At 37.7% G+C, this 144,179-nt stretch overlaps 1 protein-coding gene and 1 long non-coding RNA gene across 3 annotated transcripts; one reads left to right on the forward strand and one right to left on the reverse strand.

Moving 5' to 3' along the window:
- The first annotated feature begins 14,099 nt into the window (after positions 1–14,099).
- LOC121310870 lies at positions 14,100–48,267 on the forward strand. Of its 2 annotated transcripts, none has more exons than XR_005948954.1 (3): positions 14,100–14,247; positions 14,615–14,786; positions 48,077–48,267. It is a non-coding gene; the product is annotated as an uncharacterized LOC121310870 (long non-coding RNA). The 2 variants fall into 2 exon arrangements; XR_005948958.1 differs by lacking the exon at positions 48,077–48,267 and adding an exon at positions 16,393–17,249.
- A 9,854-nt stretch (positions 48,268–58,121) lies between these two features.
- On the reverse strand, positions 58,122–64,917 carry LOC121310881 (Krueppel-like factor 6). The gene is made up of 4 exons (XM_041243811.1): positions 64,582–64,917; positions 61,900–62,470; positions 60,634–60,757; positions 58,122–60,303 (listed from the first exon to the last, which is right to left on the reverse strand). The coding sequence occupies exons 1-4, from the start codon at positions 64,681–64,683 to the stop codon at positions 60,252–60,254; spliced, it is 849 nt and encodes a 282-aa protein (XP_041099745.1). The 5' UTR covers positions 64,684–64,917; the 3' UTR covers positions 58,122–60,251.
- Between the last annotated feature and the right edge of the window lie 79,262 nt (positions 64,918–144,179).

Here is a 144,179-nt window from a genome sequence, read left to right on the forward strand (position 1 = left end):
AACCGCCTCCGACAGTCACTATGACAGTACGTTTTAAACAACATCAATATTAAAATGACAGACAAACTATCGGATACAACTCAAAAGCTGTACTAAAGCATACCATATGAAGCATCTGCACAGCTGAAAGGCTGTATTTGAAGGAACAATGAAATATAAAAGGGTTTATTTTCAAACTTACCACATACAGAATCCAGGTTGAGCTGCTGCAGCCTGCTGCTTTGCAGTTTTCTGATCAAAATGTTTCTGCCGAAGTGCTGTGGCTAGCTTCAAGATGAAATTTCTCCTGCTGATACTTTCCCTTTGTACAAAACGAGAGAATGTATGACTGCCATGTCTACTAGAGATAACAGGCTTGTATGTAAACATAAAATAGAATATTGTTGGTTGTATTCACAATAAAAACATATATTGTAAAAGGCAATCAAAGTGACGGCTTGGTGGCTCTAAGTAGAGGAGATTGTAACTTTTGTATTTTTGCGAACCTGCCTTTCAACCACCATTAGGTTATTTAATACATGTATTTAGGAAAAGTCAAGAATGGACAACCGTGTATCTTTCACACATGCAGAGTAATTTAAATTTTAAAAGTGAAAACTGTCAAAATGTTAAACTTATCTTACAGACAATGGACAGAATAATGGTAGTGAATCATACTACACTGCCTGTTAAACTGGTGCTGATAAGATAACAAGTTGCTCCAATTGGTATTGGTTGATCTCATTGGTGTGTCAAAATATGAAAATATTTCTACTGTGGGGACATTATACAAATAAGCAATACAATGGTGCTGGTACCCTGATAGGATAGGCCAAAGCTGGATGTTTTAAAGTGTTTTACAACACTGGGTTATCACCCCGGATTGCACCAGCCACTAGTAGTATTAGTAGCATATAGCATATAATTAGTAATGCATTATACAGAGGTGGCTGATGCCTCCAGTGCTGTGAGATGCTCTAATAAAATCTAGCTGTGACTGGGTGTAGGTTCATATGAGGCAAGGACAAATTAGATAGAAAAGGGCTGAACTAGTGATGACACTATAGCAGCAGTAAATGCAGAACTATGACCACACTGGGAAGAGACCTGCATCCTCTGAGCTTGGAATGCATTTACACATGTTTGGTAATATGTTTCTTTTTCTTTTTCTCCAGTGTATTTCTGATCTGTCAATCATGGTCCAGGGGCTGGTGTGGTATCTGTTTCTGAATCACTGTTCTGCTGGTTATGTTGCTATGGTAACTCATTGTGCTTGCTTATGCTTTATTCTACCCAGCTGGACTCCTCTGGGTAAACCTTTTGTAAATAATAATAATACTAAATTGCTCAAATCCCTTAACCTCTAGAGATGTATGACATAGTTGGCTTTGAAGAAACCAAGCAACAGCAATACAATGTTTTTGTTTTAACAAAGGCTCCAGCATCTGCTGCATTACGTTTTGTACAGGGTGTTGACAGCATGCATTTAGAGTGGTACCTCTGTGCAGTGTGGTGGAAAGAGATGACAGGGAAACCAGACCTGAACATTTACAACAGCAACCTGACCAAGAAGGATTACAATATGTGACATAACAATGGAAAACTTTTCCGGAATATGTAATGTCTTTATTTTAATAAAATCTGTTAATCCATGTCAAGGTGTTATCCCTTCAGATAAATCCATGTTGTGATAAAGGTGTGGAAATACAACATGAGCAGATGTTGTAAAATAATACATTATATAAGGGAACTGACTCTTTAATATAAGCCCTATATAGAACTCAAGCATTCTGAAAACTCATAGTTGCAATTTAAAACATTCGATGCCCTACAGTAGTTGTGGCTTAAGCGACACCAAAAAATGGCAAATCAGACCCATGACTCAATTATTAAGACTGCCTCATATCAATAACAATCAGATGAGCCATTAAGTGTTGTCAATGTCTCATAAGATTGTAGGATATGTGTGCCTTTTTGATGTTAAATGTGAAATAATACATAATAAAACTGGCATAATTCTTACTATTACAGATATTTTACAAATTTACCCACATACATATGCCTAGTGTATCTTTTTTTCCTTAAATGGAATCATGTCATTATGTCTCCATTGTTTCAAGATATGTAGAAATAATTGTGTGTGTATTGTTACACAAGTTCAATGTATTGTAAATGTTTACAGGGTGTTAAAGCAAGTTCAACTGATTAATGTAGGATAGCAAAACAAATGCTTTGCAATCATCATTATATTAGCTACTGAATTATTTGATTCCATGTATGGTATTTCCCCATGGCTCTATTGGCATTCCCAATAAAACATAAGATGTTCATTGCTTATATTTATATAGAGCTGCAACCAGTATCATGAAAATGCCTTTTTAATTATTATTATTTTTTTTAATATATAACAATAACAAATAGCTGGTTTCAAGCAGGTAAGCTTGTGACCCTCCTGGGAAACACACACATAAGGGAAGTCACAATGCAAATACAACATTTCCATGATCAGATAATGAATGCATCGCTACACAAAAGTACCAATAAAAACTGTTTAGAATAACAACTGAATGGCACACTAACAGAATACATCTGATTTTTGAGAACTACTTTCCAGGTAAACTCATGATGTGTTCTTCAGAAAATAGACCCACAAATGGAGTAATTTGAAACTATGTAACTTCCATTATCAATATTGGATAACCCAGAGACAGTAAGAATGATGACAAACACCATGCATACGCAAAGGACATGTAAAGAAAATACTTGCTCTTTAAGAAGGATGTTACCTGAAAGGGTCAAGCTTTATAGGTGTTTCTTATAAAATGTTGTCAGTATTCAAAAAGAACTACCCTTTTCCATGGTTCTTCTTTTTTGTGTTTGTTTCCCTGAGCTTGAAAGAGTTGGTTACATTCACACACCCTGTTGGTGTAAGTACCAGCCAGAGAGCAACTGTTTAGTCACTGTTCATAAATGAAGGAACTAAGTGTGTCTTCAGCTGAAACTAAACAAAACTGCAAGCCAACAATGTCTGGTTCCTGAGTCTGTATAACAGTCTATGGAAGAACAGACATCCAAGAATCACACAGTATTTTATTATTTTATTGTGAAATTGAACATGATAGTGGGACATTGTAGCTTTAACTGAAAAGACATACTTTCTTGGACTACAGCTGTGTCTTTTTGTGTGTTTTTGTTTTAGCAAAGCAGGAAATTATTGAGGAAACACTGGAGTGCAACACCACAAAGCTACATTCGAGGTCTGCAAAAAAAAAAAAAAAAAGTGTTTATTGAGGGTGAAATGATTGCCTGCCACCCACAGGCAGTGCCCTCGGTCACATGAGATCAGTGTTTGTTTTGAAATACAATCATTTGTTTGTTTTAGTCTACCAGTAACAGCACTCATGCTTTATCAGAAATCCATCAACAGGGCTTTGATTAAACTGGGGCTAAATAAAACATAGAATAGTGACAGACTAGGGGGAGAAGGAGAGACAAATGTAGTCCAGGAGGGGCTAAAGGACTACATCCCCCAGAATACCATGGGAGGGAGCCAGAATGAGAATCACCTGGCTAATAATTAATGAGTGCCACATGCCTGTGATGAAGCAGGCAGGTATAAAAGTTCACAAATGTTTGTCAGGGCAGTCTGCAGTCAATGTGAAGACAAGAGGCTGTTGTTTTGAAGAGACCTGTGTGGTTTAATAGACAAAAAACAAAATAGTGTGCAAACCTTTTTTGTTTGTGTTTGTTTTTGTATCCTGACTATAAAGTGCCTGGTAAACAGCTTAGCTTTCCAGTGTGTTAGTTTATAAAGCTTTAGCATGTGGGAGTTAGTTTTTGTTTTGTTTATTTCTTTTATTTCTGTAAATAATGAAATTGCATGAAAGTGCTTAAAAACCTTCAATTTCTGGGTCTGCATAAAAAGGGCAATCGAACCTGAAAATCGGTGAAATCTTTCATGTATGGTGGCAGCGGAAAAAAGCCCTACGGACGCAGTAGAAATAAAAATGGACATCAAAGGAATGATCAAAGCGATCAATCAGGCCACGGGAGCACAAAAAGAGGCTTTGCCCTCGAGGACTGGAGTTTGACCCCCTTGGGTTACAACATCCCAAAATGGATACATTATGAGGCCAATCTACTGATGGCTTATAGCATTGCTCCTTCTCTTTGCTACCGTTGTTACCTTGTACAGAACCATCATAGTCCCATTGCTTTGCTAAGTTAAGATACTTTGGCGAGGATACAAATTAAGCTAACAAAAGAATGACATACAGAGTAAATAGATTAGTATTGTAAATATGGGAGATTCAGATTTCTTTTCTTTTAAAACGTACAAGAACTGTCCAAACTTTTTCTTAGCATAAAATACTGCTCTGCAAGCAGAATGTAAAATGCAGAACTAATGGTCACACTGAAGCCTTTATATGCATTAATTTTCCAGCTGGCGAAACACAGAAAGGAAAAAGGTCAAGTGCAAAATAGTTACATTATACATAGGCTGGGTATTAGTTGGGGGATTGCACTTGCCTCTGGGCCAAAGGGTCACGACAGAGTTCGCCCTGCCATTCTGACAAATTTCCCCAAGGATTTTTTATTTTTATTTTTGCACACCCTCATCAGGGTTTCCATGAAAATGAACATATGCTACTCCTGTTAATATCCTCATCTCAAACGGTATGGAATAATACAGCACTTGGGAAGAAACCAGCACAGCCCCAAGGAAGCCAACACATGCAGGCAGGGATTTTTCTCAGGCTATTACAAAAAAACAAATATTGATTCCACCCATTTCAACTACACACCGCCTTCAACTGTCAGAGATACTTAAAAAAAAAATGTAGTGATCTCATCTGTGAACTATTTCTAGACTGTTACCATTGAGTAACAGTACATTTCTTCAAGCTGTGTTATTTTGCGGTGGTATCATTCATGACTCTGTGCATGCTGGTGTTCATGTGGGCAGCCAGACACATCCACTGAGAACCCAGCTTTTGCCATATAAGGCAATCCACTTTTGTATTTGTTTACAATACTGAGTTTGATTGGAGAGATACGCTGGTGAGAAAGCTGGGAAACCCCCAGAGGACATATGGAGAAACTACACATCTGTCTTAAAAAAACAAACAAACAACAAAAAAACCCCCATAGGAACACACATTCCATTAGGCTGTATATATTGTCTCAGCAGCAAACAATTAGTTTCTGTTGCACTGCAAACAAAAGCACTAGAAATTTGTAGGCTCAATGGCTGTTGCAGATTAAGCTGATTCCTGATAAGTGAGCAGTTTGTTTACCGGTTTCTTTTTGCTTTCTGCTTTTGTCTGCAGGGTAATCTCCCTTAACCTTGCCCAGTAATTTATGCAAACTAAATGAGGAATGTGGCTTATATCGAAAGTGGAGTATGTGTATAAAGGATGAAGGATGCCATGTTCATACCCAACATTTCTTGCACGTTCTTAAATCTAAAACTGTTTTTGTGTGCAGGGCAAAAATCTAGTTAGAGTGGGTTTTGCCTGCTCAAAACCACAGCGTATTTGCATTGTAAATATTTATCAGTCAATAAACAGCTCTTGCTGCTTCAGACTAGAAAGAAACTAAACAAGGACAATGCCTGCAATTTAAATGAATGCACAAACAAAGCTTTGCATAATGATATGCAGGTATAGTTTAGCTGATGCCATTCTTTCGATCCATTTGACATCAAGAACCCAGCCAGTTTCACTTTCAAGGGAACTGTAATGAATCCATCATCCAATAAACAGGCTGTGTTTCAACTAAATCTTAATAGTTTACAAGCTTATCTTTAAGACTTGTCCTCCTACGTCTGCCAGTATCCAATCGGCTTCTTTAGGTATGTGTGTAATGTTCCGTCCTATGTAAAGGACACACGCACAGACTTTCTAAAGCAGTTTCTGCTTAACATTTGTATGCAACACACAAGAATATCAGCAGTTTATGCATTAACCAGCTTATACACCCATGAGTATATCCACATGCATTTGTAACTGGTTTATATTTTTGGATTGTTTAATAATACTTCTTACTGAGAATAGAAATGCCTTTTTAATTAGGCAAACACAAAAGCAATGATTATGAGGCAGCGAAAGCAACAATTAAACAAAATAAAGTGCCGTGAGATACAATTAGGATTCATCCATGTTCACTGTAATGCTCCTCAATGGGTAGCTGTAAATGGTTAACCAAAGTTACACTGTAGCCAGTTTTACAGCACAAGCATGTTGAGACAGGAACTGCACAGTTGTACATTCTGTTTGATTAGAATGATGCTGCGTGACCTTTTCATTGTTCAGTGGAAGCACTATGAAACCAGATGGAGTCAATCCAAATTAAATATTTAATTCATAACAAACCACACAATGTTCTGTACTACAGTCCCAAGAGAAGTTTACAAATAAATTGCCACATAATCGTTATTTTAGTTACTTTGCATAAATTGTATATATTTTCCCAAAAAATTATAAATGCCATTATAGGAAATGTTTCATTTGATGCTATACACTGGGGGTAGATTTTATAACTAACTCATAGTGCTCTAGGCTAGAAATCTTCACCTTAACAATTTACAATAAGCTTGCATATCCCATAGTTGTGAATACTGTGTGTGTGTGTGTGTGTGTGTGTGTGTGTGTGTATGTGTGTGTGTGTGTATATATATATATATATATATATATATATATATATATATATATATATTGGAGCCTATCAAATTGCGTGAAAGTTGGTGTAGCAGGGCGAAAAAGCCCTGCTGTTTAATGTGTTTTGTTTATTTATTTTTAGAATGGGGTCTCACCCTTCGCCCCTGTGTTATTTTGTATTAGTTTATTGTGTTTACTTTATGTACATATAGATGACGGCGAGCACAGTGTGTTTTGTTTATGTGTTATTTATTGTATGACGGCGAACCGCCGTGTGCTTTCTTTATTGTTTTTGTATTGTTTTGCAGCGTGGATGGGAAGCCCCATCCATATTAAAAACTTGTGCAGGAGGTGTCCATCTCCCGAATTAATTAAGTGATTAATTTGTTGCTAATCGGGAGATGGTCACCTGCATAAATACCGGCAGCACTCTCAGTTCTGGATGAGTGTTCTGAGGAGGAAGTGGAGAGTGAGAGGAGAGAGAGATATTTAAAATAACTAAGGATCAGTGAAGGCGATCGCTCAACCTGACCTTAATGTTTTGTATTCGTGTTTTTGTTTATGTTTAAATTATTTATTTTCGCTCTGTGAGCAAGTGTTTATTTTTGTTTAAACATTTTATTTATTTTTGTATTTAAAATAAAAACGGTGCACACCGCATCTTTGTTGAAACTGCAGCTCCCTGACCTGTGTGTGCTTCCTTCTGGTCTAACGTCACCGCAACGCCATTTCCTGCCACACATGGTGGCAGTAGTGGGATCAACCACAGCCTCCAGAGAAGAAGGGTACTGCAGTTTTTTTCTGGTTTTTTTATTATCTTTTTTTTTTGGAGAGAGGATGGGAGGAAAAAGGAACTGGAGGCAGCAGCAGCAGCAGGCACAGGAGGAGATCAGCTGGGAAGCCCTCCTCCACAGTATAAGCAAGAACTACTGTTGCTGTTTCTGTGGGGAGTGGGGGCTTTTCCCAGTTAATTGCCCCCTCACTGAAAAGTGGTCTTACAACTTCTGAAGAGGAGACATGGACCTGGAGTGGGAGAAGACGGTGTGTCTACAGCCCAAGAGGGAGGAGCCCGAACGTCCTGCGCCTGAGTGGGAGGTACCAAAACATACTGCACCCTAGTGGGAGGATCCCGAACGTCCTGTGACCAAGAGAGGGGAGACTGTGCGTCCAGAGCCCAAGAGGGGGGAGACGGTGAGTCCACAGTCCAAGAAGGGGAAGGCCGAACGTCCACAGCCCAGGTACCCGCCAGCAGAGGGAGAATGCCTGCAGATTAAACCTCCACCTCTGTGGGAGGACTGTGTGCAGCTCCCACCGCCACCAGCAGAGGGAGAATACCTGCTGGTTCCACCTCCACCTCTATGGGAGGACTGCTCATCACTCCCACCTCCACCAGCAGAGGGAGAATGCCTGCTGGTTCCAACTCCATGGGAGGAGTGCTTGTCACTCCCACCTCCACCAACAGAGGAGAACACCTGCTGGTTCCACCTCCACGTCCGTGGGAGGAATGCTTGTCACTCCCACCACCACCAGCAGAGGGAGAATACCTGTTGGTTCCATTGCCACCACGGTGGGAGAACTACATGCCGCTCCCACCTCCCCCAGCAGAGGAAGCATGCCTGCTGGTTTCACTACTGCAGCCAGAAGGGGAGGAACCCCTACTGCCTTCTCCAGGAGCAGAGCAGCAGGAGCTCCCTCTGTCTCCACCACCACCACCAGGAGCAGAGCAGCAGGAGCTGCCTCTGCCTTCACCATCACCAGTAGCAGAGCAGCAGGAACTGCCTCTGTCTCCAACCCCGCTAGAGGGAGTGAAGCAGGAACTGCCTCTCCCTTCAGCACTGGAGGGACCAGGACAGGATGCTGCTGGACCTCAGCAGCCCCTGTACAGGTTGCTGAGGGGATCACAGGAGAAAACTGCCCGGCTGCAGTGGCTGTGAAGAGGGCCACCCCCCGCACCACAGATAGTCCCGGCTCTCATCCCGCCATCAACTCCTGAGGGTCCGCTGCTGCCCTTCCTCGCAACGCCCAAGGACGCCAGCCTTGCACTGCCCAAGGATGCCCGCTTCGCACCGCCCAAGGATGCTATGTGGCTCCTCATCTCCTGGGGCTGCCTGTGGCCTTGCATCGCCTGGAGCTGCTTGTGTCTCTATTTTATCCCCTAGAGTTGCCGAGGGTCCTACTTTGCCTGGGGTTGACAAGGGTCCTACTTCACCTGGGGTTGTCTGTCTCTCCTTTGCTTCTCCTGGGGTCGCTGAGGGCTCTGCTTTGCCTGGAGTCGCCGAGGGCTCTGCTTTGCCTGGGGCTGCTGCCTGGCTTGCGCCACCTGGGGCCGGTGTCTGGCTTGCGCCACCTGGTGCCGCTGCCTGGCTAGCGCTACCTGTGGCGCTACTAGTCCTGCAGGACCGCAGGAAGTACCGGGCTGGCACCTCAAAAAAGGGGGCTGCCGGCTACAAAGAAGGGGGGAGAGGTCAGGAGACCAACTCCCCAGCCGCACTTTCGAGGCAGGATGTACAGTGGTCGGAACCCCACAAAGGGGAGCTGCTGGCCATAAAGAAGGGGTTGGGACGTCAGGAGACCAGCTCCCCCAGCCACACTTTCGCGGCAGGAGGAACAGTGGCTGAAACCCCGGAAGAAGGAGCTACCAGCCTGGAAGACATGGGCGGAGAAGGACCTCCCACCATGGCCACCCCCATGGATTTCTCCAGACCCCTCTTCAAGGACATAGAGATTGAGAGGGGAGGTGGCCGTTGGGGCCATGTGTGCTTTGCATAAGGGGGTATATGTAACAGGGCGAGCAGCCCTGTACAGTGTATTTTAGAACGGTGTCTCCCCCTCTGCCCCTGTCTTATTATGTATTTGTTTATTGTTTTAGATTTGTTTATAGATGTCGGCGAATGCCGGGTGGAATTGTTTTGTAGCGTGGATGGGAAGCCCCATCCACATTAAAAACCTTGTGCTAATGTGTGGCTGTCGGCTAGTGTGTTGTTAAACTAGCCGGCAGTCACACAAATTAATGAACTTGTGCAGATTGTGGCCGAGGGGTAATAGAATAATTACAAACTAGTTAAACCCCTTGGCCACTGCATTTAAGCCTGCAGCTCTCCTGGTCTGGGTGGGGTGTTCAGAGGCGGAACGAGAGCGAGTGAATGAGGAGAGAAATCTAAAATCTAAAATGCAGGATCAGTGACAGCAATCTGCCCAGCCTGACCTGTATGTGTAATTTATTTTGTGTTCCTGATTATTTTTGTTTAATTATTTATTTTCTGTGCTCTGTGAGCAAGTGTTTATTTTTTTTTTAAATATTTAATTTATTTTTGATACCGTGAGAAAGAAATACCTTGAAAAAAACATACTTATGACTAAGATAATCTGATGAACTCATAGTACGGCTGCGTACAGAAAGCACTGTTGAATAAATGTTGCAAGCTGCAGTCTTGTTTTCTTCTTTTTGAGATACTGTGAAATATTGGCTATACTTTCCAATTGCCCTTTTGTATTCATGTTGATTCATTCTTTTTGTAGTTGATCAAAGCCCAAGTGTGTGCTCAATCACTTAATCATGAATTGATTAAAACCCCTAATATATGGAAGGTGTAAACCACGATGGGCTGTGTGGTCGGTTCTCATGAAATATACGTCCGCCTGGGCGGTAATTAGACCCAAGGCCTGCAAACCCTGATTTTGGGATGGCATCATGAACTTGCGTCCTCTAAGACAGTAATCTGATTGGATTGTTCCTGGACTGTGTTTCATTCACTAGGCAATGTTTCCAAAGCTACTCCTTTTCTATTAAATAAGAACATTCCATGTTAATATAACAAAACTGAGAAATGAATACATTGTGAGACCACTTTTCACTTTCTTAATATTGTTTAGATTTCATTTATCAAATGAACAATGACTAAAGCCCAGTGAGCCTTTTTTAATTGTTTTTTTTAACTGTTTATTTAAAAAAATGAAAATAGGAATTGTGTTGTTTTATCTGAATGAGTCTCTTTCAATATTTTTTATAGTTGTTTAGTTAGCCACATAGTATGGTATCCTGATTGACAGCAGGTATTCACACAAAACAAAGGAGAATCAAAACAGACAGGGTTTTAGCACAGGCCCTACCTATAGATACACATTACCTGTCACCTTTCCGCTCACAGTGTGCAATCTGCTTAGAGGTGAGTCCACCACAACATCTGTAAATGGCTTATTTAGGCCAATAATTAACATACGGGTACTCATAAAATTACCAGAGCATTTTTGTTGCTCGCAATGGATGTATTCCAGGTATGTTCAGCTCTGTACGCCAAGTACGTGAAACCAGTTGAGGAACGTGGAGGTTTAAAGAATAAGGTACTCTTGAAAAAGAGTTGTTTTGTTTGATGTATTTAGGTGTTCCTTTTGGAATTCAACATGCTGTACTGGAACTCCAGCACAGATTACACATGGACCTATAACCGCTTCAAACATTGCTTGTAGCTTGGACTATGCCACTGCACTAATGATGACATCATCTAAACGACCAATACGATTTATTGTTTTATTTGTGTGTGCTGTAATGTGAACATTCAAAACATTTCCTTATTCAGTCATCGTAAACTGGTCAATCATTCACGGTAAGTATAAATATTACATGTTTAAACAAAGGTTCTTTTGCAATATGCTTTTTTACAATTCCGTGGTATCTACTACCAACACATAATGTGGGCACTGTCCATCTGGTCATTTTGTATGAATAGCATATTGCAATACTGATTAAATTAACTTGGTACAACAGAAACATGTTGCTTTCTAAGCCAACCAATTCTGACAGCCTTTTAATACATGCCAGTAGTTGATATCATTTCAAAAGAAAAAGCATTGTGGATCAAAGCCTGTGCCTTCCTTTAAAATATGAATCAATTCATGTGTCACAAGTTCTGTACATTAGGGTGACTGTAGCAGGGAGAGATCTGTGCTGACTCTGCTGGCGTGTTCACGGGCTGCAGGAAGAGGGCGGCAGTCGCCCAACAACCGCCTGTGAGTCATGGCAGTGACACGGGGAGGTGGGAAAGTGGGTGTGTGGACTTTCCCCCTCTCTGAATGGCTGAGAGGCGAGTCTTGGGTGATTGTTGGTCCTATAAAATAACGCTCTGCTGTTTCCTCAGATCTGCCCTTATAGACTCGCTGAGAGTGCGGAAACGCTGGTCGCGGACCGAGAACCAGCCGAGAGAGAAAAAGACACGAAAGTGTCACAGTGAGACAGTGAGAGCGGGGAACCCTTGGGCAGACCCCTTAAAAATATAACAGAGCAGGCTAGGTAGCCAGCAGCGTAGGACGGAGATCCGGGTCTCGCGGGCAGCGGTGACCGGGATATTGCTGTGAGTGCAGCACCTTTTATTTGTAGTTTTGTTATTGTGTTATTTTGTCCCTTGTTATTTTTGCCTTCTGTTTTCATTGTTATTTCTTTGAGCACCTGCAAGGCGCCGGTGTTGTGTACCATTGTTTGGTATGCCCGTGGTTCTGGTTACCATCGTTGGTAAATCAGACCACGGACCCATATCGCCACCTGCAGGATAAACTGAAAAACAGCACCCCGAAAATAAAACTGGGCACCTGTGCAGTGTTGCCAAATCCACCTGTCTGTCTCCTGTGTCAGTGAATTACCCACTACAGAGGGGTCCCAGCTAGAAAAATGAACTGCAGCCCAACCAAGTCATCAATCTTGGCTAAACTTTTTTGGTGATGTAAAAAACTGAAGTTTATCAACATCAACAAATGATTGTATGTAAACCCCATGATGGGTTCTTAATTCAAGTTGCACATTATATCATTCTAAATTAGCCAGTGTTGTTTTCTTTTTCTTTTATTGATTCAAAATGTAATTTTAATCATTTAGGTTGGATTAATCAATATCCCAAATTTTCTTGAAGAAGGGAGATACCCTGCCCCCCGTCCCCCACACTCATCTGCAGATAATAGTGTGGATCAGCATTCGAGTTGATGAAACTTGGGTCCTATGAACTGCTGATAGAAACCTGTGTAAGCTAAACTTTGTTTGGCCATGGAGAAGCCAGAAGAAGATGGATGCATTTGTGAGTGTTGATATAGGACTCACTGTCATTCCTTCAGTGGAGAGCCAGGCCTGATAAAACAACAGCGTACTGCTGTCTGAAACAAATTATGGGCAGCAATTTGACCAAGCCATCATTCATAGCATGCCTTAGTCTTGTACAGTAGGTTAAGAGATATAACTACATTTTTTGGTATCAGCAATGTTGCATATATAGATAATTATGAAGCCCAATGCAAACATGAAGCGTCTTCAGTACATCTACATCTTCTTTAAGCAAAAGCAGCAATGATGATGAAACCTGATCAGACAGCATGCCACTGTGGACATGACATCACTGGTGCACTGCCATGACCCCAATACACTGTCGTCGTCAGCTGCCCAATCCTCCCATACAATAACAATGACAAAGAGGGTTAAAGTTTAGCAGCTAGTGTTCTCAAGTTCAGTCATGTGTGCTTGTACATCATAAATTTGTGTTTGATGAATTGGTGTGTTATTTATGTTTCAGTGTGAATATGCTTGAAATATATACCTAATGTTCCGTTTAAATCAACTGGGGACTGGGAAATTAATTTACAAAATAAACATTTAACATAGCAAGAGATACAATAACATGGGTGTGTTAGAAATTCCATTTGTATGAATAATAAAGGACCACTGTACACTTTCAACCAACGAACAACAGAGATAATGCAGTTATTGTTTTGTTAGGATTAGCGAGGGGGGGTGAGAATTGAGGGTGTGTGGTAGAAAACTGACACAAATTAAGCAGAATTGTGTCTATAGTGGCTTCTTTTTATATCATTGAAACAATAGAAAGATTGTTATTGCAGTGCCATTCACTACATATCAAATATTTGAAATACTATTCATGACTTCCTTTCAGCCCTACCTGCTGGTATAGACATGTTCTAGTACAGCATGATTACACAAGAAGGGTTAACCAAAAAACCACATCAGATATCAAATACATTAGCATGGATTGGTAAAACTGACTACAATTTCATTTGTTTGCTAGGGTGCTTAAAATGTACCGTGCAGTTCACGCGTTATTCCTAATGTTAAAATATAGAAACATAAGCTCACTCTCATTTAAACATACCTACATCATTGTTTTTGGAGGCTTCAATTTAGTTTATCACCAAGGGCATTTTGAGAAGGGCTGCACAGCAGTAAAAAAATATCTAACAGCAAGCCGAGATCTGTTCAAACTAGAAGAAGCTGTGCATGGCCTCAGGCTTAGAAGCATGTACTGAATAGGGAACAGGAATGGATGGTTTATTCTTCAGCAAGCAGGAATTTATTTTTCAGGTTTGCATGCTATCACCCATTTGCAGGTGTGGTGATGAGAGTCGGGCGTTTCTGCAATCTAATACTATAATTGTCCTGAACACAGAAAAAAGGCTGGTCTGGGAACATCAACACTGCCCAAGCTTCATAAACAGTTTAAATGAAGTTAAAATCAAAGAAAAACAGGCATTTCTTCAGGACTGTCCTTAATTATGATTCAAAATGAACCAGAGGATAAAGCTTTGTGAAATTGTATAAGCTTGTTACTTCCCATAGGTAAGTTGTGATCACATATTTTTTCTTTGCATACTACCACCTAGGTAATGAAAGATGCATGAGCTTTTCAAATCACTGAAGTTAGCAACAATGAAATGCATTCCTTGATGATTAATATAAATTGAATAAATCCATTAGCTGCAAGAAATAAGCAAATCACCAAATAATTCATCTAGCCAGATTTATTTAATTTCTATCAATAAAATAATGGCATACATTTGCAATGTTTTGTGTCACTGAACAATTATTATTATTATTATTATTATTATTATTATTATTATTATTATTATTATTATTATTATTATTATTATTATTATTATCTTAGAACTGCTGTTCAAGCTAATTCTATTTATTTATTTATTAAAAGATATGCCAGTTTACCAGCATACCATCATGGTGTACTACCTTGGCACATTCAGGAAAGTGAAGACAGGAGACACAAAAATGCCATGCTTTTTCAAAATGTCAGTGCTTGGAAAGACGCCAGATATCTGCAAGTGGATGATGCAAAGATAGAACAAGCAAGTGCATGCTTGAATGTGAGTGTCATTGGTTTTCATCTCAAACACATTTTACCTTATGATGTTACGCATAGCCCTTAAGTGCACTATATACCCATAGTGTGGGGGAGAACCCTGCTGCTTTTGTTCTTTGTATATCAGATATCCTCTATCACTGGCCGTTTTTAAAAGATAATAATTTAATCTGTAGAAAAGACTTCTCATTGTTTATGGGAACCAAGGTTAGAACCGCAGGGATTATACAGAGCTCTATAATTTTCAAACGAGTAATTATAGGCAAAAAAATACAATTTTTATGCATGATTAATTTATATAGGTCTCCAAACAACTGGATTTATACAAATGCCTTTTTATTCTTCAGAAGCCTGCACTAATCGGATGCACATGTTTTATTTTTTATTTTTTAATGAAATACAGACAGCAGCAGTATAACACATAATTAGCTTTGAAACACCCAACCAAAACTTCCCAAGAACTTTATATAATATATGTACTCAATAAAGTGTGGTTCTTTCTTCATCCTCCACTATAAATACTGCTCGTTTAAGAGAATATCCTCAACTTATCCAATACATGTATCAGCTTATAGTCCTTTACATTACAATTCATTCAATAGGCAAGGACCTATCCAGACTTGTGTGATTCAACAGCTATGGCCTGCAGCTCTTCAGCCTCCCCTATAATGCCAGCAATTTAGTTGATCTGCCAGTTTCCTAAACCCGGAATGAACCATTTGATCCTATTGTGGTGGGGGTAGGGAACATTACATATTTGTTGAAGTAGGAGTGAAATGTCAGATATGTGAAGGAGATTTAGGGAGCTAAGATACAATTTATTGCTGTCATAGGCAGCTTAACTCAACTGGAAATGTTTTTTTTTTCTTAATTTTGCAACCAACATCTATAAGCTGTACACATCAAACCTATATATATATTTGCAATAGGTGCTTGGGAAACACTTCTTGCTCAAGTTAAGGTTGTGCTGTTGCAAAAATTACTGCTAGTGATGTTTGCACATCACAGTAAGAATGTGGTCACCTTTCGTAATAGCATCTCTCTAACATTTTTTTTTTATAACAACAACAAAACATTTTTCCTTTTCAGTGTAGGCTATTTATTGCAGCATGACAGAACCCCATCATTAGCTTTACATGTACACTTATTGGTAAAACACTTTGTTTTGCAAGAACATTTTGTAACCTTGCCCACCTATGAGTGACATCTTTGAAGCTACTTCTGGAAGGCTTTTCTCTGTGTCTTGAATGGTGTTAATTTCGACTAACTTTTCCTTGCACACTGTAAACTGGATTCAAGTGTATAGCTGCAGGGTACCTTTTGTAGTTCCTAGCTTGCAGAATAACTCGTTTACAGCTTGCATTACCACAGTGAGTACATTGCAAGCCCCAATGAGACTGTGATCTACTGGTAAAAGCACAGTGTCACCAGCTTCTTTCGAAGACAAAGAAAGCATGTAACTTTTCCGCCATAACTTTCAATTTTTTCTTCAGTTGTACCTCAAATACTGTGGACAGTTCCTTTGCACACAATGCAAGAATGTGCATTTGAGGATGGCTTACAACAAATAATAAAAGTGCTGCTATCTGTGTCCATCCTTTCGATTTCAGTTGACTCTACTTCACCCATGGCCTGGGATCTAACATCGGCTGGATTTTTGCTTGCTGAAGGTAAAAGCATGGTGCCTGTGTGGGATTTGGGTTCATCGTCCTCAAATAACTGGATGAGCTGTTCTTCGGTCTTGAGCTCTTGTACAACATCAATCTATAAAGACAATGATAAAAGGCTGACTCTAGCTTTAGAGCCAAACAATTCTTTTTATGGGGATCTTTTAATGCTCGATATGCTCGATTTTTCATGAATTGAATGATCTTTAAGCCAGCTTCCCAGTTAGTGGTTTGGTTATCGGTCATTCAAGTAGACAACAATGTCGCAATTCACCCTCTCCACTGATCCTAGTGATTGGTCGTGTCTTGGTTCTCCATGAACTATTTTCATTTCATTTGACATACTACAGAGGTCCTCGATGACACGGTTAGCAAATTCATGGTCATTGTCAAATTGTAGGATGTTGTGAAGACATCTAACAAGTGAAACACCACTTCGTCAGCTTGTTTTGTTTTAAGAGCTCTCAAGATCACATCAAATGATCCTGATAAACTGGGATTGCATATAAATAAAGTCCACTTGAGCGCGCAAGTTAAGGTAGTTACTTAAAATTGGCTTAGAAAACAGACCTTTTTTAAGAGCTTTTTCTTTGTTGGCATGGCTTGCAAAAATTTTAATAAATCATAATCACTTCTTTAGTGATGTTACAGTATTTGTTTTTAATCTCCTGTACCATTTGATTTCTTCCACCATGTCCAGTTGAAACATGAGTACTATGCATGACATCAAAAATCTTGTCAGTGGTAACATAATACTGTATGTTTGAGTTGTCAGTGCCCAAGAGCAGTGGCCAATGACAGCATTGTACTGGGCCCGTGACTGCAGTGGCTGAGTTTCGGCCATTGCCGCCATATATATATATATATATATATATATATAATATATATATTATATATATATATATATATATATATATATTATATATAATCACAGTTTAGTGTCAAAGTGTAAAAGTAGATGACCAATAAAAAATTAAGGTAATGATTTCTCTGTAATTGATTTATGTTTGTTCAATATGGTTCCCTTAGTGGAAAATGAACAAAGGAAAATTACCAGATTGTGCAGCCATTCTGTGATCCTATAAATCCATGGGGCTTGTGGGCAGCACTCAATTAAGTTTTAGAGAGGGACAGTTAAAAAGCAAGTGCATTGGTTTGTTTTGTGGCACCTGATCTCTTTAATGGAAACTGAATAAATCGTGCAGGTCTAATAGGCTATAGTGCACTGCTGTAGAATTGGATTAGCACTATGAATGCAGTTAGATGGATTGTATCAGTTGTCTTTTTTCATGGTCAGTTGATGTTTGCACATGAATATAAGTAGTATGCTCAAACCCTGTTGTAGAATTATTCAGAGCTCAAACAAAAGGACACACAGATTTTGAAAATTATTTTCAGAATAAGTGAAAAGCCCTGTGTTAATGATGAACATATTTGTACAGAATATTATATGAGGAGAGATTACACATTGCAGAGATGAATCTTAACTTATGCAATGTTAAATGTTCTTTTCTACGCTTATGGTTATTGACTCTGATCATTTTGAAACGCAAAGTGTTCTCCTCAGTGTATGTAAATGATTAGCTGCAAGGGGTTGATTGTATTTAACAGACAATAGCCTGGTTAATTTAATCTTGTATCAAGTTACGCATTTAAACAAATCACACAGTCCTGTTAATGGGGATTTGCTTTCCTCAAAAGGTACAGTGATGTATTTTCAGAACTTTATTAAGGAAGTATTTTACATCCTAAATAGATACGCACCAGTATCTAAAAATTATTTTTAGAACATGCATCTCCTTCTTCGACCATACATCAACATTACAACTATCTAATACTGACGAGTGTGACGTACATCCACAGGATACACAGAAAAGTATAGAACAAGGAGTGAAAAAAAAAGTTTAATGAAAAAATGGATTAGTAGTATTACAGGCCTAGATGTGATTAAGTAATCAGAAGAGGTGTTAGTATTATGGAAAAGTACATGAAATCTCCCCTGAATCCAATGCTCTTTATACAGTACAATACAATTACAATACAATTCAAACTTCTATAGTGCCTTTCAGTACAAGGCTCCCAAAGCACTTCACATACACACATACACAAAGAACAATGAATTAAACCATTCAATTAAAAACTGTTCCAAGTTTTATCAGAATTTGCTAAATGGTTTTTCCAGACATGTGGAAAAACATGAGCTTGTGTGACATGACCTTCTCTGGGGATAATAAAAATGATTACCCACAATGTGCAAAGACCTCTGACCTCTTCAAATCATGATCACAGTTAATATTTGATGTTACGGTAATGGAACCCATCAACCTCAAAAAGCAGGCACAACTTAAATAGATTTCTGAACTATGTTTAATCTTTAGCAGATTCACAGTTCTAACATATTCAGAAACAAATCCTCAAAATGAAAACAAAAGTATTAAAAATGTACAGGGTAGATATTCATATAGGTTCGTATAACAAACAAGTTAAATTAGTTCATGTTTTAAATCCTGTGACACCACGGCATAAAATAGCACCACCGACACCACACTCTAACAGGTATAATTGGAGAGATACCAGCTTTAGAGTAGTTAATAATAGGTGAATGCACAAGAAAAACACAATTAATCCACATTAGTGTGTATTTACACCTTTGTATATACCGTGACTGGAAAAGCTTTGACAACTGTTTACATTTACATGCAAGAAAAGTTCAAGGAAGTTAAACATCTGACAGGCTTGAAATAAATTTGATCGATTTAAAACTGGAGGAGTCAGGACTTGCCATTAGACTGCCAGGAAATTGTGTGCAGGCAGGTATGTACTTTAGAAAATAAAAAAGCTCTGGTAAATGCACATTTAAGTATACCATTTGCCTACAGTTTTTATAATTAAAACAAACGCAAATTATGTTTTACTAACAGCCTGTGCTTCTTTTAATAAAATAGAGAAAACAACCTGCATTGAAGATTGACTGTAACTGTCTAATCCAGTGGTAACCTTCCATTCAATTCCATTCCAACCCGTTGAATCTTTCAGGGTCAATGAGGTCAATAAGGAACTGGTTGAAACAAAGAGCCTCACCATGGTCTAATCTGAGGCAATGGAAGGCAACTTTTGGCACTTCCAGTCCAGGTCTTTGTTTGAACCATTTGCTAATTAATAAATTGAACCAACTAAGGACCTTTTTCTTCCCTGAGCTAAAGTATATACTGGACATTTGTTTTTGCTGCCAGCATGAGTGCTGTGTCACAAGACAGTTGTCTCTGGTGTTATTCAGTATATAAATAACATCACTACTCAATGGGATCCTGAGGCAAGAGAGTAATGTATTCCAGGCACAAGCATACAATGACCCTTCTATTGAGCCATATCACGGAATACTTATTGGCACCTTCCAGCTGAATGAAAATAATTGCCAATAGTGGTTTGGAGAAAAAGCCGCTCAAAGCGATCTATAGTAGATGTGCAGCTATATTCTAACAGAAAGAAGACTGAGGGGTAGATGTACTAAGATGGGCCAGTCGCATGGCAAACATACCGCAATTTGCATTTTCGTTGCCACAATTTGCAAACTATACATTTTGTTGCATGTACTAAATGAAAATATGTTAATGAAGAGCAACATTTTCTCAAATTAATAATGAGACAGTTTAATCCCACCTGATTCTACAGTGGGGCCTCACCTTCACCCCCCAAATAAAAAATAAGTTTCTATCAAAAAGCTTTTCTTAATCATACAGTAAAAAACTGGATGTGTTTGTCTGACAAAAGGAGGTGTCTGGTTTAATAGAATACAATAAAATCCTACACACAAACATTTATAGTGCTCAGTGTATTTTAAATGTATAAATCTTTGTGCTAAAATTACACTAATGTGTTTTGGGTAGGCTACACATTACATTATGTAAAACATATTAATCTGTACAGTGGTCCTATACAGTATACAGTACAGTAGTAAAATCAAATGAATACCTAGCACACATTCTTTTTACTTTAGCATGTAGGCTACCAGAAAAACAAAATAAACCATGCTGCTGCATTGCACACATTGGTGTACAGTGTGAATAAAAGATTAATTTAAATTAAAACTAAGTGATTTTAACTATTTATTTATTTTTTATTATTATTATTATTTTTAACTTGGCCAATTTAGTAGCCTAGACAATTACCACAAAATAGATCACGGTGCTGCATTGACAATTCTCGTTAATACGAGTTTCAAGGGACCACCAATAAATTTTGCATTAAACCACGAATCCGTATTATCATGAGTAGCCTATAAGCTAAATGTATACTGTCAGTTTTTATTTAAGTTAGTCAGGGGTGCAGTGCTAAATTGTGCACAATTACAAACCACCTGCACATTAACAGAATAGGTGTGTTTCCTATTCCTATACAGATGCTCAGAATGAGCTGGAGGGGTTAGAGGCACATGTGTGTAGTTTATTACTCCCAGCACGCTGGGGAAACCACAAATGTCATAGAAATGTGTTTTCAAACTTTGTAAATACACATTGCTTTTAAGGAAAAATAGGTATTTGGGTGTTCGCCTCAAAAATGCAATGAGCACAGCTGGCAACACACAAGAAAAAAGTGGACTGGAAAATGCCAGCAACAGCTGCCACAGTCCACTGAAAGGACCCATTGGCAAGATAATGCAGGGTGGACAAAAGTTTGACCACTGCAGGGATAGCGTGGCTTCTCTGGGTGACAGGCTCCAGGTCATCTTTTAAATCAGACAGCAGCTCAAGAATTTACCTTTCTCTTCTCATCCTACAAATCACTTGTTCTTGCTGAAGACAATGTCTCCTTGCTATCAATGTCTCCTCACAGCATCAGTGGTTCTACTGCCTTTTAAAGGTTTGCTAATTGCGACTGTTTAAAACATGCTTTCAAAAGCTCTTAAAACATTGATGCAATTGTAAGTGTCCCAATTGCTGGCAGCTTTAGTACATCTCATTATAATATTTGTGATCCATCATTTGCACTCTCCATCCCATTTTTGAGAATTTATGAAATAAAGCCCATAATTACAGGCTGGACCACAAACAAAAACTGCTGCTACAAAGCATTCCATAAAAAATCACTAACAGCATTGCACATGTTTAGCATGGTTCACCCTAGACTTTCGACAGACGCAACATTTTAGTGCATCTACCCCTAAGTTTGTAATTGACATACAAGAGTGATTCAATGATTTTGGAATCCATATAATTTTGATTATGAATGATAAACTGTGGAACAGATCCAGATTACAATGGCCTGATGAGCTAACTGACCATTAATGCAACCCTTGAAAAGACGCTTTGCGTTTTGCATAAAAAAAAAAAAATAGAATCCAAAAATTAATTATTAATAACAAGCTTGTTGGGGATTTCTATCTCTGAAAAGATGTGAACTCCTTTATTTATAACATGTCAATCACCTGGTCCCTGAAGAGCTCATGCATACTCTGCTCACTTTCTATGCAGAATATTAAGTGTTCGTGGCACCTTATATTTGATGTTTCCTGGATATTGGCATTTCGAGTAATGTGGTAAGGAAGTAAAAAAGTCAGTTATTTAAGAAAAAAAGCAGTTGAATTATACCCTATTTAATCTACCTAAAATATCTGTGATCACCTTCTGCTGGAAATGTTCTTATAAATGGAGTGAAAGGCAATCCTGTGGATTAAGGACATACTATCTAGCTAGTGTGGCTAGGGTATAAGAAAAACCCATTGAACCAAAATAAATAGCTGACATACATCCACTTGGCACATAGGTATGTTAGGAGGCAACTAAGCAACACTAATTGTGGTTATTATTTCCATTTAAATGAGTTCTATACATTTTCCAGAACAAGGACATGTATTAAATCTTAAATGTGCATCTGCAAGCAGCTAATGCTTTATCAATATGCCTATCCAATTGTGGGATAATAAGCTTACAGATAATGTCTACTGGCTAACTTGGATAATAATGGATACTGAAACCATCAAGCACAGATTTTAATGAACCATGCCTGACATGTAGATAACATGATTATTGAAAACTATACAAAGAAGACCATTGAGGCGATTTAGCATTTAATGTAATTATGTTCTTTTAAGAAATCTAAGAGACTTGAACCTGCAGATTAGAAAGCTGAATGTTATTAAACTGCTATAGGAATTTAAAAGTAGTAGGTAATTTGTAATTGCCTATATTTTACACTGCCCAGCCATCCCCTCACTGGGATAAACTGAGCATACCTTATAGCTGTGATCTCTAACCCTTCATACTGTTTGCAATAACAGAGTTGTTTTTATTTAATTTTTTTGTCTTATGGGAACATAAGGTCTCATCAATAATAGAAAATGTCTATATTTTACAAATTCCTTCATACTCATTGTTTTGAAGGTTTAAAATAAAAAAATATATATATATATATATATATATATATATATATATATATATATATATATATATATATATATATATATATATATATATATATATATATATATATATATATATATATATATATATATATATATATATATATATATATATATATATATATATATATTTTTATATATATATATTTAATATAATATAATTATATTTGTAAACATCAACAGTTACTTTCCATTCCAACAGAGAATTAGTAGTCACTATCAGGGGAGGGAACCAGCACATTATTTTGATAACTTTATTGACCAATCACATAAATCCATAGGTGGATGAGACTGACCGATTGGTTTAATAATGGCTGGCACCAAAGCTGCCAAATAACTTCTCCTCAAGATCTTGCTGCCAAGAACTAAGGTAAATAGGTGCTCCATTGCCATTGGTTCATTTTGAGAACATGTTAATGAGTGTTTAGCTGCTGTGACGAGACTGCTTTCTAACAGAATGCTACTGGACTGTGTTAGAGTAGATGGAATGGATGCAAGGTGGATGAACAGCAGATAAAGTAAGTGGCGGTGCGGAGTACTGATGAGTACCGGCATAATGTCACCCCTGTGGGGAACTATGACACTATTTGTGTTCAGAAATGACATTTATTTGGATTACAAATGTGTACAAGTCTAATTATTCTTCAAAAGGGGCTTATATGACCAGAGCTCTTTATTTTGTTTTGTTTTTCTATTAGCAAATCAAATAGTTTCTTCTATTTATACCTCCATTCTCTGTGGCCCAGTCTTGCTAGTTCTGAAAATGCTTCATTGTACGCCCCCTTGATTGTGTTTATTTTGACAAGATCAAAATTACAGAGATATTTAGATAAAAGGGCTCACCCCTAATCTGGGAGCATTCATTTTAATAACCACATCTTTAGAAGACTATAGGTGCTGAAGCAGTACGAGTGAGTCAAGCAGTATGTGCTTCAATACACGGGGTAAGAATGAACAAAATATAATGTATTGTTGCAGTATTTAGATATTCATGTCACCAACTTGAAATGTTCTTTCATTTCAGTTTGCCATACCAGACGCTTCTTCCCAAAGAATTACAGATTATGCAGAAGCTACATTTTCTAGCCTTTTCTTTTGGACAGTTCAGAAAAAAGACTTACCTGTACAGATGTTACACAGTAATTGGAAAAGCAATATTACCTACACCGCCAAAAGGTCCTGACAGCGGTGCAAAGCCCAAATTTACAAAACTAAAAATCCACACTGGGAAATATGTTGCTGAACTAACACAAGGTTCCCCAGATATTTTGTTCAGATGTTTTTTATTTTTTTGGTCTTGTTTTCCATTGATCCATTGAATCATTACAGCTTCACAATCAGATGTACTGTAGTGTTTCACATCCATTAGGGGCAAGTTAGAAGTGGCAGTCACAGAAAAACAGTACAACATCACAGGGCAAATTAAGCATACAGACAGAGTTACATTTCCTCATCAGAAATGATAAATGCTTAACAGCACAGACTGATTTATAATGACTGTGCCACTGCCAGATCTGTTAATTAACCAATATATTGAAGACATATACTTCTGTTATGATAGATACTGTATTTTTTTTAAAGCAAGAGCAGTAGAGCATGACTCCACTGTGAGAAGGTGAGATGGAGGGTATCATGTGAGATGGCTTGTTGTTGCTGTTGAGCAACAGAAGACAGCAGAATATGGGAGGGATTGCATCAGCACTTTTCCTTTACAGGCAGCTTTGTTTATTTCACCCCATCTCTGTGCCACAGCTTTTCTGGTGATGCCAAATCAGGATCTGACAAGTTAAAACAAAGGCACTTTAGAAAAGAGATTTAGCATAACTGCTTGATTAACCAAAGAACGATAATGTCAAGGGTTTTTATTCGTAGGGCTGATATTTCTCTATATGAAAGACATAAAATGTAGAGGCTTGTTAGTAGTAGTTCTAAAGTCATTGTGCTGTTGACAAATTGTTTTAAATAGCCTTGAGAATCTGACAAGAACAGAATGTTCTGAATGGTTTTGCCTTTTACCAAAACTCTTTAAAAGCAACTCACATATTTGAAATGCTCTTCATGACCACTATTAAAAACAGTACAACAGATGTTTACTGTTCTTTCGATTTGTTTGTTTGTTTGTTTTTTTACCCTTAAAATCAAATGCATATGTTCAATAATAATGAATGGTGTTCTCTGTACTCATATACAATAGACAGGAATGTCTCAAAGTTACACAAATGTCTTAAATACACAAATGAGAAAGGATTGCAGTTAGAAACTCGATATTTAATTGACAATTTTGCACACTGCCCTCAGATTACAGCTAATCACATTAAATTGATGTATTTCTCCAGAACATATGTCTCCTCTTTAGCAGATGCCTTTATCGTTTATCTACTTGAAAGCCAGGGTATCAGATAATATTGCACCACCGGGAAAGCTTAAGAAAATGTTTAAAATGTTCCAGCTCTATTTTACCATACCGTACACTGCTCAAAGCTCAAGGGTGTAAGAATCATCTAGCCGTGATCAAAAAGAACATTTCAGCTGGAAACTGCTTCAGATGGAAAATATCAGAGTCTCTCCCCATTTCAAAGAGTAACAGACACTGCATACTTGTACTGTACATATAGATGGTTTGATTGTCACATTGATATTATATGAAGATTGCTTTCCTTTTTATATGCTCATTATTCAATCCAAGAATGTACTTTCAGATTCACAGCAGATAAGGTGATTACTTGTTCAGTGTTAGGTATGTGTGCCTAGTGAAATACTTGTTATAATATACATAACTGGTCTCTCTCCATGTAAGTGAAAATGACAGAGCAGTTCTACACTGACATTCCTGTACAACCTTCTGATATATATATACACTTCAGAAGGTTATACAGGAATGTCAGTGTAGAACTTTGGAATCCATATAATTTAAATGTACAGACTAAAATGTAATTCTTATTTAGTTTTTCCATAATATTTTGGTAACACTTTATATTAAGTGTCTCTACATAGTAATCACTTAGGAAATATATGTCTAGACAGAATTAGAATGTCATTATGCATAGTTACAGTGCACTTAATGTGTAAATCTTTTTGCCTAATATGACCCTAACCCTTATCTGATACAATTGTGTAATTACATATATCATGCTAAAAAGATTTACACATTAAGTACATTGTAACTGTGCATAATAACTTTGCAATTATGTGTAAGTACACATGTATTTATTAAGTAACTACCATGTAATGAGTCTATGGGACCCAGGCTCCAGACTGCAACATATCCCTCAAGACAGAGTTTTTTCATTTAAACTCAGTGGAAAACGGACACAGTACACTAGACTAAGTGATGAGTAAAGGAGTTAATGGTGGCTTTACTCTACAGGTAGCTAACAGGCCCTCCAGGTACATAGACAAACAGCCTCACCTGGATAGTCTATTAAAGGAAAACTGGTTTGGTAATTAAGTATTAATAATAAATAAGAATAATTAGGGCTCCACAGAACCAACACTCTGGAATCCCTCAGATTGCATTTACCACCTATGCAGGGTTATCTCAATATTACCCCTAAAATGGAGTGGTTGATGCAATCCAGGTTGATTCAACATTGAATCAACCCCTTCGTTTTCTCTCTCTTTTAAAAATGAATGAATATAAACTACTAGATTTGAAGACAGAAAGCAAAATACAAACACGATATTTGACCAGCAATCCTTTTACAATGATACTCTTTTCCAGATGAGGTAGACCTTGCAGAAGATGTCTGAAATCTGTTCTTTATTACCAGAACAATGTATAACTAAAAAGAGCTAGTTCTAAACATGTGTCCTGTTTTGCTGTTGCGGTTTCAAAGGTAATGCATAATTAAACATTGCCTTAACCCTGTCAGGCAGCAGTCACTGGCCTCCAACACAGCATAAAATGTGTACTTTATAAACCAACAGACTGACAGCTCTGTATGACCTTGAAATATGGTATTATGAAGAGGCCTTATGACTTTCAATGGCAGCAAATGTCAATACATTTAAATATTCCTCTTTCATTAAACCAAAAATTACCTTGAAACGGAATGAAAACTTAATTACAGTTTATATTAAATAATAATAATAATAATAATAATAATAATAATAATAATAATAATAATAATAATAATAATAATAATAATAATAAATGTGCTGCCTTTAAGATAAATGAGCAGGATTCTTTATTGAGACTAATTTCCAAGACCTTCAGTTGTTTTCAAAGGGAGAATAAACAACACCAAGTGATGTTATAATTAAAGTCTGCTAATTCTCGCTCAGTATGACATTGAATTCTAAGTAGAACCAGAATAAAAGTCGTTAAATACAGCACATCAGGGCAATGCCTTCTTTATGGGTACAATCCTTTGGTATTCTACTCAGTATTTGGGGTCCGATGCTGTAACTATGAAACAACAAGCTTTTTACAGTTCATTCCTCTGCTAATTTGTGTTCCCCAGAAAGTTAGCATTTGATTCGGTTTTCTTTTATAAGCTTAAAAAAATTACACTCTTTCTAGACTAATGGGTGTCTTTTCTACTCAAAGCAGAACATAATTATTTTTGGCATCTTAATCCACAACAAGGGAAAAAAAGACTTTTTTTTAAAGAGTTTTTTTAAATGTTTTTCGAGAACTGTTTGATAAATGTCAAATTGTATGTACTAAACCAAAACAGCATTATGAATAGTGCCACTAGTCTATAACATTATAGCAAAACACTTGCATAGTACGGAAAAAACATTGTGCATTATGTCAGGATATTAACTTAGTTTAGTATGTATACCTCCACCATCACACAAGTTGGTAGATTGAAGAAGGCTCAGTGCATTCATAGAGTTGTAGAAAGGATTTTAGGGTTCACAATAAAAGCTACAGTATATTTTCGCTACATGTGAACACAGTTCATGGTTGCTTTAAAGAGCAGTTCACCATGAGTTAATATAGCGAGAATAATACTGTAAATAATTTTCACTGATGCATATATGACAGAATTCTTCACTTTGTGTTTCCCATTGAAAGATAGATCTTTGCATGATATACAGTATGTAAGTACACAATTGTATCAGAGAAGGATTAGGGTTATACCGTGCAGAAATATGTACATGTTAAGCACATTCTAACAATGTATAATAACATTGTAATTATGTGTAAGTACACATATATTTAGTAAGTAACTATTATGTAAATACACAGAAATTAGAGACACAGTATTGTTTTCAAAAAGGGCAATCGGGCTTTAAGAATCATTTTGCGACCAAGTTCTTATTTTGCCCTTTTTAAAAAGTCATGCTGTTGCTGTAAAGTGTTACATTACATTATGCACAGTTACAACTTTTATTTTTGTCAATACACTCATGATCTTTTGTCTCTGGTACACTAAAACAAGACTTAAAACAAGAAACATCTTATCATGGCCACAGATAGAATGAACAAATCCAGATTCCCAACTCTGTGTTACAAAGGTGTTGCAGATCCATCAGTATGTGTAATTACTGGTGACTAAAATAAAGCAGCTAACACAATAGCTTTTCATTCTCCTGGGTCAATAATATAACTGGACTGGAAAGATGTACCATGTTATTATAATATTAGCACTGGCAACATTACAGATTTATATTTACCCATAAAATACATTTCACTACTTTTTGCATAAGAGACATGTGGAGAAAGTAATTTTGTAAAATGATCTGACATTGCAAATGGATGTATGCAATATCCAAGTATGCAATACTTTATATTTTAACCAATATTGGGACAGCTGTAAAAAAAAGTTACACAACTTATATTGCTAACAGTAAGAGTTTGAAAAGTGCAGTGTATTTATCAATCAAAATACAACTTGAGAATGTATTTGATTGATTTATAAGAATTGTTCTACCCCATTGCCCCTTTAAAAAGTACTGAGTGCTCTGTTCCCATAAACACTAGGTAGAAACTTTGAACAAGATCAGAGCCACGGAAACAAACCCATTGTGATTGCATGTGGAATTCATTCTGGGGGTGTTCTATTGTTAGTAATCCTAAACACACCTGCAATCCCTTCCTTCCTTACTTCAGTTCCCACAAATCCTTAAAAAAAAGGGCCTGGTAATGAAAACAACACAGGGGTAGACTAAAAGAAACTGGTCCATTGGGATCACTAATACAGCAAAGAACACTGGTGCAAAAAGAATGGTCATAGGGGTTTTGAACTCTCTTCATAAAATATTGACTGAAACCATTAACAAATAACTTAGTGAGTTCATTGACTCGGGCAAAGAAATTGAGACCCTTTAGAGGGCTCAGTAAGTGCTTAGCTGACCCTTAATTGTTAATGATCTTTCTTTTACACAAAACATTCCCCATTTCCTCTATTCAAGTAAAACAAACACAAAAAACAACTATACAACACACAGACTTTTAACACAAGTTATCAAGTTAATACAAAGTACATCACGTGGAGCACAGATACAGGTACTTTTGAATCATCTTGTATCAGCTGTATTGCTCAATATTTTAGTAACTCTAGCTACTGCTAACAGTTCTGCTAGGGTTTATTTTGGGGTGTCTCAATGGTATTTTCTTTTGGAAACTTTCCTGTAAGAGAAGTGTAAGAGAAGTGTAAATTATTTGTTCATTTTACATACAGGCACAAACTAATTAATATCCTTCACTTTAAAATGATTGTAGCTAACAAAATAAATCCATAAATTACACTATGTAACACAATTTCTGTTCCTGGGTAGTAAGTGTTATAAGTATAGAAAATGGCTATTATTCCCCACAAACTTTGCTTTTGTGACCAGGACAGTGATATTTCAAAATATCACTATTTCCAATGGGAAAACTGTGTGTCTTTAAGTTCACATAAAGTCAGAAAAAAAACAACATATGAATCCAAATTAACATGTATTTATACTAAAGTAATACAAAAATGACTGCAAAAGATATAGAAGTGAGTAGTTTTTCGAGATTTACGATTATACTGTAAATAAATAAATTTAAAAAAAAAAATATTTATTTGGTATGTAGGTACATTCTTTGACAAATCTTTCAATAGAAATGATAAAGACATTGATCTTTGATGAATATCACTTTCGTTTCCAGATGAACGAGGGTAACATTAAATATTTTCAAATACCAATTGTGATGGAATCTGACAACAAAAGGTTAGAGTTAGCACACAAAAAAAAGTATTTATATCCATTAGGAAATATTGATCCAGATCCTTATATTGTAATTTATTTATTGATACCACTAATTCACTATGCTTTACTGCTGGCGTATTTGCATTAATTTAATCAATATGATATGAAGCATAACTTCTTGAAAGTCTGTATTTATTAATACTTTGTATTTGGACTTGGAACAATCAGTATATCATCGGACTACCTAAAAAAATCTTTGTAAATCAATATGTTGCTTTAGGAACATTATCTTAAATGCTTGATTTCTAAAGCCAGTATTTTCATTTCCTTTAGAAAGTCTGTGACTAGAGGCACTCTCACACCTCCTCTGTTGAGATTGTAGTTCTATGTTTTTTTATGCCTCTTTCTTTCAGGCGCTACCGAGAATTTTGCAAGGTTTTTTATCAGTGGAATTTCTCAATCGTGGTACAATAACTTTTTATTTCACAGATATACCCAGTACAATATACACCAAAAAATTCTTATGCAAATACAGTAGTGTGCAAATTTATTAGAACACCTCAAGTTTTGTCATTTATATCCTTTATACACTTTATATTTAGTTGTATGAAAATCTCTGGGTGTAAGAATGTGCATTATTCGGTCAGGAATCGGTGATATAGAAACAATAAGTACTTGTGTGAAAATGTTAGACCACTTTGTGCTTTAATTAGGCATCTTAAACAACTTCTAAAAAGCCTCATGCATTTTAGCATGTGTGGCTAAATGTTCCTTTTCTCTAACTGTTTTAAATTAATTGCATGTGTGGTCTATTAAAGTTAGCACTTCAATTAGACAATCACTAATTTGTCTATTTTGACAATTTTTCAAGCGTTTCAGTTCCAATGTTTTGATTTCATGTGCACAGTAAATCAAAACAGAAGCAATGGGTTGTTCTAATAAATTCCCACACTCCTGTGTGCTTATTCAGTTCCAGGCCCTCCACAACACAGGTTAAAATGTACAGTTAAAAGTGAGCTCCTCTGACTATTCCACATGTTGAGAGTGGCTTCTTTCCCGTTATGTGAGGCGGAAGTTAGCATATCTATTATTGTGCAATCTAAATGATTTCAAAGCCAGTTTGTTTCCTGAGTTTAAAGGCATCGTCGTTGACCCCATACTCCTGGAATTAGTAACATGAGAATTAGTCTTGTATAGAGCAAGCAGGGTTTCAGTGCTGGTTTGTGTCCTTATATTGAAGAATGTAAAAAATAAAAGACACCAAAGAATCCCATTTTGATGTCAGTTTTAATATTGTTGTGAGACGCCTCAGCTTCAACCTCTAGTCCCTCTGTCATGTTGAGTTTATAGCTAGACGTATAACAATCCATTCATTATTAAAAAAAAAAAAAATTCCACTTACTAAAATTGTCATATTTATAAAGATCATGACACCAAAGCAGAATCTGAAGAAACTGTGTAAAGAACAGTTGTTACAAAACTAAACAACTAACATTTTATTTTAATTTTGTTTTATTTTATTTTATTAATTTTCTCAAATGTGAGGTTTGTTGCCACAAGCTTTACAGAGTTTGGTTTCATGGACATCATTGCATTATCTTAATGCTTACAAATGCACTGCCTGATCCAACATTTCTGATATAACCTAGGTTGTCTTCAGTTATGTGTGATGGGGTACACCCCACCCCTGTGTTTATATGTATTATTTTATATTTGTGGCGTGTTATTATTATTATTATTATTATTATTATTATTATTATTATTATTATTATTATTATTATTGAAATACATGTACATTATCACATTACCCCCTATCTTGCCCAGCTGCACTGGCTACCTGTGAAGTTCAGGATTACCGAGGTGTAAGGTCAGCAGGGAAGGGTTAATTGCCTTAACTGCCAAAGTATTTCACATGCAGACTGTCCATGGTCCTGACTGAATGATTAACAAGCACTCGAGTCCAGGCACAGCTGCATAAAGAGGCAGAAACCTCTCAGTCTAGGTTGGGTGTTCAGAGGTGGAATGTGACTGAAAGAGAACTAAAGAATTACAAAATAACAATTGCTACTCGTGCTGGCTTTCAAACCAGCATGAGACTTGTTTGGTTCAGGGTTTTGGGTTTGTTTGTTTATTTTGGCCATTGTGCCGTTTTGTTTGTGTTTAGTGTTTTGTTTCCTGTTTTGTTTAAAGTTTTATTTATTTATATCATTGTGGCAAAGTGGTTAACAGTGTGCAAGTGCAGGTGATCAATGAACTGACAGACAGATATAATCTAGATGCAATGTTATTTAATGGTTTGTAATCCAGTTGCCTGATGGCGTAACAACAGTAAATAATAAACACAGGCAATACAGTGGCGTGTATTTCTCTATTTAGATTCCCAGATAATAAACAGTCCCGTTCTTATTCACCCACATGTAACCCGTAACACAAATACAAGTCCACAGTGCGTGCTAGAGAACTCGTAGTGAATCTACAGTCCTTAATGAAACAAAGTGCAGTGATGTTGTTCGGGTTGGTGCTGCCTTTGCCGACAGCTCCAGATCATGTTAGCCGTCTAAACAATAACAAACAGTATTTTTAGACAAGACAAAACAAACAAAACTCTCACGATATATTTTACAATAAGTAAACACAGTTCCTTCCGGATTGTTTCTTATCCAAAATGAAGGAACAGATTACGTCACTTCAACCCCTATTTGTTCAGTCACATATGACCCCTTGGTAAACGATTGAAGCCGCTCCTCAATTCCACGGCTGCCACATCATTTCCTTTCCAATGAGTTAGTGCACTGAAGCTCCGCCCACTTTCTAGATGACCGACTTCTTTTTAACCCTGGGAATGAATTGTCGGGCCAACCAGTCCAGGGTACTCTGTTCCCGTTACTTAGCACCCTCACAGGCCAGGAGGGAGATTCACCACCAGGAATCATTCTATTTCTGTCACAATAATAAATACACGCAGCAGCGCTTCGTACCTTGCAGTACGGTGTCTCTCTTCCTGGTCTGACGTCACCCCAGGCCACCCTTGTCGCAATATGTTATTAGCTCTCTTAATACATATAATAAGATGCATGTCTTTGTTTAATTAGCTCTACTGGTTTCAGATTTGCATAAAATATGCATTTTGTATTTATTTTTTTCTAGGACTAATTTATTGAAAAATCGAAACACAACTGGTTACTTCCTATTTTTGTATTGTAACAAAGACATTACAATGTATTATGAAAATTATATAATTAGAAACTTATAGGAAAGGAAATGTAACCACCCAGTCAGTAGCAAAAAAAAAAAAAAGGAGCAACTCATCTACCATAGGATAATAACAGCTGTACTGGGAACCTGATTGGCTGAGGTGATTGGACTATAAAAACCGACCTTTACCACAGGAAGTAAAATGTGTATTTATTAGCATGCATATTTCATTTAAACACGTCCACTAGGACACCTTTAGAAATGAGAATTCAGTCCCTCTTACTCTAAATGTTAAAAACAAAAAAGAAATAAGCATACTGTATGTGGAGGAAGAGAATTCTGGAGCACATGGTTCTGTATTTAAATTAGTTAACGGGGGTATATTGGATAATATGCTTACTTATACTACCATAAGCTACACAAATTTACAAGGGCATGTGTTTATATTTTGTGAGTCAGCTATGCCTTCAAACAACTAAAAACTGCCAACAATATTTGCTCATGCAGAATGTAGGCCTGTGATAACATGCAGCTGCATAATTTTTTTTGAATGATACAACAGCATTTCAAAGTTATAAAAATGCTGTTTAGCTAATGGAATTGGGGAAAGAAAATGAGCCAGGAGGCAAGCAAAGGAAAATAACTGGAACATGCTGCCATCCTTAATGTTGTGCTGACAAAATTGAAAATGTGTTGCCAAGTATTTATGAAAGAAAGAGTTTTTTAATGTCAGTACATTTACAGTTCAGGGGAAAATAAAAAATAAAATGCAATTAACTAATGGTTTAAGAAGTGGATCAAATGTATTCTGTTCCACGCCATTAAAATGTGTCCTTTGACACCCGTTTAAAAAGGGCTTTTCTTTATGCTTTCTCAGTTATTTATAACCTTCTGTCTCTTTTTCTTCCCTCTTCTCAACAGAAGTCATGTCACAACTGGCTGTGGGAGTGGGGGCATGTTGCCAGCTGGGCTAATTTGCCTTTCTAGATGGCAAGTTCCTTTTTGTTCTGCTCTAAACATCACTTTGAACCCATGCCATCCCTTGTGAAGCTTGCACCAGTCACAGCAGAAACACTCTATCTTTCTGCATGTAAGAATTCAGTACAGGATTCGGGGTAGACGGCAGTTCTACCTACAGTAAGAGATCGTTGTTGTAACACTATGTTTAAAGATTGCCATGTGCATATTGCATGTACAATACTACAAACTATGCATCTGTATTTTGACTCTCAAGAAGAACATACAAATATATAACAAAGGCTATTAGTCAGTAAGAGTTAGTGTTTTGGATGGGAACTTCTTTGAAAAGCTTTCCTAAAATGTTTCCCCCATGCAAATTGATGTATCATTATATTCCTTGACTAAATTGATAAGAAAAGCATGAAATATACAATGCAAGTCGTGTATAGTTAATCCTAACAACAGGAAGAAATCAGAAATACAATCTTTAAAGACATGTATTTCTGTCCACTACTAGTTTCAAACTGAACAAAATGAAATTGTGTTCCTCACTTTTTATCAACACTAAACTTCACATGCACTGTTAATGTTGTATTCATAACACAAAACACCAAGCAAGGCACTTCATCCTTAGGCTCTGTTAGAACACCTTTTAGTTATACTTGGATCCTTATTAGATTAACTTATTCCAGCTTTGGATTTCTTGTCACGTAGATTTCTTGCCAGACAGCATGCCTGAGTCTGCCCAGACTTAAAGCATCATCAGGTCTGTACTCCATCCTCTAAACATGGGCTTCACAGTGTTCCCTGTACCAGCTGAAACGCCATCTGCATCACCATCATCAACAACAGCCAGAGCTGTCATTTTGTCCTGGATTAAACACGCTCACTGTGTCTAATGTACGCTAACTAATTAATTGCTTCCAGTTTTTAGATGATCAAACAGAAAATTCTAATGAAGCCCACCGACTGCTCAGGCAAACATCAATACAGTCTGGTACATAATTGCATGTCTATGCAGTGTTATGGAGTGCAGTTTGTAAACTTGCATTTGTAATGACCTTTTATGGCTCTACCTTACTATTTAAAAGACATTTCTGTTCCATTTGCAACATTTTGAGATGGATTACATTAGCAAATCATAGTAATACTAAACTACACTCTTGGGCAATTGAGAGAAGTCTGTTGTGAAATTCTTAATAATGTAGTTTGACAGTCATGGGGAAGCACTGTTTTTTTTAAACCGAGTTTCATTGGCTTTGCGTTACTTGTTCTGAAGTTGTACAATAAACATTACTTGATGCAAGTCTTTCAACAGGTTTATAGGAGATAAGGAAGTGTATTTCATATTATAATATGACAGGAACGTACTTTTCTGGCAACAATAATTATACAGATCACTGGCAAATGCAGCACTGTATTGCGGGCCGTGTTGAAATAATTTGAAATGATTTAATGTCAAATAGTTGTTAAAACTTACAGTCGATGTTTCTGAAGACTGGAAACATTGGTCAAATAGAGGCTACATACAGTACACAATACTCAGTATTGTATAGTTGTGGTGTGGGATCATCTCTGTATTTCTGCTCCTTGAGTCACGTGAGCAAATATACCTCTATGACTGTGAGATTTAATATTAAATTACAATCTGTTAGCAATGATATATCTCACAAGGGATCCTCGCTAGTTCACTGTTGGGGATATAGGGAATGAAACCACAGTAATTGTATCCTTCACTTCTAAAAGGCTTTACGTATCATTTACACAGTTTGTTTTCATTTAGAGGTTCTTGGCTCTGACTAAACCAATTCTTATCTTTAAAATGTGCTAATAGGGTGCTTCATGAAAAATACCTTACACCGTCAAATTTCATTAGAATTGAGGGAAATAGATAAATTCTAAACAGACTTCTCAGCTCATGACTGGCTCATGACTAGTTTTCATTTGCCCAGAAATTAGTCTTTTTTCTATGGCGGTTGAAGACTAATTTCATGTTCCAATATCAGTCCACCATCAACAATGTAGATATATATATATATATATATATATATTATATATATATATAATATATATATATATATATATATTATATATTTCATACTGATCATTTGAAGCATAATATAACATTAAAATGGCTATGCATCATATGAATAAATAAGCAAAGTTATTGAATGAATGCCAAGCTATTATTTTAATGATCATGCTCATCATTATAATTCAGATTCAGTTGGAACATTCAGTTCTCTTTTTTCCATTTTGCAGTTAATTTTTTTATCAGCACTCTGGTTTTATGACTTGTTGGGATAGGTTTTCTTTTACAAATGTGGTCAAGAGCCAAAAGAGAAGTTTGGAGACTGGTTCATTGAGGTGACATTCAGAACAACCATTACTCAAGCTTCTTTTCTATTGGCCACCAGTCAACAAACAAGACATATTTGATCTATTTTCCCATGCATGCTTCCAATTCAATTGGTAGTCCATAAATAACATTTTCATGGTCCAAAGCAGCATTAATTCATCAACTGTCTGTGTCCTGCCTGCAGTATCTGAGTTAGTTTTGATTCAAATATTATTTAATCACTTGTTGCTGCCGCTTTACTCTCCCGCTTCTTCTCCCCATTTCTTTATTATTATTTTATTTTTTTTGGTTTATTTTTCCCCCACACACAAAAAAAAAATCCCCCCCCCCCCCCCCAAAAAAAAACAAAAACTGCGGTCCCTGCTCTGGCCTGCATCTAAGAGGAATTGATAATCCCACTATAACACCACGTGTCACAAAGATGGCCAGAGTGGGGGACGTCAGACCAGAAACAAACCAGGAAATAAACAGAGAGGTGGAGCTTGCTTGTGCTCAGCATTTAATGAATTAACAGAACAGTAAATAAAAAGGTTGTAATAAACAAAAACACAGGACACGGCACTGGTAGCCAAAATAAACAGACAAACAAAATGGACTAACACTAAACAAACAAGGTGAGCTGATATTTTACTTTACGTTATTATTTTATTATTATTACCTCCGTCTCCACACCCGTTCTCCACTCACCGAACACACAGCCTTGAGTGAGTGAAAACATGCAGCTTTTATGCAGCTGTACCAAGACTCAATTGCTAATCAATCATTCAATTGGAGTCACGGTACAGCTGCACGTGAATTAATAAAGTGCAATTCCCCGTGCTCACATATTATTACATTTTACTTGCACGTGAAGTGCTGTGTCATCCTCGTGCCTAAATACAAATATACATTTTAAACACTCATGTTACACAGACCCGTTTATATCCCGTGTACCAATGACTATACACCAACATTAACACACAACACAAAATACACACAGGGGCAGGCATTTTGCCACAGGCATACTGTAATCATCATGCTTCTATACTATAAAGTTGCCTAAAAGTGGTTACAACTGGTGGGGGAAATAAAACTAACAGAATTATATTTACTAAAACTCTATAACTGTCTAGGGAAGCTATTGAGGTTGATACCGGATCTGTGGATTGATTTAGATCAGAAAGGAGCATTTATTTCTGCATAGAGTTTTGATTGGTATCTAGACAAAAAAAACTCAATATAGAAGAAGAGACTTTTTTTTTCCTAATCCCCCTATTGGAATCCCCACTTATGTCTGCAGCACAATGTTCGATTACAGCATTTAGATACTGAAAAAGTAATGTCAAATCAGGTCAATATTTTCAGTAATATTTTACATTTATAGAAGTTAATGACTGAGATAAATGCTGCCTGGTTTTAATATGAAACACTATTTTTCACAGGGTTTATTACCATCAGTTAAAATAGGTCCACTCTGGTCCAAGGCTGGAGGTATTTCAGGACTGAAAATTTAGTACACATGCTGTAAGCTTGGTTAAGAATGGGCAATATTATGAACATCTGTGAAAACCCAGTATTTGCCCAAGCGGATAGAGTTAATAATGGTGGATCATACAAACTGAAGATGACAATATTTGCATTCACTGGAAGTAGCTGTTCTCACACTGCTGCCTGTCAGAGCATGACCATCATATGCTGTTTTTTTTTTTTTTTTTTTCATTTTTCATTAAGAGGTAGTCAGAGATTCCTTTGGAACATATCAGTTGATATTCACAGCATAATGATAAGACGTTTGTCTTTGAAGCGTATGGTTTGCAGTTTGCATCCAGCCCTCGCTTTTCCATTTGATTCAATTTGTTACAATGCCCTAATGAGTTCTGGTTCACTGTCATCAATAAAAGCTGCTTGCTTCTTCTTCTACTGCTCTGCAACTCAAGAGCTCACAATTCACAAAACCTGTAATACAGCAAAACATGAAGAAACTGTAAGAAACACAGCCAAGCACGTATTGCATATACTGTATCTATGATTGTCATTTGTTGATACTTATAATTGATGGTAAAAAGGCCAAATGATCATTTAAGGCAGTTATATTGCTTTATATAATGTTCCACCCAACGACTCAAAAAGTCCACCCAGCCAGTTTACAAGAATTGCAGTGATGGACAGAAGAAGCGAGACATGTTGAAAACATCAGTTATATAGGGGAGGTATTATTTGTTCTTAAAACTAACCTTTTGCCTGCAAATCTTATTGGAGCCAAAAAACAAGTTCTCCACTGTGTTATGAGCTAGAGCAGTAGGGCTTAGCTGTAGTGTATTTTTTTATGAACCATTAAATGATTCATGCAAATACTTTTTGAAATATAGGACCCTAATGTAGATGCTTTGATTCCCACTTCCTGCTGCAGGCCAAATTTTGATATATAGCTTTAACCTTTCAGTATAGATATGGAAGGAGTTAGACGATGGAAAAGCAGAACCCAGTGGAACTAAATTATTCTTCATTTAAATCCACCCAATAAATATCCTAATGATGGCTTCAATGTCCTACAAAAGCCACAGGGAGTACATCAGGCAGTTTAAGGAGCATTGTTTTAAAGGCGTAACATAATACTAAGATAGGAAAGCACAAACCCAAACCACTATGTTTACAGGAGGGGGGGGGGGGGGTACATTTAGATAAACTGTATGATGCTGCTCTTTATAATAAGATAAATGCACATGCACATGTATGTTTCATGTTGTTTTTTTTTTATTTTGTTTTTCTAAAATGTAATTCTATGTTTGTCAATGACACTTGTGTAAGTACCCTGCGCTCCAGGGGGATTGTGGAAACATAATACCAATCAGTGCTGTTACTTTCATTTAAAAGAAAAAAAGAAAGGTGTGCTGAGATAGGCAAAGCTAATATTTTGTTCACTGAGCAAGACAGCTACGGATTATGAGCTTGTCAGATAGGAGAATATTGGATTGTTTTAGGCAAGCAATATTTTGGCTCTGGTCTAGATTACACTGCTTTAGTGGAAAACGGATGAAGTGATCAGTGGCTTAATTGACCTGAACTGCCATCACTCTGACCTGCTTCGGAAGCAGAGAAATGCATTCTGAAAACTGAAAAGTCACTTACGGTTATGCTTTAAATGGACAAATATAAACATTGGTTAAGTGAAAGGAATTGACTTTTGAGTGCTTCTCGACTGGTTTCCTGTTGTTAATCCTGCATTGCTGAGCAACACTTTGATAGCACTGGCATTCTGCATGCACTGTGTTATATATGTGTGGCCAAAAAGAAGCAGGTGTAGGGGAGGGACGCATTCATTCTTAACATAAGTGTGAGGATAAATTCCTAATTTTCCTGTCTTACATAGTTCCCATTCAATCATAGATTTTGTGGTCATAGCAACTCACTGTGAATAATTTGATGAGCAGAACAATCATGTCACAGTACTTGGCCTATCCATTGAGGAGCTAGCCCCCATCCTCACAGTATGGTATATGCAAATGCAAATTAGAAATGCATGAAAAGCAGACAGAGCAGGGATCTTTTATTGGGCTGATTGTGAGCAGTACCATTCAGGAAGAGGTCTGTGATACTGTTAAAGACTGCTTGTTGAGACTAGGGTTATATTTTTATAGGGGGCATTTACTCCATTTATGTTTATATCATATGTAGTGTTTGCCTCAATCTGTACAAAGTAGTACTGTATTGCTATTTTAACAATCATGTACTCTAATTAAAATCTTATTACCGATATTCAAAAGCACTTCTGAGAGTGAACAAACTAAGATCTATATAACAAATTAATTCAGTCTTGAGGGAGGCAGAACAGCGTACATACATTACTGTATCTATGGAATAATGCATGCCCACAGCCTAGCTGTTATCAGTCACAATGAAATACAACTTCTGATTAGGCACGATTAGCTTTTTATTGGTGTCTGCTCACAGCTGTATTCTCAATAGATAGGGGAACAGAATAATCAACGTTGTGTTCAATTGCACTGCTTACATGGATTGTTAACCTTTCACTCCACTGATGAAGCTCTGGTTTTCACCCTTACATTACAACAAAACACATTTCCATAGTACCTTTTAGATTAATAAACACAGAAAATTTAATATTTGTTTAAAATATATATCATATATATGTATCCGGGATATCAGTATATATATATATATATATATATATATAATATATATATATATATATAGCTATATAATATTCCAGCTACACAGCGTTTAGAAAATGATACAATATCTATTTTAAAGAGTGGTTCATCCTCCATGTAAGAATGTAGTCTACATCCACAGGATTAAAATACACTTTGAATAATTTAAAAGGATAATTTATTATTTCAAAATTTATAACATGAAGCTCAACTATTGTCTGCAAAAAACAATGTAACATTTCTTTCTTGTGACTGTGAATGTCATCTTGATATTGTCACACTTTTCTTTTTTTTCATTTTGAATTTTTATGCACTTGATTTAATGCCAAATGTGTTTTATGAAAAATGTACGACATTGTAAATTACATGTGTGTTTATCCAGTCACCTGGGTTACACTGAATTTTTTTGAATATGCAGAACGTTCTAGACTAATAATGTGATTTTGTAGAATGATTTTGTAAAATGTTGGTATCTTAATAGTATAAGTGGTTTCTGTAAATATTCATGTTGGATACATTAGATAGACTGCGGAGCATATTTCTAGTCTTCAGTGGTTAATTCCCTTTTTTTTGAAAGGAGAAAAAAAACATGATTTATTTAAAGACCAGATTTAGATAAAGAAGAGTGCGAGCCAGTGTTGATTAACATATTAAGAAGAGGTTCATCTGACAGAGCAAATGATTCAATCACTTTGTAACATTGATAAAACATGACTTTGTTATGTGCAGGCATTGTGGCATTGTACACATGGTTAATCTTTTCTTATTATCTGACAAATACACAGGGCTACTATTAATAGTTAACCATAATCCAATCACAATTTAAAACCTCACCAGACAAGTCTGTTTCTTTGTTCTATCATCTAGGGCATGTCCATTTTCTAAGCCAATTAATCAATTCTTTCATTGGAAAATCTTGTTTGAGTTATCCCCACAGAATTCCAATCTGACAGTGAATTAAGAACCTAATAACAAACTGTCTTAATCATTATATTGTCATCCAGCTGTCTATCTTTTCACTGCTATCTACACAATGTATGCATAAGGATCAATCTTTCATAAGTAGCCACTATTTTGTTGACATCAAACTAAAAGATTGTGCTCACTTGTGAGGAAAGCTGTTATAACATTTGCAGAAACAACAATCATTAGCTTTAGTTATGCTCATTGAATCACTAAATACATTTTAAGATAACTGTTCTTTTGTATTTTAAAGTAAATGTAGTTACCAGTATGGCACACTAAATATTTTGTGCATGTTTATCATTTATTTTTTATAATTTCATGTTGACTGTGACGCCTTCTTATGAGGATATTCAGCTTTACGTACTGAAATGTATGTCTAACACATGGGATACATATTATTATTTTTTTGTTTGCCTTGTTTTTCTCCATACAGACATGCTGGCTTGGGTTTGTCCAGGGTGGCTTAATATCATGGGAGATTGTTTGGGTTGTCTCGTTATGTCCTATAACCAGTGGAGTAGTGGTAAATAAAAAAGTGGGTAAACTGCCCTGTTTGGTAGAGTTGAACAGATAAGCATGAACAGATACATTGTTATTGGCCCTCAGCGAACCAGAGTCACCCACACTGTCCTTTACCATTTCAGGTGCTGTTCAAGTGAACAGTCACAGACCCGATGGTGTACTTCACTGAACAGTTCTGTGAGCGTACTTTCACGGGCTAAAGAAAAATTTAATTTAAAAAAATGTCAGTAATGATTAGCTTACCATCTGATTATAGTTTACAAATTTGTAATCTACATTACATCCATGTACTGTACCTTAACCTTAGCACTGACCTTAACAAATTCTACCTTTCATCTCTATATGCCATCTGTGTTATTAGTTTAGTTTGACCTTTTGCAACACATACACCTCCAATCAGACTCATGGAGCCTTGTAGCCTGATAGAATGAAGCTCTATCTCAGTGTTTGCTGAATGCTCCATTGAACATTGTTCTAAAGGAATGGAATACACGACTCGTTGACGCGCCATCTCATTGGTAAAACTCTGACAATATGGATCTGATCCAGAAAACACTTTTCAACACTCTGCTCAGTTTATATTTTATATGTTCACTAGGGTGTCATATTTGGACAAATGTAGGGTCTGGTGCAAGCGTATTTTTTGCACCCGCTATCAAATTAGCACTTTCCATCCTGTTGGTTGCTTGTGTCCTTCCCTTAATACACTGTGCTTTGCTTGTGGCTATGAGTCTGTGCCCCTTTGGGACTCAATAAAAAGGATTAAAAGAGCAGTTCCATTTTGTCCTGGCCTCTTCATTGACCAGGTTTGCAAAGACACTATTAAATGAGTCAGAATGTTATACTGTCAACCACAAATCTAAATACCGGTCATTTTATACTTAAAAGACTTGTTTATGAGACCTCAAAAATACTTGCCTGAGAAAAGCTGGTTGAACTTTTGGCATAAAATTTTCTTAGAAACACAACACAACACCTTTGACCTACAGCTGAAGAGCCCTTAATTGTTTAGTTGTATTTTATTAATAGCAAATCCCTATGAATCAACGTTTCTGTCAGATAAAAACAGCAATGGAATGTTTTTTTGTTCCTATAATCTCCCCCAGTCAGGTTATCTATAATAAAAAAAGACCTGCAAATGACCTCCATTGTTTACATTATACAGCCGCTCAACTTATGTGTTTAGAATAGAACTTCGAGGAAAAAGTCTTAGATGTTAGAGGCTGTCACTCGCTAATGACTTGAGATTACAAAATGTTTTAAATGGTCTTGTATCACTTTAATACACCCATTTAAATGGAGATGTGCACATTCAGCTGTTGAAGCTAATATCATTCAATTAAAATAGATTATAGAAACGAAAAAACAAGTGGAAATAATAACAAATAATGGAAACCTATATCGTGCTTCTAACGGCTGCTTCAGACTTCAGATTGACATCATTTATGGCCAGAGTAGAGGGTTGGAATCACGTCGTCCACACTCTTGCAACGTGCATCTTTTTTTGGAAAGTCATACTTACTTTTCTCATGCGTTACCCGGTAACCATCATGGAGCAAGTAAATATCCACATTTATATAACCCCTCACTTAAAGAATATAGAGATGCCCAAATAATAGAAACAGCGTTGGTGTGAAATATTCAGAAAATAAACTGAAAAGGCCTGGAGAGAATGTAAAGCCTGATGGAGAAAACTACGTGATAGAGTTGTGAAGATTTCTGGAATTGCAGTTGCTCTGTGCAGTGTGACTGCAAGTGTCGCTGCATCGCTGTGTGCTTGTATGTTGAAGCGATGGTCCCAATCTGTTTAACAGATTGCCAAACCTTTCACTTGTCATTCTAAAAATGTCTTACCTGCACCTCTAATTAATGTATAAAATTCTTCCTTTCGGATTCTCTGTTGGTTGAGAGGACAGTTGTACTAACAACATTCCTTTTTTTAAACCTCTTGTATAAGAGGTACAATCTCCTAAAATATCAATTTTTCCAATTACACTAATGCAGTCTGTATTAAAAGTACGAGCAACAGCTACACTATCAGAAGGGCTGATAATATTTTGAAGTTATGTTTACACAGTTGTATTTGTTCTTTTCTACGACAAGGAAACAGAGGGAAACACAGACAGATATAAAAAAAAACAACAACAACAAAAAACAGATATAAAGTATTTACACTATGACAAAATTAAAATCAGTTTGGAGATGTTTGGGAACAACCACATTTAAACAAAATACACAGACTTCAATATTATATATATATTTTAAGGCAATTGAAGGAGACTGAGCATCACCTATTTCACAAACTGTTCATGTCAAAATTGAAAATTAACTGGTACAAGTTGTAGAAATGCCTGAAGATCAGCTTTGGACAACAGAGGCTTTATCTTTACTGGTATCACATAAAACTGTAAACATATTCACAAGAATGCAGCAGGGCGCCTTACTGAGATGTCAAGCCTATCATTGCCCCACATCCTCCTAGTATCAAACAAGTGCCAACTGGCAACTGCAAAAATGAACAATTCAAATGAATCAGTAAGAAAATCAATTACAAAATACACATATATGGTATACATATAACACTTCACAATGAGGATGGCTATATATAGCAAACGTTCATATTATTCAGACGCCCTCACTCATGACGATAAAACCATGGTATAGCATGATCAAGGAATATCCTCTGAATATTAATAAACACCAAAAAGCTGTGTAATGCAAAAGATCCTTTAACCCAGTAAAAAGTGGAGATTGAATTTGCATTGACAATTTAAAGGCACATATGGCACATCAGTATAAATTAGCATTCTATCCCTTTGTCTCTTTTGTGAACTTTTGTACAGGGTCAGATTTTTTAGCTGGCCAGTAATCAAGTTCTATTAAAATTGCAATGGATTTACCAAACAATGTTCCAAACCAATATGGTTGCAATGACACTGTCTTTCACTGAGGGGTTATTTTTAATAATGAAGGATTTCATTTAAAAACCAATGTATGCTTTTGTTTTTAGCTGATTTAATCTAATTTGCATGTTCCACCTGATGTGGCGGGCAGTTCAGTTTCTATTTCTATAATACTACTGGCTCTAGCATATTATGCTACTGAAACAGCAGCCAAACATATTTTATTCCCATATTTCTCTTACTTGTACAAGTTTTACATTAACAACCCATTGATGGTTTTGTTTTTTGTTTTTCAAGTAGGCAGTAGTAACATGGGGCAGCCTCCTAAACCATTCCCCTTCTTGAAAACCCTTCAGGTGGAACTGTGTTATCTGAACACTTATACATTACTGAATTACTTGGGAGTTCTATTTTTGGTAGCCAGGTTCATTATGCTTGCTTCTGAGAAAAATAACTGTATAAACTCCCCTGAAAAATCTCTGGTATGTTGGATGCTCTGTTCAATAGAATAAACAAAATCAATCATATATGTTTTTTTTTATTATTATTATGTCTAATAAAATAGGTTACAAATGAATGTATAAAATAAATAAACCCAAATTATATTTAGCAGTTTGATGCTTGACCTTTTTTAATTATTGTGGACGGGATAAAAGATCACAAGAATGAAAAGTCAGCCAATGGTGCTAGTTAACAGCTGTGTAGTGTATGTGAATACAATATATTACATGCCACATCAGTGAATGATACAGTGAACAAGATCCAACATTGCAGTTGTCAGTTTAAGAGAAGGTGAGCCATTTACCTAAATGGTAAAAGTTCCTGCTAACTATAGAGGTTTAGATTTTGGCTTAGTTTGAAACTTTTAAAGGGTTATATAAAACTGGGAAGATGCAACAACTGCTTCAAGGAACAAGAAAAAAAAAAAGTCTTGACAGTGGTAACTATCAGGAATATTAATGGCTGTGCCCATCAATCTCAAGATTGTGGTTCTATTCAAAAGGCTGTTGCATAACTAGCATGGTGTACATGCAGAGCTCAAAGCAGCTATTCACATAGGTTTGTATCACAAGAAAGTACATTTGTCAGATGGATGAATCTTGAGGGACTTTTTCAAGAACAGTGTTTTGAAACCTGGTTCTAGGAGACCTGGGAGACCTAGTTTGAGTCAGCTTTGCTGTATTAAACCCCAAGTCTCCCCTGGCGTGCTGTGCAGTTGCCTGAAAAGTAGTCTCCTGAAACTAAGTTCTAAACCACAAGGTGGTTTCATGTTTAATTGACCAGCAAAACTCTTTGAGATCATTAAAAGTTGCCATACAAAGGTTGAAAGTGACAGTGACTAGGAGGTCCTAGCTCTCTTCTGCATCACACATGGATTCTAAGAAGAATGTGTTCACTGTAGTGTTGAATGAAAAGAAACTAAAGAAGTTCAATTCAGATCTGAATTTATACCAAACAACTACCAATGGACAAAACTGTCGCCATCCACTCTCAGATCTTCGTCATTATTAAAATTGTAACTTATAGCTTATAGCTTCTCCGCAGGCAAGTGCATGGTGAAGTGTCTGATGGTTATTTTTATTTATTTCCTGACAGGGAACCTCATACAGGTGTTTCACATTGGTCTAACATTGGTGATGCAAAAATTATTTCGGGGAACGAAATAGAAGCATCTTGTAATGATCTTCTCGCATGTGATTAGTTTCTAAACTAACTGAAATGAGTTCACTTGGAAACAAACTCTGGAGGAAAAGATATCAGTTCCTTTTGGTTTCACATATGCAAACAAAAAAAAAAAACTTAACTGCCTGCTTTTACATTGCACTGAAACAAACCAACCAAACCAAAGAACACCTGTTCAGAAAGATTCAGTTAGGATAGATTAAAACAAACTCTGAAAGGGATAGAGTTCTCATGGAGCATTCACATATGCTTCAAAAAGTAACTGATCCGCACTCAATTAGAAAAAATAAGCCTGAACGAACCCAGTGTGAATGCACTCTATATTGTTATAAACTATGATGACTTCAAAAGCTTTATAAAATCAGTTTCAAGGATGTCATGAAAACCTGGAAACTGATAACTTGAATGATACGTACAGTAGGTGAAAACGTTATTTAAATATGTACACCCTATCATCATTTACCTTGCAGACCATTTCACTGGGGTTCAGAAAGTAGGAATTTCACTGTATACAATATGTTTTATGGCAGTTTTATTGTATTGTTGGTACATCAGACCTTTTGTCTAATACACTAGGGGTAGAACACTAAAACAAAGAAACATGGATACAAAGATGTTTTATATATATATATATATATATATATATATATATATATATATATATATATATATATATATATATATATATATATAGTTTTTGTTTCTGACGAAAATAGATAAATAGAAAAGAGGCCTTTGAAAAATGCAAGACAGAAACCAAATACAGTAGCTTTATTAAAATCTTATATATCAGGAAGATTGATGAGTGACCCACAGGCCCATCAGGCACTACAATTGACATCAGAACATAACCTGAAATGTATACTTGAGCAGTATAATGTTACATTATTCCACAAGAGCATTGTCAAGACAGTGTGAATTAAAATGGATGGCACTGTAACTACAGAATAGCAATGTTCACAAAGTGTGAAATTAGAATATGGATGGTGAATGTGCACCTCACCACGGAGCATGACAAGCAAAGGGAAAGGTAGTTGCCATGGTGATTAATACAGCAGCATTGAGCAAAATCAGAAAACGAAAGCTTGATTTGGAAAGCATTTCAATACCTCACTTGACTAATAAGAATGTATTGTGTCCGTAGGTGTAGCGTACAAGTTTGTAGAGCATTAGAGGAGAACTGGTTGTGAAAGGCAAAGTACACAATTTGATTTCTGAATAAACGTTTGCCTCAGAAGGATTTGTAATTTTAATCAGGGTCTAGTTTGTTATCTTTGATGAAGAATAACTGTATTGGAAACTTGTTTATTAAGATTTATCCTAGCATGTATTTTTACAGGTAAAATTCCCTTGCATTTCCTGAGGAGACCAGACTCGATGAAGCATGGTGGTACGTCCATGGATTGACCACTGGAGACACAAAACTTTAAAGCAGAGGTTCCAGTGAAATACTGTACATGCTTTGAAACGGTCAATTAAATGAAATAACTACAAAATGTACACCAGCACAAAGTCTTGTATTGTTGGGAAGAAAACCCACTGATGTATTACTATCCTTTAGTCTGAATGTTATATAAAAGAGACCTTTTTTTTTTGTTGTTTGTACAATGTTATGTTAGGTAATGAAATGGCTATTGTGTTGGAAAAAAAGATGAGTTCAGTTCATATTTATGTTGTGAAAAACAAAAAATATATATATATATATATATTATATATATATATATATATATAAATAGTATATATTGTGGATATATTTTGGACTTATAAACAAGATTTGGTTATAGATAGTTGTATTTTCTTTTTTTTTTTTATAGACACACCTATATGAACCTGATCGATTTGTTCCTAACCCAAGCTCTGGAAAACAACACAGTATGACAGCGTGTTAGAGACTTGAGTTTTCCTCTACCATTCTCAGAGTATCAACAATGGGTTTGATAAGACTTCTTCCATTACTATCTGCAGCTTAACATTACAAGCTGTGTGTAAAAAGCATGTAGAAGAATAATAAGGATTATTTTTAGGGACCTTATCCTGGTCACTCTGCGTTTGAAAGGAAAGTCTTCTGATATAATTTAACTGCTAATTGCACAGTTAAATTAGACCCCCTTCCCGTTGAACAAAAAATAGTACATTATTTAGGATCCAGGTTTGAGTATCCAGGTTTAGGAGATAAGTTAGGGAGAAATATCCTATGCAAAATATAATGATTTAGTTCTTCATGGTATGAAAACTACATTATGGATTAGTTTTAAAATAGACACTGTATGAGAGAGTAACAGACTGTGTTGTGTTTCCCAAGACAGTCAGTACATTACAACATCTTGTTTTCCTTTCTTACCAGAGGGGGGGGGGGGGGGGTCTCTTTAATACTGTATAATGAGACATGTACCTGAGATCCTATCTAATCTCTATGTAAATAAGGATCCCATTTCACAGGGACATCATTAACTAGCTAAAATTTCAGACATGCACAAAAATCCTGGCCAGGTAAAATTCTACTTGCAGCATCAAATTAAATGTGGATAATCCTCAAGCCCTATAAACGGAACACCACTGGCTAAGAAGAAAACTTTTTAGACAAATTATGCCTTATGCTCAATGTAAAAAATAAATAAAAAATGATTTGCTTAAGCCAAATTTAACATTATGGCTAAACTGTTCAAATACAGCAAAAGCAAAATTTTAAATTCAAAGTAATAATAATACTAATAATTTCCTGTGATATTTAGCTGGTGCTCTGAAAGCTTTTTACATTTCTATATAAGGTATTCAAAGCTTTTCCCCTTCATGTCACATTAGCACCCACTGGCATCATGCCTAGCCTGATGGGACTTGTAGGAATGATGTCATCCTACCTTACTTTGCATAAGATGCAGACATGCTGTCTTGCTCATCATTATTTTCTCTTGGATGACTAACATTACTGTAAGTCAAGGTCAAATCCAATGATGTCATCTCAACCTTGGCAGCTTCTTTTTATCTAATTTGATTTTTCTTTCTTTACATCATCCATTATCCACACAGCTATTGCATGGGACCCTTTTCACATCATACAAGTTTTTACCAAGAAGAGAAGCAAGTAAAACATAAGGTGCATTTCAAACAGCTGATTTATGTTATTATATCACAACTTCATCTGTTTGTACATTAACTAGTTTTATTAGTCTATTTATTAGGGTGCTGTTTTCAGAGACGATTCTTTCCACTGGTGTAAGGCAACGTTTCCTTCACATTTCAAATGAATTTGATTTGCAATAGATTTATTGTTACACACAGATCAGTACCATGCAGTGAAACTGTTAAAGCGCACACCTAGTTGTCAGTCAGCTGTTAAATGCAAAGCCAGTGTGTGTACAGTGAGTAGAGCAGGAGGGGCGTTCTTTCTCTCACTTTTTGAGATTTGTAGCTGAAAAAAGAAACAAACAGGGATGCAAAAGGTCTCCGTGTTTCATTGTGTTTCACTTCACAAGGTCCTTGGAAATCACATCATCCTGAAACTTCACTTTCATACATATTTAAAGAACATTGCCCTGTTGTATTAACTATACAAAAGTGTTGATGTATAGTGCGCTGAACTCCAATATGTTTTGATGCACACCCCCCCTTTACCATTCATTAAAATTCATTCTTAGCAGAGGAGGTCTCTATAATGCTGTATAACTGGTCAAACTGCCTTGCCAGGATCCCCTTGTAATAGACACAATGGGTATATATAGCACACATTTTATAAGAAACCTGTCTATATTACTATATGGGTCAGAATAAATTATCACACATTAATGCATGTCTAGTTGTCCCCCTTGCAAACACTGCAGTCACGAGCCATAGTTAAGAGAATTATAAAGAGTAAACAAGTGCTAGTGTAATGGCAAATCGGAGCCATGACCTTATAACCTGTTCTGTAGTATACAAGGCAGCCTTATAACAAGAGAGCACTGTATCCAGTAGGTTTTGGGCAGCAATTACCAGTCCAAAACCAACTACCTTATATGTGTTATTGTGATGAAAATAGTTTGGATCCATATTAGTCCATATTATTGTGAATTTTTTAATGATGAGTTGCAATTCGAAAGGTGCTTGTCTTTTTTTAGTTAATCTGGTGAATTTCTCTCTTTTTCTCACAATGGAAGGTAATAAGGCTTCATGTCAGCAACTGTTTTTGTTGGGGTTTATTTGTTTGTTTTATTGCTTTTTTAAGAAAATAAGTATTTGTATTCTTTCTGTAGAGGTATAAACTGTGTTGTTTCAGAGTTCCTGTCAATCCTTGGTTGAATTTCCATGCTTTATTACAATATGATAAATGTTTTGCACCTACATATGAAAAATACAAGGATGCACTCCATATACTGATTGGCATGTGATTGGTCACATGACCAAAAATAGAACTAATTATTGCCCCTGTGATGCTGCTTTCAGTCAATAGTTTTTTTTTTTTTTTTTATAAACTACCTCAAATTCTGTCATCACGCTGCATGTCCTTCCTCTCTTCACACACAAAGCAAAATGGTGGACAAACCCACAGCTCGCTGGACAGCGATTTTTTGACATTACAGAAAATTTATTACAAAATATACTACAAAACAAATATGCTGTAAACACTAAAATCATCAGAAAAACTTTTTTTTCTGACATCCTTAAATTCAAACAAATCCAACTCAACGATCTCAATAACTATGATGTACAAAAACTGACTCCTCCAGGAATTCTATGCTGCAGAGAGAAATGTATTTATTTATTCTGTAACAGCTATATTTAAACAAAATATATTAAATTACACAACCTTGCCTCACTTTCTTGACTGATTCATAAAGCAAATATCAATGCCACCTGACCTGTGGCCAAAGCACACCTCGGCTCAACGTTGGAACCGGGGCCCCCTTCGGAGAACCCTAGTACCCGATACTTTGAGCTGATATAATATCGGGTAATCATGATCTTTAAGAAAGGGCCCCATAGTTATCAAATGAGTTATACTCGGAGGAGAGGTTATTGTATATATATATAAATATATACATGCATATGTATGTATACATATATATATACATAATATGTACATGTATGTATATGTAGGGTGTGTGTGTGTGTGTGTGTGTGTGTGTGTGTGTGTGTGTGTGTGTGTGTGTGTGTGTATGTATATATATATATATATATATATATATATATATATATATATATATATATATATATATATATATATGAAATTTAAAGTTTTGGAATGACCTAGTCATACAGTATATATATATATATATATATATATATATATATATATATATATATATATATATATATATATATATATATATATATATATATATATATATAACATATATTTTCACGGCATATATATATATATATATATATATATATATATATATATATATATATATATATATATATATGCCGTATATATATATATATGCCGTATTTATTTAGTCACGGCACTTTTTCATTTGCCCCTTCTTTTTTGTTTGGTGCTTCTTTTATTCATTTGGTGTGCTAGGTAATCAAACATGCAAACTTCAGGTGTGAAAAAGTTATTGCCCCCCTAGTTAACTCAACCCAGTTAAAGGGATAATTAGGTTCAGCTGTTTGAATACTTTGGTTAACAATCAGGCCTGATTTGGGCCAGCCCTTCTCTATATAAATCTGACTAACTTTCGCCCTTACCATCAGAGTGAAGCTGTCAGCGCAAAACAGGTTCTAGAGGCACATCATGCCACGATCAAAAGAAATTCCTGAAGACCTCTGGAAAAAAAAGTTGTTGATGCCTCTCAGACTGGAGGGGGTTACAAAGCCATTTCTAAGGCTCTGAGGCTCCACCAGACCACAGTCAGAGCCATATTGTCCAAATGGAGAAAGTTTGGGGCAGTAGTGAATCTTCCCAAGAGTGGCCATCCTGCCAAAATCTCTCCAAGAGCAAGGCATAAAATCGTCCAGGAAGTCACAAAGAACCCTAGGACAACATCCAGGGATCTGCAGGCCTCTCTCGCCTCAGCTAAGGTCAGTGTTCATGACTCCACCATCAGAAAGACACTGGGAAAAAATGGGATTCATGGCAGAGTAGCAAGGTAGAAACCACTGCTCACTAAGAAGAACATGAATGCTTGTCTCAAGTTTGCCAAAATGCACCTGGATGATCCTCAAGACTTCTAAAACAATCTTCTATGGACAGATGAGTTATTAAGTGGAATTTTTTGGCCAACATGGGCTCTGTTATGTCTGGTGAAAACCAAACACTGCATTCCACAGTAAGAACCTCATACCAATGGTCAAGCATGGTGGTGGTAGTGTCATGATTTGGGGATGCTTTGCTGCTTCAGAACCTGGACGACTTGTCACCATTGAAGGAACCATGAATTCTGCTCTGTATCAGAGAATTCTAAAGTAGAATGTCAGGCCATCTGAGCTGAAGCTGAAGTGCTGCTGGGTCATGCAGCAAGACAATGATCCGAAACACACAAGCAAATCTACATCAGAATGGTTGAAGAACAAGAAATTTAAAGTTTTGGAATGACCTAGTCAAAGTCCAGACTTAAACACCACTGAGATGTTGTGGCAGGACCTGAAAAGAGTTTATGCTCGAAAACTCACAAATGTCACTGAGTTGAAGCAGTTCTGTATGAAGGAGTGGGCCAATATTCCTCCATGGTGCTGTGAGAGACTGATCAATAACTACAGGACGCGTTTGGTTGCAGTTATTGCTGCTAAAGGTGGCGTAAACAGTTATTGAATCTAAGGGGCAATTACTTTTTCACACGGGGGCATTGTGTGCTGCATAACTTTCTTTAATAAATAAATGAAATAAGATCAAAATGTTGTGTTATTTGTTCACTCATATTGTGGCAGATTAGGGGGAGGAGAAGAGAAATGTAGTCCAGGAGGGGCTAAAGGACTACATCCCCCAGAATGCCAAGAGAGTGAGCCAGGATTAGGTACACCTGGCTCTAATAGTAATGAATGCCTCCTGCCTGTGATTAGTAAGCAGGTATCTAACAGCAAAAAAGTGTTTGTTCAGGGCAGTCTGTGTGAAGACAAGAGGCTGTGTAAACCTTCTGTGTGTGAAATAACGTATACAAAGTGTTTTGTGATCGGACAAATGCAGAGTGAGAAACAATCCGCTTGTGGACAGAAAGCAACCAACGATGGAGGCAAGAGCTGGGGTTGCCCACACGAGAACCGGAGGTGTAGGAACTTGAGTTGGTGTTGGCGAGAGTGGTGTGGCCTGCACCGAAGCAAGAGTTGCAGCTCCCAGAACAAGAGCCGCTGCCGCAGAAGCAAGAAGTGCTGCCACGGGCAACACAGGAGGAGGTGAGGAGCGACCTCCACCACAACCCTGACCACCAACCCTGCAAACCTGTTGTTTGTGAAATACATGTAAAAAGTGTTTGTGATTGGAAAATGGCTTAGCCATCCAATGTAGTGAGGAACGGGAGAGAAAAAGTGTAGTGTGTCTAGGTCTTCTGCAAAAAGGTCAATCGAACCTTGGAAACAAGTGAAAGGGATTTATATATATATATATATATATATATATATATATATATATATATATATATATATATATATATATATTATATATATATAAAATCTGGAACCAGGTACCAGTGAAAAATACCTGGGTACTTGGATCTTTTTCGGGTAATGATAAAAAAAAAAATCACATTGAAATACTACATAGTACACATACATTCAGATCTGTAGACTTGTGTAACCTGTCTCAATCCTGGAAACATTTAAATAATAATAATATTGGTTTTCTTTGGAAACTTCTCCAATCACATGAAAATAATTTGTTATTTTCCTCATCTTGGTTTGACAAGTTTTCAAACTGTCTGGAAACGAGTAATCATTGCACTGATAAATCAATGAAGTTGGTGAGGTGTGGGATTTTTTATGTGTGATTAACAGTGGGCAGTGAACACCAATAAACTACATTCCCAAAGTGCATTACGATTGAGCTATGAGAGTTTAGATCTTTGTTTTTTTTTTCTTAAATATGTTTATACTATCAGTTAAAAACAAAATCATGTTTAGGAATTTCTAGTGGCACATGTTCGCACAAACACATTTTAGCTGCATATGTGACCAAATTAGTCGCACTGTAAAGCGCTGTTGTTATGCAAGGTTTATTTTTGTTCTATTTATTTTGTTTTGTTAAATAAGAATAGCAAGAAACAACTAAGGTTATAATACTGTATGCAAGTGACCCTAGAGAATTGTTCATTAATCAATCTTAGCAATACAAGAAAAAAAGCCATATTAAGCCTTAAAAACCTGTAAAGGGTGGTTTATTAGCATGGCTGAATTCCTATTAAATGACACTAGTAATATAGATAGATAACAGTGCGGCGCTTCAGGACATTGCTTGTACAAATAATAAGATAACAGTGTGTCAGCGTGTGTGTTCAGCTGTGAAAATGGGGAACACCCATATTTTCATGTTAAAGAATGCACACAATTCAAAAGTAAAAACAAATCCAAACTAGGGGTTGGGCTGTTAATAAAAACATAAATAAATAAAGCTAACCATATTCCAGAAATCAAAGTATCATTTTATAGCTGATCACTTTTAATTATGGGACAGGACCCACCTGCAGCAACTGAACTTGGAATAGCTGTAGAGTATAGACTGCTCGCAATGCCATAACGCTGCAGACCGATTCCTATGTCCCACACTTCCATGTATGTATCCTGTCTGTGTGTGCTGTGTACAGTAATATATGATCGGCCTGCCTGTATGTGTTGTACACAGTCATGTATGATAGGCCTGTATGAGTGTGCTGTACACAGTCATGTACGGTAGGCTGAAGAAAGGCACCTGACATACTCTTCTGGAAGCTCTTTAATCCTTGCATTTCACCCAATTAAAGGCATGAACTGAACTCTTAAATGCCAATGCATAGTGTGTCAGGAGAGGTTCATATTAATCCATACTGTACCTAACTTGTATGCATTTGTGTACCTATCGAAATGGAATTGGATGCAGCTATGTGAACAATGACTTTAGAAAAAAAAAGATTAAAAACTCAGATAAGCTCAAAAACTATAAATAAAAATATAAAACAATAGTTTCTTGGTAGGCGGTAGTTTAGATTTGTTTTTACCATTACAAATATAGTCTTTTCTTGTGCATGTTTGTATATTGTACATGTGGCGATGTAGCATACTTGCATAATATGCTTACAATGTTCAAAATGCTTGGCTACTGCTTGCATTGTCATGTAAATATTGTATTGATGGGCACTAGTCACAATTGTTTTACTGAGAGCGGTTTCATGGATATTAAACATGTACAATAAAAGTACATGGTTACCTTACAGTATATATGAAAATGTCCCTGGGATTACAGTTCGGTTATGCATTGTACCAGTTTGCACCAGTCTGCTTATTGTAATTGTAGTGGTGACTACTTCTCACGGACACACCTGAAGCCTGAATTCTTTGGAAGGCTGCCAAACGCTAGCAACACATTCCAAAGGTAAGACTCCCAGTGATTAACGGGGTCATGTTTCAACAAATACCTACCCATTTATACTACTGATAGTAAAAAGATTTAGAAACACAGACTCTTATGGTCCTGACGAATAATATTTTTAACGTAAATAATAATGATCATTAAGGTTAACACTGGCCTCGCCCCCCAAAATATGTGAATGTTTATGTTATTTAATCATTTTTCTTCACTTGCATGTAGAGGATGCATGATAGTGATGCAGTGAAGCTGCAAATGGATTGATAGATACCAATGACCTGCTGTCTCATATAGGTTCAACTGGGCAGGCATGCTGCTGTAAGCTTTATATGAACAACAAAAAGTACTTAACAAAAAATACTTACTTAATAATAAATACTTAACTGTGCACCCTGGTATGATCCTGTGACGCGCGCTGTCTCAAGTATGAAAAAACAAACAGAAACCGCCAAGGCAGTAGAAGAATCAGCCAGGTGGTAGCCCTAATGATCATCAATAACTTTATAGACTGAATCCTAAAAAGTCAAATAGATAAACAATGCCATCACTGATTTAAAAGTCAAGCTACTAAAACTGACATTTTGGCTGATGTTAACGTTTGTCTACTTCTGATGCTCAGTTAGTACTATTCTTGGAACATGTAACTTTAGCTTAGGCAAGGTAGTCCAAGATTAGTGAGAAATATCAACTAAACATTCCCTTTTAAAACCCGGTAGACAAACAAATGAAATGGTGTTGCAGAGCAGAATAGATTTGTATAGTGTGCACCCAAGCATTAAAACCATACAGTGTGTTCAATTCAAAAGCAGTACAGCAGTGCTAAGCTTGCACCATTTTCTAAATTGTATTGATCTCTTAACCTCCTCAGTGATTAATCTCACAATTTGTAATATTCATGATTTGTTTTCCCATTTAGAAATAAAGCAGTACTAAACCTGCCACAGGGGTAAATGCTTGGTGAGAATGGGCCTCTGCACAATACATGTGGTACTAATATTTTACACATTGATTTGACATATTGTTCGTGTTGCGGGGTAATTTCCCTGTACCACTGCAGATTGTTCAATTTCTTCAAAGCTTAGCTAGATCATTCATTCAAGAAAAGACAAGGGAGGGGCGAAAGCTTCGCTGATAAAAGCGTCCTGATTCCTCCAATAAGAGATTTTGGACAGGGTAACAGGGGGAGGAATGCTCAATTGGTCAACAGCCTTCAAGCAATCCCAGGAGCTGATTGATGGTTTTCATTTCATGTTCCCTCTAACCTTGTGGCAAACTAGATTTTCCTTTCCAAATAACTGACTTAATTTTCTCTCAGTAACTGACCTAGTAAATCTTTGATCCACGTGGCTCTGAACAACCTTCTACTTGCAAAAGTTTATAACCACCTTACTCTTTATGGCACTTCTATAACCATGTGAAAAAGGAGACAGAGAAAAAACATTACAGCAGTGTCATAAAAAAAATAAAAAAAATAAAAAACACAACACAGGTGCTGATAAGAATTTTTTGTTGTTGTTGTTATTCCAATAAAAAATACATTCATACAGAAATATAACAATCTTGCAAAACAATTTCAAATAAAATCTTGGAAAGCAAAAAAATCTTACAAAAATTTTACAAAGAGATTCTTTAGAGAATAGGGCATTTTTTTTCTTTTTCTTTTTTTTTTTTTAAAGAAATGAGCAGTATTACTAATAGAAACATTTGTTGGTAAAGTTGCAGCAAATATTCCCGCTTCATTAAGGCTCAGTTATCACCTGAGTGTTATTGGATACCTGTTTAAAAGACATGCTGCAACAGACCCAGCACAGGCCTGTCTGAGTGAGATTATATAGAACTGCAGCAAGTGGGTTAAATCGTTTTCCAATGAATACACTCAAAAACAATTCAAACAGACTGCTTGTGTGATTACTGAGAGTGTATAAAACAAAGCTGGTATTACTAGTTCTAGTTTCCTGCTTAACTGAAGAGTAAAACAACAAAACATCACTTCCATCAGTTTCTTTTCATGCAATATTTAAAAGGAAAATCAAGCCAGGTTTTTGGTCCCCCCTTTCACTAAGGTGAAAGCAAGTGTGTAGAAAGTGTGGAATTTCCCGGTCACAACACATTTATTATCAATCGCTCCAGTAAGAGTAGCTCACTGGATCAGCTATCAGCAGGTTAAGCAGAAATAGTTCAAACACTAACAAGTCAGTGGAGTTTCTGGCATGCTGCAATTCTGTTTGCATTGTTCCAGTGTTCAGAGTAAGACACTACACTCCAGACAGGTCAATCACTAACATACAGAGTCAGCAGTCTCAAACAGTTTGTGTGCCAGAAAAGCCTTTAGCAAATCATCCAGGAGATGCATCAAAAGGCAGGGTCTGCCAGAAAAAGTTAGCCTGTTAGTTGCAATAAATCTCCTATTTGCTGCATTCACGGTTGCAAGCAAATGAGCTTTAAAGTGTCCAAGCATACAGCGTTCTAGCAAAAAGAGGCAATTGTAGGATTTGTCTGATTAAAAATGGAATTGTTTGTTTTTAAACTTGATTTTATTTGGTTGATAGGGTCTGTTAACAGTAGTTTGACATGTACATTTTCAAATGTATTTAAAGTGGAATTTACTTTACACATATTGAGCGTGAATATCTATATACAGTACATACTACACAGTAGTAAATACATTAAAAAGAAAGTGTTTAAGTGCTCGTATAATCTATGTATTATCTCTCTGGTCAAGATTATTTTATAACTTGATTTGCTTTAAGTGAAAACTATTCCTAGATAACATGTACATGATAGTTTAATGACAACAGTCAACTAGATATATTGATACCAATAAAAGACAACAACATATATAGCAAACAGACACTTCGGTACTGACAATTACATACGGGCTAATGGCATGTTGTTTTAGTATCTAGATATAAAACTTCATGTGAAATAGAGCCTTAATAAAGCTTTACCACCCATACCACTGTATGCAACCTATCCCCCAGGACAAGGTCACTTGCATAAGGCACCATTATTAAGGTCAACAGTGCATTAACAGATAGGAAAAAAAAAAAAAAACAAACAAAAAAAAAAAAAAACACAGAAATTAGTCCTCAAGGCATAAATTGAAACAAATTAGCTGCATGAGTAAATCAGTTGCTAAGCAATAGTGGTTTCTCCAACCAAAAAAAAAAAAAAAAAAAAAAAACGAAAAATGATCAAGGCTTTATGTACAATATTGTAACATTTAACCAATTGTATTTAGCTGCTCTTTTATTGGATTCAATTTGCAGTCCTGATTACAATGAACAGGAAGAGTACAAACCCTGAAACCATGCAACACCTGTCTATTATAATGAAGTTATAGTTGTGTTATATTTCTAAATACACAGCTTATACAACAGATTACAAATGAGCTTTGTAGCATGTGTAAAACAAGCTACTTAACACATTGCACATTTATTAGCTGCACCAAACACCAAAAAAGCTCCTCTCATTCAGGAATAGGTTCCCGTCTCTACCACGGAACGGGCCGTACCCTTTCAGGTGAATAAAGGCTCAAAATGGCCCCGCGGAGACGTCTGGTGGCAAACCATATCCAGGCTCCCTCGCCCTCACGCATCAACATTCAGACCCATGTTCTCATAGTTCTACTCACGACCACAAGAACACTAAAACAAAATCGTTCCTCGTCATCCACTCAACAGCAACATTAGCGCCTCATACAATAACACACAGTACAGTCACCCAGTCAAGAACATTCCTAGTGCACAAGCACACTGCACAGGCTAACTGGGATAGGTACCAGTGTATATGTCCAGGAACCGTCCCCCCAGACATCACGCACCACTCGTCTTTATTTATTTTATTTTTTTTTGCATTTTTTTGCTTTGCTGCTTCATACTTGATTTCGTTTCAGCCTTCAGAAAACCTTTGTGGAGGTCCTGGAGGCAGTGGATATGGTGCAAAATGGCATGCTTTGGCTGGAACACACATCCCTCCTCGCAGGGCAGTTCAACCTTGAAGCTAATTAGCAGACAAGATTTTCCTGCTTTTCTGGCAACATTCAAAGGTGTCTCTTCATGTGAAGAGCCAGGTGGTCAGACCTTGAGAAACACCTGCAAATAAAACACAAACATCACACTGATTATTAAGTGTGCCTATCAGAATATGTAAAGAATCACATTGTCCAATTACCTTTGCAAATGCAATGTGTTTCAATATGGTATAGTTGACAAAAACTGAACATATGCAACCTGTACTAGGCACATAATGCCCTTAGTGTATCCAACTATGAACTTACTTAAAACCCACAATATTTAAATACCTAAAATGTGGCACTAAAAGCTCAAATGGACAATGCATGAAAACAAAATAATGAAAGCGACCAGCTGTCTCTATGTAGGTCAACAGTTTGATGCTAAATTCCATGGGAATACTGAACATACCTGTCACAGTGACTGCATTTAAATGGCTTGGCACCAGTGTGCTTCCTGAAGTGTCTGGTTAACTCATCACTTCTTGCAAAACGCCACTCGCAACCTTCCCATGAACACCTGTAAGGCTTTTCACCTGAAAAAAAACAAAACAAAAAAAAAAAACTATAATGTAACAGAAGATAAACTCAAGCTCATCTGCTGCCTTCCATTCCTTATTCCACTGCAACATTTTAGTCTATTAACAGTAGTGTTGACTTTCTTGTTTAAATAGGGTTTCAGAATAAAGCATGCGTGGGAATTGCTATGTAAATAAAAATAGTTTAATAGGCTACATGCAGCCACGTACATATATATATATATATATACACACACACACACACACACACACACACACACACACACTATATATATATATGCAATGCAAGTTTCTCTAGTTTGAAACCAGTTTTGCCTTCTGCACTTCCCTTTATAAATACATAAAACTGGCCAGAATGCATGGAATGTTACAACACCTCCAGTAAGAAGCACGGACAGAAAGGGCCCAAACGGTTTAAAGTTCACAAAGAATGTTGTGAAGGCGGTGCAAGGCCCTTGTATTAATAAAATTCAGGACGCGACTACAAAATCAGACATCATAATAATTTCACTTAAAACTAGTGTTCATTAATGTGCAAAACAAACAAAACCCATACAACTCAAACAAAATTGACCGATGGCAACAGCAGCAACATTACGGCATGCACACAAAATACCTCCCCTCTCTCAGGTAACCTTCCCCCATTGTTTGGACTACAAATAGCTATTGTGCACCTACTCCCTCTGTCCAAACAAGACTGTCAGCCTCCCCCAACTCACATGCACAGCAAATTAGGTTAAAGGTTCAGGTATGTGACTTCTAAGCAGAACACCCTTGAAGATAAATTTGCCAAAACCAATCAAATTTAAATCTAGATAAAGTCCCTTTTTAATGTTACAAGGCATTAAAAGAAACAGCAAAACATTAATCTTTAAATCCTTAATCCTGCATGTTGACAGCAATTTATCCTTTCCTGGTTTACTTTTCTGAAACAGGAAAATATTTTAAAAAGGCATCACACATCCTTATTCGATGCCTCTGGAGGAACCAATGGCTTTCAGCAACGGCATTGGTGAATGACGTCACCTGTAGGTTCTGGATCCTTTCCCAGGAGTTGCGTAATGTTATGAACACATGAACATAGGGGTAATCCCATCTCCGCTGAGGCAGCTAAAACAAGACACAGTGGAAATACCAACCTGTATGAGTGCGTTGATGTGCTTTCAGGTGAGAACTTTTTGTGTAAACCTTCCGGCATCCATTAAAATGACACCTATGGACCCGCTTTCTACCATCTGGCGAAGTCTCTCCATTGACTGGGCTGGTCTTTTCTAAAGTCTTTCCAACACCACTGATCCGACTTTTACCCGGCGAGTGCAGCTCCGTCTGTAGGCCCCTCCACACCGGAGGAGCGGTGGGTTCCTTGCTTAGTTCTGGAGAAGACGGTGGAGTGGTAATAATTGAAGAGCTTAAGTGTCCAGAATTGACCAAGACATCACTTAAAGGATTTGAGATAAAATCGACAGTAGGCGAGAGCTCCTCCGAGCTATCCGACGACTCGCTGCTAGCGTCCGAGTTTAAACTGTTGGTCTCCACGTTTTGGTTATCCTGACTGTCCTCCTCTTTTTCAAGAGGAATATTTGAATCAGACTCCTTATCCCCACAAGCCAAGATAAGTTTGCTCCAGAGGTCCTCTTGACTGTCAAACTTGAGATCAGACGCTGACACATAAGGCTCACTTTGAAGGTACCTTTCTAACTCCAGGCATGTCTAAAAGGAAGAACAAAAAAAAAAAAAAAAAAGAAAAAAAAAAATTGAATTAATTGTTGACCCAAAAATAAATTGATCTACAAATATGATTAAAAACAGAGAAACACTTTAGCACATGCATTGTGTATACTAACTTAACGCATGGCCTTGTATTGTAGCTCAGCTTCTGTGAATTGACAAGTCAGGCAATCAATGAAGCTGCAGAATAACCACACATTTCCTGTGCGAGAGCTCGGCCTGTGCACTTTCCTAGAAGTCTATTTCAAAGTATAATGACCTAATGTGCAGATTCAGCTTACTCTGTCACCAACGTCTACTACTGATATTAAACTGCAGAAACGTAACAAAAGAAGAAAACAAACTCCATTCTGTTAGAGCAGCAAAGAGCTTATCGACAGAAAAGGATACAGAAGAGGGGGAAATTACTCTGCAGTGAAGCCAAGAGTTCTTCAGTTAACAGAAAACTTAATATTAACCTAGAGCAGTAAGGGTATGAGTCATGAGGCTATTTTCTTTTTACTGAAAGCCAGGGCACTTCCGCCAAATTGTTTTTTGGCGCTCAGCCAACGAAGTTTTGTGGCACATGTTTTGTTATTCATAATTTCCATGTTTAAAAGGATTCAGATGTTTAAGGGTCAGCACTTAAGAACCCAACCTGATTTAAGTGACAATGCTTTGCAAAAGCTTGGCCACCAGGGACCACTTGGGATTTGCTAACCATGTTGCTTGATGCAAAAGGAAGCTGCTTCCCCTGGCAGGCAGCTGAAGAGTCCTTTACACACTCACTGCATATTTGTAAAATAGTCCACATGTACTGTGGTTTACTATCTTGACATGCACGAGGTAAAGACTAGCTTTTTGTATTATCACTGGCAATGACAAAGACAGCAGTGATGATTGCCCAGTGCTTTGATACTAACCTAAAAATAACAAACTAGGTTGCTTTTTCTTTCTTTCTTTAAAAAAAAAATACACACAAGAAAACATACAATAGAAAACTGCCCATACTAAACTTTAAACTGACCAGTACAAATGGTGTTAATTAGAGAATATCTACATTTATTTATGGTTCTACCAGTGGACAAAAAAATAACCTTTATTAGGGTCTTGTTAAAAATGTAATAAAAAGCCTAATGCAAACTGTCCATTACGTGGACGGTGGAGCGTGGAACGCATCTGTATGGCAGTTTAAATGCCTCCAAGTCCAGTGAAGAAGAACTTGGCACTTTGCCCAAATCCTAGATGCCTGAAGGAAACTACTTGGATCAATTTCAATCACGTACAAACTGCAACAGTCTCTTTGAAATAAAAATGCATACAACTTGGTCATGCTGGTGAACATGTATATATTGAGACATGTATGTGTAAAATAACGATTAATATAAACCAACTGTCAGCGTCTGTGCCTTTACTTGGAGTTATTTGTTTTGTTTAATTCTGACAAACATCAATAGACCCTAAACGACCTTCCACAAAACGATCACATATAACAAGTGGAAAACATTATGCGCAATCGATCAAAGCAGCTGACGTACCATATCCCTGCTAGTATAAAACAAGTTCTGTAGAATGTGCCCGCTGTGTGTGTGTACGCGCGCGCGTGCTTCCATCACGGGGCTGCATCTTGCAAATGTAATCACAACACACTTTTTCATTCAAATCGCGCAGTTCATTTATATTAGTATCAACAGTCTGGAATGGTTGGAAATCGTTACATATAGCGGTCTGCGCTGGGGAGTTAACAAGATTGACACTATACTGTTTACTTTTAAACCAAAACAAAACAGTGTGTCTATACATATGATAAAAGCCAGATGTGACATCTGGAATGGATACATCTATGACTTTAGATATAAACTTATAATAATAATAATAATAATAATAATAATAATAATAATAATAATAATAATAATCAACAACTGGAATCAAGTAAGTGCCCCTTGTAAATGCAACGGACAACGATCAAAGCAGCAAGTACACAGCTTGTGCAGCTAAAGTCAAACTACCAAGACGCACGAATACATGCATTGAAAACAACATGGCATCAATGTAACAACCCGTACACTGTGCGAAGATTGTTTAAATATAACAGCAAAATAGGCAAGTATTACCTGCTGCCAGTACTCTTCCAGCGATGGTAAAGCTGAAAAGTACCCGGTGTCGTGGACGATCTGGAGCTCCTGAAAGATGCTGCACATAGGTAGAACATCCATTTTTTAATCCCAAAGATATGTCTCACAAACTAATTTATTTTGTTAATATGTATAGATTTTTTAAAATGTATTTACGCAAGTAACATTGGAATACTTGCATATGTAATTGCACAGCAATTAAATATTGTTTTGCTTCCACTGCTACAGAACTGCAATTTCCTCCACTGTACTCTATTTGCAAACACCGAACTAACTGCAAAACCTGAAGCTCTGTAAACTTCCCTATTCAAACCTTCCAGACAGCCTACCCCTCGTGACTACATTACGCTAGTCGACAGTCGACCAATGGCCCAATATCAGCTTGCCCGCGCGCCTATGATATCACCGTCGACCAATGGTAAGCGTCTCCTGACACAAACTCGTCCTCTATGCTGTTTGTATTGGTTAGTTTGATCTGGGGTTCCCTCTCTCTTATTGGAAGCTGTATATTCTATTTTTAGAACAGTATATAAACTCATTCTTGCTCAGTGCGCTCCGGCTGTAGCCTTTTTTCTCTTTCATTTGTGGTTGGCTGTCACAGGGAGCGCTTCTGAAGAGGGAAAGAGGGTTATTTCATTCATTTATTTATTTATTTATTTATTTTGTTTTAAAGGAAAGAACCTACGTTTATTCATTTGTGATCTAAACCTCCTGGTACATTTCTTATAAATCCTACAACGTAGAAAACGTCCAAACTGTAGTATAATAACATCAGTGTTAGGGGATAGCAAAATTTCTTGTTGGAAAGATACAAACAAAAAACGTAATAACTCACCCAGTGTTTTCAGAGTTTTCTAATATAGTAAAGCGACACAGTATTTAGAACAAACCTAAATGGATGTAAATTAATTTAAAAAATATGATGGTTGTTTATTTTTCGTTGCATGCATGTCGTTGAACCTTATTTGACAGTGAATGAGAAAGTAAATTCCACAGGGGGAGCCAAACCTAGCGCCACATCACTTTTGAGCTCGACAGTACTGCTCGATAGCTTAGCAGCATGTATTCAGTGAACACGAGAGAAGGTATGTAGAGCAGGCCAAGAATGTTTCACAGCTATAAATAAGATTTCGCATACTACGTGATTCGAAATTATGGTAAGTTAGCATGATCTCGGCCATTTAACTTACAGTTTGTTGATTTAAGAAGTCGAGGTACTGTATTAGCTTAAACATTTCTTAATTTAAAGCAAATGAAAAGCTTGTGTTAAAGTTTATTATTAGTTTTAATAAACTATTAAAACTAATAATTAGTTTATTATTAGTACATTTAAATACATGACTTTGTAATGCCTTGTGTGTCTAACTATCCCCTCCCTAAATAAGTGTATTGGAAACAACACTTTTGATAAATGTAAATACACCAGTTGTCTGGAACCCTTCCCAGTTAAGGAGGGCACAGTGAGGAAGGAAGTGGTCATCACTTTATTACTGAAGACTGTTTTAGTTGTATCTTAATCATGCTTATTGGAGCACATCAGATGTACAGTTTTTGTTTTTAGGAATAACCCCAGCAGAACCGATCCCCATTTGGTCTTATCTCTAGCTAAATTTGCAGTAGCTGTGTTTCAAAAGTTGATGTGCCATCATTTTCTACAACACAAACAGATGGTCATTCAAGTAAGCAATAAAACCATGATTAGAGTATTACTATCTAGTACTTGACCATGTCAGGGATTCGAAACTGGTAAACCATACCATTTTACTGTTTTAGATTTCTTTTTTTTTTTTATTAAAGCTGTCCATTCTATTTGAATTCTGCGATCATCTAGTGCAGGATTTCTCCAATCTGGGGACCCACTGTATCTTCTGGTTTTCTTTACAACTTTACTTAATTGAACCCTTAATTGAATTACTCATTAGCTTAATTAAACTTTTTTGTTTTGTTTTTTTGTTTTCAGCTTTTAAACAGTTGGAGAGTTCAAGTTAACTATACAGTTTTATAAGTAACTAAAATCTGCTACTTTTTAGGAGCTGAGAACAATTCAACTGGTCTAATTAAGCACATTAGTTCAGTTAAGGGTTGAATTAAGTAATTGGAACTCGGTTGGAATGAAAACCAGAAGTCACAGTGGTTCCAACTTTTTTTTTTAAATTACACACACACACACACACACACACACACACACACACACACACACACACACACACACACACACACACACAGACAGACAGTACCTCAGACTGGGATCTAGGAGTACTGTGAGGTTCCAACGTGATTTCCAACCACATATGTTAACAGATGACTGAAAGGGTTAAGAGGCTTACTTTGTTAAATTAAGAAGTGTCATTTAACAGCGTTTTGACACTTGTGCTTCAAAGCACACAACCGCAACCAGCTTCTAATGCTGGACGGATCATTCTCCTGAGGGAAGCCTCTGCATTCTTCTCTTGTGATGTGGCTCACATGCAGCTTTAGCTACAAATCTGCTAGCAGACACTTTGTCCATAATCTGGTAACTCAAAAGTTTGCAAGTTCAAGGCTTTCCTTTGCTGACAGCACATAAATACGCTCTTGTTTGTATTTAGATTTGCATTCATTGTGATGTTTAACACCTCGCAGGCCAACATATATGTTCTGTATTCACAGATCAAAGCAGCTCATTAGCTCTGCCCAGCTTTCATTAAAACAATGCACAGTATAGAAATGGGTTATGCACAGTTCACACACTGGCTGTGTTACCTCTGCTTAAAGATGTGCAGTACTGTGTCCTGAGAGAATTAACAAAATGTTACATCTACTGTGTTGTAAAGCTATCCTACTGTATAATAACAAATATGAAGTGCTTCTGACTGAGGTTACACTGTTTTTGCTTCTATGATGTAAGTCCAGAATTTCTCAAGAGACTTAGAGTACCATGAATTTCCTGATGCATCCCACAATCATGTGCTGTCCAGTGATTATTATATTTACTCTAGGGACTTCAAATGTGATTTTCATGTTACAAATTTTATATAAGTACCAGTCAAAAGTTTGGGTACACTTGCTGGAAACTATTTTTTTTTTTCATAATTGGCAATGTTTTACATCATATACGTTTCTGTAAATACTTCAAAATGAAAACGTATGTTACAATATACAAAACAAAACATAAGGAGTATCAAAGCAATGTTCAAGAAAATTGAAAATTGTCTCTAAATCTTGGATTCCTCAAAATACCCACCCTTTGCCTTAATAACAGCCTCAAAAACTCGAGGCATTCGGTTAACAAGTTTCAGCAGGAAATCACCCGACATGTCTTCCCAGCTCTTCGGCAGCAATTCCCAGAGATGTAGGGCACTTGTGGGTATCTTTGCTTTGACTCTTCTGTCCAGTTCGTCCCATACAAGTTCTATGGGATTGAGGTCTGGAGACTGGGCAGGCAGGTCATTAGATTGAGTTGTCCTTCACGTTCCTTTTTCGCCAGATAGTTCTTGCACAACTTTGAGGTGTGTTTTGGGTCATTATCTTGCTGAAGAATGAAGGAATGCCCAACTAGCCATAAGCCTGATGGAATAGCATGCCTCTGAAGTATGCTATGATAGCCATGCTGGTTGAGCTTGCCATGGACTTGGTAAAGATCACCAACTTTGTCACCAGCAAAGCAACCCCAGACCATAACACTGCCTCCTCCATGATTGACAGTGGGAATCACACATGCAGAACGCATGCGCTCACCCTCGCTGCGTCTTACAAATACTCGGTGGTTGGACCCAAATATTTCAAATTTTGATTCATCGGTCCATAAGACCGACTTCCACTCCTCAAACGTCCAGTTTCTGTGTTTTTTGGCCCAGACAAGTTTCTTCCTCTTATTCTGCATTCTTAACAATGGTTTCTTTGTAGCAGTTCTTCCAGTTAGACCAGCTTCACGCATTGTCCTCTGAACAGTTGATGTTGAAACATCTGTACTTCTAGTAGCATTTAACTGAGCTTGTATTTCAGGGGCAGTTAATCACCGGTTTTGCAGACTTGTGACTCGAATGAACTTGTTCTCTGATTCTGAGGTCACCCTTGGCCTGCCTAACTTTGTTCGGTTCTCATGGCCACAGCAGTTACAGACACTTGCAAAGTTCTTGCGATTTGTCTTAAAGGTTGACCTTCATTTCTTAAGGTAATTACAGACTGTCTTTTTTCTTTGCTTAACTGAGTGTATTTTGCCATTTTCTGCTCACTTACATTCAGGAATGACAAACTTGTGCATGTGCTACCTATATTTATAGTAATCATGGACCCTCACCTGTAAACAATAATTGGTGACAAAAGGTTAATTAGGTAACATGCTAGTTAAGTCAGAGAACATTTAACAAAGACACTTTTATACTTAGGCCATTGTTCTAACACCGTGTTATACACATTTCAGACTTTTAACAATACTTGGGCTTCAAACTGAATCCCCTTGCTTTGGGTGACCATTTCATTGAAATTGAGAAGATTTACATTTTCATTTAAAAATTAATTTTTTGAATGCAATTCACTTATGATTAACACCTTTATATAAGTACATGTGTCATATAATGAAATATTAAGTGTTTCTAGACAAGTTTATACAGTTAAAAGCATAGATAATCATGAAAAACCTGGTTTCAAGCAGGTCTACTCAAACTTTTGACTGGTACTGTATATATACACACTTTTTTTTAAAGATAAAATGCCTCCTTTTATATTTAGTAAAATGTTGTGGCTAGTATCCTGGAGAGTGATATCGTCAAATAATCAATGTGCAAGCACACACAGGCAGGTATTGTGACAAGCAAGAGATACCGCCTACTACAGTGTCCCAAATTGCTATAATTAAACCCTCAACGCTAGACAAGACACGCACCTTTCAACTGAAATGCACTGGTAGATACTTGGACCTAGCCACTATTGAAGTCGGTCTCAATTTTTTTGATGTAAGTTTATAGTTATTTAGCCTTTAGCTATTTTTTATGGCAACTACTATCCAGTGATGTTGTTATCTTCTCATACATAGAACAAGGGAAGATTTTTCAAATAAATATCAAGGGAATTAAGACAGGTCTGAAAAAAATGACAAGTCTTGAAATTAAGCTTCTGTTTTTCAACATTGTACAACTGGATTTTTTCTGACAACGATGTCATCTGAAATATGTTTAAGATATTCTAATAAGTCTATAGGATCTGGATCCAATTCTGCTTTAAAATTCAATGTGTATATTTGAAAATATGTATTCAGCGTAGTCTTTTGTGTTGCAGGATCTCTTGATCTGCAGTGTAAACTTACTTATCTCACTGACATAGAGGGACTACCGTCATCTTTACCGAGGCAAGATTTAACCACAAGTCTCTGAGAGGAGAGAGATACAGTGTGTAGAATTCAAGGACATTACAGCACGACATCTTGTACTTACAAAAACAGATCAGTGTTGTTTTAAACCCTGCTTTGTTTCCAACACAAATGGAAAGCATGTGGATTTGAAAGCAGACTAAAGGGTATTTTAATGGCAGATTCATGTGATTTAAATACACAACATAGACAGTGAACTATAGATTGCAAAAGTGGTACTGTTCTTTTAACTAAACTGCAATTGGGTTATTCCTTAAGAGTGTTTTTTTTTTTTTTTTTAAAGCTTGTATTGAATGCTGGCTCTTGATCGGTAGGAAGTGTGAGATGTGCTTGAATTCAGTTTTAACTGTAATGTGGGAACTGTAATTTTGCATAATTATACAGCCAAATGGAAAACAAGGTAGAAGCAGTTTATGTCTATGTATTGGCATAGTATTGTAGCAATATAATACCAGTGTAATTTCCCTATAAAACCCTATTCTTTTATTCTATGTTTACAGGTTACTGCTGATGACAGAAGGTAATCTCTATTGTGATGACAATACTATACTGTAATCCCTATTATGACGACAGAACGCGCTGATATTTCTGATTGTAGGCACGATCTGATGTAAATGGAATTAACATTTTCTAAAAACTTTTTAAAATGATCTGACCGTCTCAATGTGCTTAGAAAGTTCAAGTAGACAATTTTCAAATAGAAAGCTTTTTTGTTAAATAAATACATAAATAATGCCCTCACTATTTACTGTTGTGTCAGAGACTGAAAGGCAGAACTTTGTAGCACAGCAGATACCAACACTGTAAGGAAAACCATCTCTGATCTCGCCATCCTCGGATCATACTTGGTAGAAGTCAGTAAACTGTGACGCAGTCTCTGTTGCAGCGCCACCCAAAGGCCATTCACACAAACACGACCATTTTTGGGAATAACCGCATTTTTAACAACTCAAAAAGTCAGCGTGAAATTTTATTAATCTGATGTTAGCCAAAAGAAAAAGCCAAGATACTAACCGACTGCACCTAATTATTGCTATTTTAAAAAAAGTAAAATAAATAGTTTGTGATTTTTTAGTAAAGAAAAGATGTGTTTAATTTTATGTGTGTGTTTCTTTTTTATTTTGTGCCAGTATTATGCAAAATAAAGTACAAGCTACTGTACATTATCAGATAATAAAAAGCCTCCTCAATCTCAATAGGTTTGTGATGTCACGGAACTCCTTGGTGGCTTTTTACTATCTGATTATGTACAGTAGCTTGAACTTTATTCTCTATATAATGGCACAGAAACATACTTTTTATATATACTGTACTTGTATGAGCATGATATGGAATGAAGACAGCAACTATAGTCAGAAAACTGATAAACAACATTTCAAAAACAGAACCCCTTTGTTTTATCCAGCAGTATAGTCTTGTGCTAACCGCTTAGGAACTGAGTCTTTTTTGCAGTACACAGCTCCAGGCATATTTGTAACTCAATGTATGATTTTGTCATATGTTGTTGCCATTGGAATGGCAGTATTATAATTCCACTTGCTAGAAAGTGCAAATCATCTCATTTATATAGATATGATAATATTATAAATATTTACTTTTTCTGTGCATTCTACAATTATGATCTCAAAGTAGCAATTGTTAACTTCTGTTGATTTTAAAATGCCCATAAAGAAAAATCATACTGCCAGATTTCATTGACATAAATGGAATGGGCATGGCCAGCAGCGCACAGAAGATGTGGGGCATCTGGTTCGTTATGTTGAAAAATACATACGTTTTGAAAAAACTCGTTTATAATCCTGCATATCAACAACCTGAGCTATTTCCTATGCACAGCAAGGTTGCATAATAAAATAGTTTTGCAATTGCTTTTGTCATCTGAATATAAAAATAAAATAAGTCACTTGGAACAGTGTCTGCCTTCAGTTTGAAATGTAAACTTTAAAAATGGCAATACATTTGTTTTTGTTTTTTTGTTCCATCTAAAGGGAATGCAAAGCTGTATATAAGGGATGCCTGTGTTCTTATTTACTGCTAGAAAGGGATTGATGATTTTACAATGAAATTTGCCAGGGTAGAGGAAATGTAAAATCTGTAGTATTTGCTGGAAATGAACTGCATTTTTTGGTTACAGTATGTTTATGGCTATATTGGGTGTTTTATTACATGAGACTTTAAGTTTATTTTGTTGTTTTCACCAAAAAGGTCACACACAGTCAACATGACAGTTCCTAAGAGAGGTTCTCTTAGGCAAGGAGACTCAGAATCCAATATTGAATTCTGATCGTGTGAGATCTCTTAAGATAAACAGAGTGCAGGGTTTATATACAAGCAGCTTTACGTTCATGTCTCTGCTGTCATTAGCGTTTAAGTTTGTTGATGTAACACCTGCAACAGAAAGTGGAACAAGTGATAGTATGCTACTTGTCAGTTCAGATTTTCAAATGCAGTTTAATCAGAACAGACATATAAGCATAAACCCTGTTACACACAAGTAATGTGTCATACTATATTTAATGTAGGTGCAGTGGCATTGTACAAATCACACCACACAAAGGAAAGACGGATTACACACCTGTCTGCACTCTATTACACACCTAGAGACTGGGAAAGACATTGTTTAGCTAGTAAGCTAATACACAACTGAATTGACATTATTCATTGGATTTATGATCTGCATACAACGTCACTTTCAGATTTTACCTACTGGTCTGCATGCTTATCAAGTTTTTTTTTTTTTTTTGAGACATTTGAATTTAAAAAAAAAGTCTTGAAGACTTCTGATTACATTCTTAGGGAGTATAGTCCTTGAATATAATAAAAGGGCTTTATATGATAGCATGGCAGTATGGGTTGGGTTTGCAGTTTTATCAATGTCACATGCAGGCACAGAGTTAATCACAAGAATACTTCTAAAAACATTCTTCCTGAATGTGGAATTCAAATCTAGTAACTGTTCTACCCTATGTAGTTCGTAAAGGCTGTTTGATATACTGTATGCTAACCACTGAGATGTTTTTCTTAATCTGTCGTTTTTGTAAATGCAAGTAAGAATCCTTTCAAGTCTTGCATTGTAAGTAAGAAGTAAATAGGACTCTCACCATTAAGCATTCATTAGAATCTGATAATTATTATTTTTGTAGGCAGCCTATGAAAGTGTACCCAAGTGGAAAGGAGCCAATCCAATTTATAAAAAAATGTTCCTCAATATTTGCTCTTGTGTCTGTTTGGGATTGCACATTTCAGGAAGTACCTGTACCTGTATTTTTAGAAAGGTAGAAATAAAACAGATCTGAAACCAGAATCCTGTGCGAATGTGTACTTGCTTAATCATTTCTTTAATCAACATTAAACATTCACACCTCATTCAAACAGGGCCTCGTAATCTAGTTACTGCGCATGGCATCATTCTCAAAACAGATACCGTGAAATACAGGTAACTAGCTCCTCTAAGTCCAAAGTCCTGGTCTTACTCATTGATAACACATACTGTATGCCAAAGGTGTCATTCATTGGCTCACACCGTTGGTAAACACTACACAAGTAATACATCAGTCATTTACAGCTCATTCTGGAGGATTTCCAAGACCACAGTAGTGCAACAGGGTTAATGGAAAAGGCTTGATTTTTCAACCCCAATGTAGAGTATTAATGCTAATTTATGTTGCACTAAATCAAGTCATCTCTCAAGAGGTGGAATATGCACATACAGTAATCATTATCATTTGATTTCAGTTATTGTCAGTGCTCTTCAAATTGAAATTAGTGCTATTGATTTACTACCATGAAAGGGGGTTAAAAATATTTGCACCAGCACTGCTATGACTAGCCCCTCTTTTTGTTCTGTTGAAGAGATTGTTTTTTGTTGTTGCTTGTATATACTTCAATGTGGAATATGCAGACATTTCAAAGAAGCAATACAAGTCAAAGTGGTTCTACTTGATTCTGTGAAATCACTTCCTGTTCCGTAGTTCAGTTTCACTCTAGTGGTCTAGCTGCAATCACGCTAACTGACCTGCTGCACTCAAAACGATTATACACCAATATACAGACATTTTTTATTTCTTTTTTTTAAAGAGTGCTGCAGATGATGTAAACAATGTCATGTTTTGAAATACACTCCAAAACTGATCTTTTAAGTAGATAAGGAAAAAATATATTGTGTATATATAAGGCATCTGAGTGAGGAAAAATGGGCAATATAGTCCCCACCTCTACTCTTGCTCTAAATCATTGGTTGTTTCCAAACTTTGTACCAGTACTGTAGATTGCTTGCATATGATATCATTGTATTATGCAAAGATTATAATAGAACAATGAACTCACCAGAAATTAAAATAAATAAATAAATAAATAAAAGCTGAAAGAAATTGTTTGCAGCATTTATTTGAACTGTGCTCTTCAAGCAATTGTTACTTTTAATTGAGACAGAAAATATGTGGATATATGCTGGATGTAACAGGCAAATAAAACAAAGATTGTATTGCTTTAGAACACAACAATACTGCATCAATCACATAATAGGATTCCATTGTAATTACATTTGTTTGGCCGTTGGTAAGGTTTCAAGGTTTTCCTAGAATAAATGTGCTTATCTCGAACATGTTTTGACTATACTAAGAAACATGAAATATTTTAAAGCCTAGCCTTTCAGGATTATAAATTGAATTTCTAAAATAAACAAAATAACTTAAATGATAAACTTTTTGAATAGCAGTGTTTTTCAAATGTCTTCAGTTAATAAACTATGTTGAATATTGTAGTTTCCTAAATAAAATTCAGGGGGAAATCACAAACTTTGGTTAAAAATATTCAGAAAAAAATACTCCTCCCCCCCCCCACCCCCCCCCCCCCCCCCCCCATTCCATTTGGACATAGCATTCTTTATTTAATACAAGAAGAGGAAGTGCAGAGTTGAAGGCTTTACTTTTTAAACAGCTCTGCTGTGATGATGCATGGAAAGATTGAATTTTAAATAGGCTAAAAAAAAACAAAACAGCTTCAAATCTTTAGGTGAGGGCTCTTTAATGGTCATTCTGTGAAACTGGATGATTCAGAGGCGATGTTGTATTGCTCAGTGATTTCATCCCGGAACCCCTGCTGCAGCCATTGTTTAAAGAAATGGAATGTTAAGTATTTTATTCTCTCAGGCCACTCTCTGTGGGAACCTCAGTTCTCTTTCAAGAAAGCCTCTTATCCAGCGATGATGTAAACAATATCCAGGATGATGATTAGATAGCAGAGTGAATGCATTAGAGACTGGGGGGCTGTGCAGATCACAGAAAAAAAAGTTGTGAAATGAAAGAAATTGACACATGTTTAAAGTGAAAGTAGTATTCCTTGAAATAAGTTTCTGTTGGCAAGTTTTATACTTTCTGTTTTACTTAATGTTTAATGAGTGAATAATTAGGGTTTTTTTTTTTTTTTTTTTTTTTTTTTTTTTTATAATAGGGATGATGTAACTCGTGTTAGTGGGTTCCAAGAAAAAAGTCTATATAAAGCAGTAGCTGAAGGATTAATCAACATGTAACTTTTCAAAAAAAATAAACGTGGAATGGAAAAATGAATTTTGTTCTTTCTGAATGCTACAGAATGCTTTAGTGCACGTCATCTTGGTGCTCTGTGGCATACAAAGCATAATTCAAGCTTATACCATGACAAATTCTTGCAGCGTAGTCAACATTTTTTAAAAGGTTTTACAACTGTGGTGTTTTTCATTATTTTATTTTAATAGATAAATCTTATTCTTTGAAATACATCAAATATTGGTTAAGGAGCGGGATGAGTTGCAAAAGTAAAGTTTTAGTTTTCCAATACAATTTTTTCTTATAATCTATTAGTGAGTAATTTTGAAGTTATGGATGAACTACTTCACTGTCACATTTAGCCATTCTAAAGCAAATTGCATCAGTAAATAATCAATCGCTTTGCTTCAGTGAGCCTCAATTATCTATATATGTCTCAATAAATCTGCTGAGATCCTGGAGAAAGCTTGTGGAATTCATCTGCTTAAATTCGCAGTGGCGTTGTCAGTTCTTGATAAGGCTTATTAAACCCCTCTTTGAAGTTAGTAAACAGACCTCATATCTTCATGTACATCGCTTCAGTGACAATATCAAGAAGCGCTAGATTCCGAGTTGCTTCAGTCTTCAGCATCAAGGATATAGTGGAGGGGCCCGTACATACAGTATGTCTGTGTGTTCTTTTATCACACAGAGAGCCGCTTGTCTAACTGTGATGACACTTGCCAAGGCCATTCATAAGCACTCTGTTGATAACATTGTAATCTGGGAGGTTATGGAGGCTGTTAATCTGTCCATATGTCACACACACACACATTTTTACAGATATCTAGAGAATGCCTTATTCAGCTTTGATGAAACTTGATGAAGGCATTCTTTATAATCTGGGTGTATATATCTGTCTGTATGTCAATGTCGTTATACTGTGGCATATTTTAAATGTTGATCATAGCGATTTGCTCATTCTTGTTTATTATAGCTGACTTGTTTTATATAGTTTCATGTCCTAAATTGTAAGAACAGGCTAATGCTAAATATAGTTAAGTGGTTAGTATTAAAAAAAAAAATTATTATTATTATTATTAATAATAATAATAATAATAATAATAATAATAATAATAATAATAATAACACTGTGTGACATTTTTTTTTTTTTTTTTTTTTTTGTTCCTGGGTAGTAAGTGCTATTTCCTAATTGCTTATGCCTCAAAATTATAGAAAATGGCTATTATTCCCCACAAACTTTGCTTTTGTGACCAGGACAGTGATATTTTGAAATTTACCTATTTTCCAGAACATTCCAGATATATTCTGTGCTGAGTAAACTTGGAGTAACTTCTAGAACTTTCTAGAACTTTCCAGTAACATAAATAGTAGTATAAATACAGGGGCCTTAAGCCCACCAGTTCAGTTTAGTTCCAGCTGCCTAAGTGGATACATATCTGCATTTTTCTGAGATGGCATCAAGAGGCTGCAATGGTGGCATTCCTGATGGGTCTCCAAGGCGGTTTTACCAAGTTTCCCTGCTATCTTTGCCTTTGGGACAGCAGGGACACCAAGGCACACTACCACAGGCGGGACTGGCCACAGCGGACCGAGTTCTCTGTGGGGAGGAACAACGTCAAGTGGGAGCCACTGGTGGACCCCCGGAAGGTGCTGATGCCACCACTGCACATCAAATTGGGCCTTATGAAACAATTTGTCAGACCTGTAGATGAGGAGTCGGCAGCCTTCAAGTACCTTCAAGACTTCTTCCCTAAGCTGTCTGAGGCAAAGGTCAAAGCCGGTGTCTTCGTCGGACCACAGATAAAGAAGATCCTGGAGTGCAATGAATTCCCCAAGAAGCTCACTAGTAAGGAGAAAGCGGCTTGGAACAGCTTTGTCGCAGTGGTTCAGGGCTTCCTGGGCAATCACAAGGCCGAAAACTATGTGGAGCTGGTTGAGACTCTGGTGAAGAACTACGGCACAATGGGCTGTAGGATGTCCCTCAAAGTCCATATCCTTGATGCTCATCTTGATAAATTCAAGGAGAACATGGGAGTGTACACGGAGGAGCAAGGCAAGCGCTTCCACCAGGATATACTGGACTTTGAACGCCGCTACCAAGGACAGTATAACGAGAACATGATGGGAGACTACATTTGGGGGCTGATTCGTGAAAGTGATTTACAGTATAATCGTAAATCTCAAAAAACTACTCACTTCTAAATCTTTTGTAGTCATTTTTGTATTACTTTAGTATAAATACATGTTAATTTGGATTCATATGTTGTTTTTTTCTGACTTTATGTGAACGAAAAGACACACATTTGCCCGTTTTCCCATTGGAAATAGTGATATTTTGAAATATCACTGTCCTGGTCACAAAAGCAATGTTTGTGGGGAATAATAGCCATTTTCTATACTTTTGAGGCATAAGCAATTAGGAAATAACACTTACTACCCAGGAACAAAAATTGTGTTACATAGTAATATAATAATAATAATAATAATAATAATAATAATAATTTATAATAATAATTATTATATAATTTAATATGATATCCAATAATTATTGATACCCTCCTCAGTGGGCATTCCTTCCAGATTTAAGGAAGCACCTTAGTCTTTGATTTCAGAAAGAAATGGCCAGTGAATTTATCTGGAGCACAATATAGATGTAGTGCTTTATAATCAGCATCGTAAATTGAGTCTATTGATAGAATTTTTTTTGGTTTGTTTGTATTTTTGTTTTAATCTCCAGGTTCACGTATATATATATATATATAGATATATGCATATATATATATATATATAATATATTAATATATATATAGATATATAGATATATGTATATATACATAAATATTTTATTTGCTGTATTTAATTCAGATTGCCTTAGCTGGAATATTTGATATTGTCTGTTTTTAATACCCTCTCTAAATTTGTTGTGGTTTCCACATCAATGTAAAATTAATCTACCTTCGTAGCAGACACATAACCTTATTAACCACTTGAAAATAAAACGACTCTGATCCTCTTTGACCACTGTTACTGACATTTATTTTTGGAAGTCTCATAAGCAACAGTATCTCTTATTAAAATAGAATGGGCAACCAGTAAAACAGCCATATCTTGTTTCAACAGTCTGCTCTATTTTACATAGGAGAAACAGTTCCAAGGAAAGGTTGGCATAGATAAATTTGGCTTTGAACCAAATATTTAAACAGAGCTCAATCAAGACCTTTGACATTGAAGTACTGATCCAGCCCTTTCACAATATCTGTTTCAGTACCAGAAATAAATACGTATACTGTCATATTATTTTAAAATGCTATACTGGTTTGGTGCACAAGGATGGCTTATCAACAACCTCAATGATCATTGTTTTTTTAAAATATTATTTAATGACAAATTATGTATTATTAGTTAATGCATAATTCATAAGTGACTTAACTGTTTACATCAAAACTAATAATAACACACTGTTAATACGGAATACAGTTTATGATTCTTTGACTTGTTATAGTTAAAACTTGTCACTGTACTGTGGTAACTACATTGAAATAGTTATTGTGCATTGCAGAGTTTGTAAGATGCACAGCCACACCACCGGAGAAGGTCAAAGGTTGGCCCGCATAGGAAGAAGATGTTTGATTCAGTGAACCAGTTGGAAATGCACCCAATAACGTACCTGAAATAAACAACCACAACTTTGAATTCAGGGACTTGAATGAAGTATTACATTTTTTCTTATTCCTTTTAGATTCTTCTTGATTTGTGTTTTTTTTTTTTCCATTCAGGAAATAAAGGTGGCAATGATGATTTGATTTGGAGTAAATAGCTTTGAGCACTCTTAGCATGCTGACTTTTGAAAGACGATAACTCCCCAGTCATGGTTAGGAGATGGTCATCACTCTTCACTTGATAAAAACCAACAAACAAGAAACAATACACTTTTTTGTAAACCTGGTTACTTTTAACAAAAATATATTGTTTGAGGGTGTATTTAGCATAAACTAGTTTAATAACTTGACAAAACAGGATATTTTTGTGACAGACATAAATTCCCTGTTATAAAAAGTGTTTAAGGTTAGTTTACTTCAGTCTTAACAGCCTTTATCTTGTTGGACCTGTTTCACTGGTTCAGTAAACAGGCCCTTTGTGGTGCATTGTATCCACAGTCCTGATGCTATTATATGGCACTATTTGTGTGTAACATAAGAAAGCAGAGTGAGTCCTGGAAATTGTTATTTTCTGTCGATTTTAGATATTTGTGGAGTATTTCCTCAAATGAACCCTACAGAGCACAGTAAACAAACCATGCTTCATCAGCTGTAACTAGATTCACTCAGAATTGACATTGATGGTGCATGTTTACTCTAGTTATAAAAAGCGTTCATTCTAATGAATTGAAATACATTTAGCAAGTCATTTTGGAGCCCTGCTGTCTCCATAGCAACTTGCTCTGTATTCTGTTCCGTTTCACAGAATTTCATTCACTGCTTCTGTGAAGTTGTATTGCAAAATAGCTGCATGATGATCTTGATTAGGCAAGTAATATTAGGCTCATTTATTAATTGCTATTTTAAACTTGTTCTTAAATATTTTTTCAATAACCATTACCATGTTTTGGATCAAACAGTTAACATCTACTCTGCTATTCAGTATTCCAGCATGCATTCCAGGTGATGGCCATTTAAAAATTTTAAGCATGGCAAAAGACTAGAATACAAGTATGAATTAAATTAGAAATAAAACTTTGACTTTGGTGTACCATTAAGAACAGTTAGTATCCAGGCTTGTTTAATAGCAACAAAAAGCCACAACTCCTGCTGATTTTTGCTTGACAGATGGAATAGCAAGAAGGACAGCATTCATGAACTTCAAAGCTATGCCTGAGGTGTACAGGTGCACTTTGGTCGTTAAGGTAATCTGGTAATCATGCATTTCATACCTGTCTGCTGCTAAATTATCTTCTTGAGATAAGACTAAGACTCTGATATACTAACATTTTGGAATCATATGCCTCTTGCTATCCAGAGTGTACAGACATATTTCAACTTTCTTAAAACATATTTTGTATTTTGCTCACTAGCAACAAATAGTCTCTTGTTCTAATACAACCTAATAGTGGTTGTACTGTAGGGTGCAATTCTTTTTTCACAATACTTGTGTTTACTGCAAACTGTTAATGAGCCCCTGTTCCATTTCAAACTCATGTAAATCTATCGCAACTATATCATTAATCCTTATTCATTTGTATTTGGGCTATGTTTGTTACCGAGAACATTATTGAAGAGGCTTGAGTCACTGCTGAAGGTATATACAGAATAGTCCATGGCAACACTTAAGAGTTCACATAAAGCAGCTGCATTACCTTATAAAGTGGTAACATTTGAATTGCCTGGAATTGTACGTGGTACATTTGTGTAATGGGCAGTGTTGTATGATACACTGCCGTTACAGATTCTGTCCTGCCCCCTGTCGGTGAGATGAGATGAGGTTAAAAAAGCCTGGCTCTTTTGGTTTGACTGGTTTGCCCAGCCTCTGTCTTATTACAATTGCATGACTGGTTGGTATCCTTTGTGGTTTCTGTCAGGTCTTGTATTTCTCTGTGTGTTCTCTTCACCAGAGACTCTGTTTGGTATCCTTCGTGTTTTCTCCCGGCCGTTCTTAGTCCTGGAACAGCACTTCCATACACTCAGCACGTCTAAAAGGGAGGAGCTGAGGGAAGAGCAGAGTATTATTTTATAGGGCTAATTTCCTGAGACAGCACTGCCCTGAGGCCTGTCTCTGATGCACCTGTCTGCAGGGTGAACCTCTTACCGAAATACGGATTGCACAGCACTGGCTTGCTACACAGCCTCAGCTTCAAGGTGAGAAAGGCCCTCTGGCACCACCACGTCCACTGAATCGTATTTAGGGCGGCCTTCTGGGTGAGGTCTGCCAAGGGAGCAGCAAGCGTGGCGAAGTTGAACTTCCCATAATAGCCCGCTAGTCCCAAGAAAGAGCGCACCTGGGTTTTGGTTGTAGGAACTGGCCAGTCAGCCAAGGCCTTCACCTTGGCAATCAATGGTCTGATCTGGCCTCCCCCCTACTCGATACCCCAAATACTCCAACTCACTCTTCCCAATGGCACATTTCTTTGGCTTAGCAGTAAGCCCAGCCTCGTGAAAGGATTGCAGCACTGCCGCCATCTTACACAGATGACTCGGCCAATCCTCACTGTGGATAACCACGTTATCTATGTAAGCAGCGACGTACTGCTGATGGGGCAACAAGATGAGATCCATCATCTGCTGGAAAGTGGCTGGTGCTCCGTGCAACCCAAAGGGCATGGTCCTGAATTGGTATAAACCAAAGGGAGATATTCGAAAACTCCGTCCTCTCTCTAGATTCTGGGGTCACGGGTATCTGCCAGTACCCCTTCGTTAAATCCAGTGTCATCATAAAATGAGTCGTGCCCAGATGCTCCAGCAACTCATCTACCCAGGGCATCGGATACGTGTCAAACTTCGATTTTTCATTGATTCGCCTGAAATCAATGCAAAACCAAGTTGACCGGTCGGCTTATCTACTAAAACCACAGGACTGTTCCAGTCACTTTGGGACTCTTCTATTACCCCTGCTGCAAATTGTCATGCGCCCATTTCCCAACAGACTCAAGATGTTTGCGCAGGTCCAACACATACCGGACGGTATTGGTCGAATTATCCTACTGTTCCTCCCACATATCCAGATAGAGATAGACCAGATAGAGCATGCCCTGGGGTCTCCACCCATACAACAGCTCGAATGGTGAAAACCCTGTGGAAGCCTGGGGTACCTCTCTGATCGCAAAGAGAAGGGGAGGAATCAGCTGGTCCCAGTAACGTGCATCACTAGAATAAACCTGTGCAACATGCTCTTAAGGGTCTTATTAAAGCACTCCACAAGACCATCAGTCTGAGGATGAAACAATGAGGTACTAATGGTCTTATTTCCCAAAAGCTTACATGTTCCGTGGATTAGCCGAGACATAAAATTGGTGCCTTGGTCGGTTAGTATTTCCTTGGGGATCCTCACCCGGGAGAAAACCTTCACAAGCTCATCGGCAACAGACCTAGTGGACATAGATTGGAGGGGAATGGCCTCTGGATAACGTGTAACATAATCCAGAATGACCAGTAGGTGGGTGTATCCTGCCGCACTCCTTTCCAGTGGCCCAACTATATCCATCCCAATATGCTCAAAGCTCGTGGGATGGCTCTAGGGCTGACTTTCTGACATTCCCCACAACGTTCACAAAACCGTTTGACTTCACCATCCAGCCCCAGCCAAAAGAACCATGTCACTAGCGGCATTCCCGTTTAGTTTTCCGGGGTCTAAATCAATGGCAAAACCAAGCCAGGTCACGGAAGTGGAATATCTCGCCAATTACTTCCTCCTCAACCAATAGGAAAGACAGGGCTGTCAGGGCAGCTATCCAATCCTTGAACTGTCCACAGTCCCATCCCAGAGCTACCGACACTGGCAATTAAGGACATAATCCTACCTGCACCCATGTCCTCTGCTGGCCAATAATCATATTTACACTAATCTTGGGATAGGAGTGTATATCCCCATGAATATATTTAATGTGCACCTGTCCCGGTATATGTTTATGCTCCGGTGAGATTAGGCTCTCCTGTATTAAAGACTGAACACACCCTGAATCCAGGAGAGCCTGGGTTTTTGTACCATCCACTGTCACAGGAATAACAAAACCCGTCTGCTGAAGTGACTGAGGTAATGGAACGTGCTTACCTGGTCGGCTGAGGTGACACCCATCACAGGTGAATCCCGGGCGATGTGGCCCACCTCCCGACATGTCCAACACCTCGGTGGACTGATTTCTCACCTCGGAGCTTCAGCAAAAGGCAGGTACACCGGAGCCATCAAAGGAGTTTGCCGATAAGGTGGCCACGCAAGTCCCCCGTCTGACACTGCAGCAGCCCGTGGGTAACCCCACCGTGCCCACAGTCCCTTCGCCCTCTCCGGGGCAGGTGGAGGGGATGGTCCAGTCACCACACTCCTTTCAGGCAGTCTCGCAGGCTTTGGCTCCGCTGCCTGGTACTGCTCCGCCAACTCACCGCCCGGTCCAGAGTGGCAGGTGCCTGCCGCTGTACCCATAGCCGAGGTCCCGGGGCCAAACACTCTGGACCGGGCACAAATTTCTGTGTTGTCAGATTGTATGTGACAGTAGGCTAGTCTAATCACTTTATTGCATAAATACTGTATATTCATTTCATATTTAATGAAACTAAACTGTTTTCCATAGTTGGTTCAAGCTAGACGTTGTAATCCGTGTATATATAGAGAAGTACATGTATGTGCAGGATCAGAGATAATAGTGTGGTATTATAGGTCACTGGTGAAGTGGAATGTTATGTTATTATTGTCCTATTATCTATTATTACGATGAATAAAGGATAGTGACTTATAGTATTTCAAAGATGTGATGCAAATAAAATGGGATATCAACTTATTTTTGTGTTCCTCATAATGATAAACTAGGTTTTTATAGCTGCAGAAAACACTTCGAAGCAGAGGTATTGGGGAAATTGTGGGGGGTGGGGGCGCAACATTCAACTTCTTCCTCAGGCAGTATTCTTTTAAAAATTCTGTTTACTGTAGTTGGCAGTTAAGGTAGAATATAGTGCCAATTCTTATTTCTGAACACAATCCCTTAATTTCAAGTAGGAGAGCTATTTGCAGAACAGAATCTGGCTAGAGTAATTCAACATCTGATGAAATGACTCCCTCAGCGGGCTGCACAGCAAGAGCTTTACCCTGTGAGCCTCAACAAAGTGGCAGTTTTATTATCATTCTTTAGGAAAGGTGAGATTGATACATCCTGATGTGATCGTTCTGTGAAAATTAACCTGTACAGCTGGAGAGCAATGCCACAATACCAACAAGTCTTAATTTGTGAAAAATGGCTAATTTGGTGAAGGATTTCAGTTCCAGCATTTGCAATTATCTTACAGAAGCCACAGATGGGAAACTAACAGGACTTGACATCCCTGAAGTATAGACAATAATCCAACATATAGCATTTATTGGCATTGTATAGTATAGTCTGGCATGTTTTGAAATCCAACAGCAGTATGAAGGATTTAGTGGGATATTCAGTGTCTTGGCATTTATTATGACAAACAGAGATTTTCATAAATGTTTTGAAATACAGTAGGACCACACTGACATCAAGTTGTTGTTGATCAAGTATACAAGGATGAAAAAGTTTACCGTTTTCATGAAGACATGATTTAAAAATATACTAAACTGTATTACCTTCATGAAAAAATAGTGCTAATGAGATTTTATACTAAATATATTTGAGAATCTGGCCCTTTGATGTAATGGGCTCCATCTGTCTCTAATGGGATGAGTCGTAGCAGTTAGAATGAACATTTTGCCAAGGCTCAACTATTTATTTTCCATAACCCCAGTCCTTCTCAGGAATAGCTGATTTACTAAACTTGATAAATTAGTTAATAAGTTCTATTGGAAAAATGACTTACCTTGAATTAAATTAAGCTTTTAAGTAAAATTCATGGTGGTCTGTCAGCACCAGATTTTTTGTAATATCTTCATGCATTACAGCTTTGAAATCTTTGGCAATGGTTTAATTGTAACAATGACAATAATCAAGCATGGATCAACATTGAACAACATTGCACTTAAATCCCTTTAGAAGGTCTTGGGCATATAGGATAGAGTTTAAAAAGAACTACTGTTTTCAGAATCCTTGCATATCTACCACCTTAGAAACATGGTGGAAAGCCCATAAAAAACTACAATATAAACTCTCCCCATCTCTCATTTCCCCTACTTGGTAATTGCAGATAAATCATTCTTATTTCATGCATGGAAAGAACATCTTCAGCAGTTCTATGAAAACAATGGCCTTTCATTCAATCAGCTGAGAGAGAGGTTTTCCCTTCCAGAGAGCTGCTTTCTTGAATACTCTCAAATAAGACACGGATTACAATTTAAACTTAATACTCACCTTGTTAGCACTATCCCCCCCCCCCCCCCCCCCCCCCCACCTCACTACTGGTATACTACAATTAACAAAACAAAATAATATAGTTTCCAAGATTTATAAACTGTTAAGTGCAATAGATGCTGATATCTGTAACAGGTAAGTGGAGCAGAGATCTCAGTATAAATGGCAGTGAAGATTTCTGGAAAGGAATTTGCATCCAGACCTTCTCACTCTCATACAACCCCAAAATTCAACTCATTCAATGCAAGGTACTTCATAGGACTCACTACACTAGCAGTATATTATTCCTTGATGGGTCTCTAATACATTGTGAAGAAGGGGTCCCAGACAATTATCTACAATGTCCACCTATTCAACAATTCTAATGTAAGATTCTGAAAGCTATATCAGACATTATGAGCCTGAGTGTTCCTTTTTCCTCAGTTGTGTATTTAATTAAAGACTTCTCTGTCGTTGAGCTTCCCACCCATAAGTCAAAGTTTCTGCTTCTTTCCCTTATGATAGCAAATCAGGTTATATTATAAAACTGGAAAAGCAGGACCAGCTTGTCATTTACAATTTTAACATTTGTCATAATGAATTTAATGACTGAACATCCATCACTTGAAAAGACTTGAAAAGAATTAACAATAAAAACACTGAATTTCACCTGGTCTGGGACCCCTTCACATTCATAAACTAAAAAAAATAATAATAAAGATCTGCCCCATCATACTCATTTCCAATCACTATCTGCTGTAATGATCAGTACCCAATGTCACACCTCAGCTAAGGTGCCTATAGGAAGTATTCCAACTTGACAGAGCTTGAACAATTTTTCCAAGAAGAATGGGCGAATATTGCACGATCCAGATGTGCAAACCTGGTAGAGACTTACCCAAAACAACTCACAGCTGTAATTGCTGCCAAAGGTGGTTCTACCAAGTATTGACTCGGGGGGGGGGGGGGGGGGGGGGGGGGGGGGGGGGGGGGGGGGGGGGGTGAATATTTATTCAACCAAGACATTTCAGTTTTGTTTTTTTCGTTAACTCTTGTTTCACAATAAAAATGTTCTTGCCTCTTCAAAGTGTTGAGTAGGTTGTGTAATTCAAAGGAAAAAACAATCCCATTTAAATGCATCAAGATTTCAAGTTGTAACACAACAAACCGTGAAAACGTCCAAGGGAGGGTGGGTGAATACTTAATATAGGCACTGTATGTTCTGTAAAGACACCCTCAACAACCACCTCTTATTTAATCCATTGCTCTACCTACCTCTCCTCTTCATTTCCTCTCATTTCTATAATGAATGTGTGTTATTTTGTATTTCATTCTACTTGTTTTTTTTTGTTTTTGTGTTTTTTATGTGCTTGTTTGATTTTGTATTGCATTGCTATTGATTTTTATTTTAAATAAAGGGGAAAAAAGGAATCTTGTCCTCTAATTATTTATGATCTATATAAAATGTAAGACATGTGCTAAATTCCAGACTTCCCAGGCACCAAATAGAGGTGCACCTTTCTGTTGTATATTTAAAATGTTATACATCTGCATAGATATGTGGCATAAAAAAAGTCTGCAACAATTACTGTATCATCAAAAGTAACTCCCATGTTATTATACTGAAGTGGCATTTATGCTATTCTCTTTGCTCTAATGTTATTCAATTCCAAATCACTTTTGCATGTGAATAGGTCATTCAATAAAGCCTCTGAATATAAATGGGAAAAACAAGACACCTTGTAATTCTAGAATAGTCTATTTAAAACTGAAGGTTTCTATTATTTGGATTTTAAAGAAAGCAGCTACTATCTGCACATTTTATTCAGAAAGTCTCAAAGCAATGAGATTATAGATTTTTTAAATTTATTTTTTGTTTGTAACACATAGCTCCCATTTTTGCTGTATAGCAACTTGCACATTTTATGCATAAATGTTTTTGATTGTAGTACAGTAGGTTTGTATCCATTCTGGATTCATCTGAGGGAATATCTGAAGTGCATCATTTTAATGTAGCCTAAACACAAATAAATATTCCACTAATAAAAAATCTGTATATCTTCATGTTACACATAGTCCATTGTCATTAAAGCTGAGCGTGGATTTCCATTATGAATAATTTAAGCAACAGATCAAAACGCAATATGCTGAAGTTCCCCTATTTATTGAAACAGAGTAGAGTAGCTTTAGGCAGTTATATGTTTTATTGGTGAAATGAGTTAATGCATAGTGCTGCATGATTATATAATATAGAGACTTGAGCTTACTGGTAGACAATAAAACTCCCATTTTAACACGTAAAGTTTATGACCTTTATCCTCCATTTAAAATTGATGTGCGTTTACATATGGTGTGCATTATATAAGGGGTGTTAAATTGAATTTTTCAGTCATGCGCACAAAGCACACGGTGCCTAAAATACACAGGCTGTGCTTTTTCTTCCTGACAGTTACGGTACATTCAGACACATGGAGATTAATTCTAGCAACACCGGCGTGCATTCAGTGAATATAATGGATCTGAGCTTCTGTTAACAGAATTAAATGAGAGGCTACATTGGCCATGATCAGAGAGTGAGCACAAGCAGTTTAATATGCCAAGTACCTTTACTAGTTAATTGCCCTTGGTTTTTATTCATGTCCACCGAGTCGTACTGACAGATTAAGTGGAGTGCACTTATCTGGGCTCATCAATTTTAGTCAAATCATCAGGAAGAGGTCTGTTACTATTACGATGCTTAATTAGGTATGGAAGCTGTTGAATGATTTTTATACCCACATGCCCTTTCAACAAGCTGTTAACCTTTTATGAGACATTGTTGTTAATTGTTGAGACATCTGTTTACTAACTAATGTACTTTATGACATGAATGGTAACACTATGTAACACAATTTTTGTTCCTGGGTAGAAAGTGTTATTTCCTAATTGCTTATGCCTCAAAAGTATAGAAAATGGCTATTATTCCCCACAAACTTTGATTTTGTGACCAGGACAGTGATATTTCAAAATATCACTATTTCCAATGGGAAAACGGGCAAATGTGTGTCTTTTCATTCACATAAAGTCAGAAAAAAACAACATATGAATCCAAATTAACATGTATTTATACTAAAGTAATACAAAGATGACTACAAAAGATTTAGAAGTGAGTAGTTTTTCGAGATTTACAATTATACTGTAAATACAGTTTGTATTACTTTAGTATAAATACATGTTAATTTGGATTCATATGTTGTTTTTTTCTGACTTTATGTGAACGAAAAGACACACATTTGCCCGTTTTCCCATTGGAAATAGTGATATTTTGAAATATCACTGTCCTGGTCACAAAAGCAAAGTTTGTGGGGAATAATAGCCATGTTCTACACTTTTGAGGCATAAGCAATTAGGAAATAACACTTACTACCCAGGAACAAAAAAATGTTTTTTTTTTGTTACACAGTGTAATCATCCTTCATCCAGACTGGTTAATTGGTCTGTAGCAAGGACTGTTTTTTATATATAAATGCTTACAATTATTAATATAAAGTAATAATCAGTGAAAAATGGCTAATTTGGTGAAGGATTTCAGTTCCAGAATAAAGTATTTTATCAGCATATACATGCCTGACAAAGTATATCATAGTGACCTAATGCCACTGTATGTGCAAGTGTCTTTACTGTATCTCTAGTTTTAATCTTCGGATGTACCCCGGGGAGGAACCTGTCAAGATTCTAATACTCTCAATAACTAGCAGTAAAGACTGTCAAAAAACATGTGATTCTATAGATACATATGTAAAAAAACGAATTTAAACTATCCCTTGCTTTTGGCTGTTTTGAATGACATCTGGTATTCACTAAAACATTGTTTGAAAAAAAAAAAAAAAGTTTGGGAATGATGACTAACAACATAAGACCTGAAGCTAATCCTTGCCAAATGCAGACAAATCTTCTGTGTAATTTCTTTTAAATGCATGCCTGGAGTGCAGAACTAGTGTGGCTGTAACAGGCAATAAAAGAACATGGTCCATCAAGCGGGAGACTGTGATTGGTGTGCCATCCACATATGAGCTGGAACTGACTCTCTCAAGCTGTTACAAGAACTTAATATAGGAACAGCTCACATCCAACAGCCTACTAGCGCGTCTATACCGAATTGTGATTACAGTACGTTGCTAAACCACAAACATATACCGATGACCGCTTTCTAACTTTAATAAGTGTGTATGTGTTTTTCTATTTCTTCTGCTTTACACCATCCATTATCGGGTTGTGATTCCCACAGTACAAGCACAATGACAAGCCTGGTAGTTAAAAAGAAGACACAGTAAGCATGTTAACAGGCAAGGTAGTTCTGGGATGTTATTGAATAACAGGATAACCAGAACATTTAGAACAACTGTGTTCTTTCAGTTCATAAATGATATTTACTCTATAGTTTTCTATGTATTTGTATTCCATAGAAAGTGGCTTAAATATGGCTTATTGTAGTTTTCCAAGTTGGATGAAACAAAGCACAGGATCAGTGTACAGAGATGATCTTGAATCTGTCTCAGTTTCTTGGGCTCGGTACAAGTATCCCCGTAAGAGGTTTTGCGGTACTGTTAAGCTGAATTTGAATGGCTGCATTATTGTGAAGCGGGAAATCGGAGGTTAGCTGTGCATGTTCTGGAAAAATAGCACTTGTCTAAGTGATGGGAATGACTGACTCAGCTTATCTTTCCCTTCTGGCTCCCAGCCCAGGAATGAGGGACTGCATCTGGAGAAAGCACTGGGTGCTTCATATTGCTTTTCAGGCTCTAGTTGGTGACAGGGTCAGTTGCATTACCATGTCTTACAGTTAACTGAACCTGTAATTAATAAACATATTGTGGAATTCTTCCTGCTGATTCTTGGACTTAATTAATCATCACGGTCTACCCATGATGCAGCTGCCCTCATGTTTGCATTATGTGATGTATCAGTAGGAGGGTGGCATGGTGGCATAGTGGTTAGCACTTCTGCCTCACAATGCCAGGGTCCTAGGTTCAAATCTGGCCTGGGGGGGTCTGTCTGTGTGGAGTTTGCATGTTCTCCCCATGTTCACATGGGTTTTCCCTGGGTACTCTGGTTTCCTCCCACAGTCCAAAGACATGCTGATTAGTCACTCTAAATTGCTCTTGTGTGAGTGTGCATCCCATCCATGGTATAGTCCTGTAGTATGCCAAGTTAGGCTCTGGCTCACTTTGACCAGTAAAGGATTAAGCAGTTATTGATAATGGATGGATGTACAGTATGACAATACAGTAGAAACATATTTTACAATTATCTTGTTCATAGCAGCCAATTAACTTAAAAACAGAAGTGGCATTTATTAAAATGAAGGCAAGACTTTTTAAAAATAAATATCCCACCGGGAAAAGGAGCCTATTTTGTTTTAAACAGTCTGCTGAGAGACAACAGCATAAGCATCCAAAGTGCATTTGCATTAACTGTCAAGACGGCTTCCATCTGGTATAGAAAAGCAGAATAAGTGTGCTAATTATGTACTCGTGTTGCAGGGGATACTTTAGAGTAATGGGTTTAGTTCTCTTTTTTTTGCATGTAATTGTGATTTTTTTTTTTTTATTTTGTCCTCTTTTCAACATACTTGCCAGTGGTGTCTTCTCCAGAGCTGACGGTATTTGGGCTGCTCACTGCCAAAATAGTTTACAACCTGCTAAGTCTCTAGTATCTTATGCTCTATAACCCTAAGATGGTGAATGTCATGACTACATGTTCATTTTCTGGTTGTATACAAATCTGAATTTAGGTGAGTTACACTGCTACATTAAATTTTCATAGGAATCCTTCAGTATATAATATGATCCCTTATGACTTAGGGGCCTTTAAATAGCATCAGGTATTTAACAGTAAACCTAGGTGAAGACTGAGCAGGATAGATACCATTAAGAGCAGACTGCATTTCAGTGCAAAGTCTTTATCAGCATAGTTTAAATATTTGGTATTATATGGACATCGGCCACAAAGTCAGAAAAGTTGCATTCTCTGTTAAGTTGGCAACTGAAACATAAAAGGTTAGCCAAGTGGGACAGATTTTGAAGTATTTAGGAATCTCCAATGCAGTCACCTCCTGACCACCAGCTTTTCAGATTTCAGACATCAGGTGGAATTACATGCATACATCGGCATTTTGTTAGACATACCAGAATTTGATGTACAAATCAACACTTGCCTGTTATGCCAAAATAATATATCCTGGATATATTGCTGTTTATCATGCAGTATCCTGTGATTCTACCATGCAGCTATAGTAACTGTCTTTTGTATGAATGAATAAGCTGCCTAGTTTCTGAGAATAGCTCTAGCTGCAATGTTGGGTTTTCCGGATTTCCTCTCTCTTCAGTCGGCCCACTGCTACCTCCCATGCCAGGCATTCTTCAACTATCTCTGGATTCAGCCAATCCCCAGATGTCAACAGCATCAGCCAATTCCCAACTACCTCTTGTTGTAGCCTGCGTCCACCAGCTCTGTACTATCAGACTTCTTCCAGAACCAAGCAGCTCCCAGCTGCTATTCACATCTCCAGCATCAGATATGGGTGATCTTTCTTTATCTCCTTATCTGAATAAAGCATTTTGGTAGTTTGTTTGTTTTGTTATGTTTTCATGTTTCAAAGTTAAAAATACAAGTGAAGAACCAAACATTCTTCAGCATTGGACCAGAGGTGTTTGAGGAAATGCATCAGGAGTAAGACCAGCATGTTGTGCTATTTGGGTTCATAAGCAGTGGTAGCCATGGCAAATAAGTTGACACCCTAACATTAAAAAAAAAAAAAAAAACAACAAAACAAACAACTGTAATGCATGGGTTAGATCTCAGAAAGTTTTTTTCTGAAATCTAACCCATGTTACATATTCTCCTGGCAACAAAATTGATTGTATTTCATTGATCAATGTTGTTCAAAAGGAGTGGCCATAAATTAAACAAATTTGCCCTCTATCCCTAAAATTGCAACATGTTTAATATCGTAATGTGGTTATTTATGACAGCGCCATCCCTTTCGGATGACGGTTCAGCAGGGTGAGCCCTGGAAATTGCAATCAGTTTCCTTTACCTACATTTTGATACCATAAAACCTTTGCTTCCAGGGAGTGCCACATGTTTCAGCCTGTGGATCATTGCCATGGAAATGCATGTAAAGTATAAAAAATAGGTAGCTTATGACAAGATGTTTACCTCATTTGATACTAACACATGTTGGGCTTGTGTATTCCTTGAATCTCAGATCCAGGTTTGTTCATAATGTATTCTGTTCAGTTAAGAATATTATGTAACAATAAAGTTACAATAGTCTGTGTGCTTTTAGGCCACCCCTGTTTTGTCAACAAAATATCCTTGTTTGATTTTTCTAATGAAATAAGCATAAGTATAAGCTTTTGTTTAGTAAGGTTACTGTATTTGTTTTCCTTGCTCACAGTGACCCAATGAGTCATGCAGTCCTATGATAGTCTAGGAATGTTTCCAATAAAACAGATTCATATTGACAAATAAACCTCAAATTGCCTTGGACAAGTAATATTTGGTGGCAGTGAACTTTGTCTAGCACAGAGCACGCTTTTAAAATCAAAGCACATTACAGTCACAAGCCCTCTAAGGAAAGCCTGGTTCTCATTAAAACTCACAGCAATAGGGGGATGGCCAGATCTATCTCTTCCCCCATTTAAACATCAGTTGTTCCATGCCTGAGATGGAAGGTTTCAGGATGACAAATGCGCTTCTAAACACAGAAGAGCATGAGCAGAAAAGCCTCAAGATTTCCACTCCCATCTTATCTGATGTGAATTCAGTGCCTTCCTGTCTGAGTAATGGCAGGTGTTTCCAATATTTACTAAGTAATGACCACGTGGTACAAAGTACATTTACAAATGATCTCTTTTTGATTAAGCTGGGCAGTGTTTGCCCGCACATTCACCTTTACAAACAGTCAGCTTAGCTGGCTTTTATCAGTGATTTGAGTCATTGTTTAACACATGTCTGTCAAATCTAAACTCTTTCAAAAAGGGTATTGAATGCCACTTTCTCAATTTGGTGGTATTAATAAAGATGCATAATTTCCACAAAGTGTCTGACACAGTGTAAGGCTTATTCATTTAAATGGAATATTTTGGGGCCCAATTACAAACTTTGAAGTTTACAATGTTTTGTCTGAAATTGCTCAAGATTGTTTTTTATAAAGATCTAAATCTGATAGATATTTATTTAGACAAATACTATTATTATTTCATGGAAAATCTGCTATAATATGAAAGTGTAACATTTTGGGGCTGATGTAAGAATAGGCGTAGTGCAAACAATTGTGGCTGTAAACTCAACATGCACAAATAATGAGCTGCAATCATGATAATGAGGGTTGCAGTGAGGGCCGCCTGTGCATCAGGGTATTTAGTTGCCACACTTACAGCCAGAGGTGAGATGAGTTAGGAGTACAGATCAGTAGGTGCTGTATGAGATTTGTGGAGCACGAAAATCAAACCAAACAAAAAAAACATGCCAGAGGAAGGACAACAAAGTCCTCTTAGCGCACAAGGGGAAAAAAAAGAAAAGCTTCTACAATGTTTTGCACCTTGTAAAGTTTTTGGAGGGTCAGAAATTGCCCAAGTGCAAGGCAAAATCCTTACATCTCATTATAATGTTTCCTGTCTACTTACTATTCCAGATCCCGCCCAATACCATGCTCTTTTCTTCATTAGAATGCATTTAAATATCATTTAAATAGATTAATGATGGCAAAGTGCTAATTTGATAGCAGGTGCAGAACTCCAGGTGAAGCCGTTCTTTACATATGCCCCATTTTTAGCATGGTCAAAATGCCGATTTTGGCCGCAATATGGGTGTTTTGCAGCCGCAAATCACTTTGCATGTATCCTTACATCAGCCCCTTTGTATGCATTTATGCAGTATGGATAGCATACGTTTCTATTAAATCACAGTATCGGAGGGATATATAGAGGGTCAGTGGACACTGTGGTCATGGCGATAATCTTACAGTTGTCCATCTCTGTGGCTTTATTTATTTATGTATCTATTTATTTCTTTTAAATTTGGCTCTAGTGTGCACATCCAATATGATTCACGCTGGTAACTGCCTGTTTGCAATGTGGCAGAAAACTGAACATTTGAACATGAATATGCACTTAAATATTTGTCACATGGTATGGATATTAACGTTAATCTAAAGTGTCTCTTTTTTTTCCTTTCTTACTTAATTCTCAGTTTGCAGTTACCATGCAGACTTGCAGACACAATCTTAAATCAAACCTTTGTTTTCAATCGGTATAAAATGACTACTCACCTGAGGCAGCTTTCATTTTCATCAGACTCAGATGAAGAATTTTTCTCTCCTTCTGGCCTATCTTCCTTCAACAAACAACCCACTGAAAAAACTCTCAAAGAAATTCGCCCATCCTGCTTCTTTGCTATAAAAGAATCAGAAGTCGTCGATTCTCTCATCAATTCCGAGATCTCAAAGGAATTCATAGAGAGCCCATTTTCATTCATCCCTTCCCTCAATGTCAAGCAAGAAGCACCTTGCAGCTCTTCTATCAGCAGCATTAATTCCCTCGTTCTCTCGGATCACTTTTCTCTTCATTACATCACCACATCTGATGCTATCCATTCTATCAAAATATCAGGACGGGGTTCCTGGTTAGCTAAAGTAAACATTTCCTATGCCTTCAAAGTCATGAAAATTCATTCAAACTGAAATTCATATGCTTCTCCAATGAATGTAACTAAAATTATATTGAATAGAAGGTTTAAATGATAAAATCCTTTCATAACAAAATAAACGGATACATTCCATTTCTAACACATCCTTTTTGTGTGACACGCAACTGTCTATCAAATACTGTGAACCAATGGAAGGACCGACAAATACTTGTTTACAGTACAAGAGAATGCCTATACATTGTGTTTTTTAAACTCAAAACAAGGATATTCACTATATGCTCTTCTCTCTGGATGCTGGACTTTCTCTGGATTCTTACTGGATTCGCTCTTTCTTGAATCTCATCTCTCTCAACTCATCAAACTCCGAAGTTCTGCAACGAAGATGCAATGATGTAATCTTCAAAGCTGTCCCAGAGAAGACAGGCTGCCTCCAGAACTATACATTTTTTTGCCTACAGAGATACTGCACTGTGCTGCTGCACAGCTAACTTCTACAGAGAGGACGGCCATGTGAAGAAGACTTTGTTTTAAACATTGCACCAACAGAATAAGTATCAAATGTGCTTCTATCCAATTATATGCTGAATATTGTACATGCGTACTTAGCCACGTGGAAGCTAGCGCATATATGTATAAGTATAAATGTAATACGTGACTGAACCGAACAATGCGTGATGAACTATTAAGACTGCTTCACTAATGCAGAACTACAACCAGAGAGCACATCAATGATTAATTATGAGCATTTAACAACACATTACTTTTCCTTGAATGTTTTATTTTGTTTCTTCTTTATACATATGTTTTTAACTATGAAGCTGAACCTTTAGTCTTCTTCCTTTGAGAATATGAATAAATGTAATAATAATTTGGATTGTTAGTTTTCTTTTTGTCTTATAACAAATACACAAGTATGATTGATTTGAAATACTTAAACATACATAATACTAATTGTTAATCGCTTTTCATCATGAATCTAGGGATACTTAGTTCTTATTGAGGTATTGTGTTTATTATGGTTAGTAATTACATTATGAGCTATAATGGGTATTTTCTTTAATGTCACAGTTGTGACATAAACCGTTGATGTACAAGGTGAATATGCACGACAAGATATCAATAATAACACCACTGACGTCTGGCTCCCTCAGCTCAGCCTTTCCCTCTATCCATTTCTCCATTTAGCTAACTGATTTTCAACTAAATTCATACCTTTGCAATCTTCTGCCTTCAGCTCATTCTAAAGCTTCCTCCCCAATCATATTCTCCCATTCAGTACTTGTAGGTGCAGCAACATCAGCAGCCAAAGTTAATATCAACCAGTCCTTCTTCAGCATTGGAATCTTGCATTCGCTCTTCTCTCCTTTATAGTATTTCCGCGCAATTAAGAATTGAAGCATGCCTGGAGTGGGGGCCATCTCTCCGACAGGACCACCAGAGGTTTTCTCCCACAAAAAAAAATGTATGTGTGTGTGTGGAGGAGGTGAGGTTTCCTCTCTGCTGAGCGGTTATATTAGTTTAAATATATAATTAAAACAATATTTGCAATTAATCACAAACTATAATTTATAACTAACAGTTTGCTCTCTTCTTTGTATTGGTTGCACAGTTGCGGGGAGCCGGGGGTCCTCTTTTGCAGACAAGTGAAGATGACTTCCCTTTACAGGCCAACAACATCATCTCGCCCTCTGAGAGGAAGGTTTCCGTTGGTCAGAGGGGACCCCTGGCCCAAAAACTTTAAATACATTTCATTTTCCATTCTCCTGCTTAAATATATTAATATGCACCTGTCCAAGTCTCCCTCTTTGGAGAGCAAAGCTTGCTCCCAACTGTTGAGCCGTTATTGTCTCAACTTATCAAAGGTGGCTGTTATAGCTGTGGGGGAGAGGGAGGGGGCAACCCTGTTTAAGTGCTTATTTCTGTATTCTCTTTTCTAGCGCTTTTGTTCTCCCTGCGTAGATCACAGCCTCTCCATGAGGCCTTGGAGTGTCAGCTGAGTCTCACCTCTCTCCATTAGATGACTCAGTAAGCCAGGGAGACCTTGGTTCATCCTCTATCCTTCCTTAGTTCCTCGCTTCCCAGCCTTGGAGGCCACACCTCAGCGAGGGCAGTTCTCCGAGTAGTTATGGGGAAACACGTATTCTGTTGCTAAAATCACAAGCACTTGTCTTTATTTTAGTAGTCGCTTTACGCAGGCCTGGCTCCTGCCTCATGAAATTATCATACTTCAGTTTTATTCTGTATGAAATATATATATTTTTATTCTAGGAAATTGCTACAATGGCCATAAAGCTGTGTGTCAACAAACAGCACTCTGGACACTAGAGTGAACTGATTCAATCTCTAAGTGAATGTATGTCAGCATAATCGACTCACATGAGCAAATGGTTACAGTAAAAAATGTTGGTGTGAAAATGACATATTGCTGCAATCAATATGATAATAACCCTGTGGTTATCTACAATAGCCTATCATAATATATTACTACTATATATATATATATAGTAGTATAGTTCTTCCTGAAAATGGATTCAACTCAATAATGTTGCAGTATTATTGCTGAATTATTTTAATGTGTGTACAATAAGAAAGCCCCATGTTTTTTTTTTTTTTTTTTTTTTGTGTGTGTTCTACTTCACACATGAAGTTGTGTGAAACAGATATTGCAATGTTTTTATAAATATTATGTGCACTTCAGTACATATTTAGAGTAGAAGGATATAGTACTGAGTATATTTGCTTTTGGCAGTTATGTACAAGTGTTAAGTGTACCCGACATTTAATTTTGCAAACATACACATTCAGTGTGAAAGGGAAGGCTAAGGCTTCATATGTGTGCTGTATCATTCAAAATAAATACTTTTGGAAAGTAAAACTTTAATGTTGCTAGGTTATTTAGTTCACTCACCTCATGTACTCCCATTTCTAAACTAAAAAATTGAACACCTAATCTGTCATAAACATTACGGAAACCTGGAGGGCAAACGAGTGAAAGGATTATTCTTTCTGCTGAACTCCTCTCACGGAAAGGCTAATTGGATGTGGCAAATTAACTCCAAACCTCACATCTGAGGTTAGCAACAGCAAAACCGGCATCCTTACAATTAAAATGAGTAGAAGCGGAAACATATGTCTTGCTAACTTACACAACTTACACTAACTTGTTTGTGGTCTATTTTAATTAAAAAGAGTGGTGTATCTAAATATGACTGCACATTTGTGAACCCACTCTAAATCAAACTTCTTTGTACTGTATTTTGTATTAGAGTTAGTGATGGTGATTAAGGGATAAACCTAGGGTTGCACCTGTCCCTGTTTTCCCTGGATTATCCCGGTTTTGAGCGAGGTGTCCCAGGAATTCAATATGCCTTCCCAGGACACTAAATGCCAGTACAGTAAATTGAGCAATATTACTATAGTATACAACATTACTGCAATAAATATGCACAATATATATTGGTTGTCAATATGATAATACTGTACTAATACTGTCAGTGTTTCCTATTGGCTATGTAAAGGATTTCCTAAGAGAGTTTACACTTTTAACAACACCACTTCCATTCTGTGTTTTGCAGACTACTTTTGTAGACAGATTTAAATAATTAACATGTATAGTGTAATGACCCATGCCCTTGGAGGAGAAAGCAGAAGACAGACACATTGCCAGGGTGCCATAAATAACCATTTTATTGGCGAAATCAGCATGGTCTTTGTTCGGGCCAAGACCACGCCACAAAAACAATAAAACCCTAACTCCTTCCTTCACTCACTCTACCCCACTCACATTCTCTCTCAGGCCCCTTCCTATTCCAGTCTCCCACAGGCCCCATCTCACAGGCTGTCTTTCCCCAGGGCTCCGCAGCTAGGCTCCACTCCGTATCTGAACCCCCACTCTCTATCTCTCGCTCTATGCATCTCCCCAGGCTCCGTTCTATCACACGCTCTCACCCAGCTCCCATCTCACAGGCTGTCTTTCCCCAGGGCTCCGCAGCTAGGCTCCACTCCGTATCTGAACCCCCACTCTCTATCTCTCGCTCTATGCATCTCCCCAGGCTCCGTTCTCTCACACGCTCTCACCCAGCTCCCATCTCACAGGCTGTCTTTCCCCAGGGCTCCGCAGCTAGGCTCCACTCCTCGTCTGAACCCCCACTCTCTATCTCTCGCTCTACGCATCTCCCCGGGCTCTGTTCTCTCACACGCTCTCACCCAGAGCTCCCCAGCTAGGCTCCACTCTACTCTTTCATTCAGCTTTCTTCCCCTCACTCTTATACCACCCGATACCCCCCCCCACCGCTGCTCCCGCCCACTTCACCCAGACTGACCAACTGGGTCTGTCCCTTATCGTCTTCCATTTTAGATGGTGTGGTGGCCCCTTAACAATACATTTAACACGTACACAGGACAAGACAAACAAACGGGACAACATAAAAGTCCAGCAGACACAGAACGGTGCCCAGGTCGCTACAATATATTATAACATAAAGTTTCCATAGAGTATATGTCGCATATATTGTTTTCCTCATATGCACAGCACTGATATGTAACTGATTGTAACTGTGCAATATTTAGTAACAGGAATAGTAGTCTTCTCATGCCTCCTTTCCATATGACTACCTAAAAGCTTTGAGGGTTCCAACAATCTAGATCTCTTTTCATGTGGAAAATGACTGTGAGACATGTAAACATTAACTGTCAGCAGTGCTCTAAATTCAGGTATACACTTTTGTAGTGTTTTTGAAAGGCATTTTAATATGTTTTTTTTTTTTTTTAAATACAGTTAGGGTGGTTTCCTCTTGTCTTTAAAATGTTTTATTGCTCAAAAGCTGCTCCCTGATTCAAAAGCAGTATTTATTGCCCCCTAACTTTTTGTGAATTAAATATATGTACCTATGAGCAGACAATGTCAGCAACCTCTTTAAGAGTTCATCAGGAGTTCATGGGTTCTACCATAAATATGTGAGACCATTTTATTGCTCTGTGGGTAAAAAGAATTTCAAGAGGCAGCTTTACGATGCCTGGAGTCATCTTGACTTTTCTGCATTCATTCTACTCCCTCTGAAGCCATGACCTAAAAGCCAGGCATTACTGTACGTAGATGCAAAGAATCTCAGAATTTAACTTAAAATGTTGAAACACTGTGATAGGCACTAGGGTTAACATTCGGTATTCCTGTCATCCTGCTTCAGTTGTACGTTTTCAAGTATTTATTTCATGTACTGCCCTTTTCAGGTGACAGGAAATCTACAGTGTATGTAGAAAATAAAGACTGATATTGTTATTCTCTCTGGAAGCAATTATGTTACAGAAATCCTAAACCTCATTTAGTCGGAAGAGTGGCATCACTCTGTAAGTCCCACCACTCGGATGTTGATAAGTGTAGTGAAGTTTATCCCTGAATTCTGATGATTCTGCTCATTTAGAAAGCACTTTTAAAAGAGCTCTACAGATAATTGAGAAGTGAACCAAATTATGTGCATCTGTAAAAATATGGTTCATAGATGTAAGTGGCACTTAGTCTCATTATGTTGCAAAACTCGGCACTGCAATTAAGCACATCAGCCTCTGACCATAAGTACCAGCGTCAGCCAAACCAAAATCTCATTAAGAGGACAGACCATTTGTGCTGAACGGGAATCTGTTTTTTTTTTTTTTAGGTAAATGGGAAAAATATTTTAATACTGCAGACAGCTATAGGAAAGATAGCTCCATTCAAAACTGTGCATCTGCCCATGTATACTGTAACAACCAAGACAGCTACAAAGTGATCAATCAGTTGGGACAGTCCTAATAAACCTCTAAATAAACTATTTTTTTAAATGTAAAAGGGGAAAGTGTCAACCCCACTGCCCTTGAATTGTTTATTTGATTGTCTCTCTCAAGAGTCACATACATCTGATAGTGCAAACCTGTTGTTTTAAAACCCTTTATAACCATACACGTGTGTACTGTAATGTACACAATTCTACCATTGTAGATGAAAGAGGCTGCACATGTGTGACGTTTTACCATCATTACTGGTTTTGGGCAGGTAACAATGTCAATTATTTTGAGGTTATAGCATGATCTCTGATTGTAAACATTTGAGATTGGAGATTGCTTTTCTGTGCAGAATATACAGATAATGATACCATTTGGGATAAAAAGCATACACCAAAATGGAATATTTCTTTTATTTACATTTAAAGAATATGCTCCTCAGTATTGGCTTGTGACAGTTTCTGATAGCAAGGAGAAGTAGGGGCCCCTGTTCTCACTAAGATGTGAAGTGTGTGAGTGTGTGTCTGTGCCAAATGGAGATCCACAAGACTGATTCTAGTTACACACTCTCCCATCAAGCAGATGAGTTTAATTGTCAGGGCTCTGCTAAATGTCATGTGAGGGCACACGTTAGACATGTTAGGTATAAGGACTGTGAGGAGAGATGTGGAGCTCTGGTTAGTGTTCTTAGATTAAATATTCTGAACATTTCTACCATACTGTGGACATTTATTAGGACCTTCACAGCTGTCAATATAAGATACATGCATTGACACTAAATGGGGCATGTTTTCACTCTAGTCCTTAATTACTCTTAATTTTATTTATTTTTCCTCATATTCTAATATTAGAGCAGATATTTTCCCTTTACAATAACAGGAATAAAAAAAAATGGGCTTAACTAATAAAAATATACCACATAATGCTGTCCCAAATATGAAACATTACATTTGTAAGGCAGTGTAACAGGACGAGCAGCACTGTACAGTGTTTATTTTTATAATGGGGTCTCCCCCTCCGCCACTGTGCAGATTATTTTGTTTATGATATATTTATTTGTGTTTATGTATTGGTATAAATGTCGGCGAACGCCTGTTTTTGTTATTGTATTTGATGGTGAGAGCAGTGTATTTGTTGTTTAAAAACCTTGTGCTAGTGTGTGGCGGTCGGCTAATGTGTTATTAAACTAGCCGGCAGTCACACAATTAATATACTTGTGCAGATTGTGACCGAGGGGTAATAGAATACTTACGAACTAGTTAAACCCCTCATCCATGGTATATAAACCTGCAGCTCTCCCTGCTCTGGGTGGGTGTTCAGAAGTGGAGAATGGGACAGCGAGAGGAAAGAGAAAAATAATAAACATAGGATCTGTGAAGGCGATTGCCCAGTGTGACTGGTTTATTTGTGTTCGAGATTTTGTTTGGTTTAATTATTTATTTTTGTGCTCTGTGAGCAAGTGTTTTGTTTTTGTTTAAATGTTTTACTTATTTTGTGTTAAAACTGAACTCTTTTGAACAGCGGTTACCTGTGTTTTCAGTTCCTCCCTCTGGACTGATGTCACCGCTCAGCCATTGCCTGACACAGATGGTTTTACTTGTTGTTTTATGTACAGTAAGGCCCTGTGTAAATTGCAATTTCACAGACTACGCAGAAATTGTGAAATTTGCCCAATACCGCGATTTTTACAATATTTTTAAGAAATAAAAATAATTTAATAATTATTTGTATTTCATAGAAGAAAAAAAAAATCACATTAATGAAACTGTGCAGCTCTGCTATGTGCCTGCGTGTAATATTCTCCATGCACATAGTGCTGTGCAGTGATTATGTCATATGACTACATGCAATCTAGACAGGAAATTAAAATACTACATACTGTTAACAAGAAGAGGGATGTCTCTAAAAAGGCTAAAAATGTCTCTGCAGCAGATCACGTAAAGCAGTATCCAGCAGGAGTTTACACAGTGATGGAGGGAAGCTCTTCTGTACGTCCTGCAACGTTACTGTAGATCACTACCGAGAATCGACTGCTGACAGGCATTTAGATTCAAGTATTCACCGAAAGAGAAAGGCGGAAATCCAGAACAGTACTTTGACTTATTTCCTTGCAAAGAAACAAAAAACGATGATCTAAGTTCCAAAAGTCCAGTGAAAACTGCGAAGCACGAAACACATTACATTTTGACCTGACAGAGGCATTTGTTTGCACAAATATACCTCTTGAAAAATTGGACATCAAAAAGTCACATAAATTCTTCTGACTGAATGTGGCAAATGGTGGAGCAATTCCTTCATTAGCCCAGCTGAGATGTGAATACTTACATAAAGTTGTCGAGAATCACAAGCAGGAGTTTATGAAATTGGTAAAACAGTCTGGTTGCTTGTCAGTGGACACTGATGAGACGACTGGTTTTCAAGATCACTACGGGTTGCATATTGTATTTGTTTTGCAAGACCTATATAGTGAACATGCACCTGACGTACTAGAACTGAAAGCTTTCCTTGCAGGCACTACCTGCAGTCTGTTAATTACAACACCGTTTCACAAGATAGTTCAGTACACATTCCACGAAATACAATACTTTACCCGTGACACTGCCGTGAATTTTAAAGAAAATTGACCTTATACATATGTAACTGGTGAAAAAGATACAATCAATGTTGAATAATTTACTTAATATATGTATTTCTGCATACAAATGTTACATTAACAAAATAAACATTAACTAACCAAAATCTCATTAAGAGGACAGACCATTTGTGCTGAACGGGAATCTCTACTTTTTGAGGTAAAGGGGAAAAATATTTTAATACTGCAGACAGCTATAAGAAAGATAGCTCCATTCAAAACTGTGCATCTGCCAATGAATACTGTAACAGCCAAGACAGCTACAAAGTGATCAATCAGTTGGGACAGTCCTAGTAAACCTCTAAATAAACTATTTTTGTAAATGTGAAAGGGGAAAGTGTCAACCCCACTGCCCTTAAATTGTTTATTTGATTGTCTCTCTCAAGAGTCACATACATCTGATAGTGCAAACCTGTTGTTTTAAAACCCCTTATAACCATACACGTGTGTATCCATCTTAATCTGGTCCATCTTAAGTTTTACCGGTAAATGTCAACATTTACCAAACAAGGTGGTAACTTTCTGATATTATGAAGAAATAAATTGCTTTTTGGACATTTACCGGTTAATCTTATGATTTACCAAAGCGTATTGGTAAATGCAGGTATGTCATCAAAGAATATATTTATTCCTGCATATAAATTCTCAATTAACAAAATAATCATTAATGTTTAACACTATATGTATTCCTCCATACAAATGCTCCATTAAAAAAAACAAAAAACGAGTTTACATTAATGCACAATTGAACAATTGAACATGGTGCTGAACAATATTGGGATCTGCTTCACACTTTGGTTATGAGACAAAACGCAACAAATACAGGTACCGAATAAATATATTTACGCACTTATTGCAGCATGGTAGACTCTTGTGGCACTTGAAATTACACAGGACTGCTGAAACCTTACAACGTGTGAAAGCGGACATTCGCTCATTAACCAAAGCAACTTAGTTATTCTTGAGATTTAACAGCATCTATTATGTTTATTTCGGACATTTACCATTTTGCTTGTTAAATGTCAACATATATCACAGTATTTCCCAATATTCAGACTTTTACCATAACATATACTGTATATTCAGACAACTACTCACTAAAATGTACAATTAAATACAAACACTACTGTGAAAGTCAAGAAAATAATGTGCATTGCTTTCTGGGTAAAACTAAAAGAAATTAACTTTGATTAAAATTAAAGGCTCTTAACTGCCTGGGATCTTGTTTGCAGTCAAGTTGCCCTATAGTATTCCACTCACATACTTATTTATTTGCCTATGCTATTTCAAAAGGTCCTGTCCTAGTCAATCATTGGACATGTATGACGGTGCCGGTACTAGTTTATTTATTTATTCATTCATATTTATTTGTATGAATGTATGTGTGTTTACGACAGCAGTTGGCAAGCTTGCTTTTTCCAAAGTGAATTAGTTGTTTATTAATGAAACTGATTCATAAAATATCTTTCAGTCACAAAAAACAGACTTTGAAAATTATATTATTTTAATTAACTCACAAAGTTATGAATTGGGCCAAATATTTCACAAAATAACATTAACATACATTCGTAAGAAATCAAGAAATCCACACACATTTTTACAATCAAACATCATAGGGTGTTGAGTATGTGCACATAGTTGCAACACAGTTAAACAAGTATATCTGTTGCAATGGATCATCCATGGTGAATCCTCTGCTAACGACTTTGGGAAAAAAGTGAGTCATAATGTAACATGCAGATGGTGATGTTTCCAAAAATCAAGGCTCACTTGTTTACGATGTAAACACCCATTTTAAACATTTTGCTTAGGATCTGTTTCAAATATTTGTATAAGAATATGGAGCAGTGCAACAGGTCTGACTTGTTCTATAAAGTTAATTTAGATGCATTTACAATATCCTGGGGCGTACAGTAAACTGTAAAAATACTTGTTAGAGTGTAGTGTACATATTTTAACCTGTTACACCAAACCACATGTTAAAACACCTTTTATTAGGTCACAGCCAGACGTGGGTCTTTGTAGGCCATCTTGCACAAAAGCAATCCCTTCACTGGTGGACTGACTCAATCTGAGAAGAGATGACAGGAAGAGATACCACACTGAATGGTTTGAAGGAAAAGATAGCAGTTCAGTAGTTAGCTTCAAAGACTTTGTGTTTTAATATTTATGTTAACAAGAAAAACATGCTGTGCATTTACACTGAGTACAGGTTTCACAACACCAATGCAAAAACCTTTCAGCAGTCTCAGCATGGTCATGTGTGAACTAGCACAACATGAATTTAATTAAATTTACCTTTAAGAATTTCATTTAGTCACATATTATTTAAAGCCAATTATCCTCCAGCTAAACAGGTTTTTAAGAGCTGTTGAATAATAAGTTGTTTTGTTCCAGTATTTTTAATGAAACTATGCAATTGTATAAGCAAGCACTGAGTGTATATCTCAAATTTAATATTTGCATTTTGCAAAAGTATTTAGTTACAAAATTAAATAAAAACCTGTCATCTGTCTTTTGTCTTATAATAAACACATATTGTAAATTAAAATGTATATGCCTCATCCAGGCAACTGTATCAGAACAAAGCACTGTTAATACAAATTACCCTATTCATTAAGCAGAACTGTGTTGCATTGTTTTGCATTCATCAGTGTGCTAATGCTTTATGAATACCACACAATACCACAACATGATTTTACATATATGGTGCATTATGTGAAAGCCATCCACTCAGTATTGCAGCCAGTGTGGCCCTTGTGTGATTAATGTAATGTATTTGTCCTTTACTATTTCATGATGCATGTCAATTTGCAAGTTTCTTAATCTGTGGCTCGCCATGAAACAGCCAGTCCCGGCATGTGTCCCAACATCTTCAATAATGCCATGTTAAATCGGCTTATTTGGCAAAAACCAACTAACATTTTGTTGATACCTAATTTCAGGGAATGATGATGGCCTGTGGTCCATGAGTGCTTGTTTTTTACTGTTAGTGGCCTTCGGGCCAGGGCAAAGGATGGGTTCCAGACTTTATACAGCAAGAACCTTGTATTGCAGAGGTCGGCCCCCTGGGCCCACGAGACACCCTGAAAACATAGAAATCCTTTGACTCTGCGGATAATCCTTGGTGGCGCTGCCTCATGACCTCGAGGGTGGAAAGGTTCATAAGCTGGAAAGAAGGAAGGAAAGAGAAGTGAGACTCACTAACTCCCAAAAGGATGGACCACCGGCTCACAGCAAGGACCGCACCTGTGAAGACAAACAAAAGACAGCGTGCCAATCTGCAACAAAAAACAGGGAAGGACAAACAAGGACAAAGGGAAAGATAGTTAGTAATACAGGCTATGTGCAACCCTCTGCTCAGTGGAGAGGAAAACCCCCTCTGTTAGGAGGAAACCTATGGTAGTCCTGGTGGCAAAGGTGTCCCCACTCCGGGCATACTAACAATAGATTGGTGAGCTGCTGAGATGTCTTTAGGAAGAGAATGAATGTGGGAGTGGACGGCTGTTGATGACCAGCGACCCATAGTTTTTATAAGGTGATGAGTAACATTGGCTTTTTCTGCTGATGAGGCTGCACCAATCCTGAATGAGTGCGGGGAATAGAACTTGGGAGAGAGACCTGCTCTGGAGATAAGAGAAGCAAGGTGAGTTGCGAACCAGTGTCTTGTAACGACATTATGGGAGCAATCAATAAACAGGGGATCTAGGGAACTGGATAGTGACGATACTGTGAATTCTGTACTTCTTAGAATCCAAAGAAAGCCAACAGGCACGTAGCTTCCATCACCAGGTCGTCAAATGGGTTGAAACATCCTGAGCGCAAAACTGAAATTAATTGGGAAAGGACATCTGTAGATATGGGTAGTCTGGCTGGAGATGATGGGGGAAGGCTCTTGGAGATTCCTCTGAATGTGATGCTCACTGCAGGGATTGAAAGAAGTATCGGTGAGGGGATAGATAAGCTACAATAATGAAATTGGATACCTGAGATTTACAATTTTATGGATGCTGGTGAAAGATGAAGAATGTCTCGTGCGTGGACGACGAATGCTACAATCCTATTTTCATTATGGGGTAGGGGATATTCGGTTCTGGGCGCAGAAAGAAGAGAATGATGACCAACCTGTAGCGTAGGAGGACCTGGTAGATGCAGAGAGGGCTGATGACATATATTCTATTGCAAATAACAGTACATTGGAGATTGATGGGTTTAGTTAAATATGAGATGGTAGAACTGGGGAAATTTCTGATGTCTAGAGAGATGAGATACTGACCATCCTATGTGTTAGTTAATATAGGATCGATAAGCGATTTGCTACAATCATGTCTGCTTGGAATAGAAAAGGTGAACTCACATTTAAAGATTTGGGTTCACAACTCCAGTCATTCTCTTAATAGTGGAACTCCTTAACTCATAATTAAGACAGATTTCTTGTCTCGTACCACGTCTCTTACCATATATTAATGCTTGCGGTATTTGAGAGATGAGCGGACATATTGGATGGGGATTAGCATTAGTCTTGGGTCTGTGACCGTTGGGCAGTGCAGAGTGCGTGTGTGTCTGAGACCGCAGGGTGGTGCAGAGTGTATGTGTGCATCTGTGATTGCGGAGCGGTCCAGTATGTATGTGTGCATCTGTGACTGTGTGGTAATGCAGAGCGCATGTGTGCATCTGTGACTGCGGGACGGTGCAGAGCGCATGTGTGCATCTGTGACCTCAGGGTGGTGCTGAATGTATGTGTGTCTCGTGTGTGGAACTTGGCTTTCTTCTATTACTTGCCTTTGGATCAACAGGGAGAGGGTGTGACTTCTGATGGCGGCTGCTGATTGGGAGCCTGAAGCAGATGCTGTAACCAGTTTGTACTCCAGAATGCTGATATATGGGGGCGGGGCCGGTGCTGCCCAGGCTGGGGCGATCAATAGAGCCGCTGAAACAGAAGATATAATGAAAGAGAGGGCAGAGATTGGCACATGAGAGGTTGTAGGAGGAAGTGCAATGGTGCTGGAGCAATTGTCTATGTCTTCTAAACAAGTGTTTATTGCTGGCAAGGTGTTGCTGGTGCTACTGAGCGAGGAGGGGCGGGATGCGAGTGAAAATTCAGCTTTGCCGGGGTAAAATCAAAATGATGAAAATATCTTTAGTTCAGTAGCAGTGAAAACTGGAAGTGTACAGGATGGGAAAGTCCAGTAAAATAGCAGTATGAAGCCTTGTGAGGCGTGCGAATAAAAATGGATTTTCCAGACAGTGATTTACATGTAAAAATTAAAATTTTATTTAATATTACACGGAAAAAAGAAAAATAATAAAGAAGGATGTGAGGGAGGGAGTGCTGGAGTAATCAAAAATAAAGGAACGAAAGTCTCTTTGTCCTCTTCGCGTTCTGCTTAAATCCAAAAATAAAACAAAAAGGAATAAAAACAGAAAAAAGCCAAGTTAATAAAGCCTCGGTTCGTGACACAGTCCAAACTCCCACGTACTTCCCTCCAGCCTTTTTTCCCCCGCCTCTATTCCTTAGGACCAACCCCGAACACAGTAGCACTTTCCCTTTAGTATGCAAACCCCGCCCCGGTAGTCAGTAGATCACCAATCCCAAACTGACAGGTTTCCTTAATTTCACTTGACTCCAGTGGCTGGAATTTACATACTCATACTTCCGCCCCTCACCAAGGTGCCGCCCCTCAAAAAGATGACTTTTGTCATGGTCACAAGACCTTGGTAAGGGAAGTCCCGAGTTGGTTTGATGCCTTCTACTGTTGGGAGGCTGAATTGCAGACCGAAACCCCTTTGACTCATCACAAACCTATTTCCCAAAATTAAACTTGACAGGAACAACAAATCAGCCATTTCTTAGTATTTGCAAGCTGTGCTTGAAAATGTTCCCTTTCAGAAAGTAAAATGAAAATAGCTTAGAGAATCTAACCCTCAATGTTGCACAAATATCAAAAGTAGAAACCATATGTAATGGCTGGACTTGGTTCCTGACTACAGGCGCTTGCTGTGGACCACTGAGGGCAGCTGACTCCCAGTTGTAAGTTGGAACGTCAGCTGTGGGGACTGAAAGAGACCAACGAGACAGTGGCCATGATTGGTGGTGAATACTGGCTTGAAGTAATAGAGGAGCAACCGTTTGTCCATATTGTTGAGCCGTGTATTAATTGAGGCAATTGAGACGACAATGGGGTGAACGAGGGACTTCATGTCCTCGAAAATGCTGTTATGAAGCTGTAGGATAAATTCGGGTGCATCTTTTGGTTGAGAGGAGGGGCTGCTGCAGCCTGTCCTGGAACTCTGTGCGAGCGAGTTTGCGGAAGCGTGCTTGTGAGAAGGAGACAACATGGATGAAGCAGACATAAAGGTACAATTTATTATTCAGCAACGCCATATGCTCGCTTTCAGCTAGGATGTTGATATTGTTGTCATGCAGGGCTTTTTTTTTTTTTTTTTTTTTTTAAGCTTGGCGAGTGGCCGATTCTTATAAAATATATAAAATAGTTGCTCCGGAGGCTGAGTCTGCTGGCGGGTGCTTTTTTATCTTCGTAGTGATGGGGCAGCAGGTCTGGGTGCTGGGTAAAAGTCTGTATTAGAAGTAGATGGTCCATCTGAGAAATGAATGAGATGTTTTGAGGAGAATCCGGCAGGGAGATTTCCTGCAACGTATGCAGAAAAGCAAAGGCAAGAGAAGGAACATAGATTTCGACTTGGCTTAAATAGTCAGATAGCTTTGATAAGCAGGAAAAAACAGAAGCAGCTCCAGCTCCAGCTCCCGACCCCGAACCCCACTTTAAAGTTAACATTTAATAGAAAAAAGTTTTAAAATTTGAACCAAAATAAGTTATAGGACCTTATTCACATTACTTAAAGACATTTATTTGTTTATAAAAAACAGTTTTAATTAATGTAGTAGTTTGGTATTCATGAAACCTTTCTTAGCTGCTCTTGAAAATAATTTATTATTGAGTTTCAAAAAACTTACAACAAAGAACGTTTTCTTAACTAAGTTTGGGTTAAAGTTGTAATGCATTTACATTTTTTTTTTCTTACCAGAGAGCTTTAATTTTGTACTTTATTTTATCTTCTCAGCATACATCTATCCTGGTCTTATCACACACCTACTCTCAGAAGTTGTATTTCTTATCCTCCTCCTTGTCATGTTTATTTGAAGTTCTCTCTCCATTTGGTGCACACCTCTTTGGTGTCTAATTCTCTTTCATCTTTAGTTTCTATACAACAATCAACATTGCTGATTAATTGCCTCTTACTCTGACCAACTTTTCTCTCAGGTCACTCTTTGAATTCCTATGATCATAGTATCCAGATATGCCCAGTTTGGTTCCACTTAAAAAAAAAAAAAGCACTAACTTTCATTCTTCATTCATTCTTTCTAATCTTTCTTTCTTTCTTTTGATAAAGTGTTGATCTTTTTTTCAGCTCTTTGGCATGGATTTTGGTGCTCTTGAACGTAATGGCAGAATGGAAGACAGGAGCGAGTATATCTGTTTTTTTTCAGCGATCAGGGATATCATTGACAATGTGGGCTTCCCCACAAGCCTCAAGTCCCCCTGCAGGGTTCACACTCATGAGATGATGGAGGACTTCACTCTCCATGACCAGAGCCCAATGTGATTCATTGTCTGGTGCTTTTGTGTTATGGACCATGCTGAGAGACCAGTTAAGACTAACAAACTAATTTCACTTGTGACCAGATTTAAACCCAGTCGTCTAGAGCTAAAGGCTCATAAATTAACACACTATGTCACCTAGCCCTGCCAGTCAATCCCGTTAATATTTAGTGTGGAATGTGTCAAGAATATATCTTAATGAAGATCACCAAATGAATCTTGGCACTTAAACCTGCACCAATCACACTTGTTTTCTTTCCAGCAACATGGTTAGTTTTAGGCTAGACAACAACCTTAGTTTCAATAAATACACTGACTACATAATTACCAAGGTGGACAGAAAAACTTGGTTTTTATATATATATATATATATATATATATATATATATATATATATATATATATATATATATATATATATATATATATATATACAATAAAGCTTGCTTAAACCTTAAAATTTGACCTAAAATTGCAGTCCAACCTCAGTGATAACACAGTCACAAAGTGTAACTTGTGGCATGTCAGATACATTCTTGGGCTCTGGAATTGGAAAGTAATGCAATGTTTAAAAAAGTACATTATTTGCATCTTTTAACCGATCATTGTACTTTAAATCTCTTTGTAAAATGTGAGGGACTGGCTTACGACAACTAGCAGGTAAGAGCTTTCTCTCACAGCCCAGTAAATGTACCTCGTTCTAGCCTCTCTCAAACAGAGGTTGTGGTTGTGGTTTTGTGATGTGAACTAATGTCTGCTATGGGTAAGAGGCAGGGTAATGTTGAGACCACCAAGTGATTTAACCTGAGCTGATTCAAACACAGGCCAGTTGTTTTTTTTCTTAACATTATTTAAGAAAGTTGTTGCGTATATGTTTTGTAATAGGTAATGGGTTTAGTGGCACACGGAGAACAACCACAGGTTAATGAGGCTACTACTATAAAGCAATGTTTTATCGGTTATTTGCACATGGTTCACATGCATTTTTTCACCGCTCCTGTTAAATATCAAACTTTATCATATAAAATAATGAGGTAAGAGTTAAATGGTTGTTGTTCTTCTCCTAAAGTTTTAAAGTGCATTCCTGTCACAGAAACCAATTTCTGAAAGGCTTTAAATGTAGATAATTTGTTTGCTTGAACTATAAAACTGAACCAATTATATGTCACATGTCCTTTACTGCTAACATCCTGGATCTCTAAGAGCACCACTGAGTCATTGTTTACTATTCTCTAACAGAGCCACGTGCCAGTTCACAAGGCCTTAAAGGGTTTCTAAGAATTTGTAATTAGGTTTGAGACAACTGCAAAAGGTCTGGAGATTCTGAACTTTCTGATAAGCCACAATTAATTAATTATACAACAAATGTACCATATCATGAAATGACCCTATGTGGTACATGAGCTTCTTTTAACTTCCCTTCACATACATTGGAATGGTCTTTTATCAGAGAAAGAAATTGCCCTTATCAGGAAAGGCACAAAAAACAGCTCTGAAGCCCATTGGCCTGTCAAATAAAGATATGCTGAGCATCAAAAGAAACAAATCACCTATACAGTATTTGAGCATCAAAAGAAACGTACCACTTATATGTGAGCATTAAAAGAAACTTATCACTTATATTTGAATAAAATTCACTAGATGTGATCGAAAAATGATAAACCGTTTTAGAGCAGGTGCAGTGACTTTAAATGATCTGTCGATCTTGGACAGGTTTTGTGACTGTTGGTCTCCGAGTTCGTGGCCTGGCATTGACAGAGTCTGTTTGGTTATACCGTGACATTGGTGACATTTGGGGGCGTCCTTGACACAGAAAGCTCGCTTCAGGTCCTGCCACAACAATTGAATGGGGTTTAGGTCCAGACTTTGACTAGGCCATTCTAAAACGCAGAATTTCTTCTTCTGCAGCCATTCGGTTTTGTCAAACTTTTGTTTATTTTGTTTCAAAAGACATGGAATTGGTTAATATAAACCCTACTGGATATTTAAGAAAAGACTGGTTTTGATTCAAGAAGGCTATCATGGTAAAACTATGGAATTTCCATAATTATCATTGGGGTTCACAAACTTTTTCTCGGCACTATATATATATATATATATATATATATATATATATATATATATATATATATATATATATGTGTGTGTGTGTGTGTATATATATGTGTGTGTGTGTGTGTGTGTATATATATATATATATATATATATATACACACACACACACACACACACACACACATATATATATATATATATATATATATATATATATATATATATATATATATATATATATATATACACACACACACACACACACACACACACACACATATATATATAGTAACCGAGCCTCATGGCTCAAGATCGTTTTCACCCTTAAAACCACGGACCCAGACACAAGATGTATGATTTTAGCTCACTTTTATTATTTACAATTAAAAAAAGAAAACAAACAGAAACAAAAACCTAACTCACACAGGAATGCTAACGAAACTTTTCAGGAACCTAAACTAACAAACTGGACAGCTAAGCTGTTTAACAGTTTCAAAACACACAGTAGAGTTACACACAAACAAAACAACAAACATTCACACAGTACCTTTAAAATCACACAGGGTTTTTTGCCGTGACAGTCTCACTTCACACAGACTGGAGTCTGTCCTGCACAAACATTTTTGCTGGTACCTGCCTGATAATGATTACAGCCTGTAACATAGTAGAGAGTCAATTATTCAGTATTTGATCAACTGTACTGTCTAATCATCCGAATGCACCTGCAGTTATATGATTAATTATGTGCGGTGTACTATGCTCACAGCTTCTGCTATTAAAATGCTCTGAGATTTAGCTGCCGAAAAATGGACCAGCAGGCTGAGATAAATGAAAATTACAAAATGATTCAGAGCACCAAAACCTTAGACTGAGCATTGTGTGCTTTAGATAGCTGCAGTTAAGCAAATTAAAACAGTTGCATCATTCTTGATTTGTCCTATATTTCATGTTATTGAGCAGCTAAGAACTTCTATTTTATTCATTTCAATTGCATGTTACTACAATGCCTTAACAGCAAGTATCAAAGTGTAGAAACGTTTTACTGAATTTTTGAAGTCTAATGATTCCTAAAGTTCTCTAATGTGTCAAAGGTGTAGTGAATTCTGTTCTTTGATGATTTTCAAAGTTTGGTATGTGGTACATTTAATTTCAGAATTTCATTACCTTAACTGTAGGTGTTAAAATTTGAATTGCATTAATTTAATAATTTGTAAAGCTTTGCAATTGTGTATGCTTAATGTGATAGAATAAGTTATTAGTTACAGTATATATCATCAGTAGTAAGATAGCAGGGAGGGGGTTACAATTCCTCCCTGCTAAATCCATGTGAGAATGCACTGTGGGTGAATGGGCTAGTGAAGAGCCTGACTCTGTGTGTGCGTGCGTGTGTGTCCAGTCGTATTGAAGGCGAACTACTGAGTGAAGCCCGTGTGAGTTTCTGTTTGGTGTTGGTGTCAGGTAAGCGGCTTAGCCGTCCTGAATGTTTAGTTACATTCCCGTTAATGTAAGTTACAGGTTCAACAGAGAGATTTGTGTTTGTTTCTGTTTTGTTTGTATTCATTTGTGTTTATTAAAAGTAGCGCGTAAGCGCTTCAAAATCCATTTCCGTGTCCTGGGTCTGGTCTTAAAGGGGCAAAGAACTGTGAAAGTGGCGCAATCTTTCACAATACTTGTGTACCAAGTACTTGTGTATGTTAACTGTATTCTATATATTACTAAAGATACAGTAATTGTTATTAATAACTGTTCGATTATCCATACAAATCGATTATGCAAACTAATAACAGTCCCAATTAGTTCAGATAATTGACTCTCTACTGTGTGTGTGTGTGTGTGTGTGTATATATATATATATATATATATATATATATATATATATATATATATATATATATATATATATCCTTTTTGACTAGAATAAAGAAAAATTATTAAATTTTATTAATATCTGCTAGTTTATTGATGGGAGTTGCTGTCTTTTTTCCTTTCCATGGTTTCACTGCTGGAAGGTATTTATTTGATATATTTTCCTTGGACCCCTACTTTGAAAGAAATTGAAAAACAATGTTATATACAGTGTCGGGGAACACACAATATGAGCATTATAACTGAAGACTGTTATAAATGGCGGAGGGGGTGAGGGCGCCGCGGGACACATAACAACACACACCTGACTAAAATACAAAATAAAATTACTCCCTCTCTATAATGCACATATTGTGACGTAAAAATGTAACTTTCTGTGAATTAACATGCATAAAGCACCATGTAATCAACACTATATGTTTTACAAAAACAAACAAAAAAAAGTTACATTTCCACTCATGGATCATTTTAATTAGCAGTTTTTAAACTATAAAGTTCAGTTCGAAATGACAGATGAGCAAACCAAGTGCGAGAAGGAGTGGGTTGGGAGAGGGGAAGAGGGAATGGGCTCGCCCCAGGTATAGTTGCCGAAGCGGGGCTGAAGCAAAGCTGAAGTGTATTATCTCCTGGAGAAAGCCGCATTAGGAAATACATTAGGAAAGATAACAACGTAATAGGCCTAATATGTATTTAGTTATAAAACAAATGCTGAATAAGATGTCTGTGTTATAAAGTGTTTTACATAGATTTGCCTTGTCTGAGTCTGCTATAGACAAACCTGTAAACTATCACGATAAACGGAAAGAACTGATACCGCTAAGAATTGTGTGGATTTTTTCAATAGCAAATTTAAGGAGAGGCAAATTCCCTGTTAACTAAAAGTAAACCCTTCACTCACCGTCAATGCCTCTAGTTGCTTAAAATCTGCTGAGAAATGTTCACTTGGCAGTGATCCCACTCCAATATTTCATTGTGTTTTGACAGTGCTTTGAATAAAAGCTATGTGTAGGCTTACACACGTTTTACAAGCTCTAGTTAACTTTGAATAATCAGCGACCAGTATTTTTAAAATTGGTGAGGGTCTGCAGTTTAGTGGACCCAAATGGTTCTGTCACCAGCTTGTACAGTCAAATTTAGCTTGTAAACTGCATATTTAGAGGGAAAAATAAAATAAAATAAACTCAATATTGGAGCAACAGAATCCAGAACCACTCAGACAGATGGCAAACATGTCAACATAGACATTAAGATGCATTTGAAACTACTTAATATTTACCATATCATTTGAGGGATGGCACTGCCTACAGAACAAGGCTCTCTACAGATGGTGCTACACTGACCCAGTTTGGAAGTGCAACATATCTCAAGCAGCAATCTCTTGTAGCTTTCTTTGCAAGTAGGTATTTACGGAGTTGCCTCCTATTGACAACTCCAGCACATGCGTATGCATCTTGATCCTGACTGGCTGTTTTCCAAGTTGTCTGCTATTTCCACTGCCCAGCAGCCAGTCATATGGCCTTTACGTAACTTCTCATATCCCACTGGTTGCACAACAAGACCCTCATCAATGGAAACAGTTAGATAAAACATTTCCTATAAAACCTGCTATTCCTTCCATTTCTGCTACACTCTCTTAGTAAAATAACGCATATTCCCAACAATGCATTTATATTCAGTAAGGACACAAAATCCAATTTGCATCATTTTTGGACAAAGTAAAATAAAACAAATAATGCTACAAAACAATGTTATAATAGATAACCCAGATCCATTTAACCTGAGTTCATATGCAGAGACAGTAGTTCTCCAGGCCATAATAAATGATGCAGAAGCCTGGAGGGAAAAGCTGTTTTATTAGTGATAGTTTGTATAGGCTGCATTTTCATTGTTTTATTTCTGATCTTGTGTAGACGGGTGGTTGTTTAAGTTTGCATACCCAAAATAGATTTTATTTGTTTGTAACATAGACCTGGGCGACCATTAGAACTTGAGATATACTATAATTGGAGATATAATGCAATGTAATTATAGACCATTTTATGATATAGTCATCTAAAATGGTAGTTTACAGTGAGATAATCTCCAGTAATGGAGTGTTCCGATTGGTTAGAGATTATGTAATGGTTTATTACAAGTAATATCCTTTTTTCGTTATATGAGTAGAAAATATCTAACATAACTATAATTAAATGACTGTACAGAACTATTCATGTGCATGCTTGCAGGGAAGTGAGTCTGAAGCTTTGGGAACTCCACTTAATCACTCATTAGCTCATTAAAACAATATGACATCTTTAAGGCCAGAAAAGAAGCATTGCACCGAATCACCAGTGAGTTTTGTGCTTTCATATATATTAAATAATTTATAATGCTACATCCATGACAAACATCTATAATTTGTAAATATATTTGATATGTTTTAGCTCACTTAAAAAGGACAATGTAATATTTTCAGGTTCTCAAATACAATCCTAGCTACACCACACCAGACACAGTTGATAACACCGGTTTTGTTTTAGTCTCACAATACACTCAAGTAGAGCGTTCCATAAGTAAAAAGTCCCACAGTCACACACAGTGCCCTGAACATTCAGCCCCTTATTTTATATCAACAACTATGTTTTCCCTGTTTTAAAGTGCGGTGTCCTGTATGCTTGTGAAAATAGTAATTGCATACTTCAGTAGGTTGTAAGATCAGGGTGTGTAAACATGGTTCAATGTTACCATTGTACCACCGGCTCAGCTGTTCCCATCCTTGCATTATTAAGGCCTCTTAGTACAGAACCATTGCATTTGCCACTGTAGTACCACTGCTTTGTAATGTTCAGAGTGTGTTAACACTTTCTGTGATTTCTCAACAGATTTAATGTGATTTGGCTTTTCAAACAGCAATGATCCTTTTAAAAGTGTTTTTTTTTTTTTTTTTTTTTTTTTTTTTTTTACTGAGTTGTAAACCAAAATTCAATGAGGTAAAGGAAACAAATCTGGGTCTTTTGATGTCAAAGGTTACTTTCTATCATTACACCTGTACAAACTTTTAGAATTTTGGTTTATTTCAAGCTATCAGGATGATATTTTTTTAAACACTTTAAACAATCAAGATGCACTTTAATATAGCAGTGACAGGTTAACTAAGAACAGGTTTTTTTCAGGTCAAAAAAGGAAGGTCACAGGTTATAGCGATGCTATGTTTAAAAAAATTATTTTTCACTGATGCCAGTACAAAACTTGTAAACTTGATTGCTTTTCTGGAAGGAGAATCCACCTAACCAAAACGTTATCATCAACTCTGTATTATTCTTCCTTGTCGCTTCTTTTTGTTTCGGCTGCTCAGTCAAGAGCTAGGTAGCCGAAACGGGAGTGACCACTTAGAGCCTGGAGGAAGGGCTGCCCTCAGCCATGGATTCCCTGAGGTTTCCTTCTAGAAGTAAAGAATATGTGAGTAGGGGGTTTATCCTTACCTGAGTGCTGAGCGGTTCGTATTTAGTTCTGCGGGGTGCGTGGTCGAGCCTGGGCTCTCTCCCTCGGCGCAGTCATGCTCTGGGGCACGGGCCGTGTCACAGCTGCTGATTTTCATTAAATTCAATATTTGGAGGTTAGGTGGCAGAGTGCCACTGTGGAGAGCGTTAATTATTCATTATTCAGTCATTCATGGTTTGGCGGCCTAGTCTTTTCGGGGAGAGTTGGCTACAGCCACTTCTTATCTGCTTCACTTGGATGCATGTAACTGTTTATGTTTTTCTAGCTGGCCTCATGCAGGTAGCCATCGGGCACCCACGGTCAAGGCCTCTGGCCAATTTTATCTCACCAATTGTGGGCTTTGTTAATTATTTACTATTATTCCCCATTCATGGTTTGACGGCCTCATCTTCTGGGGGGAGGTGGCCAATAGTCACATCCTATCTGCAGCACTGGTATGCATGTAACTGTTCATGTATTTCCAGCCGGGCTCCCGCAGGGAAACCGTGGACAAGACCTCCGGCCAAATTTATATTTCACTCGGGCCCTGAGTGCTCACACAATCATTGGGCCCTGAGCGCCCTTCAAAGTCATAAATCATCTGCAATTGCAATCGCTGCCATTCATTTGAAACTTGGATCCATAAAAAGCAGTTTTTTTTTTTGTTTTTTTTGTGATGTTTGTTTTTATTCACATTGCAAACCACTGATTTCTCAATCAGTCTGGTTACGAAATGTGTGTATGATGTGGTTTTAAGGTTGGTATTCTCGTAATGCTTTGTTTACAAGTAAAAGGTATCATTATAGGGGCAATGCAACACAAAATAAAGTATATAGAAATCTGCAATACAGCTGGTAACCTTTCAACGTGACAATTGGGAAGACTAGGGGTGTCAAAGCATAGCTATAATTATTTTCTGACAGTAATCACCCTGCAATCGTTCGTTATGGTGCAGTTCAGAGTATATTGCTGTATATATATACTTAACAGCCTTTTTAAATTTGTGTTGGAAAGTCTACATTTTTAGGGTCCTCATTCCAAAAATGGGGACCTTTATAGACTGACACCATTCTGGGTTAATTCGATAATGGCCTTCATGTTGCACCTGTCTTCAGCACATTGTTATCATACACTGCTAGCCTCCTATAAACCTGGTGGATTGCATTCGGCTATAATCCGATTGTATATGAATATTTTAAACCTCTACATGTACTCATTCATTTCCTTACCTAAAACAGTCCAGGGGTAGGCAATCTTGGCTCTTCCAATCCATTCCACAGGATCAATAAAATAATGAAGGGTCTGGCTGGAACAAAGTCCTAGAGTGGAATGGATTGGAATAGACAAGGTTACCTACCCCTGATTTAGTATACGCTTTTTATGAGATTATGAGAACCCAGTATCACAGTCCAGAGGTAGCCAAAGTTGGCCCTTCCACTTCTGAGCTTTGTTGAAGACCTGTTTTATATTTATTAATTGCACCAATTAAACTATCCAGACCCTGAAATAGTTAATTATATAATTGAACCTGTTAACCCTGGAGTGAAATGGCTCTCCAAGACCATTAATCTAATATACTCAACACTCTTGACATTTTGCACAAAAGTATCAATATATAATATTTCTCAAAATCACATGTGCCGATACTGTGGTAGTTTGTAGTACAAATACATAGGTTTGTTGTATGGACTGCATGTGCTATTGTACAATTTGGAAGTGGCCATGCTTTTCAACTGACACCCCAATGCATTCTGGTAAGTATAGTCCTGCTGTGAAAGGTACATGACACAGGTAAAATGCACCAGAATGCACTGCGATGCGAGTTGAAAATACTGAACTGTCCCAAACTGTCCTTGTGTACATATGGTAACCCGACAAATACATTTTTTTTTTTTAATCACAAACTGGTAGCAGTCAATGAAAACATCCTTAAACACCATGGTGGTCCCTGTATTAGAAAAGTCTGGAGACCACTGCACTATGCCAGCAATGACAGACTTTGCAGTTTGCTGACTAGACATATAGATCCTTATAATACTCACCACTGCGAGTTGATTTCACTGGTAACACATGCAACATATCAGTAAGACCATGTTCTTTTATAGGTCGCTATCACTTCATGGCCAGGACACACTGCAGCTATCAGCATTTTACGTTTCTCTTTGAATTTCAACACAAAGTTACAAACGTTGCTCATTCCTTATCATCTCACATTGGAGCTACTGGTGTTTAACATTTCAATTGTTATATTTTAAAATCTGTAACCAGCTTATTTTATTGAAAATAAATAACCTAGTGCAGAGATCCCGAGGTCAGACCATCCAAGAGGTGAGATTTAAAGCAGTTAGAAGTGAGACCTGGGAATAGAACGCATTGCTGTTTCTTTTCTTGTCAGAGTGAGACTGCTGCAACTGATGTCAAAAAAGGTTCTAAAACGAGCGAGTTCAGATGAGTGAGACTTGGCATGTCCTCTACTGTTTTGGACAACATTCCGTAGTTTCTGCATGTTGCCACAGGTCTGTGTTTTCAAAAGCCACAATCACAACTGTGTGAATATAAATACCTGTGTAGTTATTAACATTAGTTGCAACATGGAATAAAAAAAGACTCTTCAAATAGGTATTGCAGTTATTATTATTATTATTATTATTATTATTATTATTATTATTATTATTATTATTATTATATTACCTAATAATTATAATATAATCCATTAAGTAATCACTCAAAAAGTCATAGTTTTTTTTTATCATTGTGGAAAAAAAGTTACTTTGGTGAAGAACAAGAATAAAGCACACAAATTTCGTTTGTTTCACAAACATTAGTAAAATTCATTGCTTACATAATTAACGAAACGTGCCTTTTATTAGCACGGACAGCATGAGCATTCGTCGTACTCGTGTATTTGTGATTTTAAGTTTTAGAAAATCATCTTATATATATATATATATATATATATATATATATATATATATATATATATATATATATATATCTTATAGCTTCTTTCACATATTTGGTCAGACTTACTCACATGGTCTACCAGAGTGACAGAAATATGTTAATTGACCTGATACAAGGGAAGGGAATATATGCTTTGTTTTTCTACAGTGTGGTCACCCATTGATAATAGTATTAGTGACAGTGTACCCGTAAGATAATAAGAGGCATGGTTATTTTTTTATTTATTTTGAAGCCTTGCCTGTAAATTGTAACTTTTAAACTCCATTGGTTATCCAGCATAAGACTGACCCTTTGGTGGTAAGCCTTTAGGATCTTAATTGAGTAGAGTCATAATGTGGAATAGGATAGATTACACATTTAGCATTTAGCTTGTTTACTACCAGTATATTTAATAGAAATGCCTTTCTAATAAATTAGCAGATTAGTGGAGAGCTCTTTTTTTTTTATTAATGTTAGTTGTGAGTATTCATATCTGAGAAAAGAGTCTTTAACAAGTTCTAACAGTCTCACCAGAAGGTCTTGCGTGCTGCATATTGAGTCTCTTACTTGGAACTCAATCAGTTTTTCAAAACTTTTTTTTTTTTTTAAATTGGCATTTTGACAAACATCCTGACACACAGGTAAAGGCAGAGCTGGCAGTTTGTTCATTCTTGTAATAATAATATTCCTGTCTTTTTTCCCATAGTGTTATTTGTATTCACTGTCTTGAAATCCTTGCATGTGCATACATGTGCCTTGGCACCAAAATATAGAATGTCGAAATGAGAGACCTTAATCATGATACCACACGTTTGCTCTGGATGACAAATACATAATTAAAAGATTTAAAAAGTTTTTTTTTTTTTTTTCACAGAGCTTTGCAAAATGTTTTATTTATTTTATTATTTTTTTTAATCGAGTAATTGCCAATCTTATTTTAGAATATGTGAATCTATGAATCTATCCATTGTCTCTTTTACACACCCAGATTAATATTTTTTGTAAAATGGATCCTCTGCTGTCTGTAGCAATTATTGACTGGAAACCAGCTTTATACAAAAACAGTTCAACTGAGAGGAAATTGCCATGCGAGAAAACATGGTTCCACGTTCCTTTAGTGCTCAATCATCATGTTCACGGTTTTTCATGTCTGTAAAGTTATTGCTTTATTAATATTCTTATGTGGGGGGAAAAAAAAAACTCTGAATCCTTGCTTGTTTGTTGCACTAATGCAAATGATGCCCTGGTGAATTCCTTTTCGCTGTTAATGTTGTATTTTTATTGTTATGCTATGATGTGCATTACAATACCCACCATGTTGTACATATTAACTTAATTTATGGTGTTGAATTGGGTAGGTGGGAATCTGCATATCTGGTAATGATCTGTTCTGGGCTGGGTACTGCATGTATTTTCATACCAATGCCAACTGCAGTGTGACTATTTAGAAAGACTCTATGGCAGAGGAGTTGTCCCTTCCAGCCCAAGTCTTTATCCAATCTCTGTTCTAGATTTGAATTGAACCAATTTACATTAATGCAGGTCCTCAACTTAATTATTTAATTATATCTTGAATGGAATAGCCCTCCTGTACCGGAATTCTGTATTTTATCAAAAAGAATCTAATGCATTAGGGATGGTTTCAATATCCCTGTAATATGATTGTCTATAGTTGTGCAGAATCCAATATACAAATCCTGTAAAAAATCTAATAACCTATGACTTGCAGTTACTTTTTGAAAAGGCTAAGATGCTTTAAAGATGCATTGTCAAATTAAAAGGATGTTCATCTAATGGATACTGGATGAACAATCCCAGATAATATTTTTTTTTTTCTAGAAAGAGAAGTGTTCAGCCATGATGTAAAATTATTCATTGTACCATGGTTGAAATTAGCAAACTGTTATTATTACTATACATTCATATTCATCTATGACTTTCAGTTGTTCTCTAAAGCTTTTATGGAGATAGAAATCTCACCACTTTAAATTCATGACCTGGAAATTACACTAAAATGTGTTGTATCTGCTCATGCATTGAGATGGATTCACTTAATTTGAATTCTTCTTTTGCTATTAATGGTTTAAAGGTAGTAAACTTTAATGGATGTCTCGTTCCAGAAAAGGGTATACTGTATTTGGTACTGATATGTAATTTCCATATGAATAAAAGTAATAATTCAGTTTTGTCTCCATATTTGGAAATTATATTTTGGCTTATACTCCTTACAATTTTTTTTTTTGTGCAACATTGCACAGATAGTATTAGAAATATTTAAATACCTTGAACAATTGAACATAACTCTTAAAATGGTCACTTTTAAATTTTGAGGATGCACTGCCTCCCTTGTCGTCTTTAAGGATTCCTCTCCTATATATATATATATATATATATATATATATATATATATATATATATATATATATATATATATATTGTAATGAAGTGTGGGGCATTGTGGTCGAGGGCCGATATTTTGGCCACGGATTTTGCACAGTCTGTACCCACTTTAAGGAAATGTAGTCCTGCCGATCTGGCGCAGCAGGACTTCAATTCCCAGGAGGCCATGTTAGATGGCATAATTAGACAAGGTGATTGTGTAATTGATTGAACAGCTGCCATCAGTTAAACAATTGGGAGCCTTTTAAAAAGGGCAGGGTCAACCTGTTGGTTGAGGAGAGTTGGAGAATTGGAGAGTATATATAATATATTGTGTATATATATATATTAGCTCAAAGAGCCAGCTGCCCAACGTTTCGATATGTTGTACATATCTTTCTCAAGGGAGCCTGTGTTTGAATCAAAACAGTGGAGGTGTTTATAGGTGTTTGACGGCAAGACAACTACTTGTTATTGTTTATATTCAAATCCATGATTTATTCTTACATGATGTAATGGTGTTCTATATATGTGACATCACTTTTACTTATATCTTTAAATCTATATTAATTCTAATTAACATTATTTTATATAAACTTATATTTATATTATCATGCAATGCTGGCTGTGAGGATCAGCCTTGATATGGTCTCCCCAGCGCATCAGCATGCACAACTTTTGAATTAATTTTGTTTATTTAATTATTTTTAACTTTTATATATTTATTGGAATTAATTAGTTCATTCTTTTCTGTTGAGTCCCGCTGGCATAATTGTGTTCAATCTATTTATCCATGTACTTTCTTTTATTCTTCTATATGTGGCATTAGCTGTTCTAATACTACAAACTTTACATCATTTATGTCATGTCTTTGACTGCTGAAGTGCTGTACTATTGGCTCATTCATTTTTTTATTTCTAATTAATGAAAGGTGGTTCTGAATTATTTTCTATAAAGTTGTTCCAGTCTCTCCAACATATTTTATTTCATCACATTTTTCACAGTCTATTCAATAAACAACATTGCTATTTTTACAGTAGGTATTAGTTTTTAGTGGATTAGGGCAATTTCTTTCATCGGTGCAAACTGGGAGCTTCCACAGCACAGGGGTTGAATACTTATGCAAGCAAGATATTTCAGTTTTTAATTTTTCTTAAAAATATTTCCCAACATAAAACCAATATCACCTTACAATATTTGATTTTGAGTTTAAGTGTTTTAAAATAAAATATCAAACAGAATGAAATTTCAATGTACCATTTGTAATTATATATATATATATATATATATATATATATATATATATATATATATATATTGATTACCATTTTTGATTGGTTAATTTATGGGCATTAGTTGATTAACCCGTAGATTAATCGATAGATTAATTTGTCCACATTTTTAATAAAGGTAACGATCTTATAGCAGCTGTCATGCATATTAATACTTAAAAATCAATGGACTCTAAAAAGAAAAATAAGCCCAATGGGAATTTGGTCTTTTTAAAAGCATTTTTATTATTATTTGTATTTTAATAAATGTAACAAATGTTGATGACAGAACAACCGTGCTTTTGGACCACTATCATGCACCTGAAAACACAAGAGCCTGAGACAGTGAAGAGATTGAGTCACTCTGAAGAGGTACCGAGAATACTGTGGCTATTGACAGGTGATTGCTTAACATGCTGTCGTAGTCAGAAATCAGAGGAAAAAATTCCACATAATTGCCTCTATCTGAGGAATTGGTGCCTTCACAGTACCCTCTAAAGCAAATAACAGAATTCATTAAGTGTTTAAGAACCTCACAATTTTTTCTTACTTGCTCATCGTGATGTATTGTATCCCTACACTTCTGCTCATCCAGTTGAACATCAAACAGGGTTTGTCCAGAAGTTTTGAGTGTTACAGTGGCTCACAAGTGACTTTGGGAATGCTTGTGTTTATGTGCTGACTTTGTTAGACATCCTAGATTGCTATAGCCAGTGCTGTTCCATATTGCCTATTCTGTACTGAATTAAAGGAAGTTCAAGCATTTTTTTTTTTTTTAATTGACAGCTACTGGTAAGCCACAGATAACTTTAATAATTTGAATGTTGGAAGTGGCGAATACATCCCTTCCCTACCTGTGTCAGTTCGGGTATTTGTCATCTATAACTCCCTATTTTTTTTTAACAATTTTTTCTCCAATTTTTTCTGAGAAAGTTCTTCTTGAAAATTGATTCATAACCAAATTTATTACAATGTCTCTGTTGTTTGATAACATTTTTTTTTGTATAATTTAGAAAAAGTTATTCGAAATATTACTTGGATGTTCGCAATACAATTCTCCATAACGGTCTCTATAATAAGCAATATTATACGAAATTCAGATATTCTTACATCGCTTACCCAAGCATATTTATGTCTCGCCTCTGCTAACTAATGATTGGACAACTTGAAAACCAGGACAGATCTACTTTTCCTCTGGTTTTACATACAATAGTGTGCACATGTATTAGAACAGGAGTTTTCATTCCTGTGGCAGAGCAAAGCTCTGCCCTTTAAATTGGCAGGGATGGGGTTAACTTCCCCTACCTGCCTGGGTTTATGATGTTCAGGTGGCTGGGGTTGATTAGTTGATTAGGTTGATTAACGATCAATCAGCGCCCAGCCACCTGATATAAAAGGAGGCCTCTGCTTCTCATTTGGAGAGAGAGAGCTGAGAAAGCAGGTTGGGTTTTTTTTTGGTTGTTTGGAAAGTTTGAATCCAGTGAAGGCATTGCCCAGCCTGGAAATTGTTATTTTTGTAAGTTTTGCTTTTTGTCTTTCTTTGTGTTTAAATTGCTTTGTTTTGGCCCTTGTGCCCTTTCATTTTTGTGTTTATTTATAATAAAAGTTATTTTTTTGAACTGCAGTCTGTCTCTGGGCCTCTTTCCACTCGCCAGCCTGCCACATTTGGTGTCAGAAGTGGGATAGCGCCACCTAGAGGCTCAGAGCAGTATTTTTGTTTTGTTTTGTGGAATTTTTGGGATAATTTTTTTTTTTTTTTTTTTTTTGAAAAAAAAAAAAAAAATGGTAAAGAAGAGCAGACAGCGGCAAAGGCAGGAAAAGCAGCAGCAGCTGAAGAAATGTAAGCTGCTGCAGCCACCGCTGGAGGACCCGGCCAGCCTCTTCCCCTGGTGTTCCTGGTGCGGGAAGGAGGACCATCGTTGGCGGTCCTGCCCAGACGTGCCACCGGCAAACTGGTGTGGCCGGTGTGAGGAGGACGGCCACAACTGGGCAGGATGCCCCTACAACCAGGCCCAGGAAGAGGTGCCGTGTTCACCCCGGGCATCAGGGGCCACCCCACTACCTCCAGCACCACCACCTTCACCACCGTCCCAGGAGATCTGGGACTGGTTGATGCACCCTGAGGCAGACCTCATCCACGATCTCCCCATAGTTATCAACACGCTGTGGCGTCGAGATGGGGAGAGGTGGGAACAGTGGGAGGAACAACACCACCCGGCCTCCTTCCCAGAGGTTGCCCTCATGGTGGTTAATTACCTGGCTGTAGACATGGGAGATGCCCCGGTCACTCCAATAAAGAGGGGTGAGCCGCCTTCCCCAGAGCCCGAGAGGGGTGAGGATTTGCCGTCGTCCCCAGAGCCCGAGAGGGGTGAGGATTTGCCGTCGCTCCCAGAGCCAGAGAGGGGTGAGGATTTGCCGTCGTCCCCAGAGCCAGAGAGGGGTGAGGAGCTGCCGTCGCTCCCAGAGCCAGAGAGGGGTGAGGAGCTGCCGTCGCTCCCAGAGCCAGAGAGGGGTGAGGAGCTGCCGTCGCTCCCAGAGCCAGAGAGGGGTGAGGAGCTGCCGTCGCTCCCAGAGCCAGAGAGGGGTGAGGAGCTGCCGTCGCTCCCAGAGCCAGAGAGGGAGGAGGAGCTGCCGTCGCCCCCAGAGCCAGAGAGGGGTGAGGAGCCTCCGTCACTCCCAGAGCCAGAGAGGGGTGAGGAGCCTCCGTCGCTCCCAGATCCAGAGAGGGGTGAGGAGCCTCCGTCGCTCCCAGAGCCAGAGAGGGGTGAGGAGCCGCCGTCGCTCCCAGAGCCAGAGAGGGGTGAGGAGCCGCCGCCGCTCCCAGAGCCCGAGAGGGAGGAGCCGCCGCCGCCGCTCTCAGAGCCCGAGAGGGAGGAGCCGCCGCCGCCGCTCAGAGCCCGAGAGGGAGGAGCCACCGCCGCCGCTCCGAGAGAGGGAGGAGAGGCCGCCGCCGCTCTCCGAGCCCGAGAGGGAGGGGCCGCCGTCGCCGCCTCCGCCACCTCCGCCACCAGAGGGAGCCGGGCCGGCCGCCTCCGCCACCAGAGGGAGCCGGGCCGCCGTCGCCGCCTCCGCCACCAGAGGGAGCCGGGCCGCCGCCTCCGCCACCAGAGGGAGCCGGGCCGCCGTCGCCGCCTCCGCCACCAGAGGGAGCCGGGCCGCCGTCGCCGCCTCCGCCACCAGAGGGAGCCGGGCCGCCGTCGCCGCCTCCGCCACCAGAGGGAGCCGGGCCGCCGTCGCCGTGCTACCTTGGAGATTCGGGGCCCCCTCAACCAAAGAAGGCTTGGGGGCTCCGACATCAACCCCGCCCACCACCACCCACCATAACAGCCCACCCAAGGGACATAATTGGACTCTTGGGGGGGGGGGGGGGGGGGGGGGAGTTGGCCGATTGCGGCCGGTGTACGTTGTACATGGGGGGAGGTGTGTGGCAGAGCAAAGCTCTGCCCTTTAAATTGGCAGGGATGGGGTTAACTTCCTCTACCTGCCTGGGTTTATTATGTTCAGGTGGCTGGGGTTGATTAGTTGATTAGGTTGATTAACGATCAATCAGCGCCCAGCCACCTGATATAAAAGGAGGCCTCTGCTTCTCATTTGGAGAGAGGGAGCTGAGAAAGCAGGTTGGTTTTTTTTTTGGTTGTTTGGAAAGTTTGAATCCAGTGAAGGCATTGCCCAGCCTGGAAATTGTTATTTTTGTAAGCTTTGCTTTTTGTCTTTCTTTGTGTTTAAATTGTTTTGTTTTGGCCCTTGTGCCCTTTCATTTTTGTGTTTATTTATAATAAAATAGTTATTTTTTTGAACTGCAGTCTGTCTCTGGGCCTCTTTCCACTCGCCAGCCTGCCACAATTCCTGATTCTGGGGACCTGCTGTTTCTGCTGCGTTTCATTCCAGCTGAAACTCAATTGCCTAACTAGACCCTTAATTGAAATTATAATTTGCTTAATTAGACCTTTAGACCTAAACAGTTGCAGAGTTCAAGTTATAAAATGTTATAGCTAACTTGAAATCTGCAACTGTTTACAAGATGAAAACAATTTTAAAAAGATGTAATTAAGCAAATTATAACTTTCTAAACAGTAAACAAGCTTCTATAAAGACATACGCATCATAAAGCAACCTCCTCGCTAGCACCCACTAACATCAGCTGGCAGTCATATTGTTCAGAGATCAAATAATGCAGTTTTCAGTAAACATGAGTGACATTGCAACTTCACACAGAGCAGAGGCCTGGAGAAGCATTCTCGCTAAAGCAAATTATAATTAGAATGGCATTTGACATGTCCGGTTTACATTTATAGGGTTCTCTTAGTCAGCACTAGAACTTAATTTTTAAATTTTTTTTTGTCTGGTTTCATCCATGTTTAAAATCCTGTATTGCTGGAAAGCTTAGCCGTGGAACATGACAAAAGGGTCACCAAATAAATAAAGTCAAGGCTTTTCTTTTTGGAAGAGCAGATTTTTTTAAAAATCTTTCCTTATATGTGTATACAGTAGGTGTTGAATATTGCCATAAACATTTTTATGAATCTGCACATATATTTTAATGCCAAACCCAAAGGAGGCTTATATATAAATTGATACATTGAACATTCACTATTTTAATAAATAGCTATGTTTCGGTTTCTACCTTCTTCAGCTAGTAAGGTAGAAATAGCCTGTTAGACTGATGGTGTTGTTTAAGTTTGAAATATATTACATGTATTACATTGTATTGTAACATTCCTCTGTTGCAGTACTTAGATGTTACACAATCATCTCTGAAAGAACTGCAAACAGGTAGGTGTGTTAATAAGTATCATTGTTTTTGTAATCCTCATCAAAGATGGGAAGATGTGGAATGAGAAGTGGTAATGAGCACATTATGGGTGTTAACCTGCCGCTGACAGTGAGTCACACTGCACCACACAAATGAAAACAAAAAGCAGTTCTACTGTCTGTAGTACACCATCTGTAACTTCAAAGCAGAAGAATCTATAAGTAGACAAATGTTTTGATTACTGCCTTCTTCAGTGTCCTCTTAAGTGTGGCAGTAGAAGTATTGTTGTTATTGTATTTATTGTGTCCATGCTGAATATTAGGTAGTGCACATTATGAGAGACAATATTTGATCAGCAAAAGTAATCATGTTGGAGTGTAGTGCTGCAGACCAGTAATGTCTCTAGGGTTAAAACAGGCCTGGAGGCAAGTGTTGTTGCCTTGTGTAACACTATCTATCAAATTTTTTTTTGAGACTTTGTGTGGGTTTACACAATCAAGACCATTCCAGCTATTGTCTTGAACAGGGTGACTTTCAACAACATACATGTTCAACATTAGCTCACTGACTACTTGATCGTTGCATATATGTGAGCAGAGACAACAAGCCACTCACTTCCTAACTGAGGGTGGAACTGCGTTACTACTAAAACATTCCCTCCAGGAAAATATCTCACAAACTCTTGCGTTGATTCGATTTCATTATATATATATATATATATATATATATATATATATATATATATATATATATATATATAGATACTATATATATATGCATTGTGTAAAATTTTTGCAACGTACTTTTATTGGTTTAATTTCCAGTTATTACCAATAAATGTTATTTCTAATTATTTTAACGTCTACCTCGTGTTTAACCATTTATTATAACCTATAGATGTTACACTTTTTTAAATGGCAGAGATAAAAACAACCTACAAGCTGTGCTGTGTTAAGCCACAGGACCGGACATTCCATTTCCTGCCTTTATCATTATCAGCCTAGACTCTAGAGTATCATGTTGTGGAGAATGATGGATCAGGAGGGATATGAAAAATCCTGTACCCAGTTTACACGGATGCACACTCGCCATCTCTTCATATTCTTTCTTACTGTCCTTTCAGCTCTGCAGTTTGGTTTCTAGTCTGACAGTTTAAATAAAAAAGATATATTTACTGACAGCTTTTAGTTTTGTATGATCTCTGTCTAGACTCTGATTACGAGCCCCCATTAGAGTTCATGTTGTCCTTGTCCTAATGCAATTCCTGCATTATGAAAGAGCCTTTAATTGCGGATAATACCAGTGATGGATTAACTCCCTAGGTGAGAACTGAAATGTACTGGCCATGTATGGAAAACTAAGCATTACTGTATAATACAAAAGGTTTTTGTGGGCTTTTTTATGTGCCTTTCACAACAAATTGAAAAATAAACACATAGAATCATAATATTTCACTACAGCAGGATGGCACAGCATGTAATAAATGAAAGCAAAGCATTGGGGGGGGGGGGGACCAAGGGGGGGGGGGTAATTGGGTGAACCTGACATAAGTACCTCTAGGGTCCAGTCTCATGAAGAGGAGGTACTCTATACTGCTGTCATGTTGTTACTCTAGGGTCAGATGATCTTTTAGGTATTCTAAACTGCAATGTTCACCATAAATACAAGACATGCCTGGAAGGGGGTCATGGATTAAAAAACATCTTGGGTTAAACAATAAAAAAACTGCATTATTTGATTGAAAAACAAATATGTTGAGGTGACTTGGAAATATACAGAGATGCATACAGTGACATAAACAAACAAAAAATGTATGAGTATGTGTGGCAAAGTGGCTGGTGATTGTGAACAGGTGTAGAGGTGATGCAGTGCTGAAGAAATCACAAGCAATTGTAATCTGGTAGGAAAATTGGGGTTTTAATTATAATCCGGGTCTGGTGACCAAAAAAGAAAACGCTCCGGCAATACACAACAATGTGTAATGCGTGGAGCCAAACAGACGGGTTTATAGTCCCAAACAATAAATGTTAGCGCCCCACAATACTAAAACACGTCCACCAGTCCGGGGTGTGTGTATTAGTGCTCATGGTGGGTGATAACAGGTTATTTGGTGACAGTTCGTGAAGTGCAGTTCCAGCTTGTGCTGGCCCAAAAGCACAGCTCTGAAACGTGTTTAGCCATCTAACACTCACGAATATTCTTCTCACAATCCGGTTTCTCAGGCAGTTACTAATGCGGCTCTCAGTCCTTCCAAGTTTATGCACACAACCCAAGCGAAGGAAGAAATTGGCGTTTCTCTGGCCCCTTTTATGCTACCCAACATGATCCCTTGGTAAATGATTCCAGCTGCATCTATTGCTTGCAGCTGCTACCTCACTTACCTTCCGGGTCAATATGTTCCTGCAACAGAGTCTCGCTTCCATCCAGGCTGACCAACTTCCCGACCTCAGAAATGAACTGTCAGGCCAGCCGGTCCAAATACTTCTCCTTTCGCTATTTAGCACCCTCACAGGTCGAGAGGGAGATTTACAAAAGAACTCATTGTATTTCTGTCACAGTGTGATCTAGAATCATACCTAATTGATGTCTTCCCGAAATATTGCAAACTGGAAAATAGGTTAAACATATGATGGATTGGGTAAATGTTGCTGTTGCTGGCTAATAGGATGTCAACGCTTTGACATAGCAGCTTTTTATTTTTTTCTTGTGTAGAAATTATCAGTGTTGGCCTAAGTGAGTCACACAGAAGTCATTTTTTGAAATGGAGGACATTAAAGGGAGCCTGTTACCATAAATAACCTGTTTCTAACCCCTTTGAGAGTAATAGAGAGCCAAATCCACCACTTAACCTCTGGAGTCCCCTAATTACCTTAGTATAAGCCTTCCTCTGCCATTTACCTCTTTCAGTTAACAGCACTACAGAAACAATACATACACTTGTGTTCTCTGTAGTCCCACACTAATGGTTTTTTACTATTTATGAATCAACCAATAATGTATTGTATACTCATCATCCAGTATGTGTGTAGTTGTCTGCAAAGAGAACTTATGATGTCAGTTTGTTGGTATGGAACAGTAAACAAAGGTTCTGGGTCCCTCAGATTTGAATAGGGACTGTACAGAATCTAATGAAGAGCAATGGTTCAACACAATAAAATAAGGTACACAACATAGGGCTGAACTGATGAGAGGGTACTAATCCTTACCAATTGGGTGCAGAGAGGTATTCAGAGGATAGGCAGAGGACAGTGATGACCAATGCTTTTTTTTTCAAGTTCATCCTAATCATACTGAATTGGATAGAGATACAGGGATTGCGGTGGCCGTTGAAGATTACGGAAGTCCGTGTCACGCTCCTCAACCCTTTTGCACAATTCTGGCATAGTGGATGGGGCAACAGGGTACAAAATACAGCACTGTTGGGTGTGGATGGGGCAACATCTATAACAGAGGCACCACTATTAATAGCAGCTTCTCAGCTCAACTCAACTTAATAACCTCTGCTATGCACGTGTCCCACTTTTTTAAAAGGATCTCATCATAAGTGCAGAATGCCACATAAAAGTACAACCCCACCAATTATGCAAGCATGTGCCTGCCAATACTAAAATGGACTGCAAAAGACTCACTAAATTAACTGTAACTTGCGATGCTGTGTGATACAATGCAGTTATGGATTCTGTCTTCTGTCGATGAGATGAGGTGCAAAGCTCTAAAACCACAAATGCAGACAAGCCCACTTGCGGTGTGAAGGATCTCCGATTTGCACCCAACCTCTGTCCTGTTACTCAATCAGCAACCATATGTTAAACGATGTTGCCTATTTAAAAAGATCCTTGCATTATTGTTTTTTTAATCTAGTGGATCACAATTGCAACAGTTTCATGTAATGTTGATTGTAAAACATGTCGAGAGTGGCTGAATAATATATGTTGACACACAATAATTGCCACCATAAAAAAAAAAAAAAAAAAATCCAAACAATAAATAGAAAAAACAAAGCAGTACAGAAGAACAAAGTGCAGTGCTGCTCAATCGCAGATCGGGGGCTTACTAAAATCAACACTAAAACCAATACTTTAAAACTCCCCGTCTCCAGCTCTTCTCTAAAACCCCAATGCCTTTAAAATAATAATTTCTAAAACGGTTAAAAACACACACACACACACACACGGAGGGAGACAGGAAGCATAGCAGGAGCCTCACTCTAGATGTTGGCGGCTGTTTCTTTCATTTTTCTCCCCAACCCACCGCCGAACACAAACGAGTCCAATTCCTTCTCCACTCAAAATAAACGATTTATAAACGTGTTAACGTGTTATCAAAACATGAATATACTACAACAAAATCAAACGTGCTTAAATAAAGTGCGTGGGTCACCCCGTTACACATAGGAAATGAAATGAACATTCCTTTCTAAACAATAGATTCTGAAAGCAGATAAAATGTGTTCAATATATTAATATAACATGACAGTGAGGGAATACCTATTCATTTCTATAATGAAATGTGTCATGAGGACTACTAATGACCATTCATAAAACCAGCAATGTATTCGATTTTTACCATCTAAGAGATGGGTTATCACTTTTGTCAAAGTAAGCAAAGCGCTTATAATATGATTTGGTCCTAGGGTTGCTATCACTTTTTTCTATCTGGGCCCCAAGTAAAAGATCATTTGTAATCTCTAAGCTGTTTTGAATGAAAATACTATTTACATATTGATTTCCAATAAGAAAGAAAGAAAGAGAAAAAAAGTGTTATATAGAAACATACTTAATGTACGTCTTCTTCTAGCAATGCGGTGTGGACAGTGGACTAAACATATGTTGGCCTGGGGAAGTCTTGCATTAGAAGATCTCTTTTTAATACTCATGAATTACACAGTCTCCAATGAAACATTATTCTGATGAAACATCATTAATCTTTAACTTTTGGGGAAATGAGAATGTCTAAGCAGGGCCCGTGGTTTAAATACATAACGTCTGAAAAGCGAACATGTAGTATTCTAGATTCGCCAAGGACACTCCAAGCAGCTAGTACATTAATGCATCAAGAGGGAAATATTCAGACGAAAATCTTTTATCTTTGCTCCAATAATGAGCTGCTGGTAATAGCTACTGTTTAGTGTGGCTTTGCAGCCTTGAAAAATGATTATCTGATAAAGCCCAGACAGAATAACATGTTTAATAAAATGTAATATTTGTCAAACTGTCACTCAGTCTCCTGTGAGGAGATACTGGTTGAAAATCAATATATATCTGCTCCTGTTTGTGTCCTTTAGCCTTATCTGTTACTGAAATCAGGGTTTAATAACACATGTCGCTTCATATTATTTTGAGTATGTGTAAATGCAGTTTAAATATTTACCTCAGCCCTGCTAAACTGTTTGTGTCTGAGTACAAGATTAATACATTGCTGGTGTTTTTTTGTTTCTGTAGTGTAACATCCTTTCATTTTTAAAACCAGAATAATAATTTATATCAAAACGTTTCAACACCCACGTGGGTTAAGTCCACAGACCAAGACAAGGGCAATAGGACTAGAGGCATAAACAGAGACTTGGCTAATCCTAGTACTCTCCAATCCAGTATACCAACTGGAGGATGTAACAATGTCATTACCTATTTTGCTGTGTTTTGTGTTTCCTTCTTTTTGTTCCCTCTCTTGTAAGTCTCTAGTCAGGCAATACACAATCCAAAGTGTTAATGTAGGACTTGATTATGCATTTTGAATGTGTTTTCATCTAGGTTGCTTGAATGTGTTTATACACTGAACTACTGTCAGCACTCTCATACCAGCACACAGCCTCAAATAAGAAGCTAAAAAACTAAGAGTTTGAACACTGTCTAGCTTCACCACTCTTATACAAGCACACAGTCTCAAATCAGAAGCTAAAAACTAAAACAGTTTGAACACTGTCTAGCTTCAGCACTCTCATACCAGCACACAGTCTCAAATCAGAAGCTAAAAACTAAAACAGTTTGAACACTGTCTAGCTTCAGCACTCTCATACCAGCACACAGTCTCAAATCAGAAGCTAAAAACTAAAACAGTTTGAACACTGTCTAGCTTCAGCACTCTCATACCAGCACACAGTCTCAAATCAGAAGCTAAAAACTAAAACAGTTTGAACACTGTCTAGCTTCAGCACTCTCATACCAGCACACAGTCTCAAATCAGAAGCTAAAAACTAAAACAGTTTGAACACTGTCTAGCTTCAGCACTCTCATACCAGCACACAGTCTCAAATCAGAAGCTAAAGAAAGGTACATATAGTATCAATAACATATTTGATCTGGAGCAAAAAAATAAAAATTATGTAAAAAATGTTTTTATTTGCATTAGTTCATGTGCATCACACTGTGATAAAACAGGACACTGTAACCAGATACTGTCCTTTGTGAATTATTGTATACATGAGACAAAAAACAGCATAGACACTGATGCAATATTGACAGAGCTTTCACTATTATCTTTACAGATATTTCTAGAAAAATTCTTCCAACCTATATCAAACTAAAAAACAAACAAAAAAAAGGCTCAGGAATGTAGGTGCATCTTATATATATATATATATATATATATATATATATATATATATATATATATATATATATATATATATATATATATATATATATATATATATATATGTGGAAACCACAAAACAACTGTTTTGTTAAAGCTGATAACAGGAAATGATTTCACTATCTGTTTCCTTAAATTCAAATGTGAGTTGCAATCCATGATAGAATTTTTATCAAGATTAACTGACATTGCTAATATGTTTCAGTCATTTTTTTAAATTGCAATCTCTCTATCCATCACTTTCTTTTCCTCATCGCATTGCAGAAAGAAAACTTCTACTGAAGACATAGTGGGTAGAAATAAATAGAGGTTTTATTACTTGAAAAAGTACCCTTTTCTATTATCAGTATCGAGTTGAGGTGGTCATAGATATTTTTATATTATTATTAGCTTCTTTCTTTTTTAGTTTATTACCTTTTCTAGACCACAGACTGCAAAAAAGACAATCTCCCCGAACTGATCTCAAAGTGTGTTCTTGTCTCATAGTTATAATTCTTTATGCAGATACTGAAACTGATGTCATGCTAAATGAGTCATGTAGTGAATAGACATCAAGTCTCTGAACGATTTAAGGTTTCCGCTAAGAACAGGATATAGCATTTCGTTGCAAACAAGGTAATTGAGGATAACAAATTGATCCTGACAAATGCTCAAAAGGTTTCCAATCAAATTCCATATTTAAAAAATTAAATGATTAAAAAAAATAAATAAATGATGAAGATTATAAAACGATTGAGTACCACCAGCCAATCAGCTTTCAGTTCTAGTTGGCTTCTAACAGATGAATTAAAACAGTATAAAATGTCATGGGCAAACTAAGCACTCTGTTTTTTTTTGCCTCATGACATTCTTAAAACTTACATTAACTGCATAAACATCAAAGCACGTTTGGGTTTAAAGCTTTTAAAAGTGAATTTTGCCACCATCACAGGTGATTGGAAATACAGGTCACTTAGATAGGCAGCTTTTTTCACAATCACACATAGTCTAAAATCATCAGAAAGTAAATAGAATTAATTATGTCAATCAATTTCCTTGTATGTTATGTTTTGTTTTGTTTTTAAATCTTGAAATCTCTATTTGGTCTTTAGTACCGAATGCAGCCAATCAGCAGTTTCCAAAACCAGGGTTGAGCATGGTTGAACTGGCCTGTAACAGCAGAGAGACTGCGTATGAAATTACAAAACAAAACAAAAAACAACTGGGTTGAGATTTTAACGCCAGTTTGAGAAGCATTCGAGTAAACAATAGTACAGTAATTGCAGGAAACAGTTTTGTTTGTGTTCATTGTGAGTGGCATCCAGCAAGCAGTCCTGTCTGCCCCTCTGAGTCCAGATGATGCACTGAACCTGAGAGTCTGGGAAACTGATGTAGGGATTAAACGCAGGCTTGGTGTTTAAAATGTAAAGCTGCAGAGCATCATTATTGTAGGGAAACAGGCAAGAAATGTTATTCTTACATGTTTGAAGTTTTAGAACACTTTATAGAAAGAAAAGAAAATCAAGCTGCAGTATAAAAATAAACAAGCAAATGAATGTGCAAGTCTACAAAAATAAATTAACAATTTATTCAGCAGCTTCAAGCCCATTTCTAGTCTCTACAGCCACTATGTATAGGAACTATTTTGCATTGGTGGAAGGATTCATTCAATAAAAAATAATGTAAAATCTTTTTTTTTTTTTTTTCTGTTGATACAGTTATGAATGACATAAAATAATAGCAAACCCCTGTCCCTCACATTGCACCCAGGGCATGTAGTGATTTTATAACTACTGCACACCCTGTCCTGTGTAAGCGTCTATGTAGAACCCTTCTGTGATATCAGTGCGTCAGCTGCGATTCAGATCAAGCTGCACAGGTTTTTCCTTACTGCAACAAGAATGGTCTAACAGTGATAGTGCCTTCTTGATGAACAATCTACTGTCTGACAGATGGATCTTCATTTTGTCAGTGCCCACACTTTGGCTCAGGATGCTTAACTCCAGTTGCGGCCATCTACATATCACGCCACTGCCGCTTATATAAGTGTGCTATAACTACATTTACTATGTTATCAAAGGGCTTGTGGTTTACCAAACAAATACAATGCAATGTAAAAAAAGAAACCCCTGCTTTCTACACTAAATACCTTGCTTACAGCTGACTTCTATCCTTCTAATACTGAAATGAGGACCATTCTTTGTAGATTTTGGATCTTACAATGCTATTTAAATCCATTCTTTAAACCTGTCTTCAGGCAGGAAACAAGGTTGCCTCTCTCTGGGACAAATAACATATACTGTATGAAAATGTTTATATATTCTTCTGTCTCTTACACATGGCGGTCATTCCTAATTTGTGTTAGATTTCATTCATAGCACTTTCTTCCATTGTTTGATTATCCTGTGGGAGTTCCTGTTTAGTTTCAAGCAGGGAACGCATCAGTTCTTAGCCTTCTCATCCAGGAGGCCGTGCTTTCACCCTATACTTTCATGCAGAATGGCATTATGGTATCCATTGCTTGTTCCCTCTTTAAAGTTCCCTCAATGTATGATCCACCCAAACCTTTCACATATTTACTTTGGGCTTTTAAGTACTTTGTTGTATTTGGCTCTGAATGAGAACCTTCTGCCTTTTGAGTGGGAGGATGGATGTTAACAGTACACAGCAGAGTACCATGTGCTGAGAAAACATGGTAGGAATTTGCCTTCAGGGCAGATGAGTATCCCAAGAGTAAAGAATGTTCTTGAAGGACTGCAAATGTTAAATTCTATCTTCATTTGCTGAAGATTTGTTTGCAACTAAAACATTATTACTGAAACAGATTTGGGATCTATCTCTTACAAACAATATTTATTATTATTTTATTTCAATATTTATTATTAATTTTAATATTATTTATTATAATGTTTATTATTGTTTTAGTGCTGTCATGTGCTCTTAGTATGTAAGGCCCACAGAGATGATCGTACACAAGTGAGAAGACTTAAAATGACATAAGAACATTTGCAAACAAGAAGAGGCCATTCGACCTATCTAAGCTAACTTACTCCTAGTTGCTGATTGATCTCAGAACTTTGTCAGGTTCAGTCTTGGATTCAAATGATTCTGCCTCAACAACATGATTTGGTAACCCATTCCATACAAGAGCAACTGCAATGTGTATAAATAATGTATAAGTTATGTGGATACATAATAATTTGCATTTAATAAAATCAAAAAAATCAAAAAAACATGTAAGTTCATAATTTAATAATAATAGTCTGTGACAGGCTGGCGTTGAGGTGAAGAAAACACAGGCAATACTGTAGTTGAAAAGACGCGCTGTGCACCGTTTATTTAAACACAAAAACAAGAACTGCTTACAGAGCACAGAAAATAAAAGGAGTTGTGGCAAAGTGCCCCGCCCCTGTGTGTATTTTGTGTGTATGTTGTGTGTTAATGTTGGTGTATAGTCATTGGTACACAGGATATAAACGGGTTTGTGTAACACAAGTGTTTCAAATGTATATTTATATTTAGGCACGAGGGTTGCACAACACTTCATGTGCAGTTGTACCGCGACTCCAAGTGAATGATTGATTAGCAATCGAGTCTCGGTACAGCTGCATAAAAGCAGCATGTTTTCACTCACTCGGGGTTGTTGTTTGTTCGGGAGTGGAGAATGGGGGAAAGAGAGAGGAGAAGCGTAATTATAAATATCAATTGCTATGAGTGCTGGAAGCACCAGCACCATACTTGTTTTGTGTAGCGTTCGTCCACCCTGTTTTGTTAGTGTCTACTCATTTTGTTTGTATATTTATTTTTACCTCACTTGCCGTGTGCTGTGTTTGTTACAACACTTTTATTTTCTGTCTATTTAATTATTAAACTGTGCATCAGCGCCTTCACTGTTCCAAAACCTGTGTTCTGATCTGATCGTTCCTGTTTCTGGTCTGACGTCCCCCACTCAGGCCATCTTTGTGACAAGGGTAAACAAAAATAAAGTCAGGCACCAAACAAACCGGTCAGGCTGGGCAAATCGCCTTCTCTGATCCTACGCGGTAAGTTTCGTTTTAGTTTTGTTTTGCTCCCCTCGCTCTCGTACTCTCCTCTGTACACCCACCCACATGGGCGGCGCGTATAAGAGGCTTGGGGAGGCTAAGCAACTCAACACCGTAGTCAGATCCAGGATTTAGGTGCATTTCAGTGTCACTGGAGGAGACATGCTTGGCTGGTTTAACGTCCATTCTTCCCGCCGTTCTGAGCCCTGTATAGATATTAAAACGTTTACGTTAAGAGAACAGTTTTTTTTTTTTTTTTTTGCAAATATACCTTATGAAATATGTTGAATGCCCCTTGATTATAAGTATGATAGTAAGTTTAGAAGCTTAATACTTAGTCTGTATTAATAATTGATTTAAATTGGTGTGAAGTGATGGAAATGGTGTTCGAAATTGGTGTAGGTAGGACTGCAGAACAGGTTAATGGACTTAAACGTTTAAAAAAAAAACAGTGCAGCTTGTTATCCTTACTGTTTTTGTAAATTGCTTAAATGGGCATAACATGTTTTAAAGCACAAGATAGTGCTATGTTAAACTGAATTTATTTGGCCACCTTATGTTGAGAAAAGTGTGGAATACCAGCCTCCCCAAACGAAAGACTCAAGTGCCGCCTATGACCCAGAGTGCAGAGAGCTGCAGGTTTATATACAGGTGACTATCTCCTGATTTAGCAACAAATTAATCACTTAATTCAGGAGATGGCCACCGTCTGCACAAGGTTTTTAATCATTCCTGGCGGAGGACGAGCTACTCGCTCGCCTCTGCCAGAACACGTCTAAATAAAAACAATAACAAAACAAACGCGGCTACGCCGTCATTTAAACAAACACAAAACAATAAATAAATCATAATAAACAAACACAAAATAACACAGGGGTGGAGAGGGGGACCCCCTTCTGAAAATAAATCATGTACAGTGCTTCTCGCCCTGTTACATATCCCCCCTTGTGCAAAGCACACATGGACCCAATGGCCACCTTCCCCCTCAGTCTCAAAGTGCCAGAAGAAGTGAAGCATGGTGTCCATGGGGTGGCCATCGTGGGAGGTTCTTCACCCCCACTTCTTTGTGGCTGGCAGCATCCTCTTCCGGGGCTCCCACCACACACTGTCCAGCAGCAAAAATGCTGTGGGGGGTGTAGGTCTCCTGACCTCCCCCCACTTCTTCATGACTGGCAGCTCCCCTTTGCGGGGCTCCGGCCAATGTATTTCCTGAGGCCTGGCAGGATTGGCAGTGACCCCAGGCGAAGCAGAGCAGGCAGCGACCCCGGGCAAAGCAGAGCCCTCAGCAACCCCAGGTGAAGCAGAGCCCTCAGCAACCCCAGGCAAAGAAAAGCCCTCAGCGACACCAGGCGAAGCAGAGCCCTCCGGACCCCAGGTGAAGCAAAGCCCTCCACGACCCCAGGCGAAGCAGAGCCCTCCGCGACGCAAGGCGAAGCAGAGTCCTCCGCGACCCCAGGTGAAGCAGAGCCCTCCATGACCCCAGGTGAAGCAGAGCCTTTCATGACCCCAGGCAAAGCAGGACCAGCAGCAACCTTAGCGGAAGCAAAGGAGACACATGCAGCCCCAGGTGATGCAGGACCTTCAGCACTTCCAGGTGAAGCAGGACCCTCAGCAACCCCAGGCAAAGCGAGACCTTTAGCAACTCCAGTTGAAGTGAAACCTTCGGCAACCCCAGGCAAAACGGGACCTTCGGCAACCCCAGGGTATAAAAAAGGAGACACACGCAGACATGATGCAGAGCAGCAAGCAACCCCAGGCAATGCAGAGCAGCAGGCAACTCCAACTGTGGAGCAGCAGGCAACCCCAGACAATGCGGAGCAGCAGGCAACCCCAGGCGATGCGGAGCAGCAGGCAACCCCAGGTGATGTGGAGCAACAGGCAACCCCAGGCAATGAGGAGCAGCAGGCAACCCCAGGTGATCCAGACATGGCATCCCTGAGCGGAGTGGCCGTGGCATCCCTAGCGGAGCAGCCGTGGCATCTCTGAGTGCTGCAAGGCAGGCATCCTTGGGCGGTGCAAGGCAGACATCCTTGGGCGGTGCAGGACAGGCATCCTTTGGTGATGCATGGCAGGCATCCTTGGGTGGTGGCGAACTGGCATCCCCGGGCTATGGTGAACTGGCATCCCCAGTCAATGCACGACAAGACAGCAGCGGTCCCTCAGGAGGCGACGGCGGCAGCGGACCTTCGGGAGGTGACTGCAGGAGGGGAACCAGGACTAGCTGTGGTGCTGGCTACGGCCCTCTTCGCTGCTGTTGTGACCCGGCAGTTTTCTCCCTTGCTCTGCTCCATAGCCTATGCAAAGGGGGCTGCAGACTGCCAGCCTCTTGTCCTGGTCCGTCCTGTCGTGAAGGGAGAGGCACCTCCTGCTGCTCTGCTCCTGGTGAAGGCAGCTGGAGCTCCTCCCCTCTTGGTAGCAAAGACGACAGGGGCTCCTCTCCTCTTGGCAGCAAAGGCGACAAGGGCTCCTCCCCTTCTGGCGGCAAAGGCGGCAGGGGCTCCTCCCCTTCTTGCTGCAGTGGGGAACCAGCAGGCATGATCTCTCTGCTGGTGGAGGTAGGAGCGGCAAGTAGTCTTCCCACGGGGGTGGAGGTGGAACCAGCAGGTATTCTCCCTCTGCTGGTGGAGGTGGGAGTGACAAGCAGTCCTCCTACGAAGGTGGAGGTGGAACCAGCAGGCATTCTCCCTCTGCCGGGGGTACCTGGGCTGTGGACGTTTGGCCTTCCTCCTCTTGGGCTGTGGACGCACCGACTCCCCCCTCTTGGGCTGTGGACTCACAGACTCCTTCCTCGTGGGCTGTGGATGCACTGACTCTCCCTACTCGGGCTCCTCATACTCAGGTGCAGGACGTTCAGGCTCATCCCGCTCAGGCGCAGGACGTTCGGGCTCCTCCCACTCCACGTCGAGTGTGCTGCCTGTGGAGGCTGAGTCCAGGGAGACACCTCCAACGACGAAGGAGGTCGAGGAGGAAAAAAGAAGGTAGGACTCCAGTGATGACACATGAAATACAACCCCCCCCCCCCCCCAAAAAAAAAACTCAGTACCATTTCTGCAGTACCTCTTCTGGCCTGCATCAAGGAGGCGCTGGTGATACCATGCTGGACACCACGTGTGACAGGCTGGCTTTGCAATGACGTCAACCCAGATGCAGGAACAGAAAACACACAAGCAGTGCTGCAGTTGAAAAGACGTGCTGTGCGCCATTTATTTAAACACAAAAATAAAATAAAAGGTTTTAACAAAAACAGCTCGCAGAGAACAGAAAATAAAAAGGGTAAACAAAAAATAATCACAGACACCAAACAAACCTGTCAGGCTGGGCAAATCGCCTTCAATGATCCTACGAGGTAAGTTTCGTTTCAGTTTTGTTTTGCTCCCCTCGGTCTCATACTCTCATCCGTACACCCATGGAGCTGCAGGTTTATATAAAGGTGACCATCTCCCAATTTAGCAACAAATTAATCACTTAATTAATACGGGAGACGGCCACCTTCTGCATGAGGTTTTTAATCATTCCTGGCAGAGGACGAGGTACTCCCTCGCCTCTGCCAGAACACGTCTAATTAAAATCAATAACAAAACAAAGGCGGCTAGGCCATCATTTAAAGAAATACAATACAATAAATAAATCATAATAAACAAACTCAAAATAACTCACGGGTGGAGGGGGAGACC

This window comes from Polyodon spathula, chromosome 3 (genome assembly GCF_017654505.1).
Source record: "Polyodon spathula isolate WHYD16114869_AA chromosome 3, ASM1765450v1, whole genome shotgun sequence".
Lineage (NCBI taxonomy): Eukaryota > Metazoa > Chordata > Actinopteri > Acipenseriformes > Polyodontidae > Polyodon > Polyodon spathula.

Bases quoted from the DNA above. Each gene is read 5' to 3' on its own strand.
- LOC121310881 (XM_041243811.1), bottom strand. From the start codon at position 64,683: ATGGATGTTCTACCTATGTGCAGCATCTTTCAGGAGCTCCAGATCGTC. The intron at 62,471-64,581 runs GTAATACTTGCC...TCTTCCTTTTAG, and splicing joins TGGAAGAGTACTGGCAGCAG to ACATGCCTGGAGTTAGAAAG. The intron at 60,304-60,633 runs GTATGTTCAGTA...TTTTATTTGCAG, and splicing joins AAATGCAGTCACTGTGACAG to GTGTTTCTCAAGGTCTGACC.